Source organism: Scyliorhinus torazame, chromosome 3, assembly GCF_047496885.1.
Source record: "Scyliorhinus torazame isolate Kashiwa2021f chromosome 3, sScyTor2.1, whole genome shotgun sequence".
NCBI classification, from domain to species: Eukaryota; Metazoa; Chordata; class Chondrichthyes; order Carcharhiniformes; family Scyliorhinidae; genus Scyliorhinus; species Scyliorhinus torazame.
The window spans coordinates 49,094,376-49,229,026 of NC_092709.1; the positions used below are offsets into that span (position 1 = coordinate 49,094,376).

General features: G+C 48.5%; 1 protein-coding gene, 1 non-coding gene and 1 pseudogene across 2 annotated transcripts; all 3 read left to right on the forward strand.

The window, feature by feature from the left end:
• The first annotated feature begins 54,361 nt into the window (after positions 1-54,361).
• Positions 54,362-103,397, forward strand: usp38 (ubiquitin specific peptidase 38). Its single transcript, XM_072495642.1, has 11 exons — positions 54,362-54,535; positions 58,802-59,527; positions 60,590-60,725; positions 65,149-65,278; positions 67,575-67,676; positions 70,125-70,283; positions 73,014-73,207; positions 74,237-74,330; positions 74,882-74,988; positions 96,674-98,048; positions 101,764-103,397. Exons 2-11 carry the CDS (start codon positions 58,843-58,845, stop codon positions 101,926-101,928), a joined length of 3,147 nt encoding a protein of 1,048 aa, XP_072351743.1. The 5' UTR covers positions 54,362-54,535; positions 58,802-58,842; the 3' UTR covers positions 101,929-103,397.
• On the forward strand, positions 72,101-72,293 carry LOC140409680 (U2 spliceosomal RNA). Its single transcript, XR_011940476.1, has one exon. It is a non-coding gene; the product is annotated as a U2 spliceosomal RNA (small nuclear RNA).
• LOC140409674 (U2 spliceosomal RNA) lies at positions 92,683-92,850 on the forward strand (annotated as a pseudogene).
• Positions 103,398-134,651: the final 31,254 nt, after the last annotated feature.

Here is a 134,651-nt window from a genome sequence, read left to right on the forward strand (position 1 = left end):
GGGTCGGCTCAAGGGTTCACCAGGCGGTGGCAACCGTTCGTCGAATACCTCGCAGAAAGATAGACGGAATGGGAAAAAGAAGGCAGCAGCAGCAGCCCAGGATCGGGGGGGGGGGGGGGGAGGGGTGGGGGGGGAGGGGTGGGGGGGGGGGGCGAGGAGGAACCAGAAGGACTCTCAGGGTTGTTAATATATACTGTATAGTATGTATAGGTCGTTGCTACAGATAATTATATATTGGACTGTTAAATTATATTTTTGGAGAGTGTTACTTGTGACAAGGCAGTTGCCAATTAGGGCTAGTTTTCATTTTTGTTATTTATTATTTATTCATTTTTTGTTTATAAAATAGGTCATTGTTATTTGTGTTGTTATAATATTGTGTAAAGGATGCACAATGTACTGTGTTGGTTGACCAAAAATTTTCAATAAAATATTTAATAAAAAAAAAAAAAAATCCTTTTTAATTGGCATTATTTCAATTCACCTTTTGCAGTATGAATTCCACATGGTGTATGTATCGCTTGCCTGATAAGGTAGTCCACCATTTGTTCGGTTAACGGGCAGAAGAAGGCAACAACAACAAGGAAATTGGCAACAGATAACTGCAGCCAGACAACATGCATGAAGATAACCCTTCATGAACAGCTGTGAATGATAAGAACATTGCGGAATCAGAGTCACTGAGCCAGGGAGAGGATTCAGAAACTTCTGCTGACAAGGATGTAGAAGGGCCAGAATCAATAATCCCTTCACTGGTTGCGTTCCGAAAGGTAACTGCAACTATGCAATCGTTCGCAGTCATTACCTGGAACCAAGATTTTTTTTGGACTGGTTAACAAGACAGAAATAACATGTATTGAGAAAAGTACATATAATATTAAGCAATCAAGGTTGCACAGTTTTTTTCAATGCAGTAGAATAAAATTATGTTCAATTCAAATTTGCAATTGCTTCATTTTTCTCAAGCAGCAAATCACCAAAGTCCACTATAGTGAACATCCTGATGTAAAAATCTATTTTGCCAGCCCTGAGGAGAGTTCATTATAGTGAAGCTTGATTGTATTGATCACACTCTGTAGAGATAGTGTTAGAAAGCTTCATTACTAAAGCAAATCAATACAGAATAATAGATACCCACAAGTGATTACAAGACAGCAATTGAATCACAGGTTCAGAATAGTGTGATAATTTTAACGATGCTTGAAAAATTAAGATACAAAATTGACATTTGTTTATTCAGCTGCTTAAAGATTTGCAAAGTTGATGCTTGCATTATTCTGTGCCATTACAAAACCTATATCAATAAAGATAAATATTGGCTAGATATATCATCGGGGCACAATCTATCGGCCACAGATGAGAAGCGCTTCATATGCTTTTATTGTGATTAATATCTATTTGGACTTGCTGTATTCCAGCCAGCATCTACTATGATGTTTAGAGGCTTTTTTCTGAAATTTGTAGAGGGGTAATTTTATTAATAATAAATAATGAATAATAATAATAAATATTGAATATTAAACCGGGGATGGGGGCGAAGACTTGCTCAGTAGACAGGGAAGGCACTATGAAAGTGATTGACCAGTGTTTTGCTGTTGCAATGATGGCAAAACTGCTAGTGTTCTCTGTCATTCTAACTGTTAAAATTGTGATATTATCACAAATTTGAGCCAGGGAAGTGGGGCGGAAATTTTCGGAAGTGGGAGGAGAAAGGGATCAAGACACTAAAAGATTTGTTTCTTGGGGGTCGCTTTGCAGGATTGAAGGAGCTGAGAGCGAAGTATGGGCTGGAGCAGGGGGAAATGTTTAGATACATGCAGGTTCAAGATTTTGCCAGGAAGGAAATACAGAGCTTCCCGGTGGAGCCGGCCTCCACATTGCTGGAGGAGGTGTTGACTACAGGGGGACTGGAGATGGGGGTACTGGCGACGGTCTATGGGGCTATTTTGGAAGAGGAGAAGCCACCACTGGAAGGGATCAAAGCAAAGTGGGAGGAAGAGTTGGGAGAGGGTATTGAGGAGGGGTTCTGATGTGAGGTGCTCCGGAGAGTGAACGCCTCCACCTCGTGCGCGAGGTTGGGGCTGACACAGCTGAAGGTGGTATATAGAGCACACGTCACAAGGACGAGGATGAGCCAGCTCTTTGAGGGGGTAGAAGATGTGTGTGAACATTGCGGGGAGGGAGGGGTTCGCAAATTACGTTCGTATGTTTTGGTCCTGTCCAAAGCTGGAGGATTACTGGAAGGAGGTTTTTAGGGTAATCTCTAAAGTGGTGCATGTGAAACTGGACCCGGGCCCTTGGGAGGCCATATTCGGGGTGTCGGACCAGCCAGGGTTGGAAACAGGTGCGGAGGCAGATGTTGTAGCCTTCGCCTAGTTGATCGCACAAAGGCTGATCCTGTTGGAATGGAGAGCAACCCCTCCACCCTGTGCCCTGGCGTGGCGGGGGACCTGTTAGAATTCTTGACTCTTGAGAAGGTTAAGTTTGAACTGAGGGGAAGGATGGAGGGGTTCTACAATTCATGGGCGTTATTCATTATGCACTTTCAAAAATTGGATAACATCAAAGATTAGTGGAGGGGGGGCATTGGGAGGGTTGGGGGAGGGGGACTGTATGTGTTAATGGTGACTCTGGGTGATTCCTGATTTCTTTTTGTTATTTGTTTATTTTGTGAGGGCCACGAAGAATCCAGCATGAATTTTAAGGATACAAAGTAATAACATTTATTTACAATAACATATATATATATATATCAGCAGCAGCAACTTCCCTTGCTGCACACTCCTTCCTGCTGGTTCCAAACTGGCCAGCTTTATTTATACATGGAGTTTACTAATGGTTTCTCCGCCCCCCCTCATTGGGGAAGCTCATACTCCCACAGGATTGTGGGATTGTCATTAGTCCCCAGCCAATGGTAAACAGGCAGGTTATAACATCCCTCCCCCCCCAAAGTCCAAGAAGACTCTGGCGAAGGAGGGCGTCGGACTCGTTTTGCCGCAGGCCGGACACCATTTGCATGCGGCGCTGGATCAGGTGGCGTGTAACGAGACGGAGACCGGCGCTTCCGTGATCAACGGCGTAACGGTTGTACATCCACGGACGGTGGACCCTAGGATTCCCCCTCTGATGCGTCCGGTGTCTCCATCTCGGAGTCAGAGTCTGCTGCCTCCGTCATGTCAGCGTCTCTATCTCCATTCGGTTCTGTAACGACCTGCGCAGGCTTTGAGTGAGGCACCAGAGGAAGATTGTGAGGACTACCTTCCCTTGTCTCTGATCTCTGCAGCTGTTAAAATTAGCTTGGGGCGGGGAATCTTTGGAGGGGATAGTCTTCTGGACCGAACGTGGTCCACATGTTTGCACTGGAGACGACCCTGGGCTTGCACCTGGTAAGATATAGGGCCTGTTTGGCGAACGATTACGCCAGGAACCCACTGGGCACCACCAGCAAAATTCCGAACGAACACTGGGTCACCGGGCGCAAACTGCCGAATCGGCCGATGCCGAGAAAATCCCTGTCCCTGCCGTTCGTGTGTGCGGCGTACTTTTGCGTCAATGTCAGGGAAAACCATACTAAGGCGGGTGCGAAGTCTCCGGCCCATTAGGAGTTCTGCGGGAGCTACCCCAGTCACCGCATGGGGGGTGGTCCTATACGTAAACAAAAAGCGAGCCAGTCTCGTGTCCATTGATCCGGAAGACTGCTTCTTTAGGCCTCTTTTGAATGTCTGCACTGCGCGCTCTGCCAACCCATTTGAAGCCGGGTGGTAAAGGGCAGTGCGGATATGGCGTATGCCGTTCACCTTTATGAACCTCGCAAACTCCTCACTCGTGAATGGAGTGCCGTTATCCGTGACCAGCACCTCGGGGAGGCCATGCGTACTAAAAGACAAACGCATCTTTTCAATTGTTGCGCAGGACATTGTCCCCTGCATCTTATGCACCTCTAGCCATTTAGACTGGGCGTCGATTAATAGAAGGAACATGGATCCTTGAAAAGGGCCTGCGAAATCTGCATGCAAGCGCGCCCAAGTCCGCCCTGGCCATTCCCAGTGATGTAGGGACGCGGCCAGCGGATGCTTCTGATGCTCCTGGCAAATGGAGCCGTTTTAGGCCACCTTCTCGATGTCGGTGTCAAGGCCTGGCCACCAGACATAACTCCAGGCCAACATTTTCATTTTGGTCACACCTGGATGCCCATTGTGCAAGTCTCTTAGTATCAGCTCCTGGCCTTTTTCCGGGACAATCACACGCGTCCCCCACAAGAGGATGCCTGTCTTCCACGCTGAATTCTGACAGCTTGGACGAAAATGCCCGCAACTCGCCTGGGAGCTGTCTATGCTGCCCACCATACAGGACTATGTGCCGTACCTTTGACAGGACTGGCTCCGTCTGGGTCCACTCACGGATCTGTGATGCCATGACAGGCAAGGTGTCCACAAAATTTAGGGTTGCAACCACCTCACCGGTCGTGGGGGTCGACATGGGGCCGGTCGATAAAGGCAATCGGCTCAGTGCGTCGGCATTTGCTATCTGTGTTCCTGGTTTGTGCTCCAGAGAATACTCGTATGCAGCAAGCAACAAAGCCCAGCGCTGGATCCGTGCAGAAGCAATGGGCGGTATTGCTTATCCTCTCTGAAAAGTCCCAGCAGAGGCTTATGATCAGTCACGATAGTGAAATGGCGGCCGTACACGTACTGGTGGAATCGTTTCACCGCAAAAACCACTGCCAGGCCCTCCTTCTCGATCTGCGCGTACTTTTTCTCCGCTACAGTCAATGTGCGGGAGGCGAAAGCTATCGGTCGCTCGGCCCCGTTCTCCATCTTGTGGGACAGGACGGCCCCAATACCATATGGGGATGCATCACATGTGACGAGCAAAGGCTTTTCAGGATCATAGTGGGTTAGTAACCCAGACAATGACAATTGTTGCTTTACCCGCCGGAAAGCGGTTTCTTGCAGCTGACCCCAAACCCAGGTGTGATTTTTCTTTAGCAGAAGGTGCAACGGGACCAGCGTAGTTGCCAGATTGGGGAGGAACTTTCCGTAATCGTTTACGAGACCGAGAAAAGAACAAAGATGCGAAGAGTCAGTCGGGGCGGGGGCCTGTTGAATCGCACGCACCTTCTCTGCGACGGGGTGCAAACCTTCACGGACCACCTGATAACCTACGTAGACTACGTCCTTAGCCTGAAATACGCACTTTGTGCGACGTATACGGACTCTAGCCTCCGAAAAGCGTCTAAGGACAGCCTCCAGATTTTCCAAATGTTCCTGCTCCAAAGTCCCGGTAATCAAAACGTCATCTAAGTAGACAGCGACACGTGGTAAACCTCTCAAAATGCCCTCCATAACACGTTGAAAAATAGCGCAGGCAGAGGATACTCCAAAGGGCAACCGTGTATATTCATACAGGCCCCGGTGTGTATTAATCGTTACATATGGTCGGGAGGCAGGGTCCAGCTCCAACTGTAGGTAGGCATGACACATATCTAATTTCGCGAACGAGAGTCCGCCTGCAAGCTTCACGTAGAGATCCTCTATGCGAGGCATTGGATATCAGTCAAGTCGGGAAGCCGTATTCACTGTAAGTTTATAGTCGACACACAAGCGAACTGTGGCATCTGGCTTCATTACAGGTACAATTGGTGCTGCCCAGTCAGCAAAACGGACGGGACTGATAATACTAAAACTCTCCAAACGAGTGAGATCCCCTTCTACCTTCTCGAGCAAGGCGTAAGGCACCGTGCGCGCCCGGAAATAGCGCGGCGTGGCTCCTGGTTCGACTTGGATACCGGCTACGGCCCCTTTTATTTTCACCAAACCAGGCTGGAATACATCTGGGTATCGTCCTAGCACCTCAGTCAACCCTTCAGAAACTGTTTGGAGGATGTGCTGCCATTGCAATCGCAAATGGTGCAACCAGTCCCGACCCAACAGGCTGGGCCCATGGCCGCGCACCATGATAAGTGGGAAACGCCCCTCCTGGCGTCCATAAACAACAGGGGTCATTGTAGTTCCTGCAATGTCCAGTGGTTCCCCCGTGTAGGTGGCCAACCTGGCCTGTGAGTCGGTTAATGTAAGGGTCTGTATACCCTGCTTGATGCGGTCGAATGTCCTTTGGGCGATCACGGAGACCGCTGTGCCAGTGTCCAACTCCATCTCAAGCGGGTGACCATTGACCCGTACTGTCACCTTAATGGGGGCCACACAGGGAGCTGCCACACAATGCAGCTGCAGGCAGTCGTCCTCCGTCTCCACGTCCTCAGGAGTAGTCGCCGCAGGTTCATCCACATGGAAGGTACGGCCCCTGGGCTGGTCCCAGTTTCGGTCGGAATGACGGCGCCTCTGGCGCTCCCAGGACCGGCGTCCGCGACGAGGTTGGCGCCTACAAGTCTGACACGGACATGGCTCCTCATCCATTGGTTCTGGAGAAGGCTCCCTTCGGGGAGGAATGTCCGACGGCCACTGGCGTCGGTCCGGACATCGCCTCGCCCAAGGTACCGCAGGAGTGCGGGGGGACGTTTTCGGACAGAAGGGGTTGCGCCCCAAGGCATGCACTTCCATTCCAAAGTATGGAGCTCTTTCAGAGGATCGGTGCAGACTCAATGGGCCGAATAGCCTCCTTCTGCACTGTAGGGATTCTATGATTCTATGGTCAGAAATGTAGGTTTTAAGGAGTTTATATTAGAAGGCTGCACCCAACATAAAAAGCAACTAGGTTTCTGGTTGGCGCAACAGGCTTTACGGTCGAGGGGCGCAAGGTGACCCATCCCTCGGAAAATCTATTTCATAATCTGGTAGATGGAGAAAATATGGTGAAAGGCACACAGAGATTTACAATTGCAATCACAATGTTTTGCTATCAGTAAAACCTCCAATGAAATATTGCTGTTGTATACATCTCATAGATGTATACAAAATTATGAGGCAGAGATAGGATACATCGTAAGAATCCTTTCCCCAAGGCAGAGGTGTCTAAGACCAGAGGGCATGGATTTAAGGTGAGGAGCAAGTGGTTTAGAGGAGACCTGAGGAAACATTTTTTCATCCAGAGGGTGGTGGAAATATGGAACGTGCTGCTTGAGAGGGTGGTGGAGGCAAGTACTCTCACAACATTTAAGGAGCATCTGGACAAGCACTTAAATCGCCACAGCATAGTAAGCTATCGAGCAGTGCTGGTAAGAGGGATTAGTATAGATTGGTTTTTGATGGCCGGCATAGACAAGGTGGGCTGAAGGACCTGTTTCTGTTCAATAAAGACAGTGACTCGATAATTTTAAAATCAAGGTGTTGCTTAACCGAGGGCCAATGTTGGTTAGCAAGCACAGGGGTGAAGAGTGAATGGGGCTTGGTGCAATATGTTGGTGTTTGGGTTTAGGAAATGCAATGCTATGCTAACTAACTGGCTTGCCATAGTCATGTGACTCTACCATGAGCAGTCTGCCACTCACAAGAAACCTTAATATCAGTTCAATAAATGCCTCTCACAGAAACACACCAATGACAACTGCTGTCCTTACACTTGCACCGTGGGACTTGGTTCTGGGTTCTGAATTTAAATTAGCTTACTTTTGTGGAAGGTAGATGATGGAAGATCGGTCAGCAATATGATGAAATAGTCATGTCTTGAAGTAACAAAGGCATTACTGCAGATGGCTTTTTTATCTTCCTGTTTACACCCAAAAATAATTTCTTACAGATCACTAATGATTACAAGTTTACTACAATCTATATCACTCATTTCCAAAATACTCATTAAGTTGTTTTTGGACAGCACAGGAGATGGAAAGCAATTTTCAACCATAGCATAAACAAGGCACTAAATTCAATGAAACTGACACATTAGTCAATAGTTCATTTTCTGAAAAGTAAAATTCTCCCACAATGCTTTGATTTATTAATAAATAGATTATACACAATTATGAATCCATTTTTAAAAATCCCATTAGCTCTCCTACCTCATTGAAAATAATCAGTAATGAATTTCTACAAACTACGGAAACAAAACGGTAAAATGGGTGTTCTTAATGCATGTAATTCAGTAACCTTTGATTTCCATTGCAATTATATGGAGACTGAATCTCCACAAATTGGATTAGCTTTGTTCAATCAGCATATTAAAATTCAATCTCTTCATTTAGCAGCTAGATCAATGCAGGCATCTAGAATGTAAATGAGAATCAGTGAATGCGAATAAGTTAAACTGCACTTGATGGACTCACTTTTTTTTTACAAATTGACAGAAAATCACCAAAATATTTACTGCCTTAAAAATACATACTGCATGTACATTATCTAGTATTTCATATGAAGAAACAAATGGACTCTTCTGCTCCTATTTTTCATGCTTCTATTGTCATTATATTTAGATCAGCATAACATGGTGCAATCAAACACACACTGATGGACATGCAGTAGGACCAACCAACACACACACAACATCGCAGCCAATCACCAGTGAGAGCACACGCACTATAAAAACAGGAGACACTACAGTTCCCGCTCATTCCAGCAGCAGCCAGCTCAGAGCACCGAGCTCAGACCTTGCCACTCAGACATTCACCATGTGCTGAGTGCCTCGCCCAGATAGTAATAGGACAGGGTCCACAGATTAGCTGGTAATGCACGTACCCAAGTTAGCAGTGTGCTGTTATAGTTAAGTAGTAAATAAAATTGAGTTACACCATCTCCAGCCGTGTTGGATCATTTGTACACCAGAACACCCAACACGATATTAAACAATATTATTGTTTAAAAGTTAAGATGAATGTTAGGTACATTGTGCAATATTTCAGCTACAATTTTGCATGGCATACTTTGAAAGTATTCTCAACTGGCATTGTAAGCTTTCCTTGCACTCAAAAAGTGGAAAAGCGCATGACTGTGCATAAGAATTCATCTATCCTGCATAAATCCAGGAAATTTGTTGTCTTTGAGACTCTTTTTTTTGCCACAAACATCTCGGGCAGGATTCTCCAATCCCGCGGCAGTGTGTCCACACCGGCACGTTTTACGACGGCGTGAACGGGCCGCTCCCACGTCTAATTCCCCTCCAGGGAGCCAGCATGGTGCTGGAGCGGTTCGCTCCAGCTGTAGATCCCGGCGCAAACTGTGCGCCGCGGGATCCGCGCGTGCACAGTTGCGCCGGCGCCAACGAGGACATGCGCAGTTGCGCCGGCGCCAACAAGGACATGCGCAGTGGCCTCCTTCAACGTGCCGGCCCCGACGCAACGTGGCGCAGGGCTACAGGGGCCGGCACGTAGGAAAGGAAGCCCCCAGCCACAGAGGCCGGCCCGCCGATCGGTCCCGATCGCGGGCCAGGCCACATCAGTGGCCCCCCCGGGGTAGGACCCTACCCCCCACAGGCCGCCACCTGACCCTTACACGCTGAGGTCCCGCTGGCCCAGAGCAGGTTAGAACAGCGCAGGCGGGACTCGGCCCTTTTCCTATGGCCGCTCGGCCCATCCGGGCCGGAGAATCGGCGGTCCGGCCGCGTAGACTGGCCCATGGCCCACGACCGGCACCGTGCCAACCACGCCGGCGCCAATGATGCCGATTCTCCGCAGTGCGGAGAATCCCATGCCGGCGTCGGGGCGGCGTGGCTCGTTCGCGGGGATTCTCCGGCCCAGCCCAGGGCTGGGAGAATCACGCCCCTCTTATTTATACCAAACTTTTAACACTGCCATCTGGTGCCATCTCAACAACACCCAAACCTTTGCATCCTTTTCTGTTCATCAATACTCCCTTGGCATTCCTAATGACTGCTTACTTTTATTGCTGTCCCTTCTTTCTAAGGCTGTAATAGTGTCTCGCATCAGTATCACCACTCCTCCTTCTTTCCCAGTTTTGCATTATAAACTGGAATATTTATCTGCCTGCCATATTCAGTGTGTCGCCAGGTCTTAGCCAGGGTTAAATATACACAGGGGCAGCAGGCGAACTTACCTTCGAAGGTCCCAAAAAAGCCCCCCAAAATGCCATAATTGGGGCTACAAGTGAGAGAAGTGACCCCTGCACAAGGAGCAGACAGGATATGTGAGGAACTGCTCTCTCAACCACAGATTCTGTCTCTCTCATGCTCACTGCTCCAGCTCCTCCAATCGGAGGTTTCTCCTCTCACATTCTTGCTGTTCTTCAAGAGGTAGAACCTGTGATTGGAGTTGCAGCAGAGGTGGGAGAGAGAGAGATCCTATGATTGGAGGTGATGGGGGAATTACTCTGGCCGGTCCCACTGCCGCCACGCAGGAGACTTTTGGCTGCTATCATCAATCATTTCTTGACATCCTCTTGGAGGCTGAGGAGGAGAAGTGGAAAGTTAAAGAGGAGGGAGTCTCCACCAGCAACAAGGTCGGAGCAGACCCAGGGGAACCACTTTGTGAAGTGAGTGCCCATCAGGTCTGGCTCTGAGCCTCGGCCAGAGGGGTGGGGTGCTGACTGGACCTGAGTTTCAGCCAAGTATGGGATGTAAGCTGAGCCTCATTCTCAGCAGCGGCATGCTGGCTAGGTCTGAGTCTTAGCCAGAAATGTGCTTGCTGGGTTCAAGTCTCGATTGGGGCTGGGATGATGGTGCTGGCTGGCTCTGAGACTCACCTGAAGGGGGGATCAACACTGGATCACTTAACTGCTGAGTGAGTGCATGGGGAGGGGTTTGGAAAGAGTTCCATGTGTGTACAGTCAGGGGAGAGGGGATGATTATGATGTGTGTGTGCCTGTGAAGTCGAAGGAATCATTTCTATTTGATATTTTACCTGAGAAAGTACTAGGAATTAATTCAATTAATTAATAAATTATCAGATTTTGCATTGGAAACCCTTGTTTGAGTTCATCATTTACTAAATTTGAATCATTCAACATAAATTGTGTCAATTCAGATTCTTCCATGATCCCAATATCTGACTCTTACATTCTAAACTTATATTTAGAAAATTGATCATCATTACCCCCTGACAATGTAGCACGTACATTCAAAAAATCCCAAGAATATTGCTAATTTTTAATATGGATATAAAGAACCTCAATTCATGTTTATTTTGTCCATCCAATCAAAGTCTCGTTAAAATGCAGATGATCATGTAATGAGGTGCATTGGCTTGGAAAAAAGACACTTAAAGTGAAGTGGATGCAAATTACACCATTTGTTATCTGATTGTTAGCTTGGTCCTGCAATATTAATGTGTATGTGTTCCCCTTGTTGCACAGTTGGAACTCTGGTAGTCGGTATCCTGACGTGTTGGTCAGCAGTCACTTTAAACAAAAGTGTTGGGACTGGATTCTCCAATTTGAAGCCTAAGTGCTGATGCCGGCGTGGGAACAGTGGTGTTTTACACCAGTAAAAAACGTGCAAAAGCTGCTCCAATCCTCCGTCTGGTGAAGGGGCTAGCAGGAACGCAGCGGATACGATCGGAGAATGCCTGGTCCATGGCCACGCATGCGCACGGCAGCGGCCGCGCCATGCAACATGGCTCCGGCCACACGCTGACCAGTCCTGCCACACACTGTTCCCCAATTACCCCCCTCGCCAGCCCGGCCCACCCCCCACCAGTGCACCGGCCCCCGCCAAAGCCCCCCCCTGCCCGCAGAACAGCTCCCCTCCCCCGACTGTGGTGGCGTTGGACTCAGTCCGCAGCCGCCACGCAGGGTTCACGGAACGAAATAGCACATGTGCCCCACGCCATCAGGAACACGGCCCATCGGGGGCGGAGCATCAGGATGACATCCTGAGGCCGTCCATACGGCGTGCGGAGTTGAGTACGCCGTTTTCGAGGGGGCAGAGCATTGCAAAAGCGGCACCGCCCCTGATTTCGGCGCAAACAGGGATTCTCCGGCCGATTGCCGAACGTAATTTCGGCGACCAGAGAATCCCGCCCTTGATATTTCCTGCAGATGTGGCAGTCTGGATTAGTCTTGCTTTCCAAAAACAAACACTCCTGACATTGTCAGTTCTGGTCTTTATTTGTTCATTGTTAGCTGCAGTCTATCTCTAGAGCTAGAAGACTTTTGTAGTCTAGGGTTTGGTGTTCCTGTGAGTGTCAAGCTGTTTTTTAAAAAAAAAATTTTATTGAGGCATTTAAATTTTCACATTTTAAACAACAGAGGGAACCAACAAACGCAAAAATCGCACAATAACATACCCAACTCCCCCCAGCCCTAAACCTTAACTACCCACACATTAGATTCCCTGCCCTTATTCGTCACTTCCATGCCTCCCCTCCCCCTCCATCCTGCACCCCCTCCTGCTGACGGCCAATTCTCCTTGAAGACGTCGATGAACGGCTGCCACCTCCGAGCGAACCCCTGTACTCAACGGCTTAAGGCAAACTTAATTTTCTCTAGGCTAATAAACCCTGCCATATCACTGACCCAAACCCCCGACTTTGGAGGCTCTGAGTCCCTCCATCCCAGCAAAATCTGTCTCCGGGCCAGCAGGGAGGCAAAGGCCACAACGTCGGCCTCTCTCCTCCCCTCCCCCGGGCTCCCGGATCTTCCGCCAGCCCAAATACTGCTACCTCTGGACTCGGAGTCAACCTCCCTTCCAGGACCTCTGACATGACCTCTGAAAATCCCTGCCAAAATCCCCTCGGCCTTGGACACGCCGAAAACATATATCCATGGTTCGCAGGACTTCCCCCACACCGCCCACACCTGTCCTCCACCTCCTCAAAAAACCTACTTATCCAGGCCACAGTCATATGTGCTCTGTGGACCACCTTGAACTTGATCAGGCTCAGCCTGGCACATGACAAGGATACATTGACTCTCCTCAGAGTCTTCTCCCATAACCCGACTTCCAACTCTCCTCCCAGCTCTTCCTCCCTCTTCCTCTTCACCTTCCCAATTGGGACCCCTTCCCACTCCATCAGTTCCTTGTATATTTCTGAGACCCTCCCCTCCCCAACCCCTGTCTTAGACATCACCTTATCCAGTAGTCCCCTTAGTGGGAGGTGAGGAAAGCTTGGGACCTGCCTCCGGACAAAGCTCCGTACGTGCCAGCTGTTTTTTGAACTTACACTTGCCCGCAGATTTTCTATGGGCTTTTACATGGCAAGTTGCTGTCAGACGAACACTGAAAACAATGCAGTGTTCTCTCCACGGCATCTGAGACCTTTGTGAACAACAGCTGTGTACTTCCTTTATATATCATTTAAGAATCATAAATGAGCAGCAAAGATTCTGGACCAGAATTTCCTTAATTCGTTCCTGGGGTGTGAATTTCACTGGTGGAAGGAAATTCCAGGAGATTGATCCAGTGACAGTGAAGGAATGGCACTGCAGTTCCAAGTCAGGATAGTGTGCGGCTTGGAGGGGAAGTTACGTGTGGTGGTGTCCCTGTGGGTCTGCTGCCTTTGTCCTTCTGGGTGGTAGAGACCATTCCCACTATCACCTGGGAATCTCTGGCCCAAGACTGCCTGAAATAGAGGAAAAGCATCTGGGAAGGAGCTGAGCACCTTAAATTTCATCACCAAGAACAAGTTGAGGCCAAGTGTTAACAGCGAAAGGAACGCGTGGCAATCTGGGCACCATCTGCTGCACCTGTGGCAGAGACTGTAGGCCATGTATTGGATTCCTCAAATACCTGAAAACTCATTTTTAGTGTGGAAGCACGTCATCCTCAATCCCAAGGGGCAGCCTAAGAACGGTAGATGTCACAGATTTGCAAAGTGTTGTCAGAGGTGGCTTGGCGAGTTGCTGCCCACTTGAAAGAGTTAATTTTCAATGCCAATGAGGTTGGCTGGCATTCATTAAGACTTCGACACTGTTAAAAGATACCTAGACTGGAATGGACAAACCATGACTTCCTGTGACACGTAGTCCAAATCTATGACACAAAAGAGAAACATTGTGCCGGTCAATACAGCAGGATTCTATATTTGTGCAACTTAGTTGTGCACCTTGGACGCTCACTTCTGAATTTTTGCATTGAACCAAGAGGTAGTCACCACTGTTGTATTATATTGTATATACTGCAATGCATACAAGGGTATTACGGTAAGGCCCCTGTACTACAGGTACGGGGGTAGATCCCTGCCTGCTGGCTCCGCCCAGTAGGCAGAGTATAAATGTGTGTGCTCTCCGAACTGCAGCCATTTCGGCAGCAGCTGCGGGAGGCTCCACATCTCTGTGTAATAAAGCCTCGATTACTCTCTACTCTCGTCTCGTCGTAATTGATAGTGCATCAATTTATTACACAGAGATTTTACAAAGCTGGATTTCCACATCAAGCCGGATCGCCTGCAGCTGCATCCTCTTTTTTAAAAAATAATTTTTATTAAAGGTTTTCATAAAATATCAATAACAAAATGAGAAAGAAAAAAGAACCCAACAGGGTTAAGTACAAAACACAATCTAAAAAAGCAACCCCCCAAACCCCTCCTCTCCCCCCCCGTACCTAAATAATAAATGAACATTAACACCCCGACTTAAGACAACAGGTGTATACACCCCCTCAGACCCTCCAGTGTAAATAACATAAACAAAAATAAAGTAAACCCGCCCGCCCCCCCCCCCCCCCACCCCCCGAGCTGCTGCTGCCATTGACCAATGTCTAGCGTTCTGCCAGAAAGTCTAAGAACGGTTGCCACCGCCTAAAGAACCCTTGTACCGACCCTCTCAAGGTGAATTTCACCCTCTCCAATTTAATGAACCCTGCCATATCGCTGATCCAGGATTCCACGCTTGGGGGCCTCGTATCTTTCCATTGAAGGAGAATCCTTCGCCGGGCTACCAGGGACGCAAAGGCCAGAATTCCGGCCTCTTTCGCCTCCTGCACGCCCGGCTCCTCTGCCACCCCAAATATTGCGAGCCCCCAGCCCGGTTTGACCCTGGATCCTACCACCCTCAACACCATCCTCGCTTCGCCCTTCCAAAATTCCTCCAGCGCTGGGCATGCCCGGAACATATGGGTGTGATTTGCTGGGCTCCCTGAGCACCTAATACACCTGTCCTCACCCCCAACGAACCTGCTCATCCTTGTCCCGGTCATGTGTGCCCTGTGCAGCACCTTAAACTGTATGAGGCTGAGCCTCGCGCATGAAGAGGAAGAGTTCACCCTCCCTAGGGCATCTGCCCACGTCCCCTCTTCGATCTCCTCTCCCAACTCCTCCTCCCACTTACCTTTCAACTCCACCACCGAGGCCTCCTCCTCCTCCTGCATCACCTGGTAAGTTTCCGAGATCTTCGCCACTCCCACCCACCCCCCCGAGAGCACCCTGTCCTGTACTGTGTGTGGCAGTAGCCGTGGGAATTCCACCACCTGCCGTCTGGCAAACGCCCTTACCTGTAAGTACCTGAAGGTGTTCCCCGGGGGGAGCCCGTACTTCTCCTCCAGCTCACCCAAGCTCGCGAACTTCCCGTCCATAAACAGGTCCCCCAACTTTCGTATGCCTGCCCTGTGCCACCCCGGAAACCCTCCACCTGTTCTTCCTGGGGCGAACCGGTGGTTCCCCCGTAATGGGGTCCACGCCAAGGCCCTAACTTCCCCCCTATGCCACCTCCACTGCCCCCAAATTTTGAGGGCCGCCACCACCACCGGGCTTGTGGTATACCTCCTTGGAGGGAGTGGCAGCGGTGCCGTTGCCACGCCCCCAGACTCGTACCCACACAGGACGCCGTCTCCAGCCTCTTCCATGCAGCCCCCTCCCCCTCCATCACCCACTTGCGCACCATTGTCGCATTGGCGGCCCAGTAGTACCCACAGAGGTTGGGCAGCGCCAGCCCCCCCCATCTCTACTCCGCTCCAGGAACACCCTTCTCACCCTCGGAGTCCCTCGCGCCCACAAAAACCCCATTATACTCCTGTTAACCCGCCTGAATAAAGCCTTCGGGATAAACACGGGGAGGCAATGGAACAGGAACAAAAACCTTGGGAGCACCGTCATTTTGATTGACTGCACCCTACCCGACAGGGACAGCGGCAACGCATCCCACCTCTTGAACTCCTCCTCCATTTGCTCCACCAGCCTTGTAAAGTTAAGCCTATGCAGGGCCCCCCAGCTCCTGGCCACCTGGACCCCCAAATATCTGAAACTCCTCTCCGCCCTTTTTAGTGGGAGTTCGCCAATCCCCCTCTCCTGGTCCCCTAGCTGAACTACGAACAGCTCGCTCTTCCCCATATTGAGCTTGTACCCCGAAAAGTCCCCGAATTCCCTAAGCATCCTCATTACCTCTGGCATTCCTCCCACCGGGTCCGCCACATACAGCAGCAGGTCGTCCGCATAAAGCGACACCCTATGCTCCTCCCCACCCCGCACCAACCCCCTCCAGTTCCTCGACTCTCTCAGTGCCATAGCCAGGCGTTCAATCGCCAGTGCGAAGAGCAGGGGGGACAGGGGACACCCCTGTCTCGTCCCTCGGTGCAACCGAAAGTACTCGGACCTCCTCCTATTTGTGGCCACACTCGCCATCGGGACCTCGTACAACAGCCTAACCCACATGACAAACCCCTCCCGAAACCCGAACCTCTTCAGCACCTCCCACAGGTACCCCCACTCTACCCTATCGAAGGCTTTCTCAGCGTCCATCGCCACCACTATCTCCGCCTCCCCCTCCCTCGCCGGCATCATGATAACGTTCAAAAGCCTCCGCACATTCGCGTTCAACTGTCTCCCCTTCACAAACCCTGTCTGGTCTACATGGATGATCTGCGGCACACAATCCTCAATCCTCGTGGCTAAGACCTTCGCCAGCACCTTGGCATCTACATTTAGCAAGGAAATCGGTCTGTAAGACCCACATTGCAGGGGATCCTTGTCCCGCTTCAAGTTCAAGGAGATCAGTGCCCGGGATATCGTCGGGGATAAAGCCCCCCACTCCCTTGCCTCATTAAAGGTCCTAACTAACAGCGGGCCCAAGAGGTCCATATATTTTTTCTGGAACTCGACCGGGAAACCGTCCGGCCCCGGTGCCTTCCCCGCCTGCATGCTTCCTATCCCTTTGATCAGCTCCTCCAGCCCAATCGGGGCCCCCAGTCCTGCCACCAGTCCCTCTTCCACCTTTGGAAACCTCAATTGGTCCAGGAAATGGCCCATTCCTCCCTCCTCCCGTGGGGGCTCGGATGGGTACAATTCCTCGTAGAAGTCCCTGAAGGCCCCATTGATGCCATCCCCACTCCGCACCACTCTCCCTTCCCTGTCCTTAACTCCCCTGATCTCCCTAGCTGCGTCCCGCTTCCGAAGCTGATGCGCCAGCATCCGGCTTGCCTTTTCCCCATACTCGTAGACCGCCCCCTGGGCCTTCCTCCACTGCACCTCTGCCTTCCTGGTGGTCACCAGGTCGAATTCGGACTGGAGGCTGCGCCTCTTCCTCAACAATCCTTCCTCAGGTTCTTCCGCATATCTCCTGTCTACCCTCACCATCTCCCCTACCAGCCTCTCCCTCTCCCCCCACTCCCTCCGCTCCTTGTGGGCCCTGATGGAGATCAGCTCTCCCCTCACCACTGCCTTCAGTGCCTCCCATACCATCCCCACTCGGACCTCCCCGTTGTCGTTGGTCTCCAAGTACCTCTCTATACTTCCTCGGACCCGCTCGCTCACCTCCTCGTCCGCCAACAGCCCCACCTCCAAGCGCCACAACGGGCGCTGGTCCCTCTCCTCCCCCATCTCCAAGTCCACCCAATGCGGGGCGTGGTCCGAAATGGCTATTGCCGAATACTCGGTATCCTCTACTCTCGCTATCAGCGCCCTACTCAAAATGAAAAAGTCGATTCGAGAATAAGCCTTATGGACATGTGAGAAGAATGAAAATTCCCTAGCCCCCGGCCTAGCAAATCTCCAAGGGTCCACCCCTCCCATTTGGTCCATAAATCCCCTCAACACTCTAGCCGCCGCCGGCTTCCTGCCCTTCCTAGACCTGGAGCGATCCAGTGCAGGATCCAACACCGTGTTAAAGTCTCCCCCCATTATCAGGCCCCCCACTTCCAAGTCTGGGATCCGACCCAACATACGCCGCATAAAACCCGCATCGTCCCAGTTCGGAGCATACACATTGACCAGTACCACCCTCTCTCCCTGCAACTTACCACTTACCATTATGTACCTACCGCCATTATCTGCCACAATGCTCGACGCCTCGAATAACACCTTCTTTCCCACCAAGATCGCCACCTCTCGATTTTTGGCATCTAGCCCTGAGTGAAACACCTGACCTACCCACCCTTTCCTCAGTCTTACCTGGTCTGCCACCTTCAGGTGTGTCTCCTGAAGCATAACCACATCCGCCTTGAGCCCCTTCAGGTGCGCGAACATGCGGGCCCGCTTAACCGGCCCATTCAGTCCCCTTACATTCCAGGTTATCAGCCGGATTAGGGGGCTACCTGCCCCCCTCCCCCGCCGACTAGCCATGACCCCTCCTCGGCCAGCCACGCACCCGCACCCCACACCCGGCCCGTTCCCCACAGCGGCATACCCCCGTCTTGACCCACCCCACTCGCTCCAGCTCCTCCTTGATCTTAGCAGCAGCAACTCGATTCCCCCCCACCCACCCCCCCCAGCCCCCACCCACCCCCGGCTAGGACCCATCCTAGCTGGTTTACTCCCCACATTGGATTTCCGCAAGTCAGCTGACTCCTGCTGACCCCGGCCACTCCCGCCTCCCCTTCGACTCCTCCCATTGTGTGGCACACCCTCCTCTCCCGCTCCCCATTCACAGGCTCTCCCCCTCCGTTCTAAGCGCGGGAAACAATCCTCGCTTCCCCGCCCCGGTCCCGCCCCCCCCCCAGTCTTCGGCGCGGGAAAGAAATCCCACGCTCTCCACCTACCAGGCCCCGCCACCAACCAAAACAGTGCCCAACCCGCCCCATCCACCCTCCCCAACCCGAAAGAGAAAAACACAGAGAAAAAGAAACCCAAAACAATGCAAAGGCACACCTCTCCCGAACCAAAAATAGGCATAACATATCCACCGCAGTCCCCAATCGCCCATCCCGACCCTCAGTCTGTGCCCAGCTTCTCGGGCTGAACAAAGGCTCACGCCTCCTCCGGAGACTCAAAATAATGGTGCCGGTCCTTGTAGGTAACCCACAGTCGCGCCGGCTGCAACATGCCAAACTTCACCCCCTCCTGTGCAGCACTGCCTTCGCTCGATTGTACCCGGCCCTCCTCATCGCCACCTCCGCACTCCAGTCCTGATATATCCGAACCTCCGCGTTCTCCCACCTGCTGCTCCTCTCCTTCTTGGCCCACCTGAGCACACACTCCTGATCGACGAACCGATGGAACCGCACCAGCACCGCCCGCGGAGGCTCGTTAGCCTTGGGCCTCCTCGCCAGCACTCTATGGGCCCCTTCCAGCTCCAGGGGCCCCTGGAAGGACCCCGCTCCCATCAGCGAGTTTAACATGGTGACCACATAGGCCCCCACGTCTGGCCCCTCCAGCCCCTCCGGGAGGCCCAGAATCCGCAGATTCTTCCGCCTCGACCGATTCTCCATCTCCTCGAACCGCTCCTGCCATTTCTTGTGGAGCGCCTCGTGATCCTCCACCTTTACCGCCAGGGCTAAGATCTCGTCCTCATTGTCAGAGACCTTTTGTTGAGCCTCTCGGATCGCCACCCCCTGGGCCGTCTGTGTCTCTAGCAGCTTATCAATGAAAGCCTTCATCGGCTCTAGCAGGTCCTTTTTAATCTCTCTGAGGCAGCGCTGGATACCCTCCTGTTGCTCCTCCGCCCATTGCCTCCACGCTGCCTGGTCTCCGCCCGCCGCCATTTTGTCCTTCTTCCCTCCCTTCTTCTGGTCCACCACCACCTTTTTTGTCACCCCGCTCCTAGTTAAAGCCATATACTGACGGGGAACTATTATTAACTCCTTCCCACACCGGGAAACGTCGAAAAGGTGCCCTTGGGGGCCCTGAAAAGAGCCCAAAAGTCTCGAGAGGGAATCCTTTTGGCAGTGTTCTCTTCACCAATCTGCCCCAAAATGTCCGTGGAAACTCCTGAAAAAGGTCTAAGTGTCCGTTCCAGACGGGAGCTGCCGAATGCGTGACCTACTCCTCCATGGCCGCCACCGGAAGCCTCGTCCCCGCTTCTTCAGTGGCCTTGGTGAGATCTTTTCACAGTTGTTCCCTCTGCTGTTAGAATTCACTTTTGATAAAGGTCCTCAGGTCAGCTTGCAGCTTTAAGCTTGCCCTTCCCCCGCTTGCATGCTGGAAGGGGCCCTGTTTATCCAGTTTGCAGCCAAATCTTCCACTGCTTCTGCCGGGCCTGGCAGCCAAAAGACACAACACTCCTGGGGGACACCATCAGGGGAGTGTTGCAGTCCTCTTGCCACACCGGGAAATGTCAAACAAATGCCGTGGGGGCCCTGCAAAAGAGCCCAAAAGTCCGTTCCAAGCGGGAGCTACCGAATATGCGACCTAGCTCTGCATAGCCGCACCCGGAAGTCCTGCAGCTGCATCCTCAAGCAGACAATGGCAAAAAGGACTTCGCACATTGGCTAGCTTGCTTTGAAACATACATCGGATCTGCGACAGACCCAATCCCAGAAGAACAAAAGCTCCAGATTCTGTACACCTGGCTGAACTCCGATGTCTTTCCCCTCATCCAGGACGCGCCTACATACGCAGAGGCCATGGCTCTACTGAAGGAGAACTACGCTCAGCAGACCAACAAGATCTACGCCAGGCACCTCCTGTCCATGCGACACCAACATCCTGGTGAGTCTGTGGAAGATTTCTGGAGTGCTCTGCTCGCCCTGGTGAGAGACTGTGATTGCCAGGCCGTTTCGGCCGCTGAACATTCTAACCTGCTAATGAGAGACGCGTTCATTACGGGCATAGGGTCGGCCTACATCCGCCAGACCCTCTTAGAAGGGGCTACGCTCGATCTTGCGGCGACCAACAAACTAGCGCAGTCGCTCACAGTCGCCTCATGCAACGTACAGGCGTATGACCCCGACCGCACGGCTCACCCCTCCTGGGCATCGTGGACCCCGCCAGTGGCCACCACATCGTGAACCCCATCAGTGACCACCCCCAGCCAAGCAACCCCGGGGGACCAAATGCTACTTCTGCGGACAGACAAAAGAACCCCGGCAGCGCTGCCCAGCGCGGAGCGCGCTCTGCAAGGCCTGCGGCAAGAAAGGACATTTCGCTGCAGTGTGCCAGGCCCACTCAATCGCCGCTATTGTCCCTGCACCCCCCGCGTGCGGCCAGTGGGCGCCGCCATCTTCCTCGCCTCAGACCACGTGCGGCCCATAGGGCCGCCATCTTGCTCCCCTCACAACACATGCGGCCCGTAGGCGCCGCCATCTTGCTTGTCTCACAACCAATGGGCGGAGCCATCTTGCCTGCGTCAGGACACGTGCGGCCCGTGGGATCCGCCATCTTCCCCGCCTCAGGACCCCTGTCCGTCGGGCACCTCATCGGGCCGCTTATCGCCTGCAACCGTCGACGACCGGGTCTTCTCAACGGTGGACCTGAAATCCGCTTACCGGACTTCCGGTTGCGGCGATGCGGAGCTAAGCCGCACGATTCGGCAGCTCCCGCGATCACGGACTTTTGGGCTCTCTAGAAGAGCCCCAACGGCAATTTTCTGAAGACGTTCCGTGTGGGAAGGGGAGAGTGAGGTCCCCCTTCGCCGTTTATGGATCGGACTAGAAGCGAAACGGCCAAAAAAGCGGCGTTGGAGCAGCGGGAGAAGCAAGGGAAGAAAAACAAAATGGTGGCGGTCGGAGATAAAGTGGAATGCGGGCCGCAGCTGCAAGAGTTCATGAAGCGCTGTTTTGAGGAGCTGCGGAAAGAGATGCTGGCGCCTATGCTGTCGGCGATTGAAGGATTAGGGATGACCCAGAAGGCCCACGAGGTAAAGATCCAGGAGGTGCAGAAAAAAGTTAATGAAAATGAGGATGAGATCTTGGGCCTGGCGGTGAGGGTGGAGGCGCACGAGGCGCTGCACAAGAGGTGGGCGGGAAGATTCGAAGACCTGGAGAACAGGTCGAGGAGAAAGAATCTTCGGATCCTGGGTCTCCCTGAAGGAAGGGGGGGGGGGTGGGGAATAGGGTTGCTGCTCCACTGGCCGAAGGGGAATGGGACATAGAAGAGGTGGTCGGGGCGGGGGTCTCCCGTCTGGGGGACTGGAGGGTGAAGGCGGCGCGGGCACGGGACTGGCCTAGAAAAGGAGATGGCTAGTCGGCAGGGGGGTGGGGGGTGGGGGGGGGGGGGGGGGTGGGGGGGGGGGGGGGGGTTGGGTGGGAGGGGTGGGTGGGAGTCCCCGTGGGTGGCCCCCCAATCCGGCTGATAACGTGGAATGTGAGGGGCCTGAATGCGACGGTAAAGAGGGCCCGAGTGTTCGCGCACTTAAAGGGACTGAAGGCAGGCGTGGTCATGCTCCAGGAGGCACATTTGAAGGTGGCGGATCAGGTCAGGTTAAGAAAGGGATGGGTAGGACAGGTATTCCACTCGGGGCTGGATGCGAAGAACAGAGGGGTGGCAATATTGGTGGGGAAGCGGGTGTCGTTTGAGGCCAAGAATATCGTAGTGGAGCCTGGCACACCGCTGTGTAGTGGCCCTTATTCCCGCAGGCCTTACAAAGGGCAGCGCGGGCCGGGCAGCGTTGGCGGGGATGTCTTTGTTGGCCGCAAAAATAGCATCGGGGCCCCTCGGAGATCACTGGCTGGCACGTAACGCAGGGGTATTGGGTGGGTAGCGCCCCCGCTGGGGCGGCTGCCTGTGGGGCCCATGAAGCGTAGGAGGAGTGGGCCGCGCGGTTGGGGGCTACCCACTGTAGGACTGTACATTGCGCAGGGCGACCGTCATGGAAAACGCTAGTGTTTTAGTCACTGCGAGGTCGCGCGTGGCCCCTTCTAGGAGCCGCTGCCTGATAACATCGGACCCAATCCCAGTTACAAAAGCGTCCCTCATAAGGAGATCTGAGTGTTCCTTAGCTGTAACGTCCTGGCAGTCACAGTCCCGAACTAGTGGGATCAGGGCCCTCCAGAAGTCCTCGATTGACTCACCAGGTAGTTGAGTACGCGTTGCGAGCGCGTGTCTGGCGAAGAGCGTGTTCGACTTCTGCTCATAACTCTCTTTGAGTCGAGTCATAGCGTCAGCGTAATTGGGCGCATCCTGGATCAGCGGGAACATTTTAGAGTTGAGTCTGGAGTACAAGATTTGAATCTTCTGAGCCTCTGGAACAGGGGTCGGCGCCGCTTTGATATACGCTTCAAAGCAAGCTAGCCAATGCTGAAAGTTCTTTCTGGCGTTGCTTGCATGTGGATCCAGCTGCAGGCGATCTGGTTTAATCCGGAGGTCCATCTTCTGAATCAGAGACTAATAAATTGAGGCACGATCAATTTGGCTGGAGACGAAGTTGAATTCAAACTGAGGCTTTATTAGTATCTGAAGTATGGCCTCCTACAGCAGCTGACGAAATGGCTGCTAGCTGAAGGCCACGCATATTTATAACCTGGTTCCTGGGCGGAGCTAGCATGCAGGGGCCCAGGAGAACCTGTAGTGCAGGTTCTACCGTACAACCCTTAATATAGGAACACAGTGGTTTACCGCACCTTCCAAGTCGAGAGCGATGCATCAGACGTCGCTCTGGCCGCGACCCTCAACCAGGCAGGCAGGCCCGTGGCCTTCTTTTCCCGCACCCTCCGTGCCTCCGAAATTCTGCACTCCTCCATCGAATAGGAGGTCCAAGCGATCGTTGAAGCGGTGCGGCACTGGAGGCATTACCTGGCCGGCAGAAGATTCACTCTTCTCACAGACCAATGGTCGGTTGCCTTCATGTTTAACAACACACAGCAGGGTGAGATAAAAAATGATAAGATCCTGCCGTGGAGGATCGAGCTCTCCACCTTTAATTACGAGATTTTGTATCACCCCGAAAGCTCAACGAGCCCCCCGATGCCCTGTCCAGAGGTACATGTGCCAGCGCACAAGTGGATTGACTCCGGACCCTGCACGACGATCTCTGTCACCGAGGGGTCACCCACTTTTATCACTTCATTAAGGCCCGCAATCTGCCCTAGTCCATCGAGGAAGTCAGGGCTATCACCAGAGACTGCCAGGTCTGCGCGGAGTGTAAACCACACTTCTACCGGCCAGACCGTGCACGCCTGGTGAAGGCCTCCCACCCCTTTGAACGCCTGAGCGTGGACTTCAAAGGGCCCTCCCCTCCACCGACCGCAACACATATTTTCTCAATGTGGTCGACGAATATTCCAGATTCCCCTTCGCCATCCCATGCCCCAATATGACTTCTGCCACCGTCATCAAAGCCCTCAACACCATCTTCGCTCTGTTCGGTTTCCCCACCTACGTCCACAGCAACCGGGGATCCTCATTTATGAGCAGTGAGCTGCGCCAGTTCCTGCTCAACAGGGGCATTGCCTCGAGCAGGACGACAAGCTACAACCCCCGGGGAAACAGGCAGGTGGAGCGGGAGAATGGGGCGGTCTGGAAGGCCGTCCAGCTGGCCCTACGGTCCAGAAATCTCCCGGCCTCCCGCTGGCAGGAGGTCCTCCGCAACGCACTTCACTCCATTCGGTCGCTCCTGTGCACGGCGACTAACGAAACCCCCCATGAACGTCTCTTTGCCTTCCCCAGAAAGTCCACCTCCGGGGTTTCCTCCCAACGTGGCTGGCAGCTCCAGGACCTGTTTTCCTCCGCAAACATGTGCGGCTCCACAAGGCGGACCCGTTGGTTGAGAGGGTACAGCTTCTCCACGCAAACCCGCAGTACGCCTATGTAGCGTACCCCGACGGCCGCCAAGACACAGTCTCCCTCAGGGATCTGGCACCAGCTGGGTCCCCCCCCCCACCCCCCTCTGCCCCGGCGCCACCCTCCTTTCCCCCAGCGCACCCCACCACAGCCCCCGCTCCAGGACAATCCGTCCTCCCCTTGGTCCCACCCAGGGATGAAGATGAGGTCGACACGCTCCTGGAGTCACCGACGATCGAGCCGACGCCTGACTCGCCACCAGCACTGCGGCGCTCTCAATGGCGGATCAAGGCGCCCGACCGTCTAAATTTGTAACCTTCTCTGAATTTTTTGTTTTATTTTTTTACATTTTTTTATTCTCCTCCATTTTCACATTTTCTCCCACATTTACATCCATCAACAATAAACAATAATCAGCAAGATATGTCAGTCCCCATAATAACAACGATCCCATCTACCCACCAACACCCAAACCTCAACCCGCATGTTTACATAAACAAATGACAAAAAGGAATCAGGGATTACCCGTAGTCACCCTTAGTCTTACACAGCTCCCCCCCCCCCCCACCCCCCCACCCCCACCCCAGGTCTCCAGCTCCTCCAGTCCACTGCCTTTTGTAAAACTTCGCCCCCCCACCCTTGGTTGCTTCCCCCCCAGCTTTCCACCCCGCTAGACCACTCGGACCCTGTTCTGCCAGGCTCCGATGGCCGCAGCCCCTCACCCCACCTCACTCCCGTTCACTGGCCGGCTTAAACCGGCCAGTGTGGAGGCCCCCGCCCGGGTCCCTTTCCCACTTGCCCGGCCCCAGGAAAGCCCAAAGATCCCCTTTTAGCACACAAACCCCGCATATCCACCTACATCCCAAAGAACTCTCATTTCGAGTGAAAGTCCCGTCCCTTCCCTTGTCCAAATAAATACCACCTTGGCTCCTTTAGCCTCTACACCCGCGCGCAGTGATACAAAAAAGAAGAAAATACAGTCATGAGGTTACATCGGCACATGGCCATTCCTCAATTTGTCAGTTCTGCCACAGTCCTTCTGTTTTCGCAAACTCCTCCGCTGCTTCCGCCGTTCCAAAATAAAAGTCCCTGAGCTTGTAAGTCACCCTCAGCTTCGCTGGATATACATAGATCATAGAATTGACAGTGCAGAAGGAGGCCATTCGGCCCATCGAGTCTGCACCGGCTCTTGGAAAAAGCACCCTACCCAAGGTCAACACCGCCACCCTATACCCATATAACCCAGTAACCCCGCCCAACACTAAGGGCAATTTTGGACACTAAGGGCAATTTATCATGGCCAATCCACCTAACCTGCACATCTTTGGACTGTGGGAGGAAACCGGAGCATCCAGAGGAAACCCACGCACACACGGGGAGGATGTGCAGACTCCGCACAGACAGTGGCCCAAGCCGGAATCGAACCTGGGACCCTGGAGCTGTGAAGCAATTGTGCTATCCACAAGGCTACCGTGCTGCCCGCACCGCAATGCCGCACCGCACCTTGCTAATGTACAGTGCTCTCTTCACCCGGTTGAAGGCAGCGCGCCTCCTCGCCAGCTCCACCGTAAAGTCCTGGTATACACGTATACCAGCTCCAGCCCACTGCACCACCTTGGCCCAGCTCAGGACCTTCTCCTTCACCCTGTACCTACGGAAGCACAGAGTCACTGGCCTTGGTGGCTCACTCGCCTTTGGTACAGGCCTCCACAACCGATGAGCCCGATCCAGTTCATATCGGGAGGGGTCCTCCCCCTCCCCCAATAGTTTTGCCAGCATCGCGGCAAAATACTCAGTCGGCTTCGGTCCTTCAACTCATTCGGGCAGCCCCACAATCCTCAAGTTCTGTCGCCTGGATCTATTTTCCAGGTCTTCCATTTTTCTTCGCAGATCCTTGTTAGTATCCATCACCTTCCACATCTCTTTCCCCAGAGGCAAGTTGATCACCGTGCTGCAATAACGTCTCCTTCACTTCCTTCAGCGCCTCCTCTTGCTCTCGCACGTCCGCCACTGCGCTCGCCACCTCCGTCCTCACCGGGGAAACCGCCTCCTCCACCAGCACACTCAAAACCTCCCTCATCTCCTTCCTCACCGTCTCCATGCATTTCGCAATCTGCACCAACTGCTTTTCAAATTCCGCAGCCATCACCTTGGTTATTTCGTCAGCCGTAAGCAGTGCGGCCTTCCCTGGTGCTCCAGCCTCCATTTTTCCTGGTGACCCCGCGGTGACCTTTCCACTCCCCGACGGACCTCCAGCTGGTTTTTTTCCGGCCGTTTTTTTGCTCACCCTCGACATTTTTCTTTGGGTTTTTTTCCCTCCTGTGTCTTCACAGTGCCTCCTCCGTGCCTTCTCCCTGCTTCTGCCGCCTCCGTGGACCCTGGGACCGGGCTTAAAGCCCCGAAAATGCCGTTCCCAAGCGGGAGCTCTCCATTGTGCGACCGCCTCCTGCCCGCCGTCACCGGAAGTCCCTTCTCTGAAATTTTGTATGTAAATAGTTTTCCACCACCCCCGCTGGACTCATTTTAACAGGGGGGGAATGTGGTAGTCACCACTGTTTTATTATATTGTATATACTGCACTGCATACAAGGGTATTACGGTAAGGCCCCTGTACTACACGTACGGGGGTAGATCCCTGACTGCTGGCTCCACCCAGTAAGCGGAGTATAAATGTGTGTGCTCTCCAAACTGCAGCCATTTTGGCAGCAGCTGTAGGAGGCCACACATCTCTGTGTAATAAAGCCTCGATTACTCTCTACTCTCGTCTCGTCATAATTGATAGTGTAACCACAAATATCCAATTTCTGCAAAAGTAATGGTAAGGGTTGTTAGTCTCTCCATTATTTTCACAGCAAACTCTGGAGCCGACAATTAATTAGTTGATGGATGAGATCGAAATCAAAGTAATTTTTAAGTGCTCTGATTTCTCTCATGCACAGCTGAAACAGTATGAAACCAGCTGCCCATGAGTACAATAAATTATAGAATCATAGAATTTACAGTGCAGAAGGAGGCCATTCAGCCCATCGAGTCTGCACCGGCCCTTGGGAAAGAGCACCCTATTTAAGCCCACACCTCCACCCCATCCCCTTTATCCCCATAACCAACCTAACCTTTTTTTGGACACTAAGTGCAATTTAGCATGGCCAATCCTGCACATCTTTGGACTGTGGGAGGAAACCGGAGCGCCCGGAGGAAATCCACGCAGACACGGGGAGAGCGTGCAGACTCCACACAGACAGTGACCCAAGCCTGGAATCAAACCTGGGACCCTGGAGATGCGACGCAACTGTGCTAACCACTGTGCTACCGTGCTGCCAAAATCTATTCTAACTGTTAGCAAGTGATTTCTGTAACAATCTGTCACCGTTTTGTTCGTGTTGCATTATGATTTAGCGATTTCTGCGAAAAGTAGGAAGTTGGTGCACAATGAAAGAACTGTGTTGTGTCTATTTTGAACAATGTCCTCAATCAATAGGAATTGAGTAATTATCGGTGTCCTTTCCTAAAAACCTAGTTAATGTTAATTAAAAGACTGTCCTGTTCATGTTACTATCTAGCAATCTCGTTCACATCCCATGAATGTTTTTTTAATGAGCTATGAGGAGGAACTCATAGCATGAAAACACGGTTGGATAACAGAGTACACGGAGTTCCAGGACACATGACCCTTCTCTATTTCTTTAAACATCTCTCCTTCTACCATAGACCTTGACCTTTCTTCAAAGCAGTCGAGCTGGGAGTTCACCTCAGCCTCAATCTTACGCAGTCAAGAAATGGCATAACATGATTTTAAAGATTTTGAACTAGGGTCTCCTGGTTCATGAGGTATTACACATCACGGATGTCAGGAATGATCTGAGTATGGACACACACTATTGTGAAATCAAAGCAGATTTCATAGACAACGGGCACCATACAGCGACATCTGCGATAAATGGAGGGAGGCACCAGGGTATCACCCCGTGCTGCCCTTAGAATGCTCAAAGAAGCAGCCACAGAGATGGATGCACTGGTTGGGATTTTTTTTTTAAATCCTTGGATTCTGGAGAAATACCAGAGGACACCCCTATTCAAAAAGGGAGATGCAAAAAGCAGGAAAGTATAGGCCAATTAGGCGGCACAGTGGTTTGCACTACTGCTTACATCACTGAGGATTCAATCCTGGCCCGAGGTCACTGTCCGTGTGGCGTTTGCACATTCTCCCCGTGTCTGTGTGGGTCTCACCCCCCCCCCCACAATCCAAAGATGTGCAGGTCAGGTGGATTGGCCACGCTAAATTGCCTCTTAATTGGAACAAAAATAATTGGGTGCTCTAAATTTATTTTAAAAGAACTATAGGCCAATTAGCCTGACATCTATTGTTGACAAATATTGGAATCAATTATTAAGGAAGTAATAGCAGAACATTTTGTAAAGCATAACCTAATCAAGCAGCCAGCAGGCCTTCATGAAAGGGAAATCGTGTCTGGCTAACTTAGAGTTTTTCAAGGAAGTCGCAACCAGAGTTCTAGAAGGCATAAGGCAAGGTACCTCACAAAAGGTTAATTCATAAGATAAGAGCCCATGGTGCTGAAAGTAGTATATAGGCATGGATAGAAAATTGGCTAATGGGCAGGAAACAGGGAATGGGGATGAGGAGTTATTTTTCAGGTTGGAAAGCTATAACCAGTGGGGTTCCACAGGGATCAGTGCTGGGATTGCAACTGTTTACAATATGTATTAATGACTTGGAGGATGTGAATGTACTGTAGCCAAATTTGCAGGCGACACAAAAATAGGTGAAAAGGCAAGTTGCAAGATGGATACAAACAGTTTGCTAAAGATATGGATAGGTTAATTTTGTGAGGGCCACGAAGAATCCAGCACGAGTTTCAAGGATACAAAGAAATAACATTTATTTACAATAACATATATATACACAACAGCAGCAACCTCGCTTGATTCTTACTCCTTCCTGCTGGTTCCAAACTGGTCAGTTTAATTTGTACAGGGACAAAACCCGGGCTTGGCCAGAGCGAGAGGGATCGGCCCATCGCACTGTGAACCATCACCATATCGACCACTTTGCGTGGGATTGTACGGCCTTGTTCTGGGGATGAGAGAGGAACGAGTGGAAGCTAGGAAGAAGTGCAGCAAAGCACAGGAGAAGGTGAGGGAAATGGCGGACAAGAAGCTCAGGGATCGGGCAGTGGGAGGGCGGGCAACTAGCCCCAGGAGGGGGGCCACCACACTAGCGAGGAAGCTAGCACAGGGAAGCGTGCAGGAGAGAGGCGCCGTGGCGCATCATCGCGAGACGGAAAGCATCTAGCGATGGGGGGGGCAGACACCGGGAATAGGGGGACAACTAGGGGTAGAAACAAAGGGCAAGGATGAAGGGGGGTCAGCTAGAGGGTAGGGGGGAAGTGGACAGGAGGGGGGAAGAAAACACCACAAGGGAGAGACAGGCAAAGAAAGACGGAGGGCATTGGGCTGGCCACAACAGGCCACACGTGGCCACTTGGAAGAAAATGGCTCTGCAAGCAACCACTTGGGAGGGTCCCTGAACAAAGGGAAACCCGGGAGTGCAGGGGCTCACCCACATGGTGAACTCAGAGTTGGCGGCCATGTTCGGTGCCCCCTGGACAAAGGGAAAACCTGGAGCTCAGAGGGCCAACCTCAGTACCCGTGGTCATCTTGGACGGCCCCCAACAAAGGGAAACCCCAAAGTACATGGGCGTGTCCACCAGGTAAGTATGGTTGATCCCACAGGAACGGGGGGACAAACCCCCCCCCCCCCCAATCTGGATAGTCACCAGGAATGTCTGGAGACTTAACGACCCGGTGAAAAGATCCAGTGTCTTCGCCCACCTGAAAAGTATGAAAGCAGACAGTCTTCCTCCAAGAGATGCACCTGAGAGAGAAGGACCGAATGTGGGTAAGGAAGGGCTGGGTGGGACAGACCTACTATTCCTGCTATGGGACGAAGGCCAGGGGGGTAGCCACACTGCTAAAAAAGAGGACAATGTTCACTGCGACGAGAACGGTTACGGACCCAGGGGGGCGGTACATCATGGTCAGCGGTGTCCTGGACGGGGCATTGGTAGTACTGGTGAACGTGTACGTTCCCAACTGGGACGACACAGAGTTTATAAAGAAGACCATGGCGGAAATCCACGACATCGTCACGTACTCACTGATCATGTGGGGAGGGGGGGATTTTAACTGTGTACAGGAGCCACGGGCGGACAGGTCAAATATCAAAACGGGAAAGACCTCCAATATGGCAAAAGAATTCAACTAAGAGAGCAAATGGGAGCTGTGGACCCATGGCGGTTCACGCACCCAGGGAAGAAGGAGTTCTCCTTCTTCTCCCAGGAACATGATGTTTATTCGCGCTTCAACTTCTTTGCAGTGGGAAAATTGGTGCTTCCAGGGCTAATAAGAGGGGAATATTCCATGATCGTAATCTCTGACCATGCTCCACATTATATGGATGCGAGATTGGAGATGGTCCTCCCCCATGGAGGTTGGACACGGCCCTCCTGGCCGATGAGGCTTTCTGCGAGAAAATATCACAGGCCATAGACGAGTGTGTTACTGACAACCAGAATGGTGAGGTCTCACCCTCTACGTTCTGGGAAGCATTGAAGTCTGTGATCAGGGGTGAAATTATAGCTTACAAAGCACGGAGAAACAGGGAAGAGAGGGCTGCTAGGCAACAGCTAGTCAACTCCATATTGGAGGTAGATTTGCGAAAGGCCGAGGCCCCAACCATAGAGCTCCTGGCGGAGAGGACGAAGCGACAAATGGACTTTGACCTGCTTTCCACGAGGAAAGCAGTGCACCAACACCGCCAGGCACAGGGGACCCTGTACAAACATGGAGACAAGGCCAGCCGCCTGCTGGCTCACCAGCTGGGAACGCAGGCAGCCACGACAGAAATAGCCCAGATTAGGGACAGCAAAGGCATCTCGGTAGCAGAGCCGGATAAGGTAAACGAGGCATACGAAACCTTCTACCGAGGCTGTAGACCTCCGAGCCCCCAGTAGGGGACTTCAGGATGAAGCAGTTCCTCGATGGACTGGACATGTCAGTCGTCGGGGAGGATAGGAGATGAGGCCTGGAAGCACCGCTAGAACTGAGAGAAGTCATGGAGAGTACCAGCTCCATGCAGGCGGGGAAGGCATCGCGACCGGGCGGTTTCCTGGCAGAGTTCTTCAAAAGATTTGCGACAGCACTGGCCCCGCACCTGCGGGAGATGTTCCCAGATTCACTGGAAAGGGGCAGCCTGCTGCCTGCGCTAGCACAAGCCTCAATCTCGCTGATACCCAAGAAAGACAAAGATCCAACAGAATGCAGTTCCTACAGACCCATCTCGCTGCTAAAGGCAGGCGCAAAAATACTGACCAAGATCCTAGCCAAAAGGCTGGAACACTGCATACCAGAGGTGGTAGCAGAAGACCAGATGGGCTTTGTCAAGGGTAGACAGCTAACGTTAAACATCAGGCTCCTGCTGAACATGATCATGACCTCAGGTCATCGTCTCCCTGGATGCAGAAAAGGCCTTCGACAGAGTTGAAAGAAAGTACCTCAAAGAGGTACTGGAGCGGTTCGGGCTTGGAACTGCCTGGGTGCAATTCCTCTACAATGCTCTCACAGCAAGCATATGGACAAATACCACCAGCTCTGAGTACTTCCAACTGCACAGAGGCACAAGGCAGTGATGCCCGTTATTCCCACTGCTGTTCGCTCTGACAATCGAACCACTGGCGATTGCGCTTAGGGCAGCAAAGAACTGGAGAGGGATTCGGAGAGGAGACAGAGAGCACAGACTTTCGCTCTATGCAGATGGCCTTCTCCCCTACATCTCGGACCCGCGAAACAGCAGGGAATGAATCATGGCGCTGCTGAAAGATTTTGGTGCCTCCTCGGGCTACAAATTTAACCTGAGCAAAAGTGAGATCTTCCTGGTGAACCCACAAGCGGGAGGGGCAGAGCTGCAGGGGTTGCCTTTTAAACAAGCCTGACACAAATTCCGCTACCTGGGGATCCATATCGCTCATGACGAGACAGGGATCCACAAGTGGAACCTGACCAGCCTGACGGAGGAAGTAAAAAAGGACCTGCAGAGATGGAACACATTCCCACTCTCCCTGCCAGACGATCAAGATTCCAGGTTCCTCTTATATTTAGATCCATCCCGATCTACATCCCCAAGGCCTTTTTCAACTCACCAGACAAACTGATTATGGCGTTTGTGTCGGGATGGAAGAGCGCAAGTATCCCAAAGAGAGTAATGCAGAGAACGCGATCCATGGGCGGGCCTAGTCCTCCCAAACCTGCAATATTATGACTGGGCAGCAACCATGGAGAGGGTAAAGGAGTGGATAAAGGAGCCAGAAGCCGAGTGGGTGCTTATGGAGGCGGGCTTCTGCAGAGGGACCTCCCTCCGGACCTTAGCCACGGTGGCACTCCCATCCCCACCCTATAAATATTCAATGAGCCCAGTGGTGGTAGCGACACTCCGGTCATGGAACCAACTGTGACAGCATTTTGGGTGACCCGAAATGTCCAACAAGGCCCCCATCTGCAACAATGGACGGCACCTTTAAAAGGTGGATACAGGATTGGGGGGGGGGGGCTGTTACACCAACAACAGGCTGACAACACTCGAGGAACTGACGGAGAGATTTCAGCTGACGGGGGGGGGGGGGGGGGGAGGAGGAGGAGGAGGCACACGAGACAAACTAAGGTACCTGCACATCAACAACTTCCTACGAAAGGAAACAAGGATGTACCCACGACCACCACGACAATCACTGCTAGAGGACCTTCACATGCGCAAGGCTAAGCCTAATGCAGTTTAAAGTGTACACAGAGCCCACTTAACCAGAACCCGAATGAGCAGGTTCTTCCCAGAGGTGGAGAACAAATTCAAATGGTGCCAAGGAGGCCCGGCCAGCCACGCCCACATGTCCCAGACTTGCTGGGTTTTGGGCAGCACGGGCTTCACAGCGCCAGGGCCCCAGGTTTGATTACTGGCTTGGGACACTGCCTATGCAGAGTCTGCATGTTCTCCCCATGTCTGCATGAGTTTCCTCCTGGTGCTCCGGTTTCCTCCCACAAATCCCGAAAGATGTGCTGTGAGGTAAATTGGACATTCTGAATTCTCCCTCTGTGCACCCGAACAGGTGCTGGAATGTGGGGACTAGGGGATTTTCACAGTAACTTCATTGCAGTGTTAATGTAAGCCTATTTGAGACAATAAAAGCTTATTATTATGATGGACTCTACTGAAAGTATTTTTTTAATTTAGAGTACCCAATTATATTTTCTTTCCAAATTTAGGGGCAATTTAGTGTAGCCAATCCACCTAACCTGCACATCTTTAGGTTGTGGGGGTGAAACCCACGCAGACATGGGGAGAATGTGCAAACTCCACACGGACAGTGACCCAGGGCCGGGATTCGAACCCGGGTCCTCAGCGCCGCAGTCCCAGTGCTAACCACTGCGCCACATGACGCCCCTACTCTACTGAAAGTTACTCTCTGTCGTGAAAGTTTTGCAAACTTTTCCCACGTCTTCTGACGATAATCAAACAAAACTTGAGGAGACCTGTGCATTTCCAGATCCCTACCAAGTCTGAGAAGCCAAAGGAGAGAAAGTTTGTGAAAGTTGAAATGTTGCTCTGTTTATCTGGTTATAAATATGGCAGTCAATATGGTCGCCTTCCTTAATCCTAATTATGTTTCCTTTAGAGTCGCCAGGTATCTCTCGATACCGCCACAAGGTTCAAACCCAAATACTGATCAAAGAGCCAATACACCAGTTAGTTAGTTCAAAGTCAATACTATTTATTTACACACACAGTAAGATCTACTCATGCACAAGAGTACTACAAACTAAACTATCTCTAACACTAACGCCTATACGTAACTTCGGATGCCCATTTAGTCAGAGGAACAATGGCCGTTGTTCGGATCTGAGGCTGTTGGGTTCAAAGATATACAGGAGAACAGCTGAGGTTATCCGTCTGGTAGCAAGCGTTGACCTTGAACTTACTTGCTTCTGGTGATGCTGGTGGATGGGTCTCTCCGCTTTGAGAGCCAAGTCCAAGAGAGCGAATATCTCGTGAGGGTTCCTTCTTATACTTGGAGGGGCTTTGTGCGCTTTTAGGCAGGCCTTAAACTTGGTCCCAATTAATTGGGCCGCTTCCCGATCACTGTTATCGATCTTGACCAATAAAGGGGTGGGTGCCTTGATGGCTGGGCGTGTCTTAGGTGGCCATTGGCCTTGCTTTGTTTGTGCTTTTCAGTTGGGGAACTGGCGCCGGGATGTCTGCACTAGTATTGGTTACCTGAGTGTCATTCTTTTGTTTCCCGGAGATGGGCCATCAATATGCTAAGCGACCCATAGTTTCAATTCTGTCTGGGAGCTGTTTCCCAAATGTACATTCAGGCTCTGTGCCTAATTGTTTTCTAGCATTGTCCACAGTTCGCTATATTCTTTGCGAGTGTCCATTTTGTATTCTGGAAGTGGCCATCCCAGATGGCTACACACCCTCCTTGTGATCCTCAACGCGAAGCGTGAAGGATCATATTACTGCATCTTCTTTGTTCTCTTCCTAAGTCGAGCACCCAAAAGCAGGGACAGGCTCTACTCTGCTCTGTCTTATGGATTGGAACTTTACTGAAATTGTTTTATATACAGACATTATTATAAAATTCTACGGGGCGCTATGACATTCATGCATTACAAAATAAAAACACGGGAACCTCTAACTATTCTTATCTAAACTATCCTTAATGAAGTAAAATAATTTACAACATTATAAACTATACAGTAGCAGCAATACAGGTCTCTGTAGCTTGGCAGTCAAGCACAGAGTTGTACATCTTTTTATTAGAATGAACAAACAAATTATTCGATGCACTTTAATTCACTTAAAGAGAGTGGGGTTTGCTGAAGTCCGAAAATAGGGGGTCTGAAAGTATATACCGGACTGCGGGAGGCTTTCCTTTGCCATTTCCTAATTCTCAGTGTCTGGATGACACTGTAGAGTATTGCAATGACTAGTAGTGCTTCTACAATGTAGGACAGGGAATACCAGGTGATAAACTTGTCACACCAGGTTGGTGTATCAGTTACTGTCTCTGGATGTAGTGTATGGCAGGGATAGGAAACATTAACGGCCTGTGAGGTAGGGGTCCGGGGGGCCGCGTCCACGCACAACTGGAGTGATCCCGCGAAGATCCAAATGTAGACCATGATGCTTGTCTTCATGTTCTCTTCTTTCTTCTGTGGTCTTCCTGTGGCTTCTGTGGTTCTGGATTTCTGTGGACACAAGCATAATATGTTATTATCTTGCTTAAAATCTCATATGTCTGTCTGTCTGTCCTTTTATTATCAATTACCCATTATAATTGGTCACCATATGTGACTCCCTCATTTTTTTTTTAAGTCAAATATTTTGGGACAAGACATCCGAGAAGAAAATACTGTCACAGCGCGAGCAGTCTCGCAGCCTGTGCGGTTGATGCGGTGAGTGTACCATCCCAGTGTTTGAGGATGTAAATAGCATACAGAGAGCAACCTAAGGGTCGCCGTAAAACAAACAAAAGAGTTTTGAACCAAACGTTCCAAAGTGGGTGCGTATGGGCCGCGGCAGGTAAGAATGAGTGGAATCCCCGGGTAGGACAGTGACCAGTGCCGTATGTGCACTACCCGAGTGTAGCTGACCAGATGGGGGTCCTCAGGCGGGGCGGGGACCAGTGCCGTTACTCCACTGCTTGAGCGACCAGACAAGAAAGGTAAGAATTTGTGTTCGTCATGGATGTTGCCTCCCGTAATTACCTTCAAATCAGGAGAGTGGTTATGATCGGTTGTCTGCTGACAAACTAGTTCCTTTAACTGCCAGTGGGCGTTAAAAGAGTGGTGGCGTGGGGCCATGAAAAACTTTAACTGGACAAACAACATTCAACAGTTACAGTAACAAACATTTCATGTAACACACAAACATAACAAAAATCGTGCAGGTTCCATCAGAAAGGACACCGTAAATCTCCATCGATTCCTTTTTACCATCATCTGGACACCTCATTGCTCTATAGCGAACAGTGTCGCAAAGGGGTTAGTCTGGTGGGAGTCAGACTCTAAGTCATCATCTTCTCCCGGTTGCCATACTCGTGACTGCTGTGCCAAAGCTGCTTGGGGCGAATTGGGGTCCATCTCATCATTCCGGATGAGTCTGAATGAATTATCTCGGTGCCAGTGTTTTGTGTCGATGTTGGAGCTGGTAGGGGCAATCCATAATTGTCGGGCGGTGGGTCTGGATCAGGGGCCTTAATGTACGTGGTTTCAAAGGGGTCGAAGGAATCGTGTTCGGAGTCGCTGGGAGTGGGGCCTGGTGCAGGGGTGTAATCGTGGCGTGGTGGCATGGGGCTGTCGTTATCGCTGGCGCTGTCGCTGCTGGTTGGAGGAAGGGGAGGCGGAGTCGTGCCTCTGGGGGTAGAGTCGAAGTAGTGTCTGAGGATGGGCTGGACTGGTTGGGGGAGGGTCGGTATAGGTCGCTCGTGGGCAGGGCGTGTTCATCTGCTGCTGCAAGTGAGATGTGGTGTGAATGGTTGTTCTGTGTGCCATAAGCTGGTTTATGTGGAACCATGCAGACTTGCCATTGGGATAGGTGATTTTCTATATGGAGGGGCTGACTATATCAGAAATGGAGTACGGTCCTGCAAATTTGGGGGAAAGGAATGAGCTGGGGTTGTATAGGGATAGCATGACCTGCTGCCCTACTACAAATTCTGTGGCATGTACTGTCTTGTCAAAGCAAACCTTGCTTTGCTTCTTCCATGTCCCAAGCCTAACAGCTGCACGAGCTGGGCCGCGTTTACATTCTCTATAATCTGTTGAACTGCTTTCTCATGGATGAGGGCGGTGACTGTGGGGCTGGCCAAATCGAGTCCTAACAAATATTCTGTCCCTTTCATGGGTCGTTTGGTCATGAGGGTGTGGGGGGTGTATCCTGTCGACGTGGATATTGTGTTCCTTATGAATATTAGTGCAAAGGGGAGAACTGTGTCCCAGGTGCTATTGTGCTGTTGCACCATTTTCCTGAGGGTTGCTTTTAAAGTCCTATTCATTCTTTCTACTGTTCCGCTGGATTGGGGGTGGGATGCAATGTGGAATTTTTGTTTGATTCCGAAAATTGTGAGGACGTTTTTCATCACTCGTCCTGTAAAATGTGAGCCTTGGTCAGACTCTATGCTGCGGGAAAGTCCCCATCTTGTAAAGATGTGCTGAGTGAGGATCTTGGCTGTCGCTTTAGCCGTGTTCGTTCTGGATGGAAAAACTTCCACCCATTTTGTGAAGGGGTCAATGACCACCAACACATACTTAAAACCATTCTTGCAGGGGGGTAGGGGTCCTATATAATCAATTTGCAAATTCGTCCAGGGGCCATTAACGGGGCAGGTGTGACTAAGCTGACCTTTCCTTACATATCTGTCCAGATTGTTCTGGGTGCAGATTAAACAGTTTTCAATGTAGTGCGTTACATTGGCTTTTAAATCAGGCCACCAGCAGAGCTATGCATTGATGTCCATGGTTGTCATGGAATTGACAAATAATTTGGTTTCTGTCCTGACTGGAGACCACATAAATACCTTCTTTTAAAATTACACCGTCATGTGTTGTCAACGTGTTCTTGTATTTATCGTAGGGGGCTGGGAAGTTGCCTTTTAAAACTTCCCTGAGATTCTCATCTTCTTTTTGGGCCTGTGCTAAATCCTGAATGTTGGTCTGTGAGACCTGAACCGCATGTACTGGGGCACTCTCGGGAGGATTCCAAAAGTGACCGTGTCTGGAAGCTGCCTTTGCTAGGGCGTCTGCCTTAACTTTACCGGGGGGGGGAAGAACGATGGTGGCTACGAACTTTAATAATGCCATATTTCCGATCTTTTGCTATCTTTAAGATATGCTGGAGTAATGGGGATGAGGATAGGGGTTTTCCGTCTGTAGAAATGAAACCTCTAGATTCCCACAGGGGTAGGAATTCTGTCAAACTATTACAGACATATAAACTGTCGGAATATATGTCGGCTGGGGTCGGGAACGAGTCGGGGTGTTCTACAATGTACGCCACAGCTGCTAGTTCTGCTGCCTGTGAGCCTAAATGTCCGGGCAATTTCAAAGATATTTCTTCTAACGCGCGTCCCTGCGCGTCCTCTACATATATACCGCAACCGGTAATCCTTTTTCCGTTCAAAACTGTGGAGGAGCCATCCACATAAATCCTATGGGGTGCGCCTATGTGTGTGGGCTGGGGTCTCTGGGGTGTAGTACCTGGTTTCGGGGGAGCTGACTTTGGTACAAAGGGTCCTGTGTTGTGTTTGGTGGAGATGATTTCACATTCATATGGGGTGCCGGCATAGTGTAAATTGTCAGCGAGGAAAGCGTGTGTTTTTGTCCTCTTCACTGTTATGTCCCGTCCCTGTAAGAGAAGGGTCCATCGGGCTGCGCGAACTTGGCTGACTGTGCCATCCTTTAATCTACCATCAAGTAGGAGTTGTGTTGGGGTGTGCTCAGTTAAAATGGTGATGGGGTTGAGTCCTGTAATGTAGGCGAAGTATTGGACTGCCCAAAAACCTGCGAGGAGGTGCCTTGCGCAGGCAGAAAATCCTTGCTCAACTGGATCAAGTACTCATGAGGCGTATGCGACGTGGCCTAAACGATCATGTCTTTCCTGAAGGAGCACGGCCGAAAGGGTTCGGTCGGTGGTTGCAACTTCAATTGTGCACGGGGAGAGTGGATCTGGGACCTGTAATGCGGGGGCTGTGCTGAGGGCTCGTTTTAATGCATCCACGGCATCCGTGTGCTGTGGAAGCCACTCCCATGGTGCTTGCTTCTTTAGTTCGGAGAGGGGGGCTGCCTTTGTGGCAAAACTGTCGATGTGATTCCTAAAGTAGCCAACCAGTCCTAGAAATTACCGGAGAGCTGTGACATTATGGGGCAGGGGTAATTTGACAATCGAGTCGATTTGTTTCTGCTCGATCTCGCGTTTGCCATGGGTGATCACTGTTCCTAAGTAAAGTACTTTCTCTTGTAGAATTTGGGCCTTTTTGGGGTTCACTTTACATCCAATTTGTTAAAGGAGTCCTAATAATTTGTCGAGAAGCAAAATGTGCTCTCCTTTAGTGTCCGTCTGTAAAAGCAAATCATCTACATATTGGACCAGGCAATCGGGTCGGGAAAAGTTGGCTAAACCATTCGCCAGCTGTCGGTGGAAAATGGAGGGGGAGTTGTGGAAGCCTTGTGGAAGGCACGTCCACGTGTATTGCTGTCCCTGGAAGGTGAAAGCAAATTTATATTGGCACGCTTTATCCAATGGAATGGACCAAAAGCCATTGCTAATGTCCAAAACCGAAACAAATTTTGATTGGAGTCCCTGTTTTAGCATTGTCTCGGGACTCGTGGCGACAGTGGGGGCTGCTACTGGGGTTACTTTGTTTAGTTCCCGATAATCAATGGTCAGTCACCATGATTCATCGGGTTTCCTGACGGGCCAAATTGGTGCATTATACATTGATGCCACTGAACGGAGTACGTCTTGATCAAGCAAACTCTGGATAACCTTTGCGATTTCTCCCTCTGCTTCTTGGGGAAAACTGTACTGCTTTTAGGGTTTGGGGTCGGGACCTGTAATGTTCACTAAGCCAACGATATTGCCACAGTTGTGCTTGTGCTGGGCAAAAGCTGCTTTGTGTCGTTGCAAAACTTCCCTAGCTTCTCTATCCTGACTAATGGCTCGAGGGTCGAACCAGAAGTCTCCTACTGCGCTGATTCTGTTTTCGTAGTCTCCAACTGTGAGCGGGGCGGGGCTCGTGCTGCCTTTGTCATTCTCCACACACATTTGTTTACAGGGTCGAATGATAGATTGTGGGAGCTCATAGAATCGATACCCAAAATGTGTTTGGCTGTCTGGGGTAGATCGACTAGAACTACGGGGTGTTTAGTTTTAATGTTCCCTATCTGAATCGCTACAGGGGCTGTGATGTGTCCCTGCTGCAAATGCCCTGTAAAACTGCTGAGAGTAATGGTGTCTGTGGTGGGCCATGTGTCTCGCTGAAACATTGTGGAGGAGTTTAGCGTGGTGCGGGACCCTCCTGTGTCCCAAAGAAATTCTACGGGGTGTCCCCGGACTGTTCCTGCCACTACCGGTCTTCCAGACATGTCCCAAAGGGTGTCGCAGACCCAAGTTGGGGAGTCCAAACACCGTCAATCGGTGCCATTCATATCTGTGTTCTCAGAACGGGCACTAATACTATGGATTGGCTCGGCCCTATTCTTATTCAGGGTGCCTGCCTGCTGGTTGCAATGCTGCTTCTGGGGGGGCGTGACATTCTCGTGCGTAATGTCCTAATTGGCCACAATTATAACATTCTTGGGATTTAGTTTGCTGTGGGCTGTTTCTTCCCTCATTTACCCATGCGGGGTTCTGGGGCGTCCTAACTGGATGCATGTTCGCATCTGCCTGCTCTTCCTCTGTTTTACTGTAAGCTGATTTTCCCTGGACGGACTGTTCCCAAGCACAGGGATATTCTTTTTAGTACCCATTTCTCAATGTGGGCCTCGTCTGAGGGGTCATAATTTGCGCAAGCTCTCTGTCCTGCTTCTGTCGCATGAGAGACTAGGATGCGGGTCCATTTGGCCATATTATCTGGGGACAAATGGGCGCGGGCTAACTCTCCAAATACCGCTGTGAAATGAATCCACAAGTGTCCAGCTATCGCTGTGGGGTGCTCTGTCTCTTTCTGCCTACATTTGTTTAGGCCTTCTACGGGGCCTCCTTTGTTGTAGCCAATCGCATCTAGGATCGCTGCATGCATTTCTTGGAGGGTGCCTCCCCCTACATTCTGTGGGTCGGGAAGGGCTGCCACGACTGAGGGGTCGAGGCTCAAAACTGTGAGCTTCACCTGCTCTTTTTCATCTGGGTCGTACATGCTCGCCTGTTGTTTTACTCTTGCGAATAATGGTGTGGGTCCGATGTGGGGAGGAACGGTGTTATTTTCGTCCCTTAATTGAGTGACGGTTAATGGGGTGGTGTACAGAAAGTCTGGGTCTCCGTCTGTTGTGGCCCTGTGCTGTGTGGTGACAGGGTTCATAGGGTTGTGTTCTGCCTGTGCAGTCGGGGGTGGGGGTGCTTTCCTTTTCTGTGGCTTGTCCTGCGTACATGTTCCATGTACATATCTATGGGCAGTCTCATTTAACTCCTGCCAATCGGGGCCATTTTCTTGGTCTAATTGGGATCCAAATGTGTCCTGGAATCCATTTTGTACAGAAAGCAGAGATTGCAGGTCTGCAATTTGCTTTCGGCATTTGGCGTGATCTATCGAGCTCTGCCTTTGTTCCGTCGTGGAACTGTGGAGTGCTCGTAAGGCTGCTTTTAAATCGTTAGATTGTTTCTGTAACAGCTCAACTTGGTGTTCTGTTTCCTCTCTTACCAACACCGCGCGTTGGGTGTCTTGGTAGGCCTTGTCATATTGCGACTGAAAGCTGCTGAAATGGGTGAGACAAGATTGGTGTGCCCGTTTAACATCAGCCATCTCCTTGTCCTTCGCCGCTAACTACTCTCTTAGTTCCCTGTTTTCTTTCTCATACTCACTCACGTCTCCTTCACTATTCTTATCTCTCTTCAATCTCTCTGCGGAGCGTCCTCACGACCTCCTCTGTGCCTCGCAATTGTGCCAAGCACGACACAATTGCCATCGGCTTTCAAGCTTTCCCTCAGCTCTTCTTATGGATCTCTGTCAGGTTCTCCCACCAAGTATGCCCGATACTTCCGGGACCTGTTTCATCGTTCTCACAAAATTCACTCCAAAGGGGCCATCCTTTACCTTTGAAGTACTTTCTAATCTCCTCTTCCCATACGGGACACGGTCCTACTCTACTGGTCGCTGCGACCTCAAATTCCTGGGGGTTCATAAGGCGTTCCATTGCCTTCATTGCCATTTCTATCGCTATCTCTGGGGTTTCTACCGAATTTGGAACAGGGGGGAATAAAGTGGTGATGTAAACACGGGTACGGCTTAAGCTATTTTCCAGTCTACAAAACTCCCGACAGTTTTACGCAACAAAATCTCTCAGGTTTACCTTATATCCGTTAGTACGCAGGCAAATAACACACTTCCGAATCTTGGTGGTTTGATCGGTATTGGTCTTACGCTTGCGGTTTTTCATTTGCGAATTGAATTCTAATTCAAATTTGGGTTCTCTCGGAGTGACTAGGCCACTTCTAGGTCGAATCCCGTCAGATGTCGCCAATAATGTTGCTCTGTTTATCTGGTTATAAATATGGCGGTCAATATGGTTGCCTTCCTTAATCCTAATTATGTTTACTTTAGATTTGCCAGGTATCTCTCGATACCGCCACAAGGTTCAAACCCAAATACTGATCAAAGAGCCAATACACCAGTTAGGTAGTTCAAAGTCAATATTATTTATTTATACACACAGTAAGATCTACTCATGCACAACAATACTACAAACTAAACTATCTCTAACACCAACGCCTATACGTAACTTCGGGTGCCCATTTAGTCAGAGGAACAATGGCCGTTCGGATCTGAGGCTGTTGGGTTCGAAGATATACAGGAGAACAGCTGAGGTTATCCGTCTGGTAGCGAGCGTTGACCTTGAACTTACTTGCTTCTGGTGATGCTGGTGGATGGGTCTCTCCGCTTTGAGAGCCAAGTCCAAGAGAGCGAATATCTCATGAGGGTTCCTTCTTATACTTGGAGGGGCTTTGTGCGCTTTTAGGCAGGCCTTAAACTTGGTCCCAATTAATTGGGCCGCTTCTCGATCACTGTTATCGATCTTGACCAATAAAGGGCTGGGCGTGTCTTAGGTGGCCGTTGGCCTTGCTTTGTTTGTGCTTTTCAGTTGGGGAACTGGCGCCGGGATGTCTGCAATAGTATCGATTACCTGAGTGTCACTCCTTTGTTTCCGGAGATGGGCCATCAATATGCTAATCGACCCATAGTTTCAATTCCGTCTGGGAGCTGTTTCCCAAATATACATTCAGGCTCTGTGCCTGCTTGTTTGCTAGCATTGTCCACAGTTCCCTATATTCTTTGCGAGTGTCCATTTTGTATTCTGGAAGTGGCCATCCCAGATGGCTACAGAACGACTGCACTCTCAGATATCAGAAGACTCATTAAAGGTTATGAAATATTTCCAAATTAATACTTTTTAAAAATGCAGACTCTCTTACCTTCCTGTTTCATTATCCTTCCTGCCACCATTGCAAACACAGAGTTAGGCATTAACATGGGATTTAGAAGGCAACCTTTAAGTTACCATGCATCTGCCACCATTATTATTATGCGAGTCGAAGGTCGCAGGTTTGGGACATTATGTCACTAAGGGGTATTTCTGGGTTCCACTTCTGGTATTGTTCAAAGTGCTGAGGGATCAGTGCTTTAGTGTGAGTTGAAATACATCACCAGGTGAATGGATTCTGGTGAGAGCAGCTGACTCCCAACACTGAGCAGTTGCAACAAGTCAGGAGTGGGGCTCAGGGCACGGAGCAAGGCAACGCACAAGACATTAATTGCGCCCGATTAAGTAAGTGAGCTCGGAGATTATCCTTTGCTTCAATATTTTCCCCATCTGTTCTGTTCCAATTCTGTCTCTCACTCACTCTCACTGGATTGTTGGAGGAATAGGACTGTGTCCACTTACCTGAAATCCCACACTTCCTGCTTTATCAAAAGTGCAGACCACGACACACAACTCTACAACCCTTCTGACACCCACCCCGACCCGCACTTTGAAAAACCCTGCTCTAAACTGACCTCTGTAATCTCCTAGCAAGCCACTCAGTTGTATTAAACTTCAATGAAAAAGTCAAATAAGTAGAGAAATTCTGTAAAAGTTTACCATAACCGTGAACCTTAGATAATGACCTTTATATATCAAATCTGGAGAAAACTGGAATAATTAGGTGGAACTACTGACATTAGAAAAGTATCAGTAGCAAAGTTTAGAGTCAGCAACGGTGTCAATTTAAAATCCACTCAAACAGGTGGATTTGTGTTTGTACAAGTGACACACAATAAAATGAGACACATCAAAAGATGCGTACATCACAGTGAACGAATGACACTTGTCAGGTCCAAATTAAGCCTTTTGTGTTCTATTCAGGCGGCAACTTGAATTATTATCAGTCGTGATCGCAATGCACATAGGAAACACCAAGTACTTAGATGCAGTGCAGAGCAGGAACGAAAGACGGATCCCTAGCGGTTTTTTAATTTAAAAATGCCCCTTTATTAGGTTGATGTGCGCACAAAATTCTTTTTTTTTAAATGCTTTAATTCTCCTCATTTTCCACATTTTCATCAAATATACACCCAACAAAAGATAGCCAACAATAACAAATACAACAGCAATCCCCCAACTAACCACTCCTTTATCATACAAACCCAAACCTCCCCCCTACATCCCAAATACAAAACAAGAAAGAAAAAGAGAATCCAAGGTCATCCCATACATGGTAACCAATAAACCATACACTCAACCCCCCACCCTAACCCCACCCCTAATGTTTGATGGCATCCAATTCTTGAAAGAGCATGATAAACAATGCCCATGAATTGTAGAACCGTTCCATATTTCCCCTCAGCTCAAACTTCACCTTCTCGAGTGTTAAAAATTCCAGCAGGACCCCCTGCCACACCGAGGCACAGGGCGGAGAAGCTGACCTCCACCCCAACATGATCCGCCTTCAGGCAATCAACGAGACAAAGGCTAAGACATCCGCCCCCGCAGCCCCCTCCAGCCCAGGTTGGTCTGACACACCGAATATGGCTTCTCAGGGCCCTGGTTCGATCCTCAGATGCACCACCCCCGAGATGATCCAATACCCCTCCAGTTTCGGACAGGACCAAAACATGGTTTGCGGGGCTCCCCCCACAGCGCTCACACACATCCTCCACCTCCTCAAAGAGTCGGCTCATCCTCGTGAGGTGCGCCCTATACACCACCTTCAACTGAATCAGCCCCAACCTCACGCACAAAGTTAAGGCATTCACCCTCCGGAGCACCTCACACCACAACTCTTCCTCCATATCCTCCTCCAACTCTTTCTCCCACTTCGCTTTAATCCTCTCCAATGATACCTTGTCCTCCCCCAGAATCCTCCCATAGATTGCCGACTCCACCCCCTTCCCCATTCCCCCTGCCATCAGTACCTCCTCCAACAACGCTATTGGGAACCTCTGAACCTCTTCCTGGCGAAATCTCAGACCTGTAGATATCTAAATACCTCCCTCTGCCCCAGCCCGTATTTCTCCCTCAACTCCTCCAGCCTCGCCAAATGGCCCCCCTGAAACAAATCCTTTAATGCCTGTGGCAGTCACCACCAGTGGCATATTACATGTATTACGGCACTGCCGGTATATTAAGGGTACAACTGTAAATCCCTGCCTGCTGGCTCCGCCCAGCAGACCGCGTATAAAAGTGTGTGCTCTCCAGTGCTGCAGCCATTCTGGTTCCAGCTACACGAGGCACAACATCTTGCTCAATAAAACCTCGATTGTTCCACTATTCTCCTTTTGTTGTAATTGACGGTGCACCAATGCCCTAACTCCCCTCTCCTCCCATTTCCGAAAACTCCCATCCCACTTCCCTGGCTCAAACCCATGGTTCCCCCTAATCGGCATCTCTCTTGACTCCGCCCACAACTGAAATTGCTGCCTCAACTGCCTCCAGATCTTCAACGTCGCCGCCACCACCGGACTCCCCGAATATTTACCTGGGGCCATCGAGTGCGGCGCTGTTGCCAACGCCCTCAGCCATGACCCCCTGCACAGGCTTTGCTCCACTCTAACACACTGGGAATCCCCCCCTCTGACCCAGCCCCTCATCATTTCAGCATTCACCGCGCAGTAATAATATAATAGATTTGGGAGACCTGACACCCTGCCAGCCGTCCTCTCTGCAGAAGCACCTTCCTCAACCTAGCCACCTTCCCCCCTCCAAATAAATGAGGTAATCGTCTTCTCCACCTTCTTAAAAAACGCCTTTGGTAAAAAGATCAGCAGGTACTGAAATATAAACACATTCATTTTAATCACCTGCACCCGACCTGCCAGCAACAGCGGAAGACCATCCCACCTTGCCAGGTTCGCCTTCACCCTCCCCACTAAACTAGTAAGATTGTACCTATGGAGCCCCCGCCTCCTATGGAGCCCCCCCCTTCCACCAGTCCCGTGCCATCTGCACCCCCAGATATCTAAAGTGGGTGGCCGCCCTATGGAATGGCAGCCCCCAATTCTGGTTGGGACAACACAAAATATTTGCTTTTCTCCAAATTTAGCTTATACCCCAAAAAGGATCCAAACACTCGGAGCAACTCCAGTATACCCCCCATCGACACACTCAGCTCTGAAACACAATGACGGTCCTCCCGAGGTTTCACTTTGTGTTCCAGTGCCTTCCCATTATGATCCCCAAGGCCTTTTTCAAACGGGTAAGCATGAGCATCATGGGATTTGTGTGGGCGAATAAGACCCCGAGGGTGAAGAGGGTGTTTCTGGAGCGTAGCAGGGACGGGTGGGGGGCTGGCGCTGCTGACTTTGTGTGGCTATTATTGGGCAGCCAATGTGGCGATGACCCGTAAGTGGGTAATGGAGGGAGAGGGGGCGGCATGGAAGAGGCTAGACTTGGTGTCCTGTGTGGGCACGAGGCTGAAGGCGCTGGTGACGGCACCGCTGCCGCTCTCGCCGACAAGGTACACCACGAGTCCGGTGGTGGCGGCGACACTGAAGATCTGGGGGCAGTGGAGGTTACACAGGCGCGAGGTGGGAGCCTCGGTTTGGTCCCCGATTCGGGAGAATCATCGGTTCGTCCCGGGAAGGATGGATGGGGGTTTTCGGAGCTGGCATCGGGCAGGGATTAGAAGAATGGGGGACCTGTTCATCGATGGGACGTTTGCGCGCCTAGGGGCGCTGGAGGAGAAGTTTGGGCTACCCCCGGGAAACGCTTTCAGGTACATGCAAGTGAGGGTGTCTGTGAGGCAGCTGGTGAGGGAATTCCCGCTGCTTCCGGCACGAGGGATTCAGGACAGGGTGATTTTGGGTGTATGGGTTGGAGAAGGCAAGGTTTTGGCGATTTACCAGGAGCTGAAGGAAGAGGAGGAGGCCTCGGTGGAGGAGCTAAAGGGCAAGTGGGAGGAGGAGCTTGGGGAGGAGATAGATGAGGGTCTGTGGGCTGATGCCCTGAGGAGGGTTAATTCTTCCCCCTCTTGCACCAGGCTCAGCCTAATACAGTACAAAGTTACTCACAGAACGCATAGACAGGGGCGAGGTTGAGTAGGCTCTTTGGGGTGGAGGACAGATGTGGAAGGTGCTCGGGGAGCCCAGCAAATCACGTCCATATGTTCTGGTCGTGCCCAGCGCTGGATGGGTTTTGGAGGGGATTTGCGAGGACTGTGTCCAAGGTGGTGAATGCCCGGGTCAAGCTGAGCTGGGGATTGGCATTATTTGGGGTATCGGACGAGCCGCGAGTGCAGGAGGCGAAAGAGGCCGGTATTCTGGCCTTTGCGTCCCTGGTAGCCCGGCGGAGGATTTTGCTACTCTGGCAAGATGCAAAGCCCCCTAGTGTGGAAGCTTGGGTCAATGACATGGCAGGGTTCATCAAGCTGGAGAGGATAAAGTTTGCCTTGCAAGGGTCTGTGCAAGGGTTCCTCAGGCGGTGGCAACCGTTCCTAGACTATCTCGTGGAGCATTAGGAGGAGGTAAGCAGCAGCAGCAGCCCAAGGGCGGGGGGTGGGAGGGGGTCTTTTGGGGTGGCGTTTGGGTGAAGGTGAGGGGGGGGGGGTTTCCCTATTTGTGTTTTTAAATGTTATATGGGGGGTTATTGTATATGGGGGAAATCCAATGTATAATTTCTGATTGTTGTGTTCTTGTTTCTTTCTTTTTGTTGGGAGGGGGTTTGTTGAAAATTTGAATAAATATATATATTTTTTAAAAAGAGTACAGTAACCATTCATCACAATCCTGTATCCCCCGTGGCGGTAGCAGCGGAAAGGCCTGCACCTGGTTTATCAGAAAGTCGCGCACCTGCAAATACCTAAAACCATTCCCTGTTAGCAATTTAAATGTATCCTCCAAAGCTTTCAAGCTGGGAAAGCTCCCATCTATAAATAGATCCCCCATCCTTCTAATTCCTGCCCTCTGCCAACTCCGGAACCCGCCATCTAGCCTACCCGGTACAAACCTGTGGTTGTTATAAATCGGGGTCCAAATGGATGCTCCCTCCACTCTTTTATATCTCCTCCACTGCCCCCAGATCCTCAGAGCCGCCACTACCACCGGACTTGCAGAGTATCGGGCCGGCGAGAACGGCAGAGGTGCCGTTACCAATGCCCCCAGACTGGTGTCTTTATATGTCTCCATCCGCTCCCATGCCGACCCCTCCCCCACTACCCACTTCCTGATCATGGCAAGGTTAGCCACCCAGTAGTAATTACAGAAGTTCGGCAGCGCCAACCCACCCTCCCCGACTGCGCTCCATCAACACTTCTCTCACGGGGTTTTACTCACCCACAAAAACCCCAAAATAATCTTATTCCCCCGCTTGAAAAAGGCCTTGGGGATGAAGGTGGGGAGGCACTGAAAGACAAACAGAAATCTGGGGAGGACCGTCATTTTCACGGTCTGTACACTCCCCGCCAGTGATAGCGGGAGCATGTCCCAACCTTAAAGTCCCCTTCCATTTGTTCTACCAACCGGGATAGGCTTAACTTGTGTAGTACCTCCCATTTCCGGGCCACCTGGATTCCCAGATAGCGAAAGCTCTTCCATAGCAGCTCTCCCAGTCTCTTCTCCTGCCCTCTTGCCTGGATTGCAAACATCTCGCTTTTCTCCATGTTCAATTTATACCCTGAAAAATTGCCAAAATCCCCCAGGATACGCATTACTTCCCCCATCCCCTCCAACGGGTCCGAAATGTACAAGAGCAGGTCATCTGTGTAGAGCGGTGCTCCACCCCCCCCCCCCCCCCCCCCCCCCCCCCACCACCACCCCGAACCAGCCCTTTCCAGTTCCTAGAAGCTCTTAACGCCATGGCCAATGGCTCGATGGCCAGGGCAAATAGTAACGGGGAGAGGGGGCACCCTTGCCTCGTCCCTCGGTGTAGTTCAAAATACCCCAACCTCAGCCGGTTCGTACACAGACTCGCTACTGGTGCCTGACAGAGCAACCACACCCACTCAATAAAGTCCTCACCAAACCCAAACCTTCCCAGCACCTCCCACAGGTAATTCCATTCCACCCAATCAAAAGCCTTCTCCACATCCATCGCTACCACCACCTCTGCCTCCTCTTCTTCTGAGGGCATCATAATAACATTTAGAAGCCTTCGAACATTGGCCTTGAGTTGCCTGCCCCTAACAAATCCCGTCTGGTCTTCCCCTATCACCCCCGGGACACAGTCCTCTATCCTTGTGGCCAGTATCTTAGCCAGCAGTTTGGCATCCACATTTAGTACAGAAATCGGCCTGTATGACCCGCATTGCTCCGGATCCTTCTCCCGTTTCAAGATCAATGAAATCAAGGCTTGCGACATTGTTGGGGGGAGGACTCCCTTCTCTCTAGCTTCGTTAAATGTCCTCACCAGCAGTGGGCTTAATATCTCTGAAAACCTCTCATAGAATTCCACCGGGTAGCCGTCAGGCCCCGGGGCCTTGCCCGACTGCAAGCCCTCCAGCCCCTTGATTATTTCCTCAATCTCAATTAGGGCTCCCAGCCCCTCCACCAGGTCCTCCTCCACCCTCAGGAACCTCAACTGATCCAGAAATTGCCTCATCCCCTCCGCCCCAGCCGGGGGTTCTGACTCATATAATTTACTATAAAAGTCCTTAAACACCTCATTTACCCCCACTGGGTCCAGGACAGTATTACCGTCTCTACTCTTTACTTTACCTATCTCCCTGGCCGCCTCTCTTTTCCTGAGCTGGTGCGCCAATATTCTGCTTGACTTTTCCCCGTACTCAATAGTTCGCCCCCCCTTGCCTTCCTCAACTGTTCCACTGCTTTCCCTGTGGTCAACAGCCCAAACTCCTGTGACCTCCGCCGCTCCTTCAGTAGCCCTGCGTCCGGGGCCTCCGAGTATCTCCTGTCCACCTGGAGTATCTCCTGTACTAATCTAACGCTCTCAGCCCGTTCCGCCTTTTCTCTGTGGGCCCGTATCGAGATTAATTCCCCTCTGACTACTGCCATCAAAGTTTCCCAAACCATCGCTGCAGAGACTCCCCGTATCATGTTTCCAGGTAGTTCTGGATGGACTTGTTAACCCGCCCATAAACCGCCTTGTCCACTAGCAACCTCACATCCAGTCTCCACAGCGGGCGTTGCCCTCTCTCCACACCAACCCATAGATTCACCCAGTGGGGGGGGGGGGCATGATCCAACGCTGCAATTGCTGAGTACTCAATATCCACTACCTTCGGTATTAGCGCGCCCAGCTCAGAACAAAAACATCAATGCGAGTGTATACCGTGTGGACATGTGAAAAAAAGGAAAACTCCTTCGTCCTCGGCCGTGCAAACCTCCATGGGTCTACTCCCCCCATCTGTTCCATAAAACCCTTCAATTCCTTTGCCGCAGCCGGCCTCCTCCCTGTCCTGGATTTTGACCGGTCCAATTCCGGTCAACGACTGTGTTGAAGTCCCCTCCCATGATCAGGATATGTGACTCTATGTCTGGGATCTTACCTAACACCCGCCTCATAAATTCCACGTCGTCCCAATTCGGAGCATATATGTTCATAAGTACCACTCGCACCCCCTCCAGCTTCCCACTCATCATTATGTACCTACCCCTCTTGTCTGACACGATTCTCCCTGCCTCGAATGCCACTCAGTTGTTGATCAAGATCGCTATCCCCCTGGTCTTTGAGTCCAGTCCTGAGTGGAACACTTGGCTAATCCACCTCTTCCTCAATCTCGTCTGGTCTGTGACCTTTAGGTGTGCCTCTTTGTCTCTTGTAGCATTGCCATGTCCGCCTTCAGTTCCCTCAAATGCGCGAACACACGGGCCCTCTTGACCGGTCTATTCAGTCCTCTCACGTTCCATGTGATCAGCCTGGACGGGGGCTTCCAACCCCCCCCCCCCCCCCCCCACCCTGCCGACTAGCCATCAATCTTTTTAGGCCAGCCTCAAGCTCGCGCTGTCCGCTTCCTCGAGTCCCCACTCGGGCTATCGCCAATCCCGACCTCCCATTTGTCCGCTAGTAACAGTTCATCCCCTGTCAGCAAAGCAGCTCCCCCCCCCCTAGCAAAACCCAATCCCCTAAGTCAAGCTCCAGCTTAACACCTGTCCACCCCCCACTGCGCTTCCGAGAGTCAGCTGACCCATGCTGACTCAATAGCTCCCGCCCCTGGCACCAAGCAGTCTGTCTCCCTATTGTACTCTCCTCTCTCCCCCCATGAATAAACATTTTAAAAGCATCACATTCCCCAGTAAACAAACAGAAAAAAAAGTGATGAAACAATCACTTTAGAAAAATAGTCACCCAAAAAGCAAAACTAAATTCAAAGCACATCGCCCCCCCTAACAAGGACACTGCAAGACAGATCAACCTTTAAACATCCACACAGCCCATTATTTCACATAAAGCTACTTAAATTTGTACAATCCAGCACTGCAAATCGCTGCCACAGTACTTCTCCAAGGTTCAAGTGTCTTTTAATTCGCCTCCAGCTTCATTTCTTTAATAAAGGTCCATACTTCGTCTGGCGTTTCAAAGTTCCTCATGCGTGACCCACAGGCAGGTTGGGTACAGCATCCTGAACTTCACCCCCTTCTTAAAGAGGGTCGTTTTTGCCTGATTGAACCTCTTTTCCCTTCTCTCTCCACAGATGCTGTTACACCTGCTGCAACTGTCCAGTATTCTGTTTTTGCCTGATTGGCCTCTTGGCCAAATCCGCTCATAGGTCCTGATAAATGCGCAACTCACAGTTCTCCCACTTGCTGCTCCGTTCTTTCTTTTTTTTTTAAATTTAGAGTACCCAATACATTTTTTCTTTCAATTAAGGGGCAATTTAGCGTGTTCAATCCACCTAGCTTGCACATCTTTTGGGTTGTGGGGGCGAAACCCACGCAAACACGGGGAGAATGTGCAAACTCCACACAGTGACCCAGAACCGGGATTGAACCTGGGACCTTGGGGCCGAGAGGCCGCAGTGTTAACCCACTGCGCCACCATGCTGCCCTCTGCTCCGTTCTTTCTTGACCCACAGCAAAACATGTTCCTTGTCCATGAAACGGTGAAAACGTACCACCATGGCCCTCGGCGGTTCGTTCGCTCTGGACTTCCTCGCGAGGGCTCTGTGCGCTCTGTCCAATTCCAGGGGCCGAGGGAACGCCCCAGCCATCAATTCAAATTAAACTACAACTCTAGATCTAGGGGCACATAGGTATAAATGAATAAAGGCCAAGATTAGAAAGTAGTAAGTTCATGAAAATAGCAATCAATATCTAGAACGGTCTTCTGCATAGATCAATGGATGCAGAAGCTTTGTTGAGTCATTTAAGAGGCAGTCACATGCTGTGGTGAGGAAAAGCACATGTTTCTTTATACAGAAGGATGATCTGTAGGTCTCCCTCATCTGTATTATCTCTGTTATATTGGCCCTGGTGGCCCTTTAATGTGTTTCCTTTACCAAATGGTTCTGCCACTCATGATGAATTACAATTACAAATGGGGGCTGGTTGAGCTCTGTTAACTGGACAGTTGTGATGCAGAACAATGCCAACAGCGTGGGTTCAATTCCCAAACCGGCTGAGGTTATTGATGAAGGCCTTGCCTTCTCAACCTTGCCACAAAAAACAGAATACTGGACAATCGCAGCAGGTCTGACAGCATCTGTCTGGCTTTGACAAAGAGTCATCCAGACTCAAAACATTAGCTCCCTTCTCTCTCCACAGATGCTGTTACACCTGCTGCAACTGTCCAGTATTCTGTTTTTGTTTCAGATTCCAGCATCCGTAGTAATTTGCTTTTATTTGCTCCCCCTCAAACAGGAAAGTAGCCTATGGTCATCTGGAACTATGGCGGCTTTACCATTACAAATGCAAAAGTTGAGATTACATTTTCAATGGGAATTATTGCACCAATTTTGGTAATGTCACTTTCAGTAACACAATTAGAGTGAACATGATAAATAATGACACTGGTTGCAACCACACTTAAAGTGAAATCTTGTTCCACAGGTTGTTACACTACATTTAAAACTAGACATCGGCAGTGAGTCCTAGGAAATGACACTTGACAGTTTGATTGTAGCGTCATAGGCACGAAAGAATAAAATATATATCATGTTGGCGACGCGCGATTGCATGTGCTGAGCAGACACGATTCATCTTGTTAACCACCCTGTTCTCAAATGACACTGAGAGTGCCTGGGCAATCCTCAAATTTGCCTGGGTGGGAGGGAAATTGGCGAAACCTCAATAATTCTCTCGGAGATGACGCCGGCGAAAACATAAGATGTAGCTTCATTTTAAAGTCTTCGTTCCCTTTTTTTCGCTCTTTTTTCCCTCCCAAACTCTGATTCACAAACACAGCAGCGGCGCTTCATTGACCGACTAAGATGAAGCAGTGCGGGGTCCTGTGTGCTGTTGTCGCGCTGACGTTTCTGGCTGAGGTGCCCACACAGAGAGAGAGAGACGGGGGTGGGGGAGGGCTGTCTGTTTGGATGAAGCGGTCTCGATGGTCGGGCCGCCGGCGTTGAGCGGTCTGTTCCGGGTCGGGGCAGGGAGGGAGAGCCAGCCGGCGGGCGGGGAGCGCTCGGAAGGCTGTGTTGCGGTGTGAGCGCGCGGACGGCGGCTGCCATGGTTTCCCTGGGTAAGTTGTGACACAGCATTCCCTTTTGGAACGCTGAGACGCCGCTGACTGGCGCCGCGATTGTTTCTGGCCTTCTCAATATGACTTGCAACATTTCTGGCTTGGGAACTTATTCACTTTCCGTCGGCGTGGTTTTGTTTTTAATGGTGTTTTATTGTACTGTACGGTTTACTCGCATGAGAGTGGGCCCCCCGTGTTTTCTTTTCGCCATTCGTTTAATAGGTTTATTTTAATCGGCAGCCACAAGTGTGCCCAAACTTACACTGTCATGGTGTTGAAGTAGTGTTCAGAGATCAGCTGGATCGCTGAGACGCCAAGAGAAGTTTTTGCTCTATTTATTAAGCCAACTGGAAATATCAATCTAATTTATTAAAGAATGCCGGGGTTTCATTTTGGGGTGGGGGGTGATTTTTGTCGTCTAGCTTTAACTTCTTCTGATACTCTTCTGAACGAATGGGATCCCATGTTTCGAACAATATATTTTTCAATTTTCCATACTGACGTTTATGCCTCTACGTGTATGTTCTTTATCCAACGTGTAGCTGTTGTTGCCTTGCGCAATGAGGATCGGACCAAGTTAAGTGATATAAACATTACCTGCTGTGTTGTTTTTTGCTAACCAGGAGTTTGCTTTCAGAAGTGATGCCCAGTAGTTTTAATTTGGACAAAAGCAAAATACTGCTAGAAAAAGCTGAAATAAAAACAGAAAATGCTGGAAACGTTCAGATTCTCTCTGCAGAGAGAAATGTTTGAGGTTGATGACCTTTCATGAGAATTGTATTTAATTATGGCCACTGAAGGTGGGTGGAGATAGTGGGCAGGATTTTCTATGTCTGTTTTCACCCCCCTCCCCTCCCCCCCCCCCCCCCCAATTCCCCACTGCCAGGGTTTGCTGTCAGTGAGACCAGAATGTCCCTCAGACGAGAACAGCTAGAAAATTCCAGCCAATGTTTGTTAGTCTGTTTGTCTGTAAACAATATATCTTACAAATGAATGGACGGACTTCCTTGAAATTTGTACACCGATAGGATATGGCCTGATGGAGAACTGATTTGTTTTTCGCAGATCCTGGAATTTTTTTTTTTAAAAGATCCATCCGTCCATGTAGGGTAAATTGACTTTTTTCTTTTAGAATGTTGTGGTTGTTTGATTGAGAATGTTGTTGATTATTTTAGCATGTTGTGGATTGCCTTAGCCTCTGTGGTGATGTGTCATAGCTGTCAAAATGTGAGCAGTTTTCAGACTGTTGGATGTGGATTGGGCTGAAGCTTCCTCAGCGAGACGTAAGCTCTTCATAAAAATATTTATTTTCTCAGCTTTGTGGCTACAATGCATCAGCTAGGCAGGGCGAAACCTCCAGGAAGAACTGTAATTGTAATAATGTTGAGTTCAGAAAGCGTGGCAGAAGTATGCACTTTACTGACTGCCCTCTTAACTTGTTCAGATTTGTTTTAAGCCTGGTTCACTTTTTGAATAGCTGGCTGGTAGTTGAGTATAAATGTTTATTCTTTGAAAACTTGGTTATACTTTAATAACATTAAAATAAAATCTTATTGTGCATTTTCTTGCAAACCTGTATGTCAGTGACAGAAACTAGAAATTCATTGGCAACAAAATGGGGAAAATAGTTATTTTTTAAACTCAAAATATTCTTGCTACACTTGGCTCATCCTTTTGAAAGCAATGGCTAATGGCGGCTTACAATTACATAAACACCAGCACTCTTGGTACTTTACCCAAACATTCTTTTCATGTTTGAACTTCGATGGAGTGTTGGTAGGAAATTCACCTGTGGGAAGAGTTGAGTTCACCTTGTTTAAACTCCACATGTGCCCATTACTGCGCTTATGATAGTGACCATACGCAGGAAGGAGCCGTTCTACTTTTTTAAAACTTCTTATCTGAGAATTATTATTGTTGTTTCCCACCACTATCCATCTGAGATTGACTAACTCAGCAAAGGTATCTTCATGATTCAGTACCATACAGCATCACGCAGTGCACCACTCCAAAACTCTTCATCCTTGCAGGACTTAACAGTTAGCAATTTTGCAATTCAAACCCTTTAATTATTTTTGCATGACTTTATAGTTGAGTTGACTCTAAAACATTTTGGATGTGGAACCCTCTGCCGATGATTCTGCATTCCTGTGTGTTCTCTACAAAAGTTCAGAAACTTCCAGGAACACCCAGTTTGTCCTAACTTACGAAACACAGTAACCAGCTACTGAAAACAAAATGACTTGCATTAATATAGCACCTTGAGCATATTTAAGTAGCCCAAGAAGTCGCGAATAAAATTTAACCCAGAGCTACAGAAAAGATATTGTGGCAGCTGATAAAAAAATGTGGTCAAAGTGATGCTTTTAAAGACTGCCAGAAGGAAAGAGAAGCAGGGAGGTTTAGGGAGAGATTTTCTGGAAGCTAAGGTATAGGCAGGTGAAGGCACGGCCGCCACATAAGAGTGAAGGAAATTGGGAATACATAAAGGAGCAGAAGAGATCTTTGAAGTCATCGGACTTGAGTCGATTGGACTGGGTGAGGCCATGGAGGAGTGAGAATTTTAGAATTGAGGTGTCACCATATTGGAAGCCAGTGTAGGTCAGTGTGTACCGGGGCGATGAGTGAATGGAATTTGGTGAGAGGTGGGATACGCCCAGGAGAGTTTTAGATGTCATTGCAGTCAATGTCTTTTCTGTTGGTGTACAGCAACAAAAATGACGTTCAGATTTTGTTTAATTTCCTAAATTTAAGGACGCCTGTCAAAATTCCTGTTAAGTGAATTGGACATTTTTAAAAATATAATAATCTTTATTGTCACAAGTAGGCTTACATTAACATTGCAACGAAGTTCCAGCACCTGTTCGGGTACACAGAGCGAGAATTCAGAATGTCCAAATTACCTAAGTCCTTCGGGACTTGTGGGAGGAAGCCAGAACTCCCGGGGGAAACCCACGCAGACATGGGGAGAACAGACAGTGACCCAAGCCAGGAATCGAACCTGGGACCCTGGCGTTGTGAAGCTACAGTGCTAATCACTGTGCTACCATCATTTTGAATTCTCCCTCTATGTAACTGTACAGGGGCTGAAATGTGGTAACTAGGGGCTTTTCACAGTAATTTCATTGTTGTGTTAATGTAAACCTACTTGTGACAATAAAGATTCTCACGTTTCTGACTCTTTGGGGCAAACCCAGTATTGTCCTCCCTAAGTTCTGGGTATTCAGTTTGAAAACCTGTGACTATCTGAAGGTCTACCTGTAAAGACTTCAGTGTACCAACTTTGTGAATATGAATAAACACTGATGGAAGTGCATTACAATTGCGGAGAAATCATACGCAAATGCTTGAAAGCATTAGCAGCAAAGCAAATAACACAAATCGGACCGAGAATGAAGGCAGCAGTGCACTTCAAATGGATTTTGCGCATTAGCTTTTTGTTGGTCCACAATGACACGGTAATGGAAGTAAATGATCCCGCCAGTGCAAACGTGTTTTCACTTCTGATTTTAGCAGTGAATTCCCTGAAATAAACTAAGGAAACACATTTTAGGAGGATTTCCAGCTGGTATTTGTATACATTTTCAAAACTTTTTTTTTCTGCTGTGGCTTTCATTGTACCGAAGAAGATAGTTTGCCTGATACTTACTGTGAATTATTGAAGTTTTCTAAACGGAGGTTTCTAAAGTATAGATGAGGAATACTGCCACACACTAATCCAGTGGTTCCAGGTGACTAGCACCTTGGGGCGGACATGTAGTTCTAGAAGACAGTGGGTGAGGATGTCAGCCTTTAATGGCTTGGATCCGAGCAACTTTATTCCATGTTTATTTCTGAATCTTCTCGAAGCCAGCTTAACAGAAGGACAGCAGCACCAGACGGCATGAGCAGGAGAGAGGAATGGTGGCGTGGGGGGTCTGTAATTCTTTCTTGTTTGATTTGTTTTCCCAAAAAAATATGATTTGGGGCGGCATGTGGCACAATGGTTAGCATTGCTGCCTACGGCGCTGAGGACCCGGGTTCGAATCCCAGCCCTGGGTCACTATCCGTGTGGAGTTTGCACATTCTCCCCGTGCCTGTGTGGGTTTCACCCCCACAACCCAAAGAAGTGCAGTTTAGGTGGATTGGCCACGCTAAATTGTCCTTAATTGGAAAAAAATAATTGGGTACTCTAAATTTTTATTTTTTTTCAATATGATTTGTCGAAATGCAATTGGGAAAGTACTATTTATCTTTTGACTTTCTATTTTCTCCTCTCTCTCTTAGGATCTGACTACCTCCAGTGTAATCCTGTCGTACGGTAATCAATGATGGATAAAATACTGGAAGCCCTCATCACTTCTTCACACCCCCTACCAGTGAAGAAGGGGATTGTGAAGAAAGTGGTGGATGCAGCTGAGAACTCAGTTGACCGAGAACAATGCAAGGCTATGTTTGATCTAACAACGAGGTTAATTTTAATTGGGGAGGACAATTTCCAGAAACAAGTGGGTCATCAGGTACTTGACGCCTATGCCAGGTACCATCGTTGTGAATTTGAAGAGTTCTTTAACAAGGGCTTTATTCTCAACCTTTTGCAGCAAGGTTATGGATCATTGGATAAGAAAGATGTCGCCGTCATTGACTATATCCACATGGGACTAAAACTTATAATGAGCTGCCCTTCTGTGCTTGAAATCTTTGGCTGCATGCACACTGAGGTGCTGCGATTAGTTTGTGAGAGACCAGAGCCGTTGCTGTGTGCTAGGTTGAGTGAGTTGTTGTCCGACTTTGTACACTGCATCCCAAGGGGTAAATCAGCAGTGCTGTTTTGCCAGCAGCTAGTAAGGACTATAACTCAGTTCCAGTGCAATGCAACACAGGAGGAAGAGATTCGTGGATTTATTTCTCAGGTGAACAAAGTAAGCAATTTGCTACAAAGCATTTGGAAAGCTGAGCCTGGTGCACTTCTGCCTTCTCTACAAGAGGTATTCGTAATAATCTCTGCAACAGGTAAGGGACATGTTAAAGAATGAGTTTTTAAAAAAAATGAAAAGTGTTCATTTTTGTAGACCCATTTAGTTCAGCATTCACTTTTAAATGTTTTCAAAAGAAGATTGTCCCGTACCTCAATTTTTCCATTCTCGTACTCAAGATAAAGACTGCACTGCGATACTTTAAAAACAGTCGTTCTTTGTGTCAGTAAGCTAATCAGCTATTTGTTGTGTCAAAATCAAGACTGATCTGATCGCCACTTGACAGTAACGCTCATGTGTGTTCGACAGGGAGTCACAAACTTAGCACCAACAGCTGGAGCTCATTTTCTCTTCACCTCCACCCTACGGCAGTGAAGCCACTTGAAGCATCACTGCCATTAGCCTGGCGGAGATCAGCTAACCCTGGAGATCAAACCAGGAACCCTGCTGGTCTGTAGAGTTTAGTTTCACTTTCCGAAATTGTCCTTTTTATTTGAAGCGATTGTTTATTTAATTTTCTTCTCCCTTTTATTTCCTTTACAAAAATAAGTTTTCCTTTTGCCATCTATGATTCTTTCTTCCACAAACTATTCTCTGACTAGGGGCAGAAGAACATGCAATCAGCTATATGCGAGGGCACATTCATGTGGGGTTTTATTTTGCCTATTTTAAAATGATGGCCACAAATTTGACTCTTGATCCTCTCGCGCCACCCTTTCCAAAGCTCTCTGCCCAGGGGTTGACTTCTTGAGATGCCAATCACACCACCGCCCTCCCCTGTGGTGGTGAGGATTCCCTGTCCACTTTGCTCTCTCCTGGACTCGCGTAAGTGGAACTTTCCAAGCATAAATAAATGGAGCAAAGATCATATATTTTGAAAATGTCTGCTACTTGTATGTCTCTCCCCCTTTAAGAATGAATGACTTAGAATTCTAAGGAAAATGTAATCAATGAACAATAAGTTATCAAATTCTCCAGCTTAATTCTCAATTCTCTATTGTATGTAGATCAATTATTGAATGCTTTCCTGATTCCTATCTTGGTTTGAAATTAAGATGATACCCATCAAATAAGAGTCCTGTATCTGTTTGCTTTACAGACTCTATATTTGAACCATCTATTGCCCTCGCAAGTCTTGTTCAACACATCCCACTACAAATGATTACAGTTCTCATTCGAAGCCTGATCACGGATCAAAACGTCAAAGATGCCAGCATGACTTGTGCTCTCTGCAGGTAAAGAAGAAACTTTTATGTATGTATGTAGCACCTGTCACATACTCTGGAAAATCCAAAAGCACTTCTGAGCTACTGAATTGTTTGTTGACTTAGCAGTCACTCTCGTTATGTGGACAAATGCAGCCGCCTCTTTGAGCAGGTACTGTGTAAAACCCATGTAATGATTAAAAATGGAGGGGTCGCACAATTTGAGGGTTGGGGGGGGGGGGGCGGGGGGGGGAATGGCACTGTTCATACTCCTTCCATCACTTTGCTGATGCTCACGTGCAGACTGATGGCCCGGTGAACCCACAAGGGGGAGGGGCAGCACTGGGGGGATTGCCGTTTAAACGAGCCCGACACAAATTCTGGTACCTGGGGATCCAAATCACTCATGACTGGACGGAGAGCCACAAATGGAACCTGACCAGTCTGACAGAGGAAGTCAAAAAGGACCTGCAGAGGTGGAACACACTCCCACTCTCCCTGGCAGGGAGAGTACAGACGATCAAAATGAATGTATTGCCCAGATACCTCTTCCTAATAAGATCCATCCCGATCTATATCCCCAAGGCCTTTTTCAACGCACTGGACAAATTAATCATGGCATTCGTATTGGAGGGGGAGGGGGGGTAAATGCTAGGATCACAAAGAAGGTCCTACAGAAAACAAAATCCAGGGGAGGGCTAGCCCTCCCAAACCTACAATTCTACCACTGAGTGGCGACGGCAGAAAGTGTGCTGGGATGGATAAAGGAGCCAGAGGCCGAGTGGGTGCGTGCGAAGGAGGCCTTCTGCAAGGGGACCTCTCTCCGGGCTCTCGCCACGGCGGCACTCCCATCCCCGCCCAAGAAACACTCCAGCAGCCCAGTGGTGATAGCCACCCTCCAGACGTGGAACCAACTACGGCAGCAATTCGAACTGACCGAAATGTCTGACAAAGCCCCCATCTGCAATAACCACAGATTCACACCAGCACTCCCCAACGCCACCTTCAAAAGGTGGAGACAAGACGGGGGGGGGGGGGCATTGACAGTCAGGGACGGTAGGGTCACAACACCGGAAGAACTGATGCAGAGATTCCAACTAGCTGAAGGCAACAAACTCAAATACCTGCAGCTTAAAAATGTCCTACAAAAGGAGACAAAGACCTGCCCGCGACCACCACGACAGACACTATTAGAAGAGCTACTGGACGCAGACATCCTAGGCAGAGGGAACTGTAGTGACGTGTACGAACGACTGCTGGAGAGGACCGACACCGATCTGGACATGACGAGGAGGAAATGGGAGGAAGACTTGGGGTTTGAAATAGGGTGGGGACTCTGGAGCGAAGCACGGCACAGGGTCAACTTTACCTCCACATGCGCGAGGCTCAACCTAACGCAGCTAAAAGTGGTACATAGAGCCTACTTGACCAGAACCCGAATGAGCAGGTTCTTCCCAGAGGTGGAGGATAGATGTGAACAGTGCCAAGGAGGTCCAGTTAACCACACCCACATGTTCTGGTCTTGCCCCAGACTTGCTGGGTACTGGACAGCCTTCTTCGAGGCAATGTCCAAATTGGTGGGGATGAGGATGGAGCCATGCCCAAAAGTGGCGGTCTTCGGAGTATCAGGCCAGCCAGATCTCTTCCTGGGGAAGAGGGCGGATGCCCTTGCCTTTGCCTCCCTGATTGCCCGCCGTAGAATCCTGCTTGGTTGGCGATCAGCAGCACCACCCAAAGCTGCAGACTGACTGGCTGACCTATCAGAATTTCTCCAGATGGAGAAAATCAAATTCACCATCCGTGGGTCGGAAGAGGGCTTCCACAAAACATGGGAGCCATTCTCCCGACTGTTCCCAGACCTGTTTGTGGGCAACACATAAATAAATAAATAACCAGTAGCCAGGGGGGAATGGCCAGAAAAAGATAGAAAGAGGAAAGCGAGGGAGCGGGGAGCAAGGAGTGGGGGTTGGGGGGGGTGGGGGGCGGAGCGGGGAAGCGAGGAGCAAGGAGCAAGGGAGGACTGGGAGGGGGTGCGGAGATTAGGGCAAGGTAGCAATTGTAGGCTGAGCCAGCCAGATGGCAGAGACTGTAAATAGTGAAACCTAAGAAGGAACCTTTGTGACTGTACAATAAATGAATAAAAATATTATTATTTTTTTAATGTGTAACCGAACAGGTGCTGGATTGTGGTGGCTGGGGGCTTTTCACTAACTTCATTGCAGTGTTAAATATAAGCCTACTTGTGACAAAGATTATTAAATTTCACCCAGAGAGTAGTCAGCCTCTGTTCGCTGCCACATAAAGCAATTGAGACAAAAACATTGTATGTTTTCAAGAAGGCGATAGATATAGCTCTTGGGGCTAAAGGGATCAAAGGATATAGGGGGAAAGTGGGGATAACCGCGATCATAATGAATAGCGGAACAGGCTGGAAGAGCTGAATGGTCTTCTCTATTAATGCAGTTCAAAATGGGTTTATCACCTCAACTAATCATTTTTAATAATGGTGTCCAGTTCTCCACCCATGCGTAACTTGATTTCAAAAATCATCAACTTTAAAGAATCTTCAACATTTAATTGCTTCATTGGTGTGCATGAGTCAGATTCCTAGGAAATTAGAATTTTTTTGATACAAAAAGGATTTTAAAACGTACCTTTTCCTTGGGAATGTGTGTCGGAGAAAACAAATGCAATTTGAAGAGGCTTCTCTGACCAGAACCATCGGCAGGATATCAAAATTTTGCCAGGGGGTAGGTTCGGGTGAATTGAATCTCAAACCAGCGTAAATTGACATGGAAAACTTGAACGTAGGTAACTACGGGCATAACTCACCCATGCTCTTTGGAATCAGCTCTGGCTGATTCCACCCAGATTTTGCTGGAATCTGGGTGCAAAACTAGCAGACACAAGTCTCTCATCTCGTTAAGGCTCTATCATATCCCTGTAATATGGGGAGGTCACTTTATTGTATGGTCAGTAACCTTTCATCTCTGATTTGAGCTAGCTTCACATCCAGCTCAAATTGGAGGGATAAAAGTCTCATTGTTTCCTGGCAATAATGATCCTAAACAATATAAATGTTAACGTTCCCAATCCAATTCCCAGTGGCTATTGCCCAAGCACACAACAACAACAGTTAGCATATACATGTATTGCACCTTTACCGGCAGCAAATGTCCCAATCTTTTCACAGAGGCGTCTTCAGACAATTGGAAGATGAGCCAAAGGAGAGGGCATTAATTAGGAAGAGTGACCAAAAGATTGACCAAGGAGGCGCTTTTTTGAACAAGTCTCCAAGTAGGAAAGGGAGGTGAAGATGTTTATGGAGGGGATTCCAGAGCATGGGGCCTAGGCGACGTAAGAGACAGCTACTACACTTGGGCGAATAGAGAGAGGGTGCTTCGGTGGCTGAATCCGAGGACACACAATTTTGGAGGGGTTATTACGATAGAGATGAGCGATAGAGGCACAAATGTATTAAACACACACAACTGTAGGAGTATAAGAATTTTAAATTGAGTCACAGAACAGTGATTTTGGTCAGGGCTTAAACCTGAATGGAGAGATGCGAGCATGGAGCTGGGAATATTCTATCTTTTAAGTTTTCTAAAAAAAATAGAGGGTGTTTTGATAAATTTAGACTGATTTTAATTTGGTCGCGTGCAGCTTAATTACTGGATCCTAAATTAACCCTTAACTGTCTTAACTCAACAGAGATATAACCATCAGGCAAAGACTCAGACACTGAGCAAATAATATCAAAGTTTATTGAATAAAGGATAAAATAAAACAACAATATGTTTATCAGTTACCTAAAGGAGCAAAAGAACAAAAGATGAACTTATGCGATACAGACTTCATGTCTTCAGATGGGTGGTCAGAAGTAGTGGAAAACGGCACCACCCCTTATTTGCCAACTGGAATTCTACCTCTGTCTCAGAAGGAAATTGCATTATGCGGGATCCACACCAACAGGAATTCTGCCTCTCGGCCTCTTGACCTGTGGCTATACCATATACATTTGGATGCCAACAAAAACTCTACTCGTCCCCCCAAGAGAAAACAATGCAGGGAACAATAGCACTGCAACACCTCCCCTATACCATTACCTTTCCAATACCATTGTACCATCGCCTCTGGTTGGGCCGGAGGGGTGGGTTGGGGGGGGGGGGGGGGGGGTGCATGTGGTCTACTCCTGTTATATTTAATGTGAGGTAAATATCAAGCAAATGGAAATTGGCCTTGTGGGAAATTTATAGGCAACGCAGTTAAAAAGCGCTACAGGTAGCTTTTGTTTAAGAAATAAATTCTAGAATGCTTATTTACAATACTGTTAAATTGACGCAAATAAATAAACGTTTACTTGAATATGCAGCAGCGAAGGGAGTATTTTGAAACATCGATATGTAGAGTTTGAATGTTTCTGGTTCTATTTTTTTTTTGTCTCCTGAAGAATGATTGATTGGCTGTCCTGGCCATTAGCTCAGCATGTCGAGACGTGGGTGATTGCGCTGCTCAAAGGATTGGCTTCGGTCCAGAAATTCACTATCCTCATAGATGTCACTTTGCTTAAGATCGAACAAGTAAGTGGTGGGGGGGGGGGGGGGGGGGGGACGAACAAGTGTAGCTATTCCATAAAGAGAACCAAACACGGAAATGACTGTTGCCGATGTGATTGTACGAATACTAATACAGAGATGTGAAGCAGATTTAACATGTAATTTGAGTCGGGAGAGAAATTTTGTGTGAGCATTTTGTGAAAACCTGCATACACCCGTCAATATGGACCCTCACCATCTGCTGAAGAAACTGTTAGTCAGATGTTTATACAAACAGCCAATTTAGTGGTAAATTATATCTCTTACACCTGCACACCTCCAATGAAAGTAATCAATCTTCAAATTTAAAGACTGTTCGCGTCACTTGAGAGGCGTTGTTGATATCTCAGCATTGAAACTACCTGTTGCATTAATTATGTGGAAGATTACAGCATTAAAAGTATCAACGTTTAAGGTAATACAGAAAAACTGAAAAGAAACTTGAAAGAAATTTTAATATGGTGCAATATAGTGTTGGGACGATTTTAGTGACGCAGAATGATGGGGGTTGCCACAAAGCAACTGAAGTACCTTATACTCCCCCACCCACCCCCACCCCACCCCACCCCCACCCCAATCATCCACTGATAGCCGAGTCATAGAATCATAGAATTTACAGTGCAGAAGGAGGCCATTCCACCCATCGAGTCTGCACCGGCTCTTGGAAAGAGCACCCTACCCAAGCCCATACCTCCACTCTACCCCATAACCCAGTAACCCCACCCAACATGAAGTGCAATTTTGGACACTAAGGGCAATTTAGCATGGCTAATCCACCTAACCTGCACATCTTTGGACCGTGGGAGAAAACCGGAGCACCCGGAGGAAACCTACGCGCACACTGGGAGAACGTGTAGACGCCGCACAGACAGTGACCCAAGGCGGGAATCGAACCTGGGACCCTGGAGCTGTGAAGCAATTGTGCTAGCCACTATGCTACCGTCCATTTCATATCATTGAAAACAGTTTCCCCATTTTCTAACCTCTGCATCATTTCAAACAATTGTGCATCCACGCAACCAGCAAGTATGCATGATAAAAGCAGGAGCATGTCCGTTGTAATCTATTTACCCTGAAAGAACGCATTATCTAATATCCTTTTCAACCTTACATTTTCTTGTTTGCTCCAGGGTCAGAATTTATTGTACTTGTGCTGCTCACTCTGTGCCTACAGCTGCTGATAATATGAATGCAATAAATTGTCTTGTCTTGGCTGTGTTCCTGAAATACTGCTTTATTTGCCATTCACTGAGCTCATAGCTGTTTGGTGGAAGTCTTGTGTGTTTAAAAATGGGGAATTGCAGTTACAGTCGCTTAAGAATTTAATTGAGCAAAACCATGATTTTTTTTCTCTCCGTCTCTCCATCCCAGAAGTGTGTCAGGTCGAAGACTAGGCATTAGACTTTCCCTTGGATCTCCACAATTATAATAAAGAGAACCATGAGAATTTCCAAAGTTGATTGCCTTTTTTTGAAAATTTTCTTTTCCAATTACATTTTTAATAAATGGTAGAACGGCGTCTTCTGAGGCAGAAGTAGAGGATGCAGCAAAAAATAAAATGACATAATTATGGAATTGAGTTCACCAATTGCAAATTAAATTTAACATCAACTTAGTTTGGTTGTGGGTGAGGTGGTGGAGCGCCATGTACACAGGCCGGTCTCCAGTACAGAGATCCAATCTCTGTTCTACACTGCGGTAGCTGATCTCAGCTAGGTGGTGGTAGAGGCCCGAGAAGTCACTCAACACCCTGACTTGGAAACATATCGCCGCTCCTTTGCTGGCACTGGGACAAAATCCTGGAACTCCCTCCCTAACAGCACAGTTGGTGTACCTACATCTGAAGGAACACAGCGGTTCAAGAATGCAGCTAGCTCGCCATCACCTGAAGGCCAACTAGGGGTGGGCAATAAATCCTGGCCTAACCAGTGATGCCCACATCCTGTAAACAAATAAAAATAAATCCACCTGTCCCTAGATCATGGAGAAGAAAATTGAACGTGGCCTTTGCTGTTGATTGCTACCAATATCGTCTTTCAAAAGTAGGAGAGTGGGTGAGGGCTGTATCTGGCTCAGCTGGGATGCTTCTCTTGGTCCAAAAGTTTGAATACCCACTGTGCAAACATGTGCATGAGTAATGATTACCTGCTAAGGCCCTGAAGGATGACTAATAACCCGGTGGATCCAAGCAAAGGTTTACTGAAGCGAGTCCATAGTGAACAAATTTGTGAAAAAACATTATTTCATGGCTACTAATTGATGAATATATTTTCTGTGTTAGGTATTCCATCGTCTTTGGTATCCTATTGTGCGGCCTGGTGCTTTAACGGTTCTATCCCACATGCTGCTCAGTTTTCAGCATTCTCCAGAAGCCTTTCATTTAGTAAGTTATTCTACTTGTGCTGTTCAGAAAGAAAACATTTTCTTTCCTGGTACATACCTTTGCTTTCTGTGTCATTATACTTTACTTTAAGACTTCAGAAAATATTTATAAGATTTTTTATGTAAGAAAAGGTTAGCTAGTCAAAATGGAGAACAGTTGCTATTTCATAACTGGCTTCATTGTGAGCATTAACTGTTCTTCTGTTTTTTTTGTGTTTTATTAATTTCCTATCAAAACTAAATGTAAGATTAGCGCACTAAATTAGGAGCAGTCGAGAGAAGACTTAACAAAAGGTTTGTCGAAACGTTTATTAATGTTAAGCAATTGGGCAGACTAAATGCAACTTAAATTTGGCATTGCTAAATTTATTGCAGATGGATGGAGAGGGTACAATGAGTGGAGTTGGAGACAAAGTAATAGTTTCATTGTCGAGATAACGTACTGAAGCAATTTTGCTTTTGAAGTGCTGGGATATCTAGCAAGAGCAGTACAATATAGATGGTTGGAGCTTATGTTACAACTCCAAAGTGAGCTCTCAGGCCACATTTTTGACCTTGTGCTAAGTTCTGGTTGCCCACACCACAAAAGAAAAATAGTGCTCTAACTGGGAGACATTTGGGATGCAGTGACGAATATTAAGGAGTGCGAAGTGGCAAGTAACAAGTTTGACTCCAAATATAACGGAAGTGAGCATTCAGGAAAGATTAGAGACTGTCAGGTTCCACCTTCTAGAAGGACGCTAGTTGAAGAGAAACTTTGTTGAATGACATGAAATATTAAATCATGCAGAAACAGCGAAACGCGAATGTTACTTCAGGGTAATCAGGAGTGTCGGACCAAAAGACATAAATTAAAATTAGCGAGAAGTAAATTTAAAGCTAGTTTTAAGGCGGGCTGTGTATATTTGGAATAATCTGCCATACGAAATCATAGACATTAGAGAGGCACCAAAATATGGTTGAATGCTGTAATTGAAGTGATAGGATATGAAATAGATGAGCTTGAATGGGCCGAATGTCCCTTTCTCATCCTTGTTTTTTTTAAACTGTTACTGTTTTTCACTGTACTCTTCAAAAAGGCACCTTGCAAAATGATACAATAAGAACAACTTGTCGAAAAATAGAGCAGGCCCATCAGTATTTGTGAAGAGAGAAAAATCAGGTTAACATTTTGCCTGAAATCCTTTTGTCAGAAGTACAGGGTGCTTTAGCTTTTTAAAACTATTTCCTTTCTTTAAATATTGTCCTAGTAGAAATACTAAGTATATAAAGCTTGATTTCTCACTTGGCTATTAAAGTTGTCAGTTTTTTGAAGACAGTGACTATTTTGTAGGTAATCACAGCATTGCACAAAGGCAGTGAGCTAAATAGCTACGAATAGCTTATTCCATATTTGCAGTCAACAAATTACTTCACATTTACAATTCACTCTCTATTAACGAAATTACATTGCGACAAACTCCAAAGAAAAATATCATGAAGGCAGCTTAATATTCTTGGAGTGAGATGGTGGTCCATTGCAGGATTATTGGCTCATCATTAAAAAAAAAAGGACTCTGGGTTAACTGTCAGAAACAAGAAATTTTAGCTTGATACGTTTATGACCTCGTCAGCATGGTAAATTCTTCCTTTGCTGCTGCGATAACCAAGAATCAAGCTCGGTGTGATTCTCCACTTCCATTCCTCTTTATGTTTAAGATCAGGATTATTGCACGTGATGACAGGCCTGGTTGAGTGCAGCAGAGTGTGAAAGTGGGTAAAGCAATGGGCCCGAAGTGACCTGGAGCAGTGAAGTCCAGGAACTGAGAGCATGGGGAAGGCCAAGGTTAGCAGCGGGACTGTAGGGCACGGACATGATAGCATTACAACCGAGTTGACATGAATTGAGGGTTAGGACAAACCACCCAGGGTACTGAATGGGCAAATAGGATCACACAACAGGAATGCAGTGGAAAAGCTGCAGTAACTCCAGGGAATGGCAGTCCTGCCCACATTTCAGCCAGTTGCTTGGGAGTTACAGTTTCCAATCTGCAAATAACAGTATTGAGAATTTGAACTGGAGGGCAGTGTCAGAAGGCCTTCAGACAAGGTAGCAGCGGAATCAAGGGCAGATACAAATCTTGCAGGGCGCATGACAAGGTGCTGTCAGAGCCAAGTTTATGAATTTGATTTTTATTGGATATTTAAAAAAATTTATGAATATATAGTGTGATGGGTGAATAACTATCATGAGAACAGTATTCTACTTGCGATGGTATAACAAAGTTAAATTTTGTAATATGATTGGATAACAAAAGTAACAAATTTAACCAATTTATGAAAGAAAATAAAAGACTCCAGTCACAATGTGACAGCAATCGATTGCCATAAACAAAAGAAATGTTACTTTGCACGTATGTAAATATCCAAGATTTTACATGTGTAACTCCATGAACTGATCTTTCCACAGATTGTTCCTCACACTATAAAGCTAGTTCAGTTCCTGAAAGACGAAGATTCGCCGACTGGTAAAATCTTCCTCATGCAGTTGACTGAGTTGGTGCACTGTATGATGTATCAGTATTCTGGGTTCCCTGATCTCTATGAACCTATTCTAGAGGCCATTAAGGTAAGAGCCTGAGAACTAATTGCCGGAAGCAACTGGGATTGGATCTTACTGGGCGCTATAGTGGCCCCCACCCACCCCCAAAGCAGTGTTAACAGCCTTTAGGTGAGACCTCCGACTAAGAAGGAAGTCCTGTATTGGAGAGCTACCAGTCAATCAGACTGGGAGCACTAACCACTGCTGGGACTACAGACCATTCCGAGTAAATCCAAGGTTGGGGGTCTTAGCAAGGGGGTGGGGGTCAGGTTTAAGAGGCATGGGAAGCAGTGACTTTTACGGAGTGAGGGGGAGCGGTAGCCTTCGATGAGCCCAGGGCGTCCATAAAGCAGGTTTTCCTTCATACTTGCCCAACACCAGTTCATGCAGCTGAAGCTGCTGGGTTTCCCACATAGTGTGGGCCTCCCCCAGCCGTGGATAAAATACCAGTGGCAGTGCGATGAGTCCTTTAATTGGCCATTCGGGGGCCTCAACGGGCCCAAAGGTGGGTCGCTATTGTCTACGCCCCCGTCACATAAAATTTAACATTGGTTGGGGTAGACAGCAGGAAGACTGGATTTTACATGGTCATCCACCATTACCTGCCTTCAAACTTGCTGGCAGTGGAGTGTAAAATCCAGCCCCTGCCGCATTTTCTCAGATTTTAATAACAAAAAGTAGGTCACAACCAAATCAACTTGCAGCTTCATGAAAGGTAATGTGAATTAATGGCAGCTATTCCAGCATTTATCCATTCTAACTTTGTGTTGAACTTGACCATCTGAAGTATGTTGTATAATTCCCAGAGCTGCAAATTTGCAGTTCACTAAGATCCAAGAATCGCATCTCAAGTTTAATTTCTATTCACTTCATATGGTGCAGAAGTACAATTCATATATTCTCTGCATTTTTAGAAAAAAAAGCTTTATGCAGATGTATTTCATTTCATTCTCTGTGATAATCCCCATTCACATCTCATAGCACCTCACTGTATTGTGGCAAGAAACATTCATGTCTTATAAGTGCCAGGTGTTGACCATCTTCTTCAAGAGAGAATTTAACCAACTTTCCTTGACATTCAGTGGCATTATCATCGCTGAAACCCTTACTATCAACATCCTAGGGTTCAGCATCGACCAGAAATTGAACTGGACCAGCCATATAAATACTGTGGCTCCAAGAGCAGGTCAGAGGCTGGACATTCTGCAAAGAGTAACTCCCCTTCTGACTCCCCAAAGCCTGTCCACCTACAAGGCACAAGTCAGCAACTCACCAAGGTTCTTTGACTACACTTTCCAAACCCATGACCTTACCACCTAGAAAGACGGGTAAATGGGAACGCTGCCTGTCTTGGAAATATATCACCCTTCCTTCACTATCACTGGGTCAAAATCCTGGAACTCCCTTCCGAACATGCATACATGGATTGTAGCGGTTCAAGAAAGTAACACACTGCTAGCTTCTCAAGGCGATTTGGAGTGGGCAATAAATGCTGGCCTAGCCAGCGATGCCCCCATCATAGGATCACAAAATCCCTACAGTGCAGAAGGAGGCCATTGTGCACCGACCCTCTGAAAGAGCACCGTACCTAGGCCAACTCCCACACCCTAGCCCCATAACCGCACCTAACCCGTGGACATTAAAGGGCAATTTAGCATGGCCAGTCAACCTAACTGACATATCTTTAAACTGCGGGAGGAAACCGGAGCACCAGGAGGAAACCCACGCAGGCACCGGAAACCATCTTGATTATAGTACTGATAGTCAATGATCATTCGGCTATGATAACCTAATCATCACTCACAATAATAATTTCTCAGCTTTCTGTAAAAAAAATTGGGTAAATCGCTTCTCGGCCTTTTGGCTAAGATCAAGTGTAGTATGCCTTTGGCTCAGACCTGGTATGTCTCTCTTGTGGGGTCCATGAATTGGATTCAATTTGAATTTGAATTGGTTTTTGGAGCAGGCAAGGAGCTGGATTAGGGGTTCGCCCCTGACCCACACTCTGAGCCCTGGCTTGGTAACTCAGAAAAAGTAATTTTTTTAAAAATCAGGTAATATTCCATATTGTGCTTCAAATTATAAACAAACTTACGGGGCAGCACGGTGGCACAATGGGTTAGCCCTGCTGCCTCACGGCGCCGAGGTCCCAGGTTCGATCCCGGCTCTGGATCACTGTCCGTGTGGAGTTTGCACATTCTCCCCGTGTTTGCGTGGGTTTCTAAAAATTTTTTATTTTTTTAATTATAAATAAACTTAGTAATTCTACAATTGTTTCGAGTTATTGATTTATTTTTATAGGGGGGAAAATGCTCAGGCACTGTCCAAGTTTCTTCTTTGGTCAGTACACTTGATCTCCTACAAAGTGAATGTCACTGACAGTATGAACCTTGTTTTCACTTTCCAAACATTCACTTGGTTTAACTTTTGTTTAACTAATTTTCATCCATTTATTCCTATTAACATTGTTATTATGGTGTATACTTACGTAAAAATTGAGTTTCTGAGACAAAATTTTAGCCTAAGCATATTACACAAGTAATATTTGAGAGGTTTATATCCACCCTCTCCTATTGTCTCACCCCCTGTTTAAGATGGTACATCAAAGAGGCCAACTGTCACTCAAATATATTTGGTATTCTTGTGTTCATCTGTTGCTCAGGAATTGACATTTTTGCATAATCTGGGTTTTTGTTGTCATATAGTGGATTATGAGACTACATTGACCGATAACTGAATATAAATTTGTCTTTGTAGGATTTGCCAAAACCTTCCGAAGAGAAGATGAAGATGACTCTTAATCAAAGTGCTTGGACGTCGCACTCAAATTCTTTGGCATCTTGTTTGTCGAGGCTTTCGGGAAAATCTGAAACTGGAAAAACAGGGTTAATAAACCTGGGCAATACATGCTATATGAACAGTGTCATTCAAGCATTATTCATGGCTACAGAGTAAGTGGTGGAATTCGCTTTAGTATATTGCACTGAAATTAAGGTTTTAATACTCAACTGTAAACTTGACCCAATTGTAGCTTGTTAACATAATGTGGACTCGGTGAGGAGATTCAGAGCCCAGTTATATTGCCATTTTTGCTGAATGCAAAATTATTTTGGATCAGTATTCCTATCAAATTGTCAATTACAGCAGTCAGTTGGGTCCCACTTGCTGGACACCATCTCACAATGGATTGATTCCTATTGGATGCAGTGTTAGTGCATTTTTTAAATACTTGGGATGGCTATTGCCTTCATAGATATTCTTAAGCGATAGAGGAAAGCAGACGCTCCGACCTTGCAGTTTTCTCACTATAAAAATCTGCTGTATGTGCAGAGGTCCTTCGTTGCTGATCCCAGCCTGAGTTTACGGGATGGTCGCGTCATGGTACTGTTACTGGGCTAGTAGTAATCCAGAGGCCCAGAGCAATGCTCTGGAGTTATGAGTTCTACCTGATGGAATTTAAAGTCAATTAATAAATCTGGAATCAAATGTTGCTCTCCATAATCCTAAAACTACTGGATGGTTGTAAAAGTCCATCTAGTTCATGAATGCTCTTCAGGGAGGGAATCTGCCCTCCTTCGCTCGTGTGACTCCAGATCCACAGCAATGCGGCACTCTTGGCTGTTCTCTGACACCTAGCGAGCCACCCAGGTGTATGCAGCTCATCACCACCTGCTCCAGGGCAATTAGGGGTGGGCAATTTGCCGGCAATACCTGAATCCCAATGGATACTTTTTGAAGAAGACATGCTGTTTGAGCTATCCACTGCCATGGATCCCAGTTTCCCAGACACTGGTTTGAGACTGCTAACTGCAGTATTGCTGCAAGCATGTAGTATCGATGAATGTTCAGTAGAACGAGAAACGTAACAATTCTGTAAAAATAGTACTCAGCCACAGTTTACTCATTGTTGCTTTTTTTGTGGGGAGGGTCACATTTTAGAAAGTAGCTTTGTTTCTTAAATGTTCTCAAAATTCCTTCAGTTTCAGAAGATCTGTTTTGTCACTGAATCTAAATGGAGCCCGTTCTGTGATGAGAAAACTGCAACTTCTCTTTGCTTTTTTGGCTCACACTCAGGTACCATTCTTTTCTTTTTTTTAAAAAAAACAACCATTCATGAACATTTACAATTCAGTCTGATGGCTAAGCATTCAGGTGCTTTTATCTAGTGATTGCTCATTTCGAAACCTTTGGGGTATGAGTTCTTCATTTTGACTTGGGGAAATGGATATTACAATTTTTGTGACATTAGCAGGATGTTTTGCCATTAATACTGAACTTGCAAATGTGCAGAATAGGGAAAAATTACTTGTTTTAAAGACTGGTAGAAATTTTCATGTTAAATTAAAAGCTGAAGTTAGTGTTTTGATGCTCATCTTTGGAACTTGTTCACAGAAATATTTAAAGATTGGCATTTGCAGTAAGTGTTTGGCACTTAAGCATGCCAAGTGTTAAGTGTTTTTTATGGTTGAGTTTATGCATTGTTAAAACGTATTTGCAAATTTAATTGCAGTCTGTCTTGTTAAAAAATAATCAAAATGTGACAAAAATAGCAACATTTTTGGATGTTCAGCTTCTACATATTTCAGTTGGTGTTAAATATTCAGTATCCATTACTGTGCTAACAGAGAGCAGCATACGCTCCACAGAGCTTCTTTGAAGAATCAAGGCCACCATGGTTCACCCCTGGATCCCAGCAAGACTGTTCTGAATACCTCCGGTTCCTTTTGGATAGGTAAGTAGTGTTCTTGTGTAGCAACCTATGTTCTGGAATAAACATTGTAAACTAGGTCGCTCAGTCCCTTTCATGTGACAGGCATGTTAAACGAATGGAATGCTGCACTGCTGTCTGTGGATCAGTCAATGTGGTGTCAAACAGGGTAACATGTCTTCCACTGTCCTAATGCATCATAATGCTACACTTTTCCAGTGCAACCTGGAGGTGATGGGGTTCCTACGAGCTTCCTGCCTTATCCTTCTTAATGATAAATGTCATGGGGTTGGAAGATACTGGATGCGATTTAAGGGGAAAATTTCAAAGTGTCACCTCGGGCTAGTTTGGCAGGGTGTTGACGGCCGCGTTGGCGGGATCGCAACCTGTGTTCAAGGGCACTTGGTGCCAAAAATGAGCCCCCGCGAGATTCTCGCCATTACTGGCTCCCTCGTCTGATTCCCCCATCCGCTAACGAGGGGGAGCTGCTTTTAAACATTCCCTCACCAACACTCCCAGTCAACACACAAGCATGGCAGCACGTGGACCTATTTCCTGCTTTGGCAATGCCGACCTGGCCAGGCTTCCCGAAGCTGTGGATGAGACAGACCAGCCTGTTCCCCCGAGGAGGTCGGAGCGCCATCCGCAGGGTCAGCAATGCTGCCTGGGAGGCAGTGGCTGTCAGTTCGGGCAGCATTACCAGGAAGACCGGCATCCAATGTCGGAAGAAGATCAGCGACCTCCACCGAGCTGCAAGGGTAAGTTGCCAGCTCTCCCCTGGCATCAGTTCCGTCTGTCACCCCCACAAATCACTGGCTGACCCCTCACACCCTCCCCACATCCGATCTTCATGTTTGTTCTTCAGCACAACCCCTTCCATGTCCAAGTGCGGTGCTCACACATGCTACCTGCTATAGATCCCCTCTGACCCATCAAGCGTGCTGTTCAAAATGCCCTCTCTTTGTCCCCGCTGGAGGACATAGCCCAAGACAGGGAGGTGGGATGCCAGAGATCTGAGTCCTCACCCCCTATGAGGAACTTGCGTTGGAAATCGCAGGTTGCCCAAGGAGAGAGCAGTCACCGACAGTGAGGTTGGCCCGCGCGAGAGGTGAGGATACACTGCCCCTTCACCCAGATGACATGTCTCGACTGAGTGGTTCATGTCAGACAAAATGATCCTTCCCTCTCACTGACCACATGTCCATTCTCTCACAGAATCTTTATCTGATGAGGCCGTGCTACCTGGAGTCGTTCCCCCACCCCCACCTCCCATGAGACCACCATTGAGGCGTCACAGCTATGAGCTCCACCTTCCACCAGCGCAGAGATACACACTTCAGTGGGCGGCATTAGTGGACAGGCTTTGGGCCAAAACCTGGTGAGCACCAGACAGTTGCTGATGTACATCGGGTGGAGGCAGGAACATCCTCGGGAGACAGCAGTCGGAAATGTCCCAGTCAGATGCCGAACCTCTGGGCAAGGTTCTCCCAGAGCTGATGCAGATGATAAGCCACGGCCGTGACAATTAGGAGGGGTGTCAGTGACTGCAACGCCGATTGGAGGTCTCCCAAAGGCTTTGGGTGCAGGTGATGGTGTGGGCAATGTGTGGCACTCAGGCCACCAATGCTAGGGTGGTGACCGCAGTGGAAAACCTAGAGCATGATGTCTGAGCCATGTGTCCTGGAGTCCAAGGCATGGCACAGTCTGAGGCTGAGGGCATAGATAACATCCCAGTCAATGAGGGACATGTCCCAAACACAGGTGGACATTGCTGAAGCACTCCAGAGCATGGCCCAGTCACTGAGGAGCGCTGAGGGCGTTGACACCATGGTGAAGACAATGGGGAGTCTCCAGGACTTGAAGCGCCAGATGATTCCGAGGCTCTGGAGCTCATTCCAGCTGCCCCTCCATCCCATGGAGTCCCCAGGGCCCAATGGACACCGTCAGGGTGGTGGAAGCTCTGGAGGCCAACCCGGGGCTTGCCGCCATGGCGAGGGTGGAGGTCTCCTGTTCTTCCAAGTGACCATTATAATGGGTCTCTGGCTCAGTCTCAGGCCTCCGTATCTCGGCAGGTATCCCATGTCCCCCAAAAGCCAACCCGTCGTCCTGGGATGGTTCTCGAAGACCGGGGATCTCCGAGTGACCCAGGATGTAGCTAGCATGCATGCTCCCTGGGTAGCAGGCACATGACCATGACACTGAGGCAGTGGTTGCGCATCATCTGAACATTCAGAGAGTGAAACCCCTTCCTGTTAATATAGGGCACTCCCTGGTGCATGCAGGTCGACATGCATGCCATTGAACCCCGACAGGACCTGGCGCACCCTGGCAATGGCAGCAAATCCTGCAGCCCGTGCATCTTGGTGGACCTGATCCAGCTCAAAGGTGCCAAAGTCTTATGCCCGGGCATAGGAAGCATTCATTACCTGGATGCACGCGTGGGCCTTAGATTATGAAATGTCTCACCGGTCCCCGCTCGAGCACTGGAATGACCTACGGCGGCACGGTGGTTAACACTGCTGCCTCACATCCTGATTAATAAAAGTGTACAATTTGAGGCGGAGGGCACAGTCGTGGATGGGGGTGGCAGGTTCGTTATGGTGAGGGGTAAACTCGAAGGGATGAGAGTAGTCCTGGTCAGTGTGTATGCCCCTAATTGGGACGATGTGGATTTTATTAGGAGGTTGCAAGGGAGTGTCCCTGACCTGGACTCACGTAAGTTGATCATGGGCGGGGACTTTAATACGGTCCTGGACCCGAGCTTGGACCGGTTATGCTCAAGAATGGGCAGGTTGCCAGCGATGGCAAAGGAACTGCGAGGGTTCATGGAGCAAATGGGTGGAGCAGATCCGTGGAGATTTAGCCGGCCGACGGCGAGGGAGTTCTCGTACTACTCCCACGTCCACAAGATGTATTCCCGAATTGACTACTTTGTTGTGAGTAGGGACCTGCTGGCCGGAATGATGGGGGCAGAATATTCGGCAATTGCCATATCGGACCATGCTCCGCACTGGGTAGACCTGCAGTTTTGTAAGGACAGCTTTCAGCACCCACCATGGAGGCTGGAAGTTGGACTACTCGCGGACGAGGCGGTGTGTGGGAGGCTGAGGAGATGCATGCAGTATTACCTGCAGGTGAACGATACTGGAGAAGTCTCAGCAGCGGTGCTCTGGGAGGCACTGAAGGCAGTGGTGAGAGGGGAGCTGATTTCAATCCGGGCGTACAGGGACAGGACAGATAGGGCAGAGACGGACCGACTGATTAAGGAAATTCTACGGACGGACAGGAGTTACGCGGAATCCCCGAGGCCAGAGTTACTCAGGAAATGACAGAGGCTGCAGGCCGAATTTGAGGTGCTGACTACAGGCAAGGCTGTAAAGCAGCTTAGAAAGGTAAAAGGCGCGATTTATGAGCATGGGGAGAAGGCCAGTAGAATGCTTGCGCAAAAACTAAGGAAGAGGGAAGCGGCTAGGGAAATAGGGAGGGTAGTGAATGGGGAAGGTCATCTAGTGGGTGATCCAGCAGGGCTGAACAAGGTCTTATGACTTTTATAGGGAGCTGTACACTTCGGAACCACCCGGGGGGGGGATGAGGCGATTCTTGGTCGGACTGACCTTCCCAAGAGTGGGGAGGGGTTTGGTGGACGGACTGGGGGCCCTGGTCAGGATCAAAGAGGTGTTGGGGGTCCTGAAGGTCATGCAGTCGGGTAAAGCCCCGGGGCCGGACGGGTATCCGGTGGAGTTTTACAAATGATTTGCCGGGATACTGAGGCCGGTGCTTGTCAAGGTCTTTAACGAGGCAAGAGACAGAGGGAGTTTACCCCCCGACGATGTTGCAGGCCACCATCTCGCTCATTCTGAAACGGGATAAGGATCCGGAGGCCTGTGGGTCATCCTACGTCTTTGATCAACGTAGACGGCAAGTTACTGGCCAAGATTTTGGTGGCTAGAATCGAGGACTGTGTACCAGATGTAATTGTGGAGGACCAAACCGGGTTTGTAAAGGGGAGGCAGCTGGTGGCCAACATAAGAAGGCTGCTCAACGTGATTACGATGCCCCCGGAGAGTAGGCAGGTAGAGATAGTGGTAGCCATGGATGCTGAAAAGGCTTTTGACCGGGTCGAGTGGGATAATCTGTGGGAGGTACTAGGACGGTTCGGGGCGGGGTTCATCGACTGGGTTAGGCTATTGTATTAGGCCTGGGAGGCGAGTGTAAGGACGAACAGGACGACATCGAACTACTTTAGACTGCACCGTGGAACAAGACAGGGCTGCCCTCTCTCCCCACTGCTGTTTGCGCTGGCCATAGAGCCGCTGACAATTGCACTGAGAGCTTCTAGGGGCTGGAAAGGGCTAGTCTGGGGGGGAGTGGAACATAGAGTCTCGTTATACGCGGGTGATCTGCTGTTATATGTATCGGACTCAATGGTGGGGATGGACGGTATTCTGGCAATCCTGAGGGAATTTGGCCGGTTCTCCGGATACAAACTTAACATGGCTAAGAGCGAGTTGTTTGTAATTTAGGCAAGGGGGCAGGAGAGTAGGCTGAAGGGGTTGCCGTTCAGGCTTGTGGGGGAGAGTTTCCGATATTTGGGGATTCAGGTGGCACGGGACTGGGGCAGGTTGCATAAGCTCAACCTGTCCCGACTGGTGGAACGAGTGAGGGAGGAGGTCCGGCTGTGGGATGCGCTCCCGCTGTCATTGGCGGGGAAGGTGCAGACTGTTAAGATGACGATTCTCCCGCGGTTCTTGTTTGTTTTTCAGGGTCTGCCCATCTTTATCCCGGTCCTTCTTTAAGAGGCTGAATAAAATTATTCTGGGATTTCTATGGGCAGGGAACTCCCTGCGGGTGAAGAGGGTGAAGCTTGAAGGGAACAGAGGAGAAGGGGGGACTGGCGTTGCCGAACTTCAGCAACTATTACTGGGCGGCCAACATAGCGATGATAAGGAAATGGATGGTGGGTGCGGTTTGGGAGCAGATGGAGGCTGCTTCGTGCAGGGGCACTAGCTTAGCAGCCCTGGTCACGGCGCCTCTGCCGCTTTTGTCGGCACGGTACACCAGCAGCCCGATAGTGGTGGCGGCTCTTCAGATCTGTGGCCAGTGGAGGAGGCATGTAGGGGAGGTAAGAGCATTGGTGTGGACCCCAATCTGGGGCAACAACCGATTTGCCCCGGAGAACATGGACGGGGGGTATCGACTATGGAGGAGGGCGGGGATTGTGAGGATGGGGGATCTGTTCCTGGTAGGTAGCTTTCCGAGCATGAGGGCGCTGGAGGAGAAGTTTGGGCTGGCGAGAGGGAACGACTTTAAATACTTGCAGGTGAGGGATTTTGTAAGCAGACTGGTGCCGTCCTTCCCATGTCTCCCGCCGAAGGGGAGGCAGGGCAGGGTAGTTTCTAGGGGAGAGGTGGGAGAGGGTAGAGTCTCAGTAGTCTACAAGGAGCTAATGAGAGCTGAGGATACGCAGAACGAGAACCTGAAGCTTAAGTGGGAAGAGGAGCTCGTGGGGTGGGGGGCTGGAAGACGGTATTTGGGCAGAAGCCCTGAGCAGAGTAAACGCGACCGCAACATGCGCCAGGCTCAGCCTGATCCAGTTTAAGATCGTGCACGGGCCCACATGACGGTGGCCCGGATGAGCAGATTCTTCGGGCTGGAGGACAAGTGTGCTAGATGCGCCGGAGGGCCGGCTAACCATGTACACATGTTCTGGTCGTGCCCTAAACTCGGGGTATTGGCAGGGATTCGCAGATGTCATGTCCCCGGTGTTGAAAACTGGGGTGGTAATGAGCCCTGAAGTGGCAATCTTTGGGGTTTCGGAGGACCCGGGAGTCCAGGAAGAGGGAGGCCGACGTTCTGGCCTTGGCTTCCTTGGTAGCTCGGCGACGAATACTGTTAGCTAGGATGGACACAAAGCCCCCGAGGGCTGAGGTATGGCTATCGGACATGGCGAGCTTTCTTGGCCTCGAGAAAGTCAAGTTCGCCTTGAGAGGTTTGCTACTAGGGTTCGCCCGAAGGTGGCAGTCATTTATTGACTTCTTCGCAGAGGAGTAAGCGTCAGCAGGGGTTGAGGGTTAGGTTAGTGTAGAGTAGAGTAGGGGGATATTGAGGCAGGTCCGTGCGTGAACAGAGCCGTGGTTTGCATTATGTTTCATGTGCAATTTGTGTCTTGATTTCTTTTTTTGTTTGTACTATACAATGTCACTTTTTCTATATGCCTAAAATATCTCAATAAAATTGTTTGTTAAAAAATTAACACTTGCTGCCTCACAGCACCAGGGATCCAGGTTCAATTCCGGCCTTGGGTGACTGTGTCTGAGTCAGGCACTTTCTCCCCATGTCTGCGTGGGTTTCCTCCATGTGCCAAAGTTTCTACCCACAGTCCAACGATGGGCAGGTTAGTTTGATTGGCCATGCTTAATTGCCCCATAGTGTCCAAAGATGGGTCAGGTGGGATTATGGGGAAAGGTCGGGGGAGTGGGCCTCGTTAGGTTGCTCTTTCAGAGGGTCAGTACAGACCTGATGGGCTGAATGACCTACTTTTGCACTGTAGCAATTCTATGATTCTATGACCCAGAGGCATAAAGGTTGAGGGCTGTGGTGACCTTCATGGCCACCGGGTGCGGTGTCCTCCTCCTCCACGTGGTGCCAAGTCCGCGGGGATGTGGCACAGGTGCTGCACTGTCTCACTCCTGAGCCGCCGTCTTCTGAGGCACATGGTGTCCATCATCTTATTGAAAGATCAGCAACGCGTGTACTCCTTGCACGTGGTGCCACCTCCAGCCTGTGTTGCCACTGCTACGTTCTCCGGCGTGTGTCTGCCTCGGCTACCAACAACAACGCGAAGGCAGTCTCTGCTGGATCCACCAGCAAATCTGTGAGGATTGGAGGAGAGAGGCCGACAGTCAGTTAGGGCTTCCATCCCGGGACCCTCAAATTCCCCAAGCCTCCCACCCTTACATGTTCTACCTTCTCTCAGAGTGCCATCCAGTGAGCCAATTGTGCTGGCAAACCTAGCTCTGCACACTCACTCCTGACCACATCACGAGCCCCTGGACCCCAGACCTCTGCCGGGAACGTTTGGGAAACTGTGCTCAGGTGCCCTCCCCCGACCCACACACTTACCCTTTGGTCAGGAGAGGATCACCAGTGTTGATACCGAGATCTTTAGTGTTTGATTGTTGGCAGCTGCCTATCTGCTACTGACGCTAATGAAGTTCAGGCATCCTGCGCTAATCATCCTGTGAGGCATGGCACACGTTCCCTTGGGGAGGCACGTGAGTTGAGCGGTGTGAGGTGCTATCACAACTAACAAGGCTAATTACTCATTTCAAGATAGAAGCCACAGCAGGACTCTGTCTTGGAAATGTTTGGAAGGACAGACAGGCTGTAGCTCTGGTTGCCCCTGTTATGTCACTCCTCCCCAGCTCAACCTCCTGAGGGGCCCCCCACCACCCCCGAGCACTGGAGCTCCTTGAGCTGCATGCTGGAAAATGGACATTACTCCCCTCCCCTCCCCTCAGAAGCCATTGTGCCAACTTCATGTTTTTAAAAAGGAACACTAGTGCCCGCGTGATTTCTCGCTGGGGATTTGGGTATTCCCGGGAGGCTGCTGCATTCAACTTCAATCTCGCTAATGAGATTGAAATAAATGCAAATGAGGGTTAGCGATATTCTTGCCACCTTTGGGTGAGAACTGGAACTCTCCATCGGGGGCGGGCAGGGAGAATTGTGAAATTGTTCGCGCCCAGCGCAAATCTCGAGCGCAAATCTCGATTTGTCCTTTCTCAATATTCACCCGGAGCGTCCCAATCTGCGCCAGGCACAACGTTGCGGTTAAATTGCGGCCAGTTTCAACATAATTACTTGCTGCAGTTCATCACATAGGCAGTACACCAATGGTGGAGGTGGTATATATTGGTCGGGATTCTCCAATCCAAGTTCGCCCCGCAAGTGGGATTGAAGAATTTAAAGCTCAGCGGGACCAGAGATTCCCGCTGGCGTGAACGGACATGGAATTCTGGCCATTGTGTCTGTTGGCAGAGCAACAAGCTGACTACCCTATACTGGACGGTGATCAGCTTCTTGAGTGTGGTTGCGGTTGAACACGTTCGGGTGAAAGATCAATATGCCATCAGGCCATCTCGACTTGAGCCTTGTAATTGATGGAAAGACAATGACGGGACAGGAGGTGAACCATTGTCAAAGGGTAGCCAGCCACTGCCCTACGTTTGTCGTCAGTGTTGATATTGTTTGATACATTGTCCAGTCCCTGGTGACTGCCTTCCATCCCTGGATGATGAAGGTAGAGAGATTGTGTTCAACGGCCTTCGTGCCATTGAAGGTCAGGTTGGTCCTTTTCTCTGTGGGAGAGGGTCATTGCCTAAAAAGTATTATTTAATATTCTTTCATGGGATTGGGGATCACTGGCATTGCCAGCATTTATTGCCCATTCATAGAAACATAGAAGGAGGCCATTCGGCCCATCGGGTCTGCCCTGACCTTCGAAAGAGCACCCCATTCAGGCCCATTCCCCTGCCCTATCTCCATAAGCTCATCTAGCCTGCACATGTGTGGACACTAATGGGCAATTTAGCATGGCCAATCCACCTAAGCTGCCCATCGTTGGTCTGTGGGAGGAAACCGGAGCACCCAGACCAAGCACGCAGACACTGAGAGAACACAGACTGTCACCCAAGGTCGGAATCGAGCCCGGGTCCCTGGCGCTGTGAGGCAGAGGAGCTGGCCACTACCACCATGCCACCCCTTTCTACAAAGGTTATTCCTACTTGCCATTGAAGGTGATGGGTAGCCATTTTCCTGAGTTTACGCTGGTGGTTGGGGAGCTCATCAAGCCGGCTGCTTTGCCCTGGATGGTATTGAGCTTCCCATGTGCTGTTGGAGCTGCATTCAGGCAAGTGGAAAGTATTCCATCAAACTCCCGGCTTGGGGAGTCGGGAGGTAAGTTACTTGACGCGACGGAGATGGGTGAAGTGCACCGTTTGACCAGTCCCCACTATTCCACAGGTCACTTCAGTAGTTTAAAAGTTTGATTCCTTCACCTAAAGGACCAATTGTTTACCTTCGCCACAATAAAAGAGTTTTTAAAAAATTCTAATTAAGGGACAATTTAGCATGGCCAATCCATCTACCCTGCACATCTTTGGGTCGTGGGGTGAGACCTACGCAGACATGGGGAGAATGTGCAAACTCCATTCGGACAGTGACCTGGGGCTGTGATCAAAACGGGTCCTCGGTGCCGTGACGCAGCAGTGCTAACCACTGCACCACCGTGCTGTCCCGGAATAAAAGGGACTAACCAGTCTTCTTTCAATAAACAAAACAACAAAGAACAAAGAAATGTACAGCACAGGAACAGGCCCTTCGGCCCTCCAAGCCCGTGCCGACCATGCTGCCCGACTAAACTACAATCTTCTACACTTCCTGGGTCCGTATCCTTCTATTCCCATCCTATTCATATATTTGTCAAGATGCCCCTTAAATGTCCCTATCGTCCCTGCTTCCACTACCTCCTCCGGTAGCGAGTTCCAGGCACCCACTACCCTCTGCGTAAAAAACTTGCCTCGTACATCTACTCTAAACCTTGCCCCTCTCACCTTAAACCTATGCCCCCTAGTAATTGACCCCTCTACCCTGGGGAAAAGCCTCTGACTATCCACTCTGTCTATGCCCCTCATAATTTTGTCGACCTCTATCAGGTCTCCCCTCAACCTCCTTCGTTCCAGTGAGAACAAACCGAGTTTATTCAACCACTCCTCATAGCTAATGCCCTCCATACCAGGCAACATTCTGGTAAATCTCTTCTGCACCCTCTCTAAAGCCTCCACATCCTTCTGGTAGTGTGGCGACCAGAATTGAACACTATACTCCAAGTGTGGCCTAACTAAGGTTCTATACAGCTGCAACATGACTTGCCAATTCTTGTACTCAATGCCCCGGCCAATGAAGGCAAGCATGCCGTATGCCTTCTTGACTACCTTCTCCACCTGTGTTGCCCCTTTCAATGACCTGTGGACCTGTACTCCTAGATCTCTTTGACTTTCAATACTCTTGAGGGTTCTACCATTCACTGTATATTCCCTACCTGCATTAGACCTTCCAAAATGCATTACCTCACATTTATTATAGATTATTATAGAACTTACAGTGCAGAAGGAGGCCATTCGGCCCATCGAGTCTGCACCGGCTCTTGGAAAGAGCACCTTACCCAAGGTCAACATCTCCACCCTATCCCCATAACCCAGTAACCCCACCCAACACTAAGGGCAATTTTGGACACTAAGGTCAATTTATCATGGCCAATCCACCTAACCTGCACATCTTTGGACTGTGGGAGGAAACCGGAGCACCCGGAGGAAACCCACGCACACACTGGGAGGATGTGCAGACTCCGCACAGACAGTGACCCAAGCCGGAATTGAACCTGGGACCCTGGAGCTGTGAAGCAATTGTGCTATCCACAATGCTACCGTGCCGCCCCTGTCCGGATTAAACTCCATCTGCCATCTCTCCGCCCAAGTCTCCAGACAATCTAAATCCTGCTGTATCCTCCGACAGTCCTCATCGCTATCCGCAATTCCACCAACCTTTGTGTCGTCTGCAAACTTACTAATCAGACCAGTTACATTTTCCTCCAAATCATTTATATATACTACAAAGAGCAAAGGTCCCAGCACTGATCCCTGTGGAACACCACTGGTCACAGCCCTCCAATTAGAAAAGCATCCCTCCATTGCGACTCTCTGCCTTCTATGGCCTAGCCAGTTCTGTATCCACCTTGCCAGTTCACCCCTGATCCCGTGTGACTTCACCTTTTGTACTAGTCTACCATGAGGGACCTTGTCAAAGGCCTTACTGAAGTCCATATAGACAACATCTACTGCCCTACCTGCATCAATCATCTTAGTGACCTCCTCGAAAAACTCTATCAAGTTAGTGAGACACGACCTCCCCTTCACAAAACCGTGCTGCCTCTCACTAATACGTCCATTTGCTTCCAAATGGGAGTAGATCCTGTCTCGAAGAATTCTCTCCAGTAATTTCCCTACCACTGAAGTAAGGCTCACCGGCCTGTAGTTCCCTGGATTATCCTTGCTACCCTTCTTAAACAGAGGAACAACATTGGCTATTCTCCAGTCCTCCGGGACATCCCCTGAAGACAGCGAGGATCCAAAGATTTCTGTCAAGGCCTCAGCAATTTCCTCTCCAGCCTCCTTCAGTATTCTGGGGTAGATCCCATCAGGCCCTGAGGACTTATCTACCTTAATATTTTTTGAAGACAGCCAACACCTCGTCTTTTTGGATCACAATGCGACCCAGGCTATCTACACCCCCTTCTCCAGACTCAACATCTACCAATTCCTTCTCTTTGGTGAATACTGATGCAACGTATTAATTTAGTACCTCGCCCATTTCCTCTGGCTCCACACATAGATTCCCTTGCCTATCCTTCAGTGGGCCAACCCTTTCCCTGGCTACCCTCTTGCTTTTTATGTACGTGTAAAAAGCCTTGGGATTTTCCTTAACCCTATTTGCCAATGACTTTTCGTGACCCCTTCTAGCCCTCCTGACTCCTTGCTTAAGTTCCTTCCTACTTTCCTTATATTCCACGCAGGCTTCGTCTGTTCCCAGCCTTTTAGCCCTGACTAATGCCTCCTTTTTCTTTTTGACGAGGCCTACAATATCACTCGTCATCCAAGGTTCCCGAAAATTGCCGTATTTATCTTTCTTCCTCACAGGAACATGCCGGTCCTGTATTCCTTTCAACTGCCACTTGAAAGCCTCCCACATGTCAGGTGTTGATTTGCCCTCAAACATCCGCCCCCAATCTATGTCCTTCAGTTCCCGCCTAATATTGTTATAATTAGCCTTCCCCCAATTTAGCACATTCATCCTCGGACCACTCTTATCCTTGTCCACCAGTACTTTAAAGCTTACTGAATTGTGGTCACTGTTACCGAAATGCTCCCCTACTGAAACATCTACCACCTGGCCGGGCTCATTCCCCAATACCAGGTCCAGTACCGCCCCTTCCCTAGTTGGACTGTCTACATATTGTTTTAAGAAGCCCTCCTGGATGCTCCTTACAAACTCCGCCCCGTCTAAGCCCCTGGCACTAAGTGAGTCCCAGTCAATATTGGGGAAGTTGAAGTCTCCCATCACCACAACCCTGTTGTTTTTACTCTTTTCCAAAATCTGTCTACCTATCTGCTCCTCTATCTCCCGCTGGCTGTTGGGAGGCCTGTAGTATACCCCCAACATTCTGACTGCACCCTTCTTATTCCTGATCTCTACCCATATAGCCTCACTGCCCTCTGAGGTGTCCTCGCGCAGTACAGCTGTGATATTCTCCCGAACAAGTAGCGCAACTCCACCTCCCCTTTTACATCCCCCTCTATCCCGCCTGAAACATCTAAATCCTGGAACGTTTAGCTGCCAATCCTGCCCTTCCCTCAACCAGGTCTCTGTAATGGCAACAACATCATAGTTCCAAGTACTAATCCAAGCTCTAAGTTCATCTGCCTTACCCGTAATGCTCCTTGCATTAAAACATATGCACTTCAGGCCACCAGATCCGCTGTGTTCAGCAACTTCTCCCTGTCTTCTCTGCCTCAGAGCCACACTGACCCTATTCCCTAATTCTCCCTCAATGCTCTCACCTTCTGACCTATTGCTCCCGTGCCCACCACCCTGCCATACTAGTTTAAACCCTCCCGTGTGACACTAGCAAACCTCGCGGCCAGGATATTTATGCCTCTCCGGTTTAGATGCAACCCGTCCTTCTTATATAGGTCACACCTGCCCCGGAAGAGCTCCCAGTGGTCCAGATAATGGAAACCCTCCCTCCTACACCAGCTGTTTAGCCACGTGTTTAGCTGCTCTATCTTCCTATTTCTAGCCTCACTGGCACGTGGCATAGGGAGTAATCCCGAGATTACAACCCTCGAGGTCCTGTCTTTTAACTTTCTGCCTAGCTCCCTGAACTCCTGCTGCAGGACCTCATGCCCCTTCCTGCCTACGTCGTTAGTACCAATATGTACAACGACCTCTGCCTGTTTGCCCTTCCCCCTTCAGAAGGCCCTCTACCCGTTCGGAGACATCCTGGACCCTGGCACCAGGGAGGCAACATACCATCCTGGAGTCTCTTTCACGTCCACAGAAGCGCCTATCTGTGCCCCTGACTATAGAGTCCCCTATGACTATTGCTCTTCTGCGCTTTGACCCTCCCTTCTGAACATCAGAGCCAGCCGTGGTGCCACTGCTCTGGCTGCTGCTGTTTTCCCCTGATAGGCTATCCCCCCCGACAGTATCCAAAGGGGTATACCTGTTCGAGAGGGGGACAACCACAGGGGATTCCTGCACTGACTGCCTGCCCTTTCTGGTGGTCACCCATTTCTCTGCCTGCACCTTGGGTGTGACCACATTTACATAACTGCGATCCATGACGCTTTCCGCCACCTGCATGCTCCTAAGTGCATCCAATTGCTGCTCCAACCGAACCATGCGGTCTGTGAGGAGCTCCAGTTGGGTGCACTTTCTGCAGATGAAGCCATCCGGGACGCTGGAAGCCTCCCGGACCTGCCACATCTCACAGTCAGAGCACAGCACCCCTCTAACTGACATTGCGTCAATTAATTAAAATTAAAATTTGTCTTTTTTTTTTTAAATATATTTTTTTTAATTTCAAAGTTACTGCCAACTATCTGTTTCCTAGCACTAGATTTCTAATAGAAATGCGATAGCTAACTATAGTACTCTCCGATCTCTGGCTTAGATATCCCTCTAAATTATAATTAAGTTATTATGTTTAATTAGTTACCAAATACTAGCCACTCTGGCCACAGCTTTTCTGTGATGTCACTTCTGTTTCCCCCCGACACACAATTTGAAAAAAGGTATAAAAGTAAAAATAAGTAAAAATCACTTACTTACCTTCTGAGTGTCTTAGATGTTCTCAGGTTCTCTCGCTGACAGAGACTGCTCCTCCATCTCCGAACCTTGACCTGCACAATGCTAATAATATAATAATAATATAATATGGCACTTACCTCACACCAATGGGTCTTATTATTAGGTTAGAGGAGGAGGGCGAGTGGGAGACACTACACGTGGACGTGTATAATAAACAAACAATAAACTTGTTTGTTTATTATAAAACCAGTCTTGTCAAATAGCAAAGCTTAACACCCAGTATAAAATATGAAAGTATACTAATTCATATGAAACTGTTTCATCACCTTTTCTTCGAAAAATATGTCTCGGTCCCCAATCAGGAACAACCATAGGTTCGCCCCAGGAAGAATGGATGGAGGATTTCAGAGCTGGTTCCAGTTGGGAATTAGGAGGGTGGGAGATTTATTTATAGATGGGACTTTTGCGAGCTTGGGAGCATTGGAGGAAAAGTATAAGTTGCCCCGGGGAAATTTCTTGAGATATATGCAGGTGAGGGCATATACTAGACAACAGGTGAGGGAATTTCCGTTGCTCCCGACACAGGGGATACAGGACAGGGTGCTTTCAGGGGTGTGGGTCGGAGAGGGCAAGGTGTCAGAGATTTACCGAGAGATGAGGGAAGAGGGGGAGGAGTCGGTGGGCGAACTAAAAGGAAAGTGGGAAGAAGAACTAGGGGAGGAGATAGAGGAGGGTATGTGGGCTGATGCCCTAAGCAGGGTAAATTCCTCTTCCTCATGCGCCAGGCTTAGCCTGATTCAATTTAAGGTGCTACATAGAGCACACATAACGGGAGCAAGATTGAGCAGGTTCTTTGGAGTGGAGGACAAATGTGGGAGGTGTGGCGGGAGCCCGGCAAACCACGCACATATGTTTTGGGCATGCCTGGCACTGGAAGGGTATTGGAAGGGAGTGACTGGAGTGATTTCGCGGGTGGTGAAGGCCCGGGTCAAACCAGGCTGGGGGTTAGCTCTATTTGGAGTTGCGGAAGAGCCGGGAGTGCAGGAGGCGAAAGAGGCCGACGTTGTGGCCTTTGCGTCCCTAGTAGCCCGGCGCAGGATCCTACTCGTGTGGAAGGAGGCGAAACCCCCCGGACTGGAGGCCTGGGTAAATGATATGGCGGGGTTCATTAAACTGGAGCAGATAAAGTTTGCCCTGAGAGGATCGGCTCAAGGGTTCACCAGGCGGTGGCAGCCATTTCTCGACTACCATGGGGAACGTTAGAGGGAAGACAGATGACCAGCAGCAGCAACCCAGGGGGAGGGGTGGGGGGGGGGGGGTTTAGTTTAGGTCAAAGATAAAGGGGTTTTGTTACTTGTGTATTGTTTAAAATTTCTGTATTGTTATTGTTGCGTTTGCTTTGTAAGAGGGGAAAAATTGTTGTTTGGGAAAAAAATTTCAATAAAACATTTATTAAAAAAAAAAAAAAAAAAAATATGTCTCTTCCAGGAATAGAGATCAGAATCTTGGCATTAACCCTTTCTGAAACAGTGTCTTTTAAAGTACAAATTGTTCCAGAATGTTCCGAGTCCTTGAACCATTCTCTGTAATTAAAGTGTTCATGACACTTGCCACAGAACTCACAGCTTCTGACCTGCTCTGAGAATCGCTACCGTGTAGGAGGAGGCCATTCGGTCCATCGAGTCTGCACCGACCCTCTGAAAGAGCGCTCCACCCAAATCCACTTCTCAATAACCCCTTTATCCTAACTGTCACATCCCTGGACACTAAGGGGCAATTGAGAATGGCCAATCCACCTAACCTGCATGTCTTTGGACTGTGGGAGGAAACCGGCACACCCAGAGGAAACCCATGCACAGATTGGGAGAATGTGCGAACTCCACATAGTCACCCAAGGCCAGAATTGAACCCGGATCCCTCTCGCTGTGAGGCAGCAGTGCTAATCACTGTGCTGCCTTGCCACCCATGGTGCCACAGTATTAAAATGGCTTGTTCAGTTTCTGGTCAATGAATGTTGATAGGGAGGATTCAGAATGGTAATGCCATTGAACGGCATGGGGAGATGCCTAGATGAATGACATGGCGAGATGGCTAGATTATCTCCTGTTGGAAATGGTCATTGCTTCACAGCGTCCGGGTCCCAGGTTCGATTCCCAGTTTGGATCACAGTCTGCATGTTTTCCCCGGGTGCTCCGGTTTCCTCCCACAAGCCCCGAAAGACGTGCTTGTTAGGTGAATTGTACATTCTGAATTCTCCCTCAGCGTACCCGAACAGTCACCATATTGTGGAGTCTAGGAGATTTTCACAACTTCATTGCAGTGTTAATGTAAGCCTCCTTGTGACAATAATAAAGATTATTATTATTGTCTGGCACTTGTGTGTGGCACATGATGTTACTTGTCATTTTTCAGCCCATGCCTAAATGTTGTCCAGGTCTTTCTGCATCTGGACATAGATTGCTTCAGGTTCTGAGGAGTTGCGAATTACATTGGGCATTGTTCAATCATCAACAAACATCCCCAATTCTGACCTTATGATAGAGGGAAAGTCATTGAGGAAGCAGCTAAAGTTTTTTGGGCCTAGGACACTGTCATGAGGATACTTGCAGTGAGGTTCTAGGACTGGGATGATAGACCTCCAACCATCATCGTCTTGTGTCTGGGCAATGTCAAATTCTGCTGACATAAGTTGCTTCGTTATTGGAAGAGCTGTGAATGCTGAACACTGAAATCATTGCTGAATAGCTCTGGTCTTGACTTTATGATGGCGGAAATGAAGCAGTTGAAGGTCTGTCAAGAGTCAACATCAGTACATAACGCTGATAAATCTCACAACATCCTTAAAACAGAATAGGTAACTTTTTGACTTATTGGAATAGATCAGGTATTTTGATTTGATTTCCTTAAACAGATTTAATTTCCTTAGTTTAGCTAGAAAAAAAAAGACTCGAATTTAAACAGCACATTTTACAACGCAATTGCATCCCAAAATGTTTTGCAGCCCACAATTACTTTTGCAGTGTGATCACTGTTGTAATGAGGCAGCTAATGTTTACGATATCACAAATATTACTGAGATAAATTACCTGATAACTTGTATCAGGTAGTGTTGGCTGGGGACCAGGGCATAATGAGATGTCCCCTGCTCTTGTTCAAATGGTGCCATGGCATCTTGTATGTCCATCCAAGAAGGCAAGCATGGGATCTTGTATCTCACCCAAAGGACAGCACCACCTGAGACTGCAAAGCTCCTTTCAGCCGAGCTGCTAAGGCCCTGTAATGGGGCTTGAGCCCATGGCCTTCTGGCTCTGGTTACAGTCATTGAGCCTTTTGTTTTGTTTGAATGATTTTAATGAATAATTGAGTTTGTTTGTATCGTCCGAGAGAAGTTGTCAATTCTTGGCAAAGGCATGAAAGGGCAAATTAACACTGGGCAAATTAACACTGCCCAACAAAGTTCTTTACTTCCCATTCGAACTGCCCATTTTCAGCCGGGACCATTGATTCCGGCTGACACAGAAATGGATAACCTCTCCAGACTAGGTCCTTTGAGCACAGGAGAGACAAAAGGGGGAGAGAATGTCTCTTTCCCCCCCCCCCCCCCCCCTCCCTTTTTTTTAACGGCACTAGCTGTTGTATTCAATAAAGTTTTTAAAGGTCTCAGGTTTTTAATGAATGCAAGTTACTGAGTGGGTGAGTGAGTGGTGGATGAGTAGGCATTCTGGTTGGGCGGATAATCGGGGAGGGGAGATCGTCTGGTTGAGTTGGCTGGGTGGTCAGGGCGGGTGGGTCGCTTCTCGGCCTTTTGGCTAAGATCCAGTATAGTATCTGTTGTATGGCTCTCTTGCGGAGACCATGAATTGGCTTCAATTTGAATTTGAATTGGTTTTTGGAGCAAGCAATGAGATGGAACAAGGGTTTGCCCTGTCCGCTCTGAGCATTGGCTTTGTAACTTTAAGATTGGATTTTTAAAAATGTTTTAAAATCTGTTCTTATCACTGTCAGGGCAGGTGGGTAATTGGGTGACCTCAGGTGGGCAGGTGGGTTGGGGTTTAGTCTGGTCAGGGTGTAGTGGGGCAGGGCGGGGGGGTGGGGGGCTGTGCGGTATGGTGGGATCGAATTGAGTTGGCAATAACCGAATTGTGCGATTTAATTTTTTTTTTAATATTCCAGTTAAGGGGCAATTTAGGGCGGCCAATCCAGCACATCTTTGGGTTGTGGGGTGAGACCCACACAGACACGGGGAGAATGTGCAAACTCCATACGGACAGTGACCCGGGGACGAGATCGAACCTGGGTCCTCAGCACCGTGAGAAAGTAGTGCTGACCACTGCACCACCATGTCGCTGGTGGTGCGATTTTAAAGCAGGTGCAAGAATAGAGAAAGCAGACCGGTTACCTCTACAAATCTCTGAAGGTAGCCAAGACAAGTTGATAAAGCTGTATGAAAAGTATACAGGATCTCTGGTTTCTAAATTGAGGGTCTTGAGCTGGACTTTGTAGGAGGATTGCCAATGAAGTTTCAACATTTGCTGTCATCATTGACCGTAGAGTCAGCATTTCCAGGATGCGCAGATTCGGGTGGAAATCGTGAAGTTGGGGGCTATCACGAAAGGCTCCAGCACAACCCACGCACAGTAGGAGTTGCAAATCATTGAAATCAGCAAGAATTTCAACTGCCTCACGTTGCTGTTAGAACCACATAAAACATTACACCTCATTCAAGTACAGCAATGTGATTCACAAAATATGACAAACAACAGGCAAAATATTTATTTAATTGTGTTATACTGTTAAATAATTGCTTTTTTTCAAAAACTAATTAATTTTTTTTAGCTCTTCAAAATGTTTTAGCTTCTACTTTCATCCCGTGTGTATGTTCCAATCTTTAATTTTCTCCTACATAGCAATTTTTGGAAGTGATTTCATTTTTGTTTCCTGTTTGTGTATCTGTGAAAAGTGTCACTTCATGTGACTGGCGGCTTGGACGGCCTGATGTCATCCCTCTAGCTTCTGCCCTGTGTAACGAACAGCGCAGTGCATTTCTGTACCAGTACACAGCGATAGAGATGAAATTTTTACCAAGCAATCAACGAGTCTTACTTTGAGGTCAGCAATTAGTGCTGCCCCACTCACTGCAAACCCTGGGCCCTTGAGTACAAAAGCAAGGAAACGATGCTGAACCCTTTTATGTATCGTTGATTAAGGGCTTGACAAGAGAGACGCTGAGGTTGTAGAGAATCTAGAATTAGGGGGCGCAAATTAAAAATAAGGGATGTCCCATTTAAGACGCCGATTGGGAGAAATTCCCCTCTCTCGGGGTTGTTTGCCTTTGGAATTCTTTTCCCCAGAGAGCAGCGGGAGGCTGGACCAGTGAATATATTCAAGCCCGAGTTATTTGATCAACGAAGGAGTTGTAGGGTAAGCAGGAGAGTGGAGTTTGGGCCACAATCAGATGGGCAATGATCTTATTGAACGGTGGAGCAGGCTGAATGGCCTGCTCCTCCTATTTTCTTGTGGTCTTATTAGGCCTAAGATTGGGTATTATGTTCAAACACCACTTTAGTAAAGACGTCAACTCCTTGGATTGGAGAAGGGGAAGAGGCAATGGATTGGATTGGATTTGTTTCTTGTCACGTGTACCAAGGTACAGTGAAAAGTATTTTTCTGCAAGCAGCTCAACACATCATTTTGTACATGAAAATATAATAAAATAAAATACATAATAGGGCAACACAAGGTACACAATGTAAATACATAGACACTGGCATCGGGTGAAGCATACAGAAGTGTAGTATTAATCAGGTCAGTCCATAAGAGGGTCGTTTAGGAGTCTGGTAACAGCGGGGAAGAAGCTGTTTTTGAATCTGTTTGTGCGTGTTCTCAGACTTGTATCTCCTGCCTGATGGAAGAGTGAGTAAGCAGGGTGGGAGGGGTCTTTGATTATGCTGCCCGCTTTCTCCAGCCAGCAGGCGGTGTAGAGTCAATGGATGGGAGGCAGGATGGTACCAACAATGAGGAACCAGAGTGACAGGGAGAGACTAGAAGAGCTGAGTTTGCTATCAGAGAAGGTAAAGGGGAGATTTATTTGAGGTATTTAAAATTATGGAGGGTTTTGACGGAGTAAATAAGGAGAGTTGATAACTAAAGGATGCCGATTTGAAGATAACTAGCAATAGATCTTAGGTGAGGGATGTGGAGAATTTGTTTTATGTAGTGGGTTGGTACGATCTGGAATGCACTACCATAAAGGGTGGTGGAAACGGACTCAACAATAACTTTCAAAGGAGCATTGGATATGCACCAGAAAAGGAACAAAGAAAATACAGGTCTGTGAAGAAAGAACAAGGGAGAGAGATTAATTGTTTACTTCTTTTTCAAAAAGAGTGGGCATGGGCTAATTTTCCATGAAGCTGAACTGTATATACCTTACAATTCTTCATTTAAATCTACAGAAAAGGAAGTGTAGTGATTTTTTTTTTTTTGGGTGGGAGAAATCCCATGGGTGATCGGGGAATACGGAATACCCTGTGGGAGGGGAGCATAGAATCTCATAGAATTTACAATGCAGAAGGAGGCCATTCGGCGCATCAAGTCTGCACCAGCCCTTGGAAAGAGCACCGTACCCAAGCCCAAACCTCCACCCTATCCTAGTAACACCACCCAGCCTTTTTTGGACACGAGGGGCAATTTAGCTTGGCCAATCCACCTAACCTGCACATCTTTGGACTGTGGGAGGAAACCGGAGCACCCGGAGGAAACCCACACGGACACTGGGAGAACGTGACCCAAGCCGGAATCGAACCTGGGGCCCTGGAACTGTGAAGCAACTGTGCTACCGTACTGCCCAGTGAGAGGGGGGCACCGGTCTGGGTCTTTGCAATAGTTACACAGAAGTTAGAAGAGGTTTTAATTCTTGTAAATTTCCCTGAGTAACTATTGGCCTAAGCCTGGCGGAACCGCCCAAAGTTCACAATTTAAATTACATTTTCAGATGGTTCACAGTGCAAGGCAATTGTCCAAAGAAAGTCGACACTTCTGGGCAATTGCTGTGCAAAAGCTTGCCTGTGAAGTTCAGAGAGGGATCCTCCAGTGGGTCTTCTCTTTTTGGTATCCGCCCCACCACCACCACCAATCTGACGCTGGGGAGCTCTGACGTTGTGGCCCACTTCCCACTGAAGAGTTGAAGGTTTTTGAGTCTACCTATTAGTGTGCTGCAAACCTGGATCAGAGGGGAAGAGCTTCCAGGGAGCATTTTTTTAAAAAAAAAATCTAGAGTAAACTTTGCTATGGTAACAAAGTTAAAGAAAACCTATTATACCAATTTGTAAATATTTTTTTTTTTTAGTTTCCCACACACCCAGCAAAATAACCCCAGTTGATCCCTACAAGTATGGAGAGTAGCAGATGTGAGGGTTTTTTGTTCAATGTTACACTTTGACCCTTCTTTCGGGATCCTCGCATAATAGTTTTATTCTTGCCCCCCAGCCTTCATTAGTACAGTTTGATTCAGGCCTTCCATCTGGGAGGAATATGTTAATCTAAAATACAGGCAGGAAAAAACTGGAAGCAATTACACTTTGGGAGAAACTTGTACAGTTTTAAAACAAAGTAGTGGCCTTTACAGTGAGTCTGTGTGTGTGTATAAACTAAGGATCATAACTACGGTCGACGTATGGACAAATCCAAAATATGTTTAGTAGAAAATTATCTTGTGTCTTTTAAATTTCACTGTTGTTCCCAGTAAACCTCCCTTTGTTTCCTGTTCTTCTCCTTCCAGGTTGCACGAAGAAGAAAAAACTTGTCGGATTCTTCATGAGGATTCCCCCTGCAACAGCAGCAGCTCGGCACGTGGCAGCAGCTCTCGGGAGCATCCTGGGGAAACGTCACCTCTCTCGGATGCAAATCTGCCAAGACAGGATGATGATGGGAAAACATTGATAGAGAAAATGTTTGGGGGCAAACTGCAAACCACAATCCGCTGTCTAAACTGCAAGAGCACCTCTCAGAAACAGGAGGCTTTCACTGACCTCTCTCTCGCCTTTCCACCATGCCTTGAGGATGCTGTAGAAGCTGGACCCACGCAGCTGCTTACCCCAGCAAATTATGAAAGCACGATGTCGCATTGTCACACCGCATTCGTCTCCGATGCTCTTCACAGCGAGTCTCCTGTAATTCATGGCCTCCAGGTGGAGGAAATTGGACACGGATCAGAGATGATGGTGGGTGATATGCTTCAGAAGTTTCCGTTGCAACCCATTGCTTCTATTGATTCCTGTAGCCTGCCAGTGCCATCTGATAAGCTGGTCTCAATTCACAGCAATAAATCCATTGAGCAGAATGACAAAACAAAGTCTGTCCCTCATCTAATAAATTATTTTTTGGCCCCGGAGATTCTCAATGGAGAGAACAAGTATTACTGTGAAAAATGTGCCTCGTTGCAAAATGCGCAGAAGGTTATGCAAGTGGTCGATGAACCTGAATACCTCATTCTCACTCTCCTGAGATTTTCATATGATTCCAAGAGTCACATACGGCGAAAAATTCTGGATGACGTGGCACTCCCTCTTGTTTTACAGTTGCCAGTTGAAAAAACGGCTTCAAAATCACCAGCGCTCAGCCAACCCTTGCTCTCTGACTCGCCTGAAAACCTGCCTAAAAAACTGAAATCCTCTGGTTCGGTCGACTCGAGTGATTCACAGCCAGTATCTTACCTCCTCTCGTCTATCGTGGTGCATTCTGGAATGTCATCCGAGAGTGGACACTATTACTGCTATGCCAGAAACACCAGTTCAGGATCTGTCGGTCAATTGTGCTATAAGACTAACCTTGCAGATCTGTCCTCTCAGGGTTGTGCAACAGATAATGATGATTCCAACACTTCGGTCATTTGGCATGACCCTAACTGCAAAGAGACATCCAAGGAGTGGTTTCTGTTCAATGACAGCAGAGTAACTTTCACATCCTTTCAATCCGTTCAAAACATCACCAACAAGTTTCCTAAGGACACAGCATATGTCTTGTTTTACAGAAAGCAGAGTGTTAATTGTGGAGTCTACCCGAGTACAATAAACGGACTGTGGGTAAATGGAGAGCCACCACTACAGAAGGAACTACTGGATGCGATTACTAAAGACAACAAACTTTACCTACAGGTATTTTTTTTTTGGTGCATTTTTTGTGCACTTCAAAGTGTGGACTTTCAACGGTGGGAAAAGAATATGATCAAATTTTATGCAACCAGCGTTGGGTAGCACGCACAACTAGAAGTCGAATAAAATGTCATCTATTCTGATATCATTAGAAGAGCACCTTCCCTTACCTAAGCCCTTCCTCTAGTGGGCCTGTATACTTAGCCACAGTCTTGTACGTCAATGAATGAGTAAGAGCCAAAGCAAAAGCACTTTTGTGCCATGGGCCTGCGACCATTGAGAGGTGGCGTCTGAACAGCCTAAATTTATTCGCCCACAACCCTTTCAACAGCCTAAAGTTATTCGCCCACAACCCCCTCACCCCAGTGGATCAAGGCTGCATTAGAGCCCAGAAAAATCTGCAAATTTCAAAGTTCCACCATGAACCCATGAAATATAGTTGGATCTATTATGCAACGCCTCCTTTCCTCAGACCCTTTCCCCAGTAACCCAGCACATTTACTGAGTGAGTACTTGAGCACACAGACAAGGAAAGCCAGAAACTTGGTCTTGGTCTGCTGTGTTTGTAGGAACAGTACAATTGGCTCCAACTGGGTGAGAAGGGGGAAATCATCAACTTCCTCATTGCAACCCAGCGACCACTGTTTTAGCATCCTTTCTCACACACACACACTTTTTTTTTAACCCTTTGGGAAATGACCGAAGGATTCCCACGCTGATTATCAGCCCGTTGAACCACATTACGAACGCTCCTTCCATTGCCAACCAGTCCTGGCGTTGGACTTGGACCCCGAGCTTCTGGCCCAGAGGAAGGGACGCTACCACTGTGCCACAAGACCTCCACAGAGGACACTAGATGAGAGCAAAATTATGCCATTTTCCGCAGTCAAAAGTCCACTAACACCCACTCCCAAGGCTCGCAAATGAATAAAAGCTACTTGGGCAACATACTATAGAGTGATTGGCATTGATGGAACTGTTCTTCGCAAGGAGCCACAGCAGCATTTAGAAGGGAGAAGGAAACATTTGGCAAGAGGTTAAATTTGTACAAATGTGGACTGAGGGCAAGTGGTGCAACATTGACTGTCAGCCTGCAATGTTGTGGAATGGCTAGTTTTCTTGTTCCTCTTACCTCTGAGTTTATTTGAGACCCAGTGATTCAGGGAGACGGCAAATGCCGTCTCTCAGAGAGGGGAAAGGAAACTAGCACGGGCCTTTTGTGGACCACCAAAGGCCACCTCGGGTGGCATTGTGAAAGAATCTGAATAGGTTACTGATCTGGTATCTCAGCCACTAACAGTGCACAGCCTGACATAAATTGTTCATGTATGTCTGCGTGGGTTTCGCCCCCACAACCCAAAGATGTGCAAGTTAGGTGGATTGGCCACGCTAAATTGCTTGAATTGGAAAAAATTAATTGGGTACACTAAATTTATATTTAAAACAAAATAATTTTTTTTTTTTAAATACATAAATTGTCTATGTAACCTTATAAAATAAGATAACGGGGTGGGGGGGGGGCGTGGATTTTCCAGGCCCGTTTGCCGCAGTTGCGAATTCCGTTATGACCGCTAACTCTCACGAGAGGACCATAACGGGATTTGTGCCAGGGAGATCGCCGAATGAGATTCCCCCCCCCCCCCCCCCCCCCCCCCCAGCGACAAAATAAAAAGGGCATAACCTGATTACCATCCACTTGAATTCATTTAAATATGCCTAAATAGCATAACGGCGTACCTTCCAGTGATGGCATGTGTTTCTCGCCCCCACTACCACCGCATGACATCACGCTGGCGGGAATCACTACTGTTCAGCAGTCGGGATGACCACCCTGGGCGCTCGATGGCCGGTACTGTAGCCCCTGGGTGGTCAAGAGACATGGCAGAGCTGTGCCCTAGAGCTGTCCCCTGGCAGTGCTGGGGCGAAGCCTCCAGGGTACCTCATTGGGAGGGCGTTCTCGTGAAGCTCTGATGCAGATGGGGGAGGGAGGAGTGCATGGGGCAACACTCTGAAGCTCCTTGCCGGCAATGATGGTACTGCCACATGGAGATCAGGGAGTAAAACATGTCCCCTGCTTTTTTTGACCAAGGTTTGGAGAGAAAACCTGCCTGCGTCTCTTGGGAGAAGCATGCTGGTTTTCGGTCAGAACCTGACACTTTGGGTGGGATTTTCCCAAAAAATAGTAATTATAAATTAATGCACTGCTGAAGCGGCCATGGTATTTTAACTTAATAGATTTTGCATAAAAATGCATGTAATCTCGTAACTGCAGAAAACAATAAAATTTCCAAAGTCAGATGGCATTTGACATGTTCAGTCAATCCATGCCTCAATCATCCTGGAAACATCAGTTTTTACCTTGCATTTTGCCAGTCACTTTGCATACAACTGCCCCGATTTCTTTTTTCTGCTTTTTTTCTCGGAAGAAATTTCCATTAATCTGCCCTCTCCTTCAATTCAGAACCCTCTGCAGGAAATCTGGCACCTGTGAACAGGGGAGAAAACGTCAAGGCTCTTCAACCAAGCAGATTTAAGTATTCTATCCAAGTCATGTAGAGTCCAAACCAGGAAGAAAACAGGGGAAATAAATTATACTTAAATCCTGTGGATGAAACAAAATGAAGATTGGGAAATAAAGATAGGAATAAGGGAGGGATTTAAAAGGGACAGGATAAAGGTGCTTTTTTCAATTAAAAAAATGCACCACTAAGTTTCTTGAGAGTATGATATTGTACACTTCTAAAATTAAATTTTCAGGGCATGAGAGGCTGTTCTGAAGTAATCACCACATTACGTGGCTTAAAAACTCACTCCTAAATATATCAACCCTAACTTTTGCAGCCTTTTAGTGTGCAGGACTAGTAGGTATGTACCCCAAATTGGCACTAGTACGATGATTCAATGCCAAGTCTCGGCGAGGTCTGCAGCAGTGCACCGTGTGAACGAGGAATGTATTTTATTATCGCAGAAAAAATCTGGGCCACCAAGCTTTAGACACCAGTGTTCATTGTAAACGTTCATTTTATCCTCCCACTCTAAACTAGCTTTCTTGTATGTTTAACCGTTTATTGTTTCACCTTCATTTCCTATAGTTCTTCATGTAGATTTTGTGTGCTGGTATCTATCAGCTGCATTCAATCGCTCTTCGTTTTACACCAATTTTCTCTCTTTACCTTTACTGAATTCCCTGCTTCTTTAAAAATACTGGTGCTCTAGTCTAAACTTTTTAAATGCCCAATATAAAATTCTAATTGCACTGAACTGCTACACAGCCTCTTAAATGAAAGATGAGTTGGTGCTAGGTGTTATTAGTGATTATAAGCCTATTTCACAGCATATATGCAGTCCTTCAACTATACTAAGCAGATTTCATTAACATCCTATTCAATAGGTAGATGTGAAATTTCCAACTAAGAATGCAATAGTGTGCCCTGCAGACCTTTCTGTCTCTGCATTATGAACATATTAATAGCCTATGCTTTATGATGTCTATTCCTGTTCGAAGTCCAAGGACGTATAAGAGGTTGGGGCCTCACATTGTGGGGCTTTGAAAGTTTGAATATGTTCGCAAGCACTGCATGGAACGGATTGCCCCTCTGACCACAGTTTTGGAATGCTAGTTGGGACAAATGTTGATCTATCTAACTGGAGCTTTCCTCCTTGAATACAGGAGCAGGAGCAAAAATTAGAAATTGACTTTTTATTTTCCTTCCTACAGGAACAAGAGCTAAATGCCCGGACCAGAGCATTGCAAGCATCCTCCGCTACATGTTCATTTCGTCCACGCGGCTTTGATGATAGTGACCCACCAGGGAGTTGCGGCCCAAGCGGTGGTGGAGGAGGAAGCGGTGGCTTTAACACTATTAGCCGGCTTGTCTTCTGAGACTCCTTCAACAAGGCCAACTGTTTTTCTCTGCTCCTTCCTCCTGCCGATAAATGGGGAAATTATGTAACTTGTGCATCAAGCCTCTCCATGGTCAGACTCTCTTGGTGAATCTAGAGATGCCTCCCAACTGCTCTGTTTGTTTTCCGGGCCCACTTGGCATTTTGAGAAAAAAATGACTTGTGCTATCTCCATTTCCTTGTTGATCCTGAACGTAGGGAAAAAGACGAAAATATTCATGATTGCAATAATTTTTAATGTTTGTAGGTTTCTTAACCTTGCAGCTGAACTTCTCCTTAACTATACTTGCATGTTTGGATGAATTTTGTAAATAAGACATTCAGCATTGTATTGTGTATTTGTAAAAAGGCTGTAAATACATTAAGTGAACTTTTAAAACCCACAACTAATCAAAATATGGAGTTGGTAATTTTTCAAAATTGCCACATTTCTTTGTTATTTTTGAATGTGTAAACAACATCTTGGGATTTCAGGGAGCAGTGTTTATCACAGATTTGATAGTCATTTGGCTCTTTTTTTTGTGTGTGTGATTGTGCCTTGAGGTGGGTAGAGACGAAGCACATTGAGGGCGCAAGAACCAAATTTGAGAGGAATATTTTCAAACTTTGAATATTTTCAAACTTTTGGAGGGAAATGCACAACCTTGGGAGAGGGAGGAGAATTACTTATATGTTCGTCATAGATGTAATTTCGCATCTTAAATCTTGTTTACGTTTTGAAGTTTCTAAGAAACTCTACCATCACTTGAAGAGATCTGAGGTTAATTGCACATGTATATTAAATATATAAATGGCAAACCAAATGTTTGCCCCCTGTGTGAAGTTCATGGCTGATGCAGTGATTTAACTACTGAATAATTCCATGCACTGTCAAACTTACGAATGTGTTGAGAATTGTTCCAGCATTGGGTGGACTACAGTGCTAACTGAGAACTTATTATAGAACTGAATATTTATAAATATTTAAATTTATAGGACATATGATTAGGAAACAAACAACTTACTGGATAAAAGTTGCCTGTTATTCAATAACATCTTTTCACTAAATTATTGATTTTTTATTTTAGAAATACACTGCGATACTTTAGGATATAACTATTTTGAAGAAAAAAAAATTTGAACACCATTTTCTAAATGATTTCCAACTTTATTTAGACTAGTGAAGATCACTGATTGGTCATTGTCATTTTGTTTTAGTTTTCCTTCAGTCGATACCTAATATCAAACACCGATGATGTAGCAAAACTATTCATTCTATTTTATATGGCTTTTTTTTTTTTGGCTTATTTTTGAAAATAGCTTTATCAGCTTGATTTCCTTCCCCCCACCCCCTCCACCTCTTTTGTAAAATCTTTACCTTACAAATGTTAATATGTGCAGGTTTTTTTGTTGTGCCATTTTGTATCACAGGGCCTTGATCATTAAAGCAGGACTGCTTGTTACATTCTATTTTGGCTTCTTCATCTCAGACCACTTCGTAGATAAGTCTTTGCTCAATTATCACGCGCTCTAGTCGTGTCATGTTTAATTTCAGGAAGTGCCAAATTAACGTAACACTTGATTGTGACATAGGTTTTTAAAAAAAACATTTTTATTCTCATTTTCCACATTTTCATCAAATATACACCCAACAAAAGATAGCCAACAATAACAAATACAACAGCAATCCCCAACCAACAACCCCTTTATCATACAAACCCAAACCTCCTGCCTACAACCCAAATACAAAACAAGAAAGCGAAAGAGAATCCACGGTCATCCCATACATGGTAACCAATAAACCATACACTCAACCCCCACCCCACCCCTAATGTTCGATGGCATCCAATTCTTGAAAGAGCATGATAATGCCCATGAATTGTAGAACCCGTCCATACTTCCCCTCAGCTTGAACTTCACCTTCTCTAGCGTTAAAAATTCCAGCAGGTCCCCCTGCCATGCTGAGGCACAGGGCGGAGAAGCTGACCTCCACCCCAACAGGACCCACCTTCGGGCAATCAGCGAGGCGAAGGCTAAGACTTCTGCCCGCGCACCTGCCTCCGACCCATGCTGATCTGACACCCTGAAAATGGCTTCTCAGGGCCCTGGTTCGATCCTCAGATGCACCACCCCTGGGATGACCTTAAAGACCTCCCTCCAATAATCCTCCAGTTTCGGACAGGACCAAAACATGTGAACATGGTTTGTGGGGCTCCCCCCCATAGCACTCACACACATCCTCCACCCCCTCCCAAGAGTCATATCCTCCTGCAACTCTTCCTCCCACTTTACTTTAATCCCCTCCAATGATCCTTATCCTCCCCCAGAATCTTCTCATAGATCGCCGCCATCACCCCCCCTCTCCATTCCCATGCCAATATCTCCAGCAATGTGGAGACCAGTGCTATCGGGAAGCTCTGAACTTCCTTACTGGCAAAATCTCGGACTTGCGGATATCTGACCCAGCTCCTCACTTTTTCAGCATTTGCCACCCAGTAATAATATAATAAATTTGGGAGGCCCAGCCCCCCCACCTGCCGTCCCCTCTGCAGAGACACCTTCCGAATCCCAGCCACCCCCACCACTCTCAAATAAACGAGGTAATCATCTTCTCCTCCTCCTTAAAAAACGCCTTTGTTAAAAAGATCGACAAGCACTGAAATATAAACACAAACCGCAGCAACACATTCATTTTAATCGCCATTGTGACATTGGTTTCAACTACTAAGCAAATTTTAATTAACATTAAGTCAATAAGCAATAGCAACGATGTAGAGGTTTTACGTTAGTAAACTTGCATCTCCTGTGGGTGGAAAATAGCTAATAATTAAAACTACTGTCCTGTACTATTCTTTTGGCAGTTCTTTCCCCCTCTTTATTGATAAAAGCTACATGACAATCATTCTCCGCAGGTAAACTACCACTTTGAACCAGCAAAATAGAGAAATACAATCCAGGAAATGACTTTGTTGGGGAGGGGGGGCACATTCAAAAGGAAACTGAGGATCAAACATATTGGGCAGCACGGTAGCACAAGTGGATATCACTGTGGCTTCACAGCGCCAGGGTCCCAGGTTCGATTCCTCGCTGGGTCACTGCGGAGTCTGCACGTCCTCCCCGTGACTGCGTGGCTTTCTTCCTGGTGCTCCGGTTTCCTCCCACAGTCCAAAGACGTGCAGGTTAGGTGGATTGGCCATGCTAAATTGCCCTTTGTGTCCAAAAAGGTTAGGAGGGGTTATTGGGTTACGGGGATAGGGTAGAAGTGAGTGCTTAAGTGGGTCGGTGCAGACCTGATGGGCCGAATGTCATCCTTCTGCATTGTATGTTCTATGTTCATTCTAACTAATGTGATGAGATGTTTATACTTAATTTATATAAGGGCACCATGATGGTGCAGTGGTTAGCACTACTGCCTCATTGCGCCGAGGTCCCAGGTTCGATCACGGCTCTGGGTCACTGTCATGTGTGGCGTTTGCGCATTCTCCCGTGTTTGCATGGGTTTCGACCCCACAACCCAAAGATGTGCAGGGTAGGTAGGTGGATTGGCCACGCTAAATTGCCCCATTATCGGAAAAAAGTATGGGGTACTTTAAATTTAAAAATAAATAAATAAACAAACCAGGCCATCTGTTCCTTGCAGCAAGATGGTAATTGACCTTCAGTGTTGCATGACACAGTTTAGAATGCCCCTAACAAGTTAAATCTTAGACAAAATGCTTATTATTTGTCTCATTCACCTGAGGAAGGAGCTGTGCTCCGAAAGCTAGTGATTTGAAACAAACCTGTTGGACTTTAACCTGGTGTTGTAAGACTTCTTACTGCAATACATTACTGCAAGGCACTTCGCTGCAGTATGAAACTATAATATCCAGCTATCGGAGGAACAGAAGCTTGGCCAAAGAGTAGTGAGATTATGGACAGACTTGGAAAAACAAGGATAAAAATTTTGTCAGACCTGGGAGCCAATGTCGGTTCGCAAACACGTGAATGCTGGGTGAACAACACTCGGCGTGAGTTAAACACAGGCAACAAAGATTAGGGTGATCAATAAAAGGTAGTAATGCCACAATTGAGGGTTTTGGCAGAAGTCGAGCTGAGACAGGGCCAGATCATGTTACAGAGCTGAAGATAGCAGCCTTAATCAATGTTCCTTTGTGGCTGAGAAGAGTTGTTAAAAATAGCAAAATAAAACCCAAGATCTAAAATTATTTTAATTCTTCCAGTTTCATTTCAAATGACCATGTTTGGAATGGATTTAGAAGAAAAAACGTAGATTGTGTGCATTTTACAAAAACAGCAGGGGGAGCCACCCATCTATACACAATCAATTTTCAAACTAAAAAAAATTCAACATAATTATCTGACAAATCACAAAGTAAGAATAACTATCATCATTTATGGTCTGAGCTTCAACTTGCCCATCGCCTGTAATGATGGTTGTGAACTCTGGTTGGGGACATTTCTGGACTTTGTTCGTGGGATATTCTGACCACATGATATGTGACCATATAACAGCTGATACAATGGCTTTTAAACAATTACATTTGTCTTGCATTGTTTCGGTCCCTGCAGTTGAGTATTTTTGCTCCTGGTTTAGAGTTTGCAGCTGTTGTGCAGCAAGTTCCAAGAAGCTGTCTGGGAGAAGGGAGAGGGTGAACTGAGGGCATGGATGGGGATGATTCAAAAGTGGAGAGATTGGAAGAAGGGAAAACAGGTGGGTGGAATCCTGATTCCACTGGAAGCTAGTGGTAACTCACTGAAATTACAGATAGCTAATAGTAATAGTGGTAACACTCAGATTCCCCTTCTAATCAACAGTAGTACCATACAATAATTCACTATCTACACAACTGATTGAGTTTGAGGGTCTTCCTTCTCCCTCCACACTCCCTCCAGTAAGAATCCTTGATTACCATTCCCTAGTTCTGCATTGCTCACCAGCAGAACTATCTTTCACTACACAAAGTTAAGTCCCCGGTTTTCACTTGCCCTTTTACTGTCTGCGCCTCCCTCGGTGCCACTCCAACTCATCATGTGCCTGTCCCATTCCACCAACTTGTGTCGCATGATCAAAAAAAAGCAGTGGTTCTAATACCTACCTCTGGGGAACCCCATATCTTTCTCCAGTCCAAAGGACAACTGTTCAGCATGACTTTCCTCATCTAACTTCATATCCATGCTGTCATTGTCCCTTTTATTCCATGGGCATGAACTTTGCTTACAAACCTTTTATGTGGCATTTTATCAAACACCTTTTGGAAGTCCATATACACTGCATTAACCATATTATCCTCATCAAACCTCTTTACTTCATCAACAAAACTTAATCAAGTTAAGTTCATAGCAAATCTGTCTTGGTTTTCTTTCATTAATCCACATTCGTCCAGGTGATTGTGAACTGTCCTGGATTATAATTTCTAAAAGCTATCCAGCCACCGAGGTTAAACTGACCGGCCTGTAGTTGCTGCATTAATCCTTCCACCCTTTGTTTAACCAAGAATGTAACATTTGCAATTCTCCAGTCCTCTGCACCACCTCTATCCGAGGAGGATTTGAAGATTATGGCCATTGCCTCTGCAATTTTCACCCTTTCTCAGTCGCCTCGGATGCATCTGATCCAGTCCTGGTGCCTTGTCAACTTTAAATACAGCCAGCCTTGCCAAATACTCTTATCAATTTTCAACCAGCCTTTTTATTTATAAATTTTCAACCATTGCAGTATCTCAACTACCCCCACTTGCACTACAACTTTGACAGCATTTTCCTTGGTAAAGGCAGGTGCAAGTACTTCAACCACACTCTCTGCCTCCCTGTATAAATCCTTCCTTTCATCCCTCATCGGCCCTATCCCTCCTTTCACCATCCTTGTAGTATTTATATGCCGATAAAAGACTTGTGGATTTGTTTCATGTTGGCTGCTGACCTCGCCTCATTCTGACACTTTGCTTCTCATTTCTTTCTTCACTCTCCCTCTGAACTTTCTCATTTTAGGCTGGTTCTCATTTGTATCAACCTAACGTCACATTTGCATCTTAATTTTGTTTCAACTTACCCTGTCACTTTCATCATCTGCGGAACTCTGTCTTAGTTTGCCTGACCTTTGCCCTCGTGGGAAGGTACCTCGACTGCCCCAAAACTATCTCCTCTTTAAAGGCAGTTCATCGTTCAATTACATTTTTGTCTGCCATTCTTTGATTCCAGGAAATGTTGGTTCCCATGGCCATCCTGAACCCTTACCCTAGTCTCTTTCTCTCCCCAAGACACCGTTCCCCCAATCTCCACTCTCTCCTACTTCCCAACCCCCAGTCTCCCTTTTCACCCAAGACCTCATTTCCCAGTCTCCCTCGCTTCACTCAAATACCTTAACTATGAGGTTAGGATGCAATTTATAAATACCCTGGGGCATGATATTAATGGGGGAATGCTCATGAATAATTTGTAAAAATAATGTACAAGGCAGATTTGGGAAGGAGAACAATTTCAAAAATGTTGGAGCCACCAGCTACCTGAGTGGGACATTCACTATTTATAACATTGTGGGCTAGGCAGATATTGGGGTTAAATAAAAACAGAATATGCCAGAAAAACCTAACAGCTCTGTCTGAATCTGTGGCAAGAGAAATTGAGTTCACGTTTTGAGTGCAATATGACTTCTTCAGAACTTTCGGACACTTCTTCAGTTCCGAACTGCCAGACCTGCTGCATTTTTTCAGCATGTTATGATTTTTATTGCAGATTTCCAGAATCAGTGGTATTTTGTTTTTATTGCAGATATTGGGATGGATAGTGCTTAATTTATAAAACAGCTGCTCAGAGAGATATTGGGGTCAACTAGGCACAATTCACTAAATAGTGGGACAGGGTGAAATTGGGTTGGATGGGATACCCCTGGTGTGGCAGTGGGAGAGGCACATTTGGGAATTGTAAAATTTATAAAATGCTGCAGCAAGCAAATGTTGCAGTGGGTGATGTACAATGTATAAAAACCATGGACCAGGCAGATATAGGAAGGAGCACACTTTACAAAATAGTGGAGGCAGAAGCACATATGGGGCTGTCATAGCATAATTAACAAAAGTGAGAGCCAATGTAGGTCAGTGAACACGGGTGATGGATGAAGAGGACTTGGCGTGAGGAAAGGCACAGGCTGCAAAGCTTTGGATGAACTCACAAGGGGCTTTGGCAAATATTGCAACGGGCCACAATTCAAGAAATAGTGGGTCAGGCAGGTATTGTGGGCAGGGAACAATTTATAGAACAGTAGGGTATGCAGATATTGGGATGAGTTGGGCGCAATTTATAAGGCAATGGTTCAGAGGGAGTGATGGGATGGGGGAGTAAAATGTATAACATAGTGGGGCAGACATATTGGGGTCAGTGGGGCATAATTCATAAAACAATAGGCAGGGAGATAAGATATAAGAGCGGAACTAGGAATTCTGGCGGCAGCATAAAGGTGGAGGTCGCACATTAGGTGGCTCCTGCTCAAGTCTCTGGTTTTTGGAATTTTATGCCAGTTTCAGGGGTAGTTTTTGAATGAGCTGGTATGGGAAGGTATAAGAAAGTTGCGAGATGGGGCAGCATGGTGGCGCAGTGTGTAGCACTGCTGCCTCACGGCGCCAAGGTCCCAGGTTCGATCTCGGCTCTGGGTCACTGTCCGTGTGGAGTTTGCACATTCTCCCCGTGTTTGCGTGGGTTTCACCCCCACAACTCAAAGATGTGCAGGGTAGGTGGATTGGCCACGCTAAATTGTCCCTTAATTGGAAAAAATGAATTGGCTACTCTAAATTTTTTTAAAAAGAAAGGTGCGAGATGTGGAAGACCCAGAAGAAGGGCACTTGGAAGAAGGAGTGAGCGAAAGTCTGTCATCAAGTGAGTTGGTGAGTCTGACAGGAAGAAAGATGGTGGAGGTTGGGTCGCTGGATGGGGCCCCTCCCCTCACAGTGGGAACTCTGATCGAGGTATTGGCAGGGGAATTTGAGGGACAGTTCGCCAAGCACATGGAGCTGCAGTGGGGAGAGATGATGGCCGCGATGAAATAGTGCATTGAGGAGACGATCGCCCCAGTGAAGGCGGCAGTGTTGAAGACATTGGTCGAGGTGCAGGAGCAAGGAGAGAACCTGGAGGAGGCTCTGTTGCAGCACAGTGACCAGTTCACCTGTATGGATGAGGGGTTACGGAGGCTGGCGCAGGCCAATAAAAGGCTCAGAGCTAAGGTGGAGGACCTGGAGAACAAGTCCAGTTCAACGTGGCAAAATCTATGGATCGTGGGCCTGCCTGACGGAATGGAGGGCCTGAGGCCAACTGAGTACTTTGCAAAGATGCTGGTAGAGTTGGTGGGGGAGGGGGAAGAACCCTCCCACTATGAGTTGAACAGGGCACATAGGTCGCTGAGGCCGATGTCAAAAGCAAATGAGCCACTAAGGGCGGTCATAATCTGCTTCCATAAGTTCCATGTGAAGGAGAAGCAGAGGTGAAAGGTGCAGTGGGAAGGCGTTGGTATACGAATATACCAAGACTTGACGCCGGAGATGGCGAGAAGGCGGGTGGCCTTTGGATGGGTGAAGGCAGCACTGTACAGCAACGGTATGACGTTTGGAGTGGTCTACCCTTGATGGGGTTCGGGTGTATGTCGATGATATTATCAACTGGTCTGCAACACTAGAAGAGCACAATTCCGGACTACTACAAGTGCTACCACGCATTGATTCATATGGATTGAAGCTCAACAAATCCAAGTGTCAATTTGGGATTTCCAAACTGAAGCTTTTGGGAGATCTCATATCGAAGGATCGGACAGTGATAAGGTTAAAGCTATACACAAAATGCTTGTTACGACAGACAAAGAAGCAGTCTAGAGAATGCTTGGAGTTGTCAATTTTCTTGACAAATTTATTCCAAATCTTTCAGCAAGGACGACAACTCTTTGACAATTGATGAAGAAAAATGTTTATTTTTCTTGGACTTCACAACATGATAATGAGTGGTCTGACCTCAAATCCGCACTGACCACAGCTCCAGTTCTCACATTTTTCGATCTGACAAAGGAGTCCAAGATCTCGACGGACGCTAGTCAAGATGGTCTAGAAGCTGTTCTTCTACAGAAGACTTCAAATGATCTGTGGAGACCGGTGGCAGATGCTTCTCGAGCCATGACGCCCACAGAGCAACGCTACGCACAGATTGAAAAAGAATGTCTTGGTCTGGTGACAGGTGTTGCAAAATTTCACTATTATGTTTATGGTCTACCTACATTTGTGATTGAGACTGATCATAGGCCACTTGTGCATATAATTCACAATAGTCTAAATGACATGTCGCCCAGATTAGAAAGAATGCTAATGAGACTAAGATGATTGAACTTTTGTCACATATATACTCCAGGAAAAGATCAGGGGCAAAATTCTCCGGAAACGGAGCGATGTCCGCCGACTGGCGCCCAAAACGGCGCAAATCAGTCGGGCATCGCGCCGCCCCAAAGGTGCGGAATGCTCAGCATCTTTGGGGGCCAAGCGCCAACCTTAAGGGGCTAGGCCCGCGCCGGACGAATTTCCGCCCTGCCAGCTGGCGGAAAAGGCCTTCGGTGCCCCGCCAGCTGGCGCGGAAATGACATCTCCGGGCGGCGCATGCGCGGGAGCGTTAGCGGCCGCAGACGGCATTCCCACGCATGCGCAGTGGAGGGAGTCTCTTCCGCCTCCGCCATGGTGGAGACTATGGCGAAGGCGGAAGGAAAAGAGTTCCCCCACGGCACAGGCCCGCCCGCGGATCGGTGGGCCCCAATCGCGGGCCAGGCCACCGTGGGGGCACCCCCCGGGGCCAGATCGCCCCGCGCCCACCCCAGGACCCCGGAGCCTGCCCGTGCCGCCGGTAAGAGAGGTGGTTTAATCTACGCCAGCGGGACAGTCATTTTAGCGGCGGGACTTCGGCCCATCCGGGCCGGAGAATCGCGGTGGGGAGGGGGCCCGCCAACTGCCGTGATTCCCGCCCCCGCCGAATATCCGGTGGTGGAGAATTCGGCAACCAGCGGGGGCGGGATTCACGCCAGCCCCCGGCGATTCTCCGACCCGGCGGGGGGTCGCAGAATCTCGCCCCTGATCCTTGCTGATATGTTATCATGAAGATTCCAGATCTTGTGCAGGTGATAGAAACTCAAGCTGACATGCTAGCTGACACACTACCTGCTTCTGATGTCGAATTAAGACTAATTAAAGAAGAAACTGCAAAGAATGAAGTTTTGCAGCGAGTGATTCATCACATGACTGATGGATGGCAAGCTGTCCAGCTATAGAAGTGGTAAAAATGACCTCTCAGTGGTAAATGGATTTTTACTCAAACTGGATAGAATAGTCATTCCTACAAAGTTGAGAAAACAGGGGCGGGATTCTCCGACCCCCCGCCGGGTCGGAGAATTGCCGGGGGCTGGCGTGAATCCTGCCCCCGCCAGTTGCCGAATTCTCCGGCACCGGATATTCCGCGGGGGCGGGAATCGCGCCGCGCCGATTGGCGGGCGCCCCCGGCGATTCTCCGGCCCGCGATGGGCCCAAGTCCCGCCGCTGTCAACCCACGGCAGCCGGTGTGGATTGAAACACCTTTGGGACGGCGGGGGACGGCGGCGTGGGCGGGCTCCGGGGTCCTGGGGGGCGCGCGGGGCGATATGGCCCCGGGGGGTGCCCCCACGGTGGCCTGGCCTGCAATCGGGGCCCACCGATCCGTGGACGGACCTGTGCCGTGGGAGCACTCTTTTCCTTCCGCCTTCGCCATGGTCTCCACTATGGCGGAGGCGGAAGAGACCCCCTCCACTGCGCATGCGCGGGGATGCCATGAGTGGCCGCTGACGCTCCCGCACATGCGCAGCCAGGCAAAGTCAGTTTTGCGCCAGCTGGCAGGGCACCAAATGCCTTTCCCGCCAGCTGGCGGGGCAGAAATCAGTTCGGCGCGGGCCTAGCACCTCAAGGGGAGGGCTCGGCCGCTCAAAATGCGGAGACTTCCGCACCTTTGGGGTGGCGCGATGCCGGACTGATTCGCGCTATATCAGAGAGACCATATGCAGACTGGGTGATCGCTTTTGCTGAGCATCTTCGGTCTGTGCGCATTCAGGACCCTGACCTTCCTGTTGCTTGCTATTTTAACAAAAGACCCTGCTCCCATGCCCACATGTCTGTTCTTGGCCTGCTGCAATGTTCCAGTAAAGCTCAACGCAAACTGGAGGAATAACATCTCACCTTCCGGTTAGGCACGCTACAGCCTTCCAGTCTGTATATCGAATTCAACAACTTCAGATGATCAGCTCTACCCCACCTTGATCCATTTGTTTTCATCCAAATTCATTTGGACTGTCTTTTACCATTTCTTTCTTTCTTAATATATATTTAATCCCCCCACCAATCTTATCCACCTTTCCTTAACCTTTCTCCTCTTTGCTTCCCCCTTCCCCTCCCCCCACATCTACAGTTCATCCCCTGATGTTAGTTTCTCTGCTGTTTGACCTTTCACATCTTTTGTTCTCTCTGGGGACTCTTTTCCCTTGGTTTCTGTGGCCATTAGCACCCAGTTTCCCTGGGCGTCTGTGGCTATGACTCATCTTTCATTCTCACTCCACAGTATAAATATTTCCCACTTTCTCTGTCTGTTAGCTTTGACAAAGAGTCGTCGGACTCGAAACGTTAGCTCTTTTCTCTCCCTCCAGGTGCTGCCAGACCTGCTGAGATTTTCCAGCATTTCCTCTTTTGTTTCAGATTCCAGCATCTGCAGTAATTTGCTTTTCTCAAGGGTTAATGTAATGTTACTACTACTCTAGTGACTAGATGGTGCTATAGAGCAACCATATAAATATCACATGCCTCTTTGACATCTGGGAGAGAGTGGGAGGGAGCAAGAGAAGTAGAGACGGATAGGTTTGAGACAGTTTAGCTGAAAGCACTGTTTAGTTTTGTAGATGTGTAGTGTAATCTTTATTTAACTAATTCCTTATTAATATGTTTGAATCTAATTCAGTGCAGTGTAATAAATTAGCTTTGTTTGTTAAACATTGTTTGCTGTTCTTTGTTAACACTACAACCTTCACCATCCTGAAAGAACAAAAACATAGAACACAACAGAAAGTGAATGCAGAAGTAAGATTTTGGATAAGATATTGATAAATTTGGAATTCCTGACTTTTAATTACAAGGGAATATTGAGGTTTATTGGCCATATTTTATGGAAACTGTAGGGCGTAGAGAAATGCAAATCTAAATATGTGAAGTTGAGCAATCTGATCCAGCAAAGGATTACCAAGTTAAAGGGGGTCCTCCTAGTCAGAGCTGTGCAAAAACATTTTTCTTTTAAAACAGACAGATTGTGCTGGAAGCACTCAGCAGTCCAAGGAGAATCAGTGAAGGTGCTTCAGATTCTAGCATCTGCAATATTTTGCTTATTTTATTATATTATTAGAGTTGTGTTAATGTGTTGGATATGGGTCTTTTGTAAAATTATTTTTGACACAAATAATAATTTGATCATTATCCATGTGTAATATTTAGCCCACTTCAGCTTTTATGCTTACAAAATTACCTCCTTTGAAAATATTTCCCCTTCAAGTTGTTAGTTCCTTTATTGCTTCTATTATTTTTCAGCAGGACGAAGGATTGACTTTTGTTCAAGTATTGAGACACATTGGATAATTTTAGAGTCATAGAGGTCTACAGCTCAGAAAAGGTCCTTCGGCTCATCACATCTGCGCCAGTCAAAACCAACCACCTAATTATTCGAATACCATTTTCCAGCACTTGGTCCATAGCCTTGTATGCCTTGGCATTGCAAGTGCACATCTGAATACTTATAAATGTTATGAGGGTCTCTGCCTCCACCACCTATTCAGACAAGGAATTCCAGACTCCTGTTTTGGGCCAGGGTTCAGAGAACACCAAAGTATATCATGGCGTTCACCTGACCCACGACTTTTAATAGATTGTGGTTATGGGGAGCACAAGGGCCTACTCTACAGGTGAGATGCAACAGAAATCTAAAGTACTTTTAAAACAACACCATGTTTATTTATGAATCCAGTTAACACTTTATAAACCCACAGTAAACATCTTAACAACTATCAACACCAATAATCCCCACAGATACAATATTCTATAAGTCACCCTTCATAACTTTCCTAACAACATCCATAAGGCCAAAAGACCCTTTTTACAGAAAGACAGCAGGTTTAAATTCGCTACAGAAACAGGCATTACTTTGAAATCCTCAAATGATCTGGAGACAGTCTTTAGATTGCAGAGAGAGATCAATGCACATCTGCTTGCTGGGACTGCAGCTTCTTCAACTCCAAAACGAAACTAAAACACACAGACCCACACCAGCTTTTTTGCTCAAAGCGAAAGTAAAAGCAGAGTCACAGCTCAGCTCCACCCACACACTGACATTACTGCAGCTATTTGATAAACACCCATTTCTCAAAGGTACATCCACTACAGCTATTTGATAAACATCAATTTCTTAAAGGTACCCTCACATTTTTTTTAAGAAATATTTTTATTCAAATTTTTACATATTTTCAACAAACCCCCTCCACCTTACAGAAAAAAGAAAAACAAAGAACACATAAATAAACATCTTACAACTACATCACAAATTCCCCCATTATACAAACCCCCCATTAAGCAGTAATAAACACAGTAGAAAGCACAAGGTACACACCCCCCCTGGGTTGCTGCTGCTGCTGACCACCTCCTAATGCCCCGCTAGGAAGTCTAGGAACGGTTGCCACCGCCTGAAGAACCCTTGCACAGACCCTCTCAAGGCAAATTTTACCCCCTTCAATTTAATGAACCCTGAAATGTCGCTGATCTAGGCTTCCACGCTCGGGGGCTCGCATCCTTCCACTGTAGCAGAATTCTCTGCTGGGCTACCAGGGAAGCAAAGGCCAGAATACTGGCCTCTTTCGCCTTCTGCACTCCCGGCTCGTCCGATACCCCAAATGGCGCTAACCCCCAGCTCGGCTTAACTCGGGTGTTCACCACCTTAGACACCGTCCTCGCAATACCCCTCCAGAACCCATCCAGCGCCGGGCACGCCCAGAACATATGGGTATGATTTGCTGGGCACCCCGAGCACCTCCCACACCTGTCTTCCACCCCAAAGAACCTGCTCATCCTCGCCCCTGTCATATGCGCTCTGTGAAGAACCTTAAATTGTATCAGGCTAAGTCTGGTGCAAGAGGAGGAAGAATTAACCTTACCCAGGGTGTCGGCCCACGTACCCTCGTCTATCTCCTCCCCAAGCTCCTCCTCCCATTTACCCTTTAGCTCCTCCACCGAGGTCGCCTCCTCCTCCTGCATCTCCTGGTAAATCGCCGAGACCCTGCCCTCTCCAACACACACCCCTGAGAGCACCCTATCCTGGATCCTGAGTGTTGGAAGCAGCGGGAATTCCCTCACCTGCCGTCTTACAAACGCCCTAACCTGCATGTACCTGAAGGCATTTCCAGGGGGAAGCCCGAATCTTTCCTCCAGCACCCCAAGGCTCGCAAACATCCCATCTAAAAACAGGTCCCCCATCCTTTTAATTCCTGCCTGTGCCAGCTCAGGAACCCTCCATCTATTCTCCCCGGGACGAACCGATGGTTCTCCCGGATCGGGGACCAAACCAAAGCCTCTACTTCACCCCTGTGATGCCTCCACTGCCCCCAAATTTTCAAAGGTGCTGCTACCACTGGACTCGTGGTGTACCTAGTCGGCAGGAGCGGCATCGGTGCTGTCACCAGCGTTCCCAGACTCGTGCCCACACAGGACGCCATCTCCAGCCTCTTCCACGCCGCCCCCTCCCCCTCCATTACCCACTTGCGTATCATCACCACATTGGCAGCCCAGTAATACCCACACAGATTAGGTAACGCTAACCCTCCTCTGTCCCTACGCCGCTCCAGAAACACCCTTCTCACCCTCGGGGTCTTTTTCGCCCACTCGAATCCCATGATGCACCTAATGACCCGCTTAAAAAAGGCCTTAGGGATCAGGATGGGGAGGCACTGGAATATAAAAAGGAACCTCGGGAGCACCGTCACCTTCACCAACTATACCCTACCCGCCAAGGAGAGTGGCAGCATATCCCACCTTTTAAACTCCTCCTCCATCTGCTCCACCAGCCTCGTCAAGTTGAGCTTGTGTAGGGCCCCCCAGCTCCTGGCCACCTGGATCCCCAGGTACCGAAAACTCCTTTCCGCCCTCTTTGTGGAAGCTCGTCTATCCCCCTTCCCTGGTCCCCTGGGCGTACCACGAAGAGCTCACTCTTCCCCACGTTGAGCTTATACCCGGAAAAGTCCCCAAACTCCCTTCGGATCCGCATCACCTCCTGCATCCCCCCCACTGTGTCCGCCACATACAGTAACAGGTCATCGGCATACAACCAAACCCGGTGTCGTCGTCGTCGTCCCACCCCCCCAGACCAGCCCCCTCCAGTTCCTGGACTCCCTTAGAGCCATAGCCAAAGGCTCAATTGCCAATGCAAATAGCAAGGGGGATAGGGGGCACCCCTGCCTCGCCCCCCGGTACAGCCGAAAGTATTCCGACCTCCTCCGATTCGTGGCCACACTCTCCACCGGGGCTTCGTAAAGTAGCCTAACCCCACTAATGAACCCCTCCCCGAACCCAAACCTCCTCAACACTTCCCAGAGGTACCCCCACTCCACCCTATCGAAGGCCTTCTCTGCGTCCATCGCCACCACTATCTCCGCCTCTCCCTCCACTGTAGGCATCATGATTACGTTAAGGAGCCTCCGCACATTGGTATTCAGCTGCCTTCCCTGAACAAAACCCGTGTGGTCTTCGTGAATCACCCCCGGGACACAGTCCTCAATTCTGTTAGCCAACACCTTCGCTAACAGCTTCGCATCCACGTTGAGGAGAGAGATTGGCCTATACGACCCACACTGTAATGGGTCCTTGTCCTGCTTCAAGATCAACGAGATCAGCGCCCTGGACATCGTCGGGGGTAGGGCCCCCCCTCCCTCGCCTCATTGAAAGTCCTCACTAATAGAGGGCCCAGCAGGTCCATGTACTTCAGGTAAAATTCCACCGGGAACCCATCTGGCCCCGGTGCCTTAACCGCCTGCATACTCCTCAGCCCCTTAGTCAGCTCCTCCAGCCCTACACGGTGCCCCAAGCCCAGCCACCTGCTCCTCCTCCAACCTCGGGAACCTCAGTCGATCCAAAAATCGACACATCCCCCCCTCCTTCGTCGGGGGCTCAGACCTATACAGCCCCTCATAAAAGTATCTAAATACCCCATTTATTCCCACCGCACTCCGCACTGTGTTCCCCCCTTTATCCCTGCCTCCCGCTTCCAAAGCTGGTGTGCCAACATCCGGCTAGCCTTTTCCCCGTGCTCATACACCGCCCCTTGCGCTTTCCTCCACTGCACCTCTGCCTTCTTGGTGGTCAACAGGTCGAACTCGGCCTGGAGGCTTCGTCGCTCCTTGAGTAGTCCCTCCTCAGGGACCTCTGCATACCTCCTATCCACCCTTAAAATCTCTCCCTCTCTCTCCTCTCCTTCTTCTCCTTGTGGGCCCTAGTGGAGATTAGCTCTCCCCTAATCACCACCTTCCAGACCACCCCCACCTGCACCTCCCCATAATCATTTGTCTCTAGATAGCTTTCAATGCACCCCCGGATCCACCCGCTCACCTCCTCATCCGCCAGCAAGCCCACATCCAGGCGCCACAGCGGGCGCTGGTCCCTCTCCTCCCCTAGCTGCAGCTCCACCCAATGCGGAGCATGGTCTGAGATGGCTATTGCCGAATACTCCGTGCCCTCCTCCCTCGGAATTAGTGCCCTGCTCATTACGAAGAAGTCTAGCCGGGTGTAGGCTTTATGGACGTGGGAAAAAAAAGAAAATTCCCTGGTCCCCGGCCTGACAAACCTCCATGGGTCCACTGCTCCCATCTGGTCCATAAACCCCCTCAGCACCTTGGCCGCCGCCGGCCTCTTACCCGTCCTGGACCTAGAGCGGTCCAATGCTGGATCCAGTACCGTGTTGAAGTCCCCCCCCATTATCAAGCTCCCTGCCTCCAGGTCCGGAATCCGGTCCAACGTGCGCCGCATAAATCCGGCATCGTCCCAATTCGGGGCATATACATTCACTAATACCACTCGCTCACCATCACATACCTACCTCCATTGTCTGCCACGATGTTCAGCGCCTCAAACGACACCCGCTTCCCCACCAAAATCGCCACCCCTCGATTCTTTGCGTCCAACCCCGAGCGGAAAATCTGCCCTACCCACCCCTTTCTCAGCCTAACCTGATCTGCCACCCTCAAATGCGTCTCCTGGAGCATAACCACATCTGCCTTCAGTCCCTTCAGGTGCGTGAACACACGGGCCCTCTTGACCCGCCCGTTCAGGCCTCTCACATTCCAAGTTATCAGCCGGATCAGGGGGCTTCCCATCCCCCCGTCCCCCTGCCGATTAGCCATCCCCTTTTCTGGGCCAGCCACGTGCCCACACCTCCCGCACTCTCCATTCCCCCCAGCGGCAGACCCCCGCCCCGACTCTCTCTCCGAGCTCCAGCTCACCTTTGGCCAATGCAGCAGCAACCCAGATCCCCCCTACCCCCCGCCCCCCCCCCCCCCCCCCCAGCTAGGTCCCCCCCTAGCTGCGTTGCTCCCCCCATAGCACTCCCGTAATCAGCTGACTCCTGCTGACCCCGGCCACTCCCGCCACTCCATCGACCCCCCCGTGTGATAGTCTCCCCCCCCCCCCTCCTGTCCATCAGTGGGTGCTCCTCTCCAACATCGCCCTTCCCCCCCGGCCCTGCCCCCTTCCTTCACTAGCGCGGGAAAAAGCCCGCGCTTTCCATCAGACCGGCCCTCTCTGGCGCAGCTCCCTTTTGCGGCCTAATCCCAGCTCCCCCACCTCGGGCCTCCCATCTCCCCTCCCCCCAACGGGGCCCCGTCCTTCCAACCACCAACGCCCACACTCTCACAAAACCCCCACCTCGAACCATTTCACCTTACCCCACCCAGCACCCAATACAGAACAGAATAGAACATCCCCCAAAGCACAGTAACCACAGTAGCCCCCCGCGACCTCCCCTCACAACCAACCCTCAGTCCGTGTCCAACCTTTCGGCCTCAATAAAGGTCCACGCCTCCTCCAGCGTCTCAAAGTAATGGTGCCGGTCCTTAAATGTGATCCACAGTCGCGCCGGCTGCAGCATCCCGGATTTCACCCCCTTCCAATGCAGAACCACCTTAGCCCGATTGTACCCGGCCCTCTATTTGGCCACCTCCACGCTCCAGTCCTGGTATATACGGACCTCTGCATTCTCCCACCTGCTGCTCCGCTCCTTTTTTGCCCACCTTAGGACACACTCCCTGCCCACCAAGTGGTGGAACCGCACCAATACCGCCCGCAGCGGCTTGTTAGACTTGGGCCTCCTCGCCAGGACTCGGTGGGCCCCATCCAGCTCCAGGGGCCTCGGGAAGGCACCCGCGCACATCAACGTGTTCAACAACGTGACCACATATGCTCCAGCATCCGACCCCACCACTCCCTCCCGGAGACCCAGGATCCGCAGATTCTTCCTCCTCGAACTTCTCCTGCCATTTCTTTTTTTTAAAATATATTTTATTAAAGTTTTCAAACACAATTTTTCCCCCCTTACAAATCAACAAAAACGGTAACATGATAACTGATAGATAACATTGTTTAAATAAAATTGTGAACTAACAAAATAACACAAAATAGTGCCCCCCCCCCGCCCCCTCACCCCATCTAGAACACAAACAATTTAACCCCCCCCTTCTCTCCCTCCCCCCCCGGGCTGCTGGCTATCTATTTACCCCCTAACGTTCCGCTAGATAGTCGAGGAACGGTTGCCACCGCCTGGTGAACCCCTGAGCCGATCCTCACAGCGCAAACTTCATCCGCTCCAATTTTATGAACCCCGCCATATCGTTTATCCAGGCCTCCACGACGGGGGGTTTCGCTTCCTTCAGCATTAGTAAGATCCTTCGCCGGGCTACTAGGGACGCAAAGGCCACGATATCGGCCTCTTTCGCCTCCTGCACTCTCGGCTCATCCGCTACCCCAAATATAGCTAACCCCCAGCCTGGTTTGACCCGGACCTTCACTACCTTCGAGATCACTCCTGCCACTCCCCTCTAATACCCCTCCAGTGCCGGACACAACCAAAACATATGTGTGTTGTTCACCGGGCTTCCCCGCACCTCCCGCACTTGTCCTCCACTCCGAAGAACCTGCTCAGCCTCGCTCCCGTTATGTGTGCTCTATGTAGCACCTTAAATTGGACCAGGCTAAACCTGGCACACGAGGAAGAGGAATTTACCCTACTTAGGGCATCAGCCCACAAACCCTCCTCAATCTCCTCCCCGAGCTCTTCTTCCCATTTTCCCTTCAGTTCTTCTACCAGCTCCTCCCCCTCTTCTCTCATCTCCCGGTATATCTCTGACACCTTGCCCTCCCCGACCCACACCCCCGAAAGCACTCTATCCTGGATCCCTTGTGTCGGGAGCAGCAGAAATTCCCTCACCTGTTGTCTCGTGAACGCCCTCACCTGCATATACCTAAAGATATTCCCCGGGGGCAGCTCGTACTTTTCCTCTAGCGCTCCCAAGCTCGCAAACGTCCCATCTATAAATAAGTCTCCCACTCTCCTAATTCCTGCCCGGTGCCAGCTCTGGAACCCTCCGTCCAACCTCCCTGGGGCAAACATATGGTTGTTCCTGATCGGGGACCACACCGAGGCTCCCAGCACACCCCTCTGTCGCCTCCATTGCCCCCAGATACTTAATGTTGCCGCCACCATTGGGTTTGTGGTAAACTTTTTCGGGGAGAGCGGTAGTGGCGCAGTCACCAGCGCTTTTAAGCTCGTTCCTTTACAGGACGCCATCTCCAACCTTTTCCACGCCGCCCCCTCTCCCTCTATCATCCACTTACGGATCATCGCCACGTTGGCGGCCCAGTAGTAGCCGCCCAAATTCGGCAACACCAGTCCCCCTCTGTCCCTGCTACGTTGCAGGAACCCCCTCCTTACCCTCGGGGCCTTCCCTGCCCACACGAAGCTCATGATGCTCCTATCTATTTTTTGAAAAAGGCCTTAGTGATCAATATAGGGAGACATTGAAACAAAAATAGGAACCTCGGGAGGACCATCATCTGAATCTCCTGCACTCTACCCGCCAATGTCAGCGGCTGCATATCCCACCTTTTGAAATCCTCTTCCATTTGCTCCACCAGCCGAGTCAGATTGAGTCTGTGTAAGGTTCCCCAATTCCTGGCGATCTGAATCCCCAGGTGTCGGAAGTTTCTTTCCACTCGCCTTCGCGGCAGGCCATCTATCCCTCTACTCTGGTCCCCAGGGTGTATTACGAAAAGCTCACTCTTCTCCATGTTAAGCCTATATCCCGAGAAATCTCCAAACTCCCTCAATATCTGCATAACCTCTATCATCCCCCCCACTGGATCCGCCACATATAGCAGTAGGTCATCTGCGTAGAGTGACACTCGGTGTTCCTCTCCCCCTCTAACCACCCCTCTCCATTTCCTGGAGTCTCTCAGCGCTATGGCCAGTGGTTCAATTGCCAGCACGAACAGTAATGGGGACAGCGGGCATCCCTGTCTTGTTCCCCTATGTAGTCGAATGTACTCCGACCTTTGCCGATTTGTGACTACACTTGTCATTGGGGCCCCATAGAGGAGTTTAACCCAGCTGACAAACCCCTCCCCGAACCCGAACCTCCTCAGCACCTCCCATAGATACTCCCACTCTACCCTATCAAATGCCTTCTCTGCATCCATTGCCGCCACTATCTCTGCCTCCCCCTCTTCTGGGGGCAACATTATCACCCCCAATAGCCATCGCACGTTGACATTCAATTGTCTCCCCTTTACGAACCCTGTCTGATCTTCGTGCACCACCCCCGGGACACAATCCTCTATCCTCATTGTCAGCACTTTTGCCAGCAACTTGGCGTCCACGTTTAGGAGTGAGATAGGCCTATAAGACCCGCATTGCAGCGGGTCTTTATTTCGCTTCAGGATTAGTGATATCGTCGCCTCCGACACTGTCGGGGGTAGTGTCCCCCCTTCTCTGGCCTCGTTAAAGGTTCTTACCAGCAGCGGGGCCAACAAATCCACATATTTCCTATAAAATTCCACCGGGAACCCGTCAGGTCCCGGGGCCTTCCCTGCCTGCATGTTCCCCAGGCTTTGGTCACCTCGTCCACCCCAATTGACGCCCCCAGGCCTGCCACCTCCTGCTCCTCCACCCTCGGGAACCTTAGTTGGTCCAGAAACTGCTGCATCCCCTCTTTTCCCTCCTGGGGTTGGGACCTATATAACCTCTCATAAAAGGTCTTGAACACCTCATTTACCTTCCCTGCTCTCCGCACCGTGGTTCCCGTTTCATCCCTAACTCCCCCTATTTCCCTCGCTGCTGTCCTCTTTCGAAGCTGGTGGGCCAACAGGCGACTCGCCTTTTCCCCATATTCATATCTCATCCCCTGTGCCTTCCTCCACTGTGCCTCTGCCCTCCCTGTGGTCAGCAGGTCGAACTCCATCTGGAGTGGTCGCCTCTCCCTATATAGTCCTTCGTCCGGGGCCTCCGCATATTTTTTATCCACACTCAAAATCTCCCCCAGTAATCTTTCCCTTTCTTTGGCCTCTGTTTTCCCCTTGTGAGCCCTGATGGAGATCAACTCTCCCCTGACCACCGCCTTCAGCGCTTCCCATACTACCCCCACTCGGACCTCCCCATCATCGTTGGCCTCCAGGTACCTTTCGATAAATCCCCGCACTCCTCCGCAGACTCCCTCATCCGCCAATAATCCCACATCCAGTCGCCAGAGTGGACGCTGCTCCCTCTCCTCTCCTAGTTCCTGATCCACCCAATGTGGGGCATGGTCTGAAACAGCTATGGCCGAGTACTCCGTTCCTTCCACCCTCAAAATCAGTGACCTTCCCAAAACGAAGAAATCTATCCGGGAGTATACCTTATGGACATGGGAGAAAAAGGAGAACTCTTTGGCCAGCGGCCTAGCAAATCTCCACGGATCCACTCCCCCCATTTGGTCCATAAACCCCCTACGCACCTTGGCTGCTGCCGGCCTTCTTCCGGTCCTGGATCTAGATCTATCTAACCCTGGGTCTAGCACGGTGTTGAAGTCCCCCCCCCATTACCAGGTTTCCTACCTCCAGGTCCGGGATGCGTCCCAGCATCCGCTTCATAAATCCCGCATCATCCCAGTTTGGGGCATATACGTTGACCAGCACGACCTCCATTCCCTGCAGTCTGCCACTCACCATCACATATCTGCCCCCGCTGTCCGTTACGATGTTCCTAGCCTCGAACGACACCCGTTTCCCCACCAATATGGCCACCCCTCTATTCTTTGCGTCCAGCCCTAAGTGGAGCACCTGTCCCACCCATCCTTTCCTTAACCTAACCTGGTTCGCCACCTTCAGATGCGTCTCTTGAAGCATGGCCACATCTGCCTTCAGTCCCTTTAAGTGCGCGAACACTCGGGCCCTCTTAATCGGCCCATTTAGGCCTCTCACGTTCCACGTGATCAGCCGGACTGGGGGGCTGCCCGCCCCCCTCCCCTGTCGACTAGCCATCACCGTCTCTGGGCCAGTCCCACGTCCTGGTTCCGCGCACCCACCCGTCCCCCAGGCGGCGCATTCCCGCCTCGACCACCTTTTCTCTTACCAGCTACCTTTCGATCTCCGCAGCAGCAACCCAGTTGTCGTCCCCCCCCCCTCCGCTAGATCCCCATCTAGCATGGTTACTCCCCCCATATTGCTTCCGAAAGTCAGCTGACTTCAACTGACCCCGGCTTCTCCCGCTCTCTCCTTGACCCCCCGTGTGAGGAACTCCCATCCTCCTTGCGCCTATCTTCCCCCCATCATCTCTGTGGCGCGGGAAAAGAAAAAGAAACCCCGCGCTTTCTAGAACCATCCCGCCCCCCATGCGCAGCTCCCCCTACCGCCCCGTTCCCATTCCCCATCCCCGCCTGTGTCTCTTCTTCCCCCCCCCACCGGTGCCCACATTTCTCAGTGTCCCCCCCTCCCCAATTTACACCTCTATATCAGCATTGTCATTTCCCCTCCAACATCAGTCCCTCAGTTCTGGTCCAGTTTCTCTTTTTGAATAAAGGTCCATGCTTCTTCCGACGTCTCAAAATAGTAATGTCTATCCTGGTGCATGACCCACAATCGCGCCAGCTGCAATATCCCGAACTTCACTTTCTTCTTATGCAGCACCTCCTTGGCTCGATTGAAACTCGCCCTCCTTCTCGCCACCTCCGCACTCCAATCCTGATACATTCGTATCACCGCATTCTCCCATCTGCTACTTCGTACCTTCTTGGCCCATCTCAGAACCACCTCTCTGTCATTGAAGCGGTGAAATCGTACGATCATCGCCCTAGGTGGTTCTCCAGCCTTTGGTCTCCTCGCAGGGACCCGGTGGGCCCCTTCCACTTCCAAGGGGCCTGAGAGGGCCTCAGCTCCCATTAGCGAGCGTAGCATCGTGCTCGCATAAGCCCCGCCGTCAGCTCCTTCCACTCCCTCGGGGAGACCCAGGATCCGGAGGTTCTTTCTCCTTGATCTATTTTCCAGGACTTCAATCCTTTCGATGCACTTCTTATGAAGCGCCTCGTGCGTCTGCATTTTGACCGCTAGGCCCAGGATCTCGTCCTCGTTGTCTGTTACCTTCTGCTCCACCACACGGAGCTCTATCTCCTGGGCCTTTTGTGTCTCTTTAAGCCCCTTGATTGCCTGTAGCATCGGGGCCAGCACCTCCTTTTTAAGCAGCTCCACACACCGTCTTAAAAATTCGTCTTGGTCCGGTCCCCATGTCAGCTGGGCTCCCTCCGACGCCATCTTGTTCCTTTCTTTCCTCTGTCGCTGCCCTCGAGGATTCTCCGTGACCTGGCCGCCGCCGCCGATATTTTTCTTTCTCACGGGGGGGGGGGACTCCCTGTTGCCTCACCCCACACCGGGTTTCGTCAAAAAAGAATTTCCCGTTGGGGCTCTTAAAAGAGCCCGAAGGTCCGTTTAAAGCTGGAGCCGCCGAAACGTGCGGCTTAGCTGGTCATCGCCGCAACCGGAAGTCCTCCTGCCATTTCTTATGCAGCGCCTCGTGCGCCTCCACCTTCACCGCCAGGCAGGATATCTTGTCCTCATTCTCCGAGGCCTTCTGCCGCACCTCCCGGTGGGTCTCGAGCAGCTTGTCAATCAAAGCCTTTATCGGCTCCAGCAGCTCTGCTTTCAATTCCGTGAAGCAGCGCTTGAGAAACTCCTGCTGCTGTTGCGCCCACTGCGCCCATACTGCCTGGTCTCCACCCGCCGCCATCTTGGCTTTCCTCCCTCGCACTTTTCGCTGCACCAGAATTACTTTTTTCACCGCTCCACTCCTGGTCCAATCCATACAGTGCCGGGGAAATCGTACTGTCACCTTCCCACACTGGAAACTGTCGAACAAATGCCGCTGGGGCCCCTCAAAAGAGCCCAAAAGTCCGTTTCTGGCAGGAGCTGCCGAACGTGCAACTTAGCTCAGCATAGCCGCAACCGGAAGTCAAAGGTATCTCACATGACCCTCCCATGACTCCGAGTGAAAACGTTTTTCCTCACATCCCCTCTAAATCTCCTGCCCATTACCCTAAATCTGCTCCCCCGGTCATTGATCCCTCAATTAAGGGGAAATGATTCTTCCTGTCTACTCTATCTATGCCCCTCATAATTTAATACATCTCAATCATGTCCCCCCTCAGTCTCCTTTGCTCCACGGAAAACAACCCCAGTCGATCCAATTTCTCTTATAATTAAAACTCTCCAGGCCAGGCAACATCATGGTAAATCTGCTCTGCACTCTACCCAGTGTTATCACATCCCTCCAATAATGTGGATTTCAGAACTGCGCCCATGGTTGAAACTCGCCCTCCTTCCATGATTCCAACCATGATTTCCATGGTTGCTGAGTTTCTGTAGGAAGTCCGTCGTGTCGCGACAGAAGCTGGGTGTACCTTGTACGACGGGTTTCAAGATGCCCTCGATATAGCCAGAGAGGTTCTCACACAACCCTGCCATGGCAATCTCTGCAAGACGTGCCAGATCATCGACATGGATACCACCATTACACGTGAGAACACCACCCACCAGGTACGCGGTACATACTCGTGTGACTCGGCCAACGTTGTCTACCTCATACGCTGCAGGAAAGGATGTCCCGAAGCGTGGTACATTGGCGAGACCATGCAGACACTGCGACAACGAATGAACGGACATTGCGCGACAATCACCAGGCAGGAATGTTCCTTTCCAGTCGGGGAACACTTTAGCAGTCAAGGGCATTCAGCCTCAGATCTCCGGGTAAGCGTTCTCCAAGGCGGCCTTCAGGACGCGCGACAACGCAGAATCGCCGAGCAGAAACTTATAGCCAAGTTCCGCACACATGAGTGCGGCCTCAACCGGGACCTGGGATTCATGTCACATTACATTCATCCCCCACCATCTGGCCTCCGAAATCCTACCAACTGTCCTGGCTTGACACAATTCACACCTCTTTAACCTGGGGTTACCCCATCTCTGGATCTGTAAAGATTTAATCACCTGCTAATGGTCGCATTCCAAGCATTATCTGGCATCTTTGAATTTGTCTATATACATGTTTCTGGAACATACCTCTTCATTCACCTGAGGAAGGAGCAGCACTCCGAAAGCTAGTGACATCGAAACAAACCTGTTGGACTTTAACCTGGTGTTGTAAGACTTCGTACTGTGCTCACCCCAGTCCAACACCGGCATCTCCACATCTCGGCTAATAAAGGCAAGCATACCATATGCCTTCTTAGCCACTGTATTCACCTGCCCTGCTACCTGAAGGGACCGGTGTACATGCACATCAATGGTCTCTTTGATCCTCGGTGCTTCCCAGGGTCCTGCCATTCATCATGTATTCACTTGACTTGTTTGTCCTGCCCAAGTGCATCACCTCACACTTATCCAGATTGATTTTCATTCGCCACTGGGCTCAGCCTATCTGACCAGCCTGTCTGTATCGTCTTGTAATCTAAGGTTATCCTCCTCACTATTTACCACCCACCAGTTTTCGTATCATCCGCAAATTTACTGATCAACTCTCCTACATTCAAGTCTAAATCATTTATATAAATCACGAACAGCAAGGGCCCCAACACTGATCCCTGTGGGACACAGGCTTCCAGTCAGAAAAACATCTTCAACGATCACCTTCTATTTCCTGCTATTCAGCCAACTTTGGATCCAATTTTGAAGCTGCTTTAATTAAATACCTTAATGTTATGCTCTAATTTTTGTATGTTTCTACAATAATTGCAAGGTATATCATTACATAAGTTTACATTCTGTCTCTGTTGTTCATCACCTGTACTGTTTTGATGTTAAAGCATATTTGTATTTCAAATTGTTGTCACATGATTTGCAGTGCAAGAATTATATTAAAAAGTTTCAAATAACTGAAATATGCCCTTTTTGGAAATTTTGAATATAGTAACTGTGAACTTGTCATAGAAAAGTCTTAATTCTTGCAGCTGAATAATGCAAATAAAGGACTGGAGGGAAAATACTAAACTTTATGTAGCTCTCTTATAGAAATTATTCATAATTCACTTCCTCTGTTGCCTCGTTTATTTTTTCTCATACACAGGGACCTGTTCTCTGTAAACTAAAGGAATATAAAACTTGGGCCTTTTTTGAATTATGCAGGAGCGTGGGGCCCTGAAGTTCCACGTTGCTTTCTCCATGGCAACACCTCAGCTAATCAGAGTTGATTTGCCAACCAATCAGCATCACTTTCTCCTGCAATATAAATAGCTGTGGCTGTTTGAAATTTGGCATTCTTGCATTTGTCCTGACGAGTGCAAGGTGAAAAGCTTCAGTAACATGTCTCTCCTTTCAGCAGTGTTCACATTCTCTACCAAGCAACACTTATTCTTTCAAGTTTTCAGAAGGGAGCTTCACCATGAACCTTTTTTAAAGCCATAAAATGATTGAAAAGAGATTTTTAAAAAATGTAAATTTAGAGTACCCAATTCTTTCTTTTCCAATTAAAGGGCAATTTAGAATGGCCACTTCACCTACACTGCACATCATTTTGGCTTGTGGAGGTGAGACCCACGCAGACACGGAGAGAATGTGCAAACTCCACACGGACAGTGACCCGGGGCCAGGATTGAACTTGTATCCTCGGCGCCGTGAGGCAGCAGTGCTAACCACTGCACCACCATGCCGCCCCAGTTGAAAAGAGTTATGATGAACTTTGAGTCCTCTTTTTGTGCTCATAATACATTTATTGAAATAACAAAGGCTTATTATCTTTGCTGTGGGAATTGACTGCAGACCACCACAGATAAGGCTTCCAAGATAATCCCAGTTTATGAGTAATAAGATGAATGCAGAAAAAGAAGACCATCTGTTCGGAAAGAAAACACAGGGAGGCATGGTGGCACAGCGGTACTATTGCTGCCCCACGCCGCCGAAGACCCGGGTTCAAGCCCCGCCCCGGATCACGGTCCATGTGGAGTTTGCACATTCTCTCCATGACTGCGTGGGTATCACCCCCACAAACCCAAAGATGAGCAACCTAGGTAGGTTGGCCACGCTAAATTGCCCCTTCATTGGAAAAAGAGGAATTGGGTACTCTTTTTAAAATGAAAAAAGAAAAAAATAGGAAAGAAAAAGTATTATTATTCCATCACAGCTTCCAACTGCCTGTGAAATGACTCTTAAGTTTTTATCTCAACTACTTTAATGAAGTAAAAAAAATTCTAGGATATAAATATAACTTTTCTATTCCTATTACTTTTCATAACACAAAAGCTCAAAAACTATTGTGCCCTTTAGAAAGGTAATTCAATATTTTTCTGTGCAGGATTTCATTGAAAATATTGGTATAGTCCCATAGACCTACTCTTAATATTGGTGGATTCCCTAACTGAAGGGTATTGTCAGCTACTTTAGAAAAAAGAATGCCTTGGGACTTTGTTGTTGCTATATCCTAATAAAAATCTAAAATGTTTTTTATAGGGCAGCACGGTGGCGCAGTGGTTAGCGCTGCTGTCTCGCGGCACCGAAGTCCCAGGTTTGTTCCCAACTCTGGGTCAGTCTCCGTGTGGAGTTTGTAAATTCTCCCCGTGTTTGCATGGATTTTGCCTCACACCCAAAGATGTGCAGGGTGGTTGGATTGAACAGGCTAAATTGCCCCTTAATTGGAAAAAATTAATTGGGTACTCTAAATTTACTTTAAAAATGAATAAATAATAAAATGGTTTTTATATCGTAACAAAATGAATTTTAAAAAAATACATTTAGAGTACCCAATTCATTTTTTTCAATTAAGGGGCAATTTGGCGTGGCCAATCCACCGAGCCTGCACATCTTTGGGTTGTGGGGGCAAAACCCACGCAAACACGGGGAGCATGTGCAAACTCCACATGGACAGTGACCCAGAGCCGGGATCGAACCTGGGACCTCGGTGCCATGAGTCAGCAGTGCCAACCACTGAGCCATCGTGCTGCCCTGTAACAAAATTAATTTGAGACTAAGTCAACAAATGCAAACAAAAACGAAAATCGGATGACAGGTGGGTTCATACCTGATAACCTTTGAAAACTGGCCAGTGTCCAATGATTCCAGTCTGAAAAACCTACTCTTTAGAATATTATATCACTTCACTCTCCTCATGACATATTTCCCAAGCTATGTTTCAACTCTTTTTTAGAAAATATTTTATTACGGCATTTATAATTTTAACAATTTTAACCATCAGGTTAAAAGGTACAAAACAAGAGAAATAACACACCCACCCAGGAACAAACCCCAGCCAACATGGCTCACACAAACATGACCTCCTTCCACAGCTCCCCTTTCCACTGGCCTTCCTAACCTCACTCAACCCCCCCATGCCCCCCCGCCGCCGCACCGCTGACAGCTGAAGTATTCTTGAAGAAGTCGATGAATGGCTATCACCTCTGGGCAAACCCCATATAGCCATCCCCTCAAGGCGAACTTGATTTTCCCGAGTGTGAGATGTTTTTAACTCTTGATTTAAATGATACCATGAGACCTAGGAACAGAAGTAGGCCACTCGGCCCATCAGGTCTACTCCGCCATTCAATGAGATTGTGGCTGATCTGATATCATCCTCAACTCCATTTCCCGCCATATCGCCATGATACTTGATCCCTTAACTGATTGAAAATCTGCCTATCTCAACTTTGAACATATTGAATGGGCGAGCCTCTACAACTCTGCAGCAAAGAATTCCAGAGATTCACTACCCTCAGAGAAGAAATTCCTCCTCATCTCTATCTTAAATGGGTGACCCCCTCACTCTGAGATTATGCCTTCTGGTCCTAGACTCTCCCAGAAGAGGAAACATCCTCTCAGCATCTGCACTGTCAAGCCCCCTGAGAATCCGACATTTTTCATTCTATAAGGTCACCTCTCATTCTTTCAAACTCCAATCACTACAGGTCCAAACTGCTCAACCTCTCCTCCTAAGAAAATCCCTCCATACCATGGGTCAACCTAGTAAAGCTTCTCTGGACTGCCTCCAATGCCAATATATCTTGCCTTAGATAAGGGGATCAAAACTGTTCACAGTATTCCAGGAGCAGTTAGAAATAAAGGCCAACGTTCCATTTGCCTTCCCAATTATCTGCTGAACTTGCATGTTAGCTTTTCGTGATTTATGCACAAGGACCCTCTGTGCTGCAGTTTTCTGCAGGCTTTCTCCATTTAACTAATATTCAGCTCCTTTATTCTTCCTAACAATGTGCATCACTTCACATTTTCCTACACTACGTTCCATCTGTCAAGTTTTTTACACAAAGAGTGGTGGTGGCCTGGAATGCACTGCCAAGAGAGGTGGTTCAGGCAGATACGTTAGCGACATTTAAAACTTATCTGGATAGGCACATGAACAGACGGGGTATAGAAGGATACAGCCGGTTGGTCTACATAGGACATGTGATCGGTGCAGGCTTGGAGGGCCGAACGGCCTGTTCCTGTGCTGTATTGTTCTTTGTTGTTCTTTGCTCACCATAATGTCCAAATCCTTCTGTAGACTCTTTGTGTTATCCTCACCACTTGCCTTCCCACCTATTTTTGTGCCATTTGCAAACTTGGCAATCATGCATTTACTTTCCTTATCCAAGTCATTAATGCACATTGTAAATAATTGTGGCCTCAGAACTGATCCCTGTGGCACTCCACTCTATACAGGTTGCCATCTTGAGAATTACCCTCTTATCCCTTCTGTCAGTTAGACAATCCTCTATCCATGCTAATAAACTATCCCCAACACCAGGGGCTCTTATCTTATTGAATAGCCTTTCGTGTGGTACGTTATCAAAAGCCTTTTGGAAATCCAAGTATATTACATCTATTGTTTTCCTTTCATCTATTCTGCTCATTACCACCTCAAAGAATCACAATAAATCTGTCAGGCATGATTTGCCCTTCATGAAGCAATGCTAACTCTGCTTGATTATATTATTAATTTCTAAATTCTGTGGTATTTCATCCTTTATAATGGACTCTAGGGCAGCACGGTGGTGCAGTGGGTTAGCCCTGTTGCCTCACAGTGCCGAGGTCCCAGGTTCGATCACGGCTCTGGGTCAATGCCCGTGTTTGCGTGGGTTTCGCCCCCACAACCCAAAGATGTGCAAGATAGGCGGATTGAACACGCTAAATTGCCCCTTAATTGGAAATAAATTAATTGGGTATGCTAAATTTAAAAAAAATAAAAATAAAAATAATGGACTCTAACATTTTCCCAATGACAAAAGTCAAGCTAACTGGCCTATGGTTACTTATCTTTGTCTCCCTCCTTTTTTGAATAAAGGTGCTACATTGGCAGTTTTCTAATCCTCTGGGACTCTTGCAGAATGTAAGAACTCTTGGAAGATTATTACCAGTGCATCCCCAAACTCTGTAGCTACTTATTAGTTTCCCTAGTATTTGTTTCCTAGTGATAGTTATTGCATTTATTTCTTCCCCGTCTTTTGCCCCTTGATTATTTAGTATTTTTGGAATGCTACTAGTGTCTTCCACTGTGAAGACTGGCGCTAAGTATTTATTTAACTCCTCTGCCATTTCCTGGTTCCCCATTATTATTTCCCCAGTCTCATTCTCTAAGGGGCTGATGTTCACTTTGGCCTTTCTCTTCCATTTTATATATTTAAAGAAACTTGCTGTTCTTTTTTATATTATTCACGAGTTTACCCTCGTAGTTCATCATCTCCCTCTTTATTTTTGGTCATCTTTTGTTGGTTTTAAAACTTTCTCAATCCTCTGGCTAACCACTAATTTTGCCAAATTAAATATTTTTTTCTCCTTCAGTTTAATACTATCCTTAACTCCCTTGGTTAGCCGTGGTTGATTTTTCCCCTTCCTAGAATCCTTCTTCCTCACTGGGATAAGTAAGTAATCTTTTAAATAACTCATTTTTATTGTCACAAGTAGGCTTACATTAACACTGCAATTAAGTTACTGTGAAAAGCCCCTAGTCGCCACATTCTGCCGCCTGTTCAGGTACACAGAGGGAGAATTCAGAATGCTCAAATTACCTAACAGCATGTCTTTCGGGGCTTGTGCGAGGAAACCGGAGAACCCAGAGGGAACCCACGCAGACACGGGGAGAACGTGCAGACTTCACACAGACAGTGACCCAAGCCGGGAATCGAACCTGGCGCCCTGGAGATGTGAAGCAACAGTGCTACCCACTGTGCTACCGTGCTGCCCTATATTTTTGTTGTGAGTCATGAACTATTTTCAGAAACATCTGCACTGCTGATCAATCGTCTTTCCTGCTAAACTCATTTCCCAGTCATCTCCAGCCAACCCTGCCCCCATTCTTTATGAATACCCTTATTTCAGTGTAGTACAGTTATTTCTAACCCAAGTTTCTCACTCTCAAACTGAATGCTAAATTCTACCATGTTATGGTCACTGTTCCTGAGGGGATCTTTTACTCTGAGATTGTTTATTAAACCTGCCTCATTGTACATTACCAAATCCAAAATAGCCTGATCCCTCGTTGGATCCACAACATATTGATCTAGGAAACAGTCCCTAAATGTTTCCCCACGGCTACCTCTGTCAATTTGATTTCCCTAATCTACAGATGATTAAAGTCACCCATGATTAAAGTACTGCCTTTTTTACATGCCTTTATTATCTCCTGATATATTCTCTGTCCTACAGTATAGGTACTGTTTGGGAGCTATAGACTATTCCCATCAGTGTCTTCTTCCTCTTGTTATTTCTTACCTCCACCCATATGGATTCTACATCTTCTGATCAAAGAAAATTTCTTGCTATTGTATTTATTCTATCTCATACTAACAAAGCTACCACCCAACCCTTTCCTTCCTGCCTGTCCTTGCGAAAGTCACATACCCCTGAATATTTAGTTCCCAGTTTTGATCTCCCTGTAACCACATCTCTGCATTGGCTATCTGTTCATATCCATAAATCTCAATTTGTGCCGTTAACTCATTTGTTTTGTGCCGAATGCTACATGCATTTAAATAAGGAACCATTAATTTTGCCTTGTCACTATTTTTCCCCTTTTTGACCCCGTTTGTTGCTGTTTTTTTAATTTTTGTACACTCTGTCCCTCCCTTTCACACACTGGGTATCATTACCTAAATAGCTGCCTTGTAATACTGTC

What these genes read in the sequence shown, in the direction of transcription:
- usp38 (XM_072495642.1), top strand. Translation starts at nt 58,843, where the DNA reads ATGATGGATAAAATACTGGAAGCCCTCATCACTTCTTCACACCCCCTA. An exon ending in GCATTATTCATGGCTACAGA is followed by an intron (nt 73,208 to 74,236) that starts GTAAGTGGTGGA and finishes AAATTCCTTCAG; the next exon opens with TTTCAGAAGATCTGTTTTGT. An exon ending in CTCCGGTTCCTTTTGGATAG is followed by an intron (nt 74,989 to 96,673) that starts GTAAGTAGTGTT and finishes TTCTCCTTCCAG; the next exon opens with GTTGCACGAAGAAGAAAAAA.